Consider the following 120,884-nt stretch of genomic DNA (forward strand, 5'->3'; position numbering starts at 1 on the left):
ATAAGTTATTGATCAATTTTAAACCATTTTAATTTGTTTGATCAATTAGAAGTGTTTTGACAATCTTTTTTACGCAACTCAATTACCAAAACTAATATCAATGGTCAATCCCGGCTTTTTGTAGAGAGTTAACCCTGTACAATTGTTACGACTACCGTACCACGTTAGTTTGCGACACCTAAGATTCACTTACCGTCTGTTGTCAGACGACAACCGCGGCAATCTATGTAAAACAAGTTTTAACGTTTCATGTCGTTGTTTAAATTTGGCTTTACGGGTGGGGATGGGGGTTCCTTGGATAAGAAAAGAAAAGGGTAGGAGGAAAGTAAGAGAAAGTATTAGGGAAAAAAACAAGGAAATTTCTCTTGAAATGGCATGAAGATTACAAATAGATGTCTTAAGTAGATGAATATTGAATTCATTAGCATTAGTAAGGCAAGCTAATAAGAATGATTGAATCATAATTGCGCATCTCCATGCACAAGAAAATACAAGTTGAATGATAAATATAAAGGTTTTGATAATACTTTGGTCAGGGCACATGAAAGATTGGTCAGGGCGAGTAGATTCTGCATTTACTAGCCCGAATGGGCTAGTTGAAAAAAAGTTAGTGTTAAGCCCTGTAGTAATGTAGAAAGTAATTTAACATTTTTACATGTATTGGTTCTATTTCACCGTGACATGATATTTCTGTTTTACTCGTCAAAATGGCAAGTTCGAAGTGTATATCGACTTTTAGAAAGTGAACGTTAGATTCTGATTATGTATAGACTCATTAAAAAAGTCAAACAGTCCCCCCGCTAACATTCAACAGCTAACAAACAAAAACAAAACAAAGACGGTTGTTAATCAGAATTTCCATTCCTTCAATACGATTTCCAACACACAATCTATGGTGTGTGAACTCTTCATATCTCAAAACTAATCAAATCATTCACTACCGGATGTACTGTTTTAAAAAATATTAACATAGTTAAGCACATGAAAATCAATTTGATATACACAAATGCTAATTTTAAGTGACTGTTGTGCTTTGGGCTCTATGTAGTAGGTCATATGCTAGCACACATTTATATTATTTATTTACTACACATTAATTAATTATTAGTAGTATTATATTTTTTCTTTTTTGAATTTTCTGATTACCAGAAAGCTGCTGAAGTACCCAAACTGTGGCAACATATTCAGGCTAGCCTGTTAAGAAGGTGTCATTGAATCAACAAGACTTACAACTGATTGAATGTGCCTTTATTACAAGAACAATGTTAAATGTGTTGTTATTATTAATAATACTGTTATTAAATCAGTTCATTTAACATACTGTAAAATGCTCAGTTTTTGTTTGCATTATAATAATATGGTCTTCATTGCCCAAATGTAGCCCCAGTGTGGTGACAACTTTTTTAAATTGGCAGGAGTAAGTGGCGACAACATTTTAAAGCCCAGAGGGAACCCTGGCATAGCACCGATACATCGGATAATTACCTGGGTTTCATACAAGTACATCTCTAATTGGGTGGGAAACACTTTAAGCATTTCTGAAATTTTCAGTGCCCTGGCCGGGAATTGAACCGGGGTCATGGACCTCTGGAATGGAAGACCAGAGTGTTACCACTCGACCACCACACCACCCATTAACTGTGAAGAACTGCTGTTGTGTTTATGAGGTGCATATAGACTCACAGCTTAAACTATTAAGGCCTCTGGGAGTCCGTTCAGACTAGATTGTCAAGTGACAACTGTCATTCCTGTTAGCATGTAATTTGTTACGACGTACACATACGGAATCATCGAAGATCAAAACGAGTTCATACAGCTTAACAACGCAGTCGCTGGGGATGATTTATCTATTTTAAACAAGGTGACAGTTGATTATAGTTAAATGATAAAAACTATGAATATAACAAAGATTTTTTACCAAATGAACAATTCAATTTCCCGCTGTATTTGTCCGGAACATAAATGATACATTTGTATTGTAAAAATAGCAAACTAGGTTAAATACTACCTATTTTTCTAATTGGTGTGTTTCAACTAAATCTTTCAACTTGACGTACCGGGGTATATCAATTATCATTAAAAGCGAATTATTCAAACCCGTTTAATATCAAGACCAGATTGATATGAGCCCTAACGCTAAAACTGTACTGTATACATTTATAAGATTGACGGTGTGGTGTAGCCCACTGTCCGATGCGTTCAGATTGTGGTGTAGCCCACTGTCCGATGCGTTCAGATTGGGTTGAAATCAATCTTTATTACGGTCGATTCCTATGTCAATGTATCACGATTGATAGTATACAAATCTGTCCGATTATTCGTAACACGTATTCGCGACTTAAAACGTCAAATTAAGAACATAATATGATTATAGGTGCTAACTTATTTACGGGCAAAAGCTTTTAAAGTTTTTTTGATAACTATGTATTTTTAATATATATATTGACATGATTGTGTTCAAAATATTATAATTGTTGCAATAATTAAGTAATGCATAAAAAAAAATCAATCTTAAAACAAGTTACATGTTCCAAGCTTAAAGATCTAGCATCTTATATTTTTTTGTTTTCTAGCCACATGAATGTATAGCTGGTTCGGTGTCTGTGGTATAGTGGATGGGGTGTCTGCTAACTGGCTTAGTCACTGGGAGGTCTCTGTGTTGATCCCTTAAGTGGGAGCATTCTTTAGATAACCGTAAAGACATACTATGGCGTACCATTTGGGTTGAACGTCAAGAAGACCTACAAGTTAAAAAGAGAAATGTACGTCGAAGTACAATAATTGTACGTCGACATAAATATAGAATACACTTCGAAGTATATATTTGTACGTCAAAGTACAATTTGTACTTTGACATACATGTTTGTACTTTGACGTACACATTTTTTGAACAGCCAATCAAAACACTAGTCTCTTGAGCCGCTTTTCCTTCAGATTTATTCATAATATATGTTTAAAATCTCTTTTTTAATTGAGGACAAAATGAATAAAAATATCAGAATGGCAAAAAACAACATAGAAGTTTCAAGTATTTAATGCATTGAAATAGATTATATACAAATTTGAAGAAGATTCAATTGTTACCTTTTTAAAATTAAAATTATTCAGCATATTGTGAGTATTTATTGATCATGCGGGGCGGAGTATCACGACCGTCCAGTGCATTACTGTGTAGGAAATTCTCAACGGTAACCAAACAGTTACCAAGCATTAACGGGATAAATAATGTATTATAACCTCCCCGTTGGTCGTATTTTGTGATAACCATAACTTGCATGAGTCAGAGGTTAATTCCGCCACGCCAGGTCAATAAATACGCACAATATCTATGAGTTAGCGGTCGATAGTCGCATAATTTGGTATAAATTATAATAATAATAATGTTTAATAAATACGCACAATATCTATGAGTAAGCGGTCGATAGTCGCATAATTTAGTATAAATAATTATACTTATGTTCAATGTCAAATATCTCTAAAAGCAACAGATGTAAGGTGTTATCTGATTGGCTATCACACAAGGGTCGGTGAAAACTGTACGTCGAAGTACATTTCTCGTTCTACCTAGTAGGTCTTGTAGACTTTCGACGTCATGGTACGTCATATAGACACTAAGTACTGGTCCTACCCAGGAACCAGTTTGTTTCATCAAATGTCTCAATTCAACTTGACAGCTTGCTAAAGCAGTTGCATTAAGCATACAGTACATGTGATGTGTCAAATCAATTTTGATTGACAAATTTGACAGGATTTTTTTAATCCAATAAGTTTTAGACTGCCAAATAACACACACTGCGTATTGAAAGCCATACCTGGAGCTTTCATCTGTATACCACTGACTTCATCAGAAGAATGATTTCTACTGTTGGGGAAACGTTAACACCACTAATTGTCTTCTTATTTATTATCAATGTATAATTATGTGTAACAGCATAACAACATACTTGTTTCGCAATTAAAATATTTAATAAATACAGGTATCTTGCAGGTTTCTAATTTTCTTTCGCAAACTATTGTTGAATAGTTTAAATTGTGTCGCCACTAAAAAACTAGCCATTTTGTAGCAATTCTAAAATCACAGTCTATACTGCATACACTTAGCTCTATAGTTACAATTTGAGTGCAAATATTAGAATGCATCATGTTATATCATCCATATTTTTTTATTTAAACATTCAAATAACACATAATACAGTACATATATAAAAATATATGTGGTATTGTGTGGATATACAAAACACTTCACATCATTTATTTGCACATAAAATAATAGTTACAAAATAAGTAAAACTCATCAACCTACATTTCAAGAATATTTACGTATATGAAATTACGAAGTGGTGTTATTGTATTACCTTTTACAAAATTTACATTGCTGGTTTTGCATTAGCCATAAAACATTTATCATGGATTAGCAAGTAACAACCAATGTATTAATTACACAATAGAACGGAAATCATATTAATTGCATTATGCATTTACTAAACAAGCTATTTGCTACTGTTTAGAATTACACTATCTTACTAAAAATGATCACAGGTACTTAGTGCTTTTACATACTAGTGGTAAGTTTTGTATTACTAGTTTGACAATAATTGGCAGACACTTGTCGATATACAGACAAAATTTGCATGGAAACTTTTCATATTTTTTCAGCATAATTGCCTTCAAATTGTGAATTTAACAACCCTTTGACATTGTTTGCACATCTGATCTTATTATACCATAGCTGATTTTTGTTTATAGATAGACATATATAGACCTTTCAAGTTCTTTAAAAGTTCACACATGTTCCATCCAAGTAAACAAACAGAACCAATAAAGATCACCACAGATAATAACTGTGTGTATAACGACAACTTACCAGAATAATTATTGCTCATGATCACACGTAAAACTTCTTTCTGAGAGCGAATGGAAAATGCGTCACAAATTCTGATACATAAACAGTAGGGTGTCGTTATTGAAATACCGCGAGAATACTGGAAGAATAGAGATGCCAACTATAGTGTTTAAAACAAATAATTTTTTAACAAGCGTATGTGATTTGTCAGGATAATAATAACAATAAGATATCGAAAAGATCAAAGCAAATGAATTCGACAGATATCTGAGATTCGGCAATATATTAAAGACGGGTTATGTTCCCCTAAATTGTTTTCGGTGAAGACTGTTACTATATGTAGTGAACCAGTCTTCGGCTTATACCCACTAAAGAAGAGCATTCAGGGGAGGTAATTGAGTAATGACCTATTTCTGGAACGGTTGCGAGGAAAAACAAATAATGCGAGAATATTTAGTGCGATTCGCTACACAATTATGATGTCATTGATATAACTTTTCCTGAGGTATGTATTTACATGTGATTTAGCATATGTCAAATTGTTTTTGATTTGTACAAGTTCATAAATAGCATCGCGAAAAGATATGTCGCGTGGCAATTTTTTTTGAGACGTATCCATATGTGGTATTCTTATGTAATTTTATGTCTAAATTCCCATATGTATGAACGGTCAACGCCCGCTTCGCGGGCTTTTGCCCGTATTATTGTTGTTATTTTGCGGCGAATAATTATGTTGAAAGAACTTTAAGGAACAAAATAGCGTATCGGGTACCAATCAGATGAAAATGCGTTGAACACTAGCAGCTCAATTAGACAAGGGCTTTTAATCATACTGGAATACTGCCATCACTTTTGATAGGTCAATTAACGCTTAATTGGTCATCGTTTCCTACTTAGTGTCTATATGGCATACCATGACGACGTCGACAGTATACACGACCTACTAGGTAGAACGAGAAATGTACTTTGACGTACAATTTTCACCGACCCTTGAGTGTTAGCCAATCAGAAGATACCTTAGATCTGTGGCTTTTAGAGATATATGACATTGAACATTATTATTATTATAATTTATACCAAATTATGCGACTATCGAGCGCTTACTCATAGATATTGTGCGTATTTATTGACCTGGCGTGGCGGAAGTAACCTCTGACTTCTGCAAGTTATGGTTATTACAAAATACGACCAACGGGGAGGTTATTATACATTATTTATCCCGTTAATGTTTGGTAACTGTTTGGTTACCGTTGGTAAATTTCCCTACACAGTAATGCGCTGGACGGTCGTGAAACTTCGCCCCGCATTAATAAATACTCACAATATGCTGAATAATTTAAATTTTAAAAATGTAACAATTGAATCTTCTTCAAATTTGTATATAATCTTTTTCAATGGCTTAAATACTTGAAACTTCTATGTGTTTTTTTCCATTCTGATATTTTTATTCATTTTGTCCTTATTTAAAAAAAGATTTTAAACATTTATTATGAATAAATCAGAAGGAAAAGCAGCTCAATAGACAAGTGTTTTGATTGGCTGTTCCGAAAATGTGTATGTCGAAGTACAAACATGTATGTCGTAGTACAAATTGTACTTTGACGTACAAACATATACTTTGAAGTGTATTTTATATTTGTATTTCGACGTACAATTGTTGTACTTCGACGTACATTTCTCTTTTTACCTAGTAGGTCTTCTTGACTGTCAACCCAAATGGTATGCCATAGTATGTCTTTAGGGTTATCTAAAGAAAGCTCCCACTTAAGGGATCAATACAGAGACCTTCCAGTGACTAAGCCAGTTAGCAGACACCCCATCCATTATACCACAGCCACCGAACCAGCTTTAAATTCCTGTTGCTAGAAAACAAAAAAAAAATAAGATGCTAGATCTTTAAGCTAGGAACATGTAACTCGTTTTAAGATTCATTTTTTAAGATGCATTACTTAATTATTGCAACAATTATATTTTTTTGAACACAATCATGTCTATATATTCATTAAAAATACATGGTTATCAAAAAAACTTAAAAAGCTTTTGCCCGTAAATTAGGTAGCACCTATAATCATATTAACTGCGTGTATAGCTTGGAAATTTTGATAGTTCAGGAATCCCTCCTTTGTTGATTTCTGTTAACCAAAACTGTCAGTTTTGCTGGATAAAATGGCTTGTGTGATGCCCAGCTCTTGCCTTGGCAGAACAGCTTCTAAAACGGAAAACCAACAAATATCTTAAAATTTAATCAATAATGCAGACAATGTATAAATGTTTTTTGTTGATTTCGAATCTGAAAGATTTTTGCCGTAAGATTATGGTACGAAAATCCAACGGTATCGGATTTTGTGGTTTTAGGCCTAAACTTATTATAGTGATATGTAACCTTTCGGGATATCGTTAAAGTGCGAGCAGACGAGGTGTAAATACGTTTAAAATTAAAGCTAAAAGACTAAAATGTTAGATCGGAATATCTTTAAATTTTGTGAATAAATGTGTTTCTGATGGATAACAACGACAACTTACCAGAATATTGCTCATGATCACACGTAAAACTTCTTTCTGAGAGCGAATGGAAAATGCGTCACGAATTCTGACAAATAAACAGTAGGATGTCGTTATTGAAATACCGCGAGAATACTGGAAGAATAGAGATGCAAACTATAATGCTTAAAACAAATTAAACACATTAACAAGCGTTTGTAATTTGTCAGGATAATAATACTAATAAGATATTGAAAAGATCAAAGCAAATAAATTCGACAGTAATCTGAGATTCGGCAATATATTTAAGACGGGTTATGTTCACGAAAATTGTGTTTGGTAAAGACTGTCACTATATGTATCTCATATTGTTATTGATGAGGCGCATTGTGTAGTCAAATGGGGGCCGAGTTTTAGACCAACATTCCTGGAATTGAGGAAGCTGAAAGCCTTGTTCCCTGATGCCTTTGTTTTAGCAATGACAGCTACAGCTACAAAAGCGCTACAAAGACAGAGAGCAAGAGAGTTACAACTGAGAGAACCAAATCTTATAACAAAAAGCATTGACAGGCCGAATATTAAATTCGAGGTAAAAAGGAAACCATCTATAACCAGTGGCACAAACGTTGAAAAGACTTATGATTTCGTCTTTGGGGACCTTTTGAAGGAGCTCAATGAAAAACTTGATAATTTTCCCAAAACCATAATCTACACGAAACTGAATAGGTGCGGCTTTGGCTATAAAGAAGTCACAAGACCATCAATTGATGACGAACTCCACCAATCCCACTTAAAACAGTTTGTTGCCCAATTCCATAGTCCCTGTACAACCCAAGTGAGTATACTTTATTACTTTTGAAAGTTAACATTGTAATGGGTTATCCATGGACTGTTAACATCTTTATTTCATATATAAAGAAGTGAAACTCCAGCTGCTGGAGCAGTATTGAATTTTCATTAAAAACAATTAGTTGGTCCTTTATTTAAGGCAAGTGACCGATTGCCCAAACAGTACAAAATAGCACAATACAGCACAATACAAACCAACATAAACACAAAATATGAATAAAGCTGGGGTCACCGCCTTGGAACGGTCAATGCAAAGCATTGTGGGTTTAAACCTGGTTATAGAGCGCTCAACCTCACACTTGGCCCAGCAATATTCATAATACATTTAAGTGTAAATAAAATTTAACGTCATAGCATTGTAACTCAAATTAAACAATAATAAAAGGGAATTAAAACGCATTCAATTTAATTACTATTTAATTACTCAATTGCATTGAAGATACAAGAGTAACAGAATTACAACTTTTTGACGAACGATCAAATAAAACTATTAACAATTGTCAACTACATTCCTTCTTTATAGAAAAGATTTGAGAATATAGAATCATATAGTTAATATCTCAGATAATCATCGCGCAAATACAGGAAGAAGCAGCAATAATGGGTGTAAAAATTCCATATTACATAGCTTGGTTGTTTATGTGACTGCTAAACAAATTAAAAATAATTAAATCAAACAAGAAACGCCTATCAGAGAGAAAATATAAATAAAATGGAACGTTATAAACCCAATGACCTATGCATGTAGATTACAACTGGGAAAGTCGGTCGTATGACGTCACAAAAATCCATAATGACATAATGACGTGAACAAATTCCAAGGGTAGTACTAAATAAAAATATTAATGGGGCTGTGCTACTAATAAAACAAGTTTAGGTGATATAATATTAAGAAGCAAATGAATAAAAATGGTAATTCCATTAAAGCGACATTATTGGAATTAAACAGTATATAGGTGTTTTGACAACTGAAGACAGAAATGATTTGATGTACGAATTGAGTCCAAATGTAGTTTACATGCAGATTTGTTCATACGACACAATGACACAATTTTATTCAACAGTGAAAAATGCCTATAATGTAGTATTCATGCAGATTTGTTCATACGACACAATGACACAATTTTATTCAACAGTGAAAAATGCCTATAATATCACTAATGATTCCAAATTTTAAGGGAAGAAAGATATAGTGAATCGAAAACCATCAAACACGTGTTTTTAAGTACATAAGCATCGTATCCTTTTGATAAAAACAAGTTAATTAAATTGAAAAGTTTAATATGAACATTTGGTTTAACATATTTTAATTTGCGGACACGCTTCAAAACATCTCCGTAAAATGATGGATGGGAGATTCCATTATTTAAATGCCATTTTAAAGAAACATTATATTTTGAAATTAAATCACCATACTTAGAGTAAAATCTAGCAAATTTATTTCTTAGGTTATGATACAAAAAGCCTTGTTTTAGCAATTTTTTAGTTAATATTAGATTACGATCATTAAAATCTTTAATACACGAACATGCTCTGGCATAACGTACCAACTGCGAAATGTAAATACCATAGGAAGGTCCTTTTGGGATGTTGCCATCTAGAAACGGAAAATTTACAATTTCAAAGTTAAAATCGTCCCGTTTGTCGTATAAACTAGTTTTGATCAAATTATTATTAATAGTTAAATGTAAGTCTAAATACGCAGCGTCTGTATTGGATTTACACGATCTATTTAAGACTAGTTCTTTTGGGTAGATTTTGTGAATATATTGTTCAAATAATGGATTATCTAAATTAAGTATGTCATCAATGTACCTACTAGTAAGGTTAAAACAATTAATCAAATCTACTTGCTTAGTTTTAGATAATTCTAACATAAATTCGCTTTCATAACAATATAAAAAAGGTCAGCTATAAGTGGCGCACAATTAGTACCCATAGGAACGCCAATAATTTGTTTAAATATTTTACCATTAAATTCAACAAACAAGTTATCCAAAAGAAAAGTAAGTGCTGCATAAAAAGTCAAGACCAGTCCAAATGATGTAATTATCTAATATCTGATTAGTAAAAAAAGCTGTTTTAGTGTTTAAAGCTAGATACAAACATTTCTCTCTAGCAAAAGTTTTTTCAATCAAAGAAACAAGTTTGGATTTTATTAAAGCGTGAGGAAGCGTTGTATATAGAGTCGAAAAATCATAAGTACTTACCTGTGACACCCTATATTTTTTATTTTCAATTTTATCAATAACTTCTAAGGTGTTTTTTATTGACCAAAATAGGTTAATATTACTATTTTCATAAACTTTATTACAAAATTTAGCTATATGATATCTAATAGCACTCAATGCAGATGTAAGATACACTGATAATTGTTTGGTGGTACAAGACACTGAATTAGCGATAAAACGACTTTTATATGGCGTCTTATGTAATTTTGGTATCCAGTGAAGTGATGGCAATTTCTTGTCAGTAATATTGACTATTACATTTAACTTTATGCATTGGGCAATATGGTCGGTAATAATTTCATTAGGTTGCTTATTGTACTCACAATATGATGTAGTTTGTGAAAGTTCTTGTGAAATAGTTTGAACATAAAACACTCGTCATATTATGATAACATTATTAGCAGCCTTATCAGCAGGAACTAAGACGAATATAGATTTTAAGTCTTCAAGCAATTTACAGAGATTTTGTTTATTAAATTTAGGTGAATGTGGTAGGGCCAAAGGATGTGTATCATAAAAACATATTTTATTCATGGCCATACTAAATATTTTTGTTTTCCAATCATTGAGTGCAGTAATTTCAGCATTTTCCTTCCTGCACCATTTAGTGCAATAATCATGTAAGGATGTTACGATATTCTTAATGCAGTCATCAAAATCAACAGGAATAGGCAGTCTGTACTTAGGGCCTCTGCGTAGCATATTTCTAAGGTTTTTATTTTGAATGAAATTAAGGTCCCCAGTAATAACATGTCCAACTGGACCATATATATATTTAGAACTAGTACAGTCAAATAATGTAGGACAATTTCTTATTACATTTATATCTATGGAAATAGAATTATAACTAAAAACGATACTTCTTACAGGTTTACTATATTTGTAGCAAATAAGTGGTGATTCAGTATAGCGGAAATAAGGGGGAATCAACCGACGTACATTTTTATCATTGAATATTTTAGGAAGGTCAATTAAATCAAGACCTTTGTTACAAAACTCAATTTTGATACGATTTCTAGTTTTGTTAAGTACATTTTCAATAAAAGGTTTAAGATAGTAGTCAGTGAAGGATTCAATAATACAAGCACATTCATATAGAGGGTCAGATTGAAGTAAAATAAGTTTACATAACTTATTTTATTAAGAGATAAACTATATTCCAGTCTTTAAATTACAGGAATTTCTTATTATATTTTTCCATTTTGTCACAATGAATATCATCACTTATGATGATATCAATTTGCCAAAACTACTTTTTACAAATTTTAGCTTAGCCACCCCTCCCCCCCCCCCCCCAAAAAAAAACAAAACAAAAAACAAAAACAATAATAAATTATTTTAAACAAGAAATATCTAAATATAATAATAATAATATTTAAAAAGATATTCGGCGTGTATTTCTGTACCATGCACTTAGGCCCCCTATCTTTAAAAAGTTCTGTTTCAGTAAAACGTTTATGGGTTATAACATTGCGTTTCAGCAGATATATTCAAACTTTTTATTTTGTTGTTTTCTTTTCATAAGATAATGATGTTATTTGTACGGGCGTGATTTCACATGCCCATGGGCATGAACATATATTTTTTTCATTTTGATTATTGTTTTTTCTCTTATTCAATAAACTGAGGCATATGCTTTTTCGTTAAGTACGGCTATAATTTCATGATGCTTATCGAAAGTAGGTATGAGCACAAAGCCGGACCCGTGTCTTATGAGCACTTAAATACGTGAGTTTGCCCATGTTACTAAAGCTCCGCGTTATGACCTAATTTGCGTTGGAAACAGCAAACAATTGGCAACAAACGAATGAATTATCAAACATAGTATATGCACTGATGTGGTTCTGTAATTTCTGTTTAAAAAGTTTATTTAATATGCAAAATCAATATGCACGCAATAGAGCGAATTTCGCAAACCTATTTCCAGAATCTATGCTGCCTATATACTATGCTCGCTATAACGTTTACAAATAGCAGGTTCAAAATAATTCGTTTTGTTTACACTTATGATCGGGTTAAACGTTATTTATACACGTTTTCATTCGCAATTTACAGAATCACGACAAATGTCAAATACCAAACATAAATTACAGAGCTGTTGCATTTATCTATAAACATATAATGGATTTGATATAACTGATTAAAAAATAACGTTTTAAAACAAAACTTTTTCCCAGAATATATGCTGGCGATGTTCTAATTATTGATCTTACACGGCAGAGAAACACTAGCTACGCCTCTATAAAGAGAGCTGTTGTGAATCATTTGGTAAAGAGTAACGTTTTGTCTATAATTACAATCATATAGACATATGTTTATATAAAAGACTTCTGTGGAGTAATTATCACTAATTTACAAATGCGAAACGCCATTCTGGAAGAATTCAGAAAGCCAGACAGTAGAATAAGACTTCTGTTCGCAACAGAAGCATACAGTGTGGGTACCGATGCACCAGATGTCAGGAAAATAATCCATGCAGGTCCACTCGCATCAATGGAAAGTAAAAAATATTTCTTATCTTTTTTTAATACAGATCAGATAGGGCCCTATATAACAGACATATAAGGGCCTTTACAAGACAGTAACATGATAATTGTTTATTAAATCCTATTTTGCTGATGCTTATTAGAATCATCTCAACAACATAGAATTTTTATCAAAAATGAAAAAGTTAACGTTTGGAAAAGCCCTTTATCTATCTTCAGAGCTCTGGATCAGAATAATGGTGCTTTGAGTAAATACACAAAATATTTTACATTAAGACAAAAGAGTAACAAATTACCTTTTGATCACAGATGTTGCCACATACGACTGTACTAACGATTCGTTGCATCGTATTGCGTCCCTGGGCTAACATGGAATTAATCACTCCAATTATTGGAATGTGACCGGCAGTTCTTCCTACTTTCTGTTTATCAGAGATACTGTCAGGTACAAGAACAGCTAATATCACTTTAAGGAGCAATGGACAACTTGGCTTCAGTTCATGTACAACATCAATCCATTTGAAGTTCCTGAGGTCTTCATAGTCTTTAGACATAAGCACACTAACGTGTCCATGCTTCCTGTTGTTTTTTAAAGTCGCAATCATTTGTTATTTGCTTAATGACTGCATTTTCTGTGCAGCATTTTATGCCATCATGACTGAAAAGACACTGAACTAATGGCTGTCTTGACCGTAAATGTAGCTGGCTCATTAAGTCATTAAATTCGTTGTTGTTCATGAATACATCATTTTTTTAAAGTCATTGCTGAAACTATTCAGTAGATGAGATTCTTCTTCGTATTTCTTAAATTTCTTAGATCGCGACCCAGCATTGTAAAAATATTGCAAGACATATAAATTTCCAGAAAGTAAATTTATTTCTACGTTGAATAAGACCGAGATCGTGAAAATCGCTGCACAATTGATGAAGATATGACTGTTCAAAGCGATGCACCCCGTTTTGGGATGATTTTGAGTTGCATACCTTGTTAATATCATAACCACACGCTTATCACCTGTGGTAAACATCTCTGGCAAACGTCATTACTAAAAAAAGTTATTTACAGACCAGTGTTTTATTTAACATTTCGTGAATTGTGCCGGGTCCTTTTGGAATGGGATAAATTTGCATCGTTTTGACTAAAATCGGGAAATAATTATTGTTGTTTTTTTTGCTAAAAAGTGCTTCGAAAATTTTACTAAGGTTTTTGGATATCTTCTATTAATTTTTTTGATCCCATTTGGGACACAGGTGGAAGTAACGTACCCAGGATAGTATTTTTCAGATATATATTTTTTAGGAGCCCAATATATTCAAATAAATATATAAAAGCATGTTTAATGAGAAAAAAATTGACAAAGAGACATGAAAAAAAATCCCCACCCTCTGATTATGGAATCATAACAAGGTCATTAACTAGACTTTATTATAGACCTGTCTTCGCGGGCCGCAAAAATGTCAAAAATAGCTTTAATCCAAAGCATCCCTTGATCCTCCGATGGGCAATTGGACAACCTTTCAAAAAAAGTTAACTTCAAAAATATCTGTCCAGCCGTTACCTCACAGTCGGTCGAAAACCGAGCAATATTTCGAGTCCGTTTGTCAACACGAATAAATCTTCTACAGACTTTCAAACAATATTTTTTAGTTTTTGCCCCTAAATCGATAGCTCCCGTCCTATTCCTTTGAGACAACGAAGCGTTTCAAATAATGCATGCATATGCAACCACTTACCCCTAAAAACTTATTCCAATACAATCAGAATGATAAGTAATTTCCATTTATTCACATTTATTAAAACATCGTTGTTGTTGTTGAATGGATATTTATGTGCCTGGCTCTGTCAGTGTAATTCACTGCTAAGCCGGGTTCAAGAGCGATGGCTACTTTCGTTTTCAAGTAAATCAAATTTAGAGTTAAAACAGTTGTTGCAAAGAAAATATTACATTTTGAAATTAGTTTTAAGGGGTAAGTGGTTGCATATGCATGCATTATTTGACACGCTTCGTTGTTTCAAAGGAATAGGACGCGAGCTATCGATTAAGGGGCAAAAACTCAAAAATATTGTTTGAAAGTCTGTAGAAGATTTATTCGGGTTGACATACGGACTCGAAATATTGCTCGGTTTTTTACCGACTGTGAGTTAACGGCTTGACAGATATTTTTGAAGTTAACTTTTTTTGAAAGGTTGTCCAATTGCCCATAGGAGGATTAATGGATGCTTTTGATTAAAGCTACTTTTGACATTTTTGCGGCCAGCGAAGACAGGTCTATGATAAATTCTAGTTAATGACCTTGTTATGATTCCAATATCAGGGGGTGGGGATTTTTTTTTTCATGGCTCTTTGTCAATTTTTTTCTCATTAAAAATGATTTTATATATTTATTTGAATATATTGGGCTCCTAAAAAAATAAATAAATAAAAATACTATCCAGGGTACGTTACTTCCACCTGTGATTTGGGAAAACTATAACTTACATTGGGAATGGGGTTGATTACCGGACTCGAATTTGAATGAAAAAACAACACTGAAGACAGATACATTACATTACAATTCATTCGAACATGTGAGCATCGTTTGCAGCTAATAAGTTCTTTGCACGCTATGTATTCAGGCGGCGCAACGCAGGTCTACGTCGTTACCTCAACTATGACTGGGAGGACCTAGGCGCGGGTCATATCCGGGTGACTGTGCCCTCGCTCCCTAACGAAGCGCTCGATGTATCAGGTGAGTTGATCAGCAAAACTATATTGTATAGAAATCTGTATATACTGTAAAGAGTTTGGTAGATGTCCAGGGCTTTTTTCCTTTCTTTAGCTATGGCCTTTTTTTAGGCCTCTTCCTCCAAAAGAAAGGCCCCATCCACTCAGAGAATTACATTGTACTTTCAAATGATGCAATTTTCCCAAAATTTCAAGCTTCCTTTGGGAACTTTTTTCCGCTTTTCAGTTTTGTTGGTAATTTGTAACCCAAAAATCCCTTATAGTCTATAGCAATTGGTCATTGTGTTCGTTATAGTATATTTTGTAAATACAGAATTGCGACACCTTAAGGGTTTCGCGGGATGGAATGAGTGGGCAGATCGAATCATATTGCAAACCGAACATGTCTGTGCATTTGATGATAATCTCAATACTCTCAGATATTTTTACGTGGCCGGTCGATTAGCTACCTTAACAAGTAGAACTTCATTTCCCAAGTCATTAATATTAAGAGCAAACAACTGCAGTTTTGCGGACATCCCCGTTCTTATAAAAAAACGCACCCGTGTGGTGGTTTTGAATGTCTAATATAGACTCACATAGCAAGATATGTTCAAATTATGCCACTGTCATCAAAAGCAGCTCTAAAACAGGGTTATCGGGAAGTTCATCTAAGAGCTACAGTTTCTCGCGTAAGCGTTCAATGGTCATCTTGTATAAAAAATATGTCTATGATGTCTTAGTTAAATGTGAAATAAAAGTATAGCCTCGTGATGCGATAAGCAATCTGACGTTCTGGTAAATCACACATTCTCATCATCGTTGCAGCGCCGATCACCAATATCCCCCTCCGTTTTAACATATAACCTCTTCTCTTCAGGTGACAAATATCGCCACTTTCGCTTCTGAAGATGTTCGACTCCGTATCTTCAGGGTACTTTTCGACATCAGACGCAGACTGGCCGACAACGGGAGCCGACGGAGTCGTGTTCATACCGATGTTGTACGCCCTTTACGTCGCCCTGGACGTGGAGCCCGCGTTTTACGACGTCCGAGGCCCGACGTTCCCCTTGGTCGTTAACACCCGATTTAAGTATGTCAAACGAGCATCGCCTTGTTTCGAGAAGACACTTTCTCACGCGACGTCGGGCAAGCTGTTCGCGAAACTTACCGGTATTGACGTAAACGTCGATTACGTCACGAGAAAGCCGACGCCATATCCGGAGTGGTTTCGGAGAAAATAATCTCGGATGTTGATGAGGCGAGGGTAGAATAAACCATTCCAGCAAAGCCCCAAGTTGGTGTATTTACGTCACAGCATATAATTCGTCTTAGCGACACTGATGAAAATCGGCATACACATTATTGTACGTATTTTCGAGCTTGCCTCGATTCGCTGAGTGAAAACATTTTTGCCGGCAATTACGGACGTGGTTTGGACGCATATAACCTTGCCTTAAAGACGATGGAAGTGACCTTTAAGAAGGACAGTAAGTTAGGTGACGTCATAGCCGTGACGTCATGGCAGGACGATTTAAATAGGGACACGTTTTTCTACGAGATTTCCAAATTTACCGATGACGTCATCACGACGTCTATGATGAGATTTAATGAAAGCAAACATTATACAAAGTCATCAATGTTACTTTTACCTCAGCATAGAGTTTAATTAAAAATGATTTATATTTAATACGAGCGCATGTGCTGATTTCACAGGTAAACTTGTTTACCATTACGTGCACACGATTATGTTTTCATGTTTCTCACGACCACTCATAGTTACTGTATACTTAACAAGAGTTGTTAAAAAACATCACGCTCGACTTTTCGAGTGCTTGACAGTATAACGTAAGCCATCATGGGGATTTGTTCATATTCAATATGGTCAAAGTACATTGTAATATAGTCATATTCTAAGTTGAAGAGGACCATAATTGCCACATATTGTTTTAAAGAAAAGGGACATAATAAACGAATCTGAGTTCAGGTATATTTTCCACAATCAATTGACATTTGTTAAGACATAAAACAAACTTATAAGATTATATTTCAAGATATATAACAAAATCTTGGGTGGGATATTTGGAGGGGCTTTCAAAAATAAAGCAATATTAAATAATTATTTATGTTTTATTTCCATGTTTAAAAACAACAAGAGATATGTTTGTCAGAAACACAATGCCCCCTAATGCGCCGCTTTGATTGTTTTTACCTTTGATCTTGAAGGATGACCTTGACCTTTCACAACTCAAAATGTGAGGCTCTATGAGATACACATGAATGACAAATATCAAGTTGCTACCATCAATATTGCAAAAGTTATGACCAAGGCTTAAGTTTTGTGACACATACAATGACAGACACATATAATGACAGACAGACAGACATACAGACTCACAGACAGGTCAAAAACAATATACCCCCGATCATTCGATCCGGGGGCATAAAAATTCTTAGAAAAGAACTTTACAAAATAATTGAATTACAAATGAAACTAACAGAGCATACAGCATATTTGTTATGCATCCCTATCAGACATTTAAACAGTTTTGGATAGATTCATATTAAACAGATAACTTTTAACATTTTGCTACATGAGTGAGTATAAATGATTCACAAGAGTTCTCATATTTGAAAGATTACCGTAAGCAATTTAACCAATTTAAACCTATTTTACCTGTTTTCCAATGATTCCTGAGTTGCACAGTTCATGGACTCACGTTTGTACCTTCAGCTTGAGGAGCTGCCCGTTGCTAGGGAGCAGATCATCAGCATGTAGCAGGAGAACATGGAGGCCATCATCAGCATGAAGACAGACCATGAGAAGTAGGCAACATTTATTGTATTGTTTATATATGAGCCTCATACTGGGAAAACTTGGCTTAACTTTTGTGGGTTAAGTGTCATCTCTGATTAGCCTGTGCAGTCTGCACATGCTAATCAGGAACAACACTTTCGCTTTTATGGAAGTATATTGTACAAAAAATCAAGTTAGGTGGAAAATCTGTCTGTTACGTCTGTGTACACCTCACAGGCTTATCTGACATGACACTTTGCGCACATGCATTAAGTCAAGTTTTTCTAAATTAAGGGTCATATTCTAAAATATGTGAGAAGTTTTTAAGAAGTTCTTACTCCAGACATTCCTTTTTATTGGAAACAGTTTAAAAATTGTATGGAAATAATCTATGATGAACTTTCACTCCGTAAAGTTGTAAAGAGCCGTATAATTGAAAAACTAAGGACCATTGTCTACAAACATAAATTGTTTTACAACTTATTCTAAAAACATAAATTGTTTTCTAAATCATGATTTGTTTCTTATGATATGATCTTATTTGTTGTGCATACACTTTTTTGGACAATAAAATTTATCACGCCTTTCAGAGTCCTTCATGACCGGTGAGTTTGATGAGGAAGTACGACAAGAAAACGAGCCAACAAGCGCCTGTCAATGGATTACGAGGAGCTAATGTGGAAACTGTCAGAATCATTCATCGATACTGACCTGGGAACCATGGAGTTGTACCAGAAAATGGGAATGTTCCCCACCGTAAACCTGACTTAACCTGGCCTTGGTAGCAAGTTCAGCTGGGAACCATGGAGTTGTACCAGAACATGGGAATTTTCCCCACCGTAAACCTGACTTAACCTGGCCTTGGTAGCAAGTTCAGCTGGGAACCATGGAGTTGTACCAGAAAATGGGAATGTTCCCCACCGTTAACCTGACTTAACCTGGCCTTGGTAGCAAGTTCAGAACACCGTCTAGTTCGTTAAGCAGTCCCTCCAAATGTCCTGCCACCAGAAGGACTTTGTCCTCGAGTGCAGACGATCGGGAAGAGAAAATTATTTAATAGACGAAATGAAGCAGAGGGCCACTAGTCCTCTTGCAAAGCAAAGTGTGCAAAACCCACTCACGAAATCGTAGTCATCGGTTGAAGGTTCTCTGTCGAGTTCGCCCTCACGCTCGAATGGTCGTTATGGCACCGCCATGTCCCAGTTCTGGTGTGTTGACATGGAAAAGGACGAGAACCAATCTAAAACAGCAGTCAGCAAGATTCATATAAGTGAATCCAACACAGATAAAGCGTCTCATGGGAAGTCAGTTTCTCATAAAGTAAGTGATAGATTGAGAACTGAGCAAGTTTCTGTTTCAAAAATGGAAACTGATAATTCCAATTACAACAGTGTTAACGGCGATGACCAGACGTCATTTGAGTCTGAACTCGTCAAGTTCAAGAGTGGAGAATCACCACAAAAATCAGAACCAAAGGCTTAACAAGTAATGGGGCCATTGTCGGAGAGTGACCATTTGTTCAACGAAAATGTCTGTGCGATGAATAATAAACATGCCAATGCTGATTCCGATACAAATTATTCTACCTCTTTCATAACATCATTCGACACACTTCGATCTAAAACTCTTTCCTGCCAACCTTAAAATCTGCCAGTAAAGATTGAAGAAGAGAATGACACAGGATCAGCACGACGTAGAGGTCACACAGAAACCACAGTGTGATCTTTTTGTAATGAACAAACTTTTCGTTTAAGTAGTTAAATATTTGTGTTAAAAAGCAATTTACTGCAAAAATTATTATCCTCGCCCTCCGATTTGGGATCCGAACAGTTCACTAGTTGGAATTTTGATTTGACCCTTGGGTGAAAAGCTTCTGCGTTTTAAAAGGGTCGGTCGCGGCCGCGCCATTTCTAATTTTCATTCGTAAGCATCAAATTGTAAGTGGTGGGGGTGTTCTGAAAAATCAAAATTTTGTTTACATGAAAATTATAGGTAATCTTGATTGGAAAAACAACTTTCGAATGTGTGTCAGTCAGTCATTCGTACATTCGGGTGGCGGATCAAATTATTTTGCTTAGTTTTCAATGAAGCTTTATTGCACTTGAATAAATGCATAGAGGTTAAGCACACATTGTAATCTTACAATTTCATATTTTGTATTTGTTTCCTTGTGATTATGTTACATAAGAAAGATTTTTATTTATTTGGCTTCATAACGTTCTATTGATTGTGTGCATAACTACTGACCAGACTGCAGGAGTGCGCAGGCATCTTCACATGATACCTCTTACATAACCTTGGATTGCCTGTCAAACTTGGATGGTCTTTTTTATTTATAAACACAGACTATTTATACTAGTTAATACTCCCAATCACCAAAATGAAGAATTTTATATAATACACATGCTTACCCATCACAGGCCCAAATTATATCCAAAGTTTAGATATGGGGGTTACATGTTGCTTACTGTTGTTAGATAATTTTCCAAATATATCTATCAATCACAAGAAGTTCCCCGTCCCAAAACAAAAAAAGCATGATTTGCAATTTTGAAGTTACGATAAGTCCCATCTACATTGTATTCACCATTGTATTAACAGGAACTTGTAGTTAAAAGTTGTAGACGGCAAACAATCCCTCCTTGGTACTTGTTCTGGAGGAGTAAGCATGAAAGATTATTCAATCCCTCCTTGGTACTTGTTCTGGAGGAGTAAGCATGAAAGATTATTCAATCCCTCCTTGGTACTTGTTCTGGAGGAGTAAGCATGAAAGATTATTCAATCCCTCCTTGGTACTTGTTCTGGAGGAGTAAGCATGAAAGATTATTCAGATTTTCATTTTCAATGGGACCAATATTTTAATTGTTTTATTTCTCTTTAATATATATATTTATATTTATGTGGCATGTTTGATTATTGTTCCAATATAAATTGTACCTAACAGGTGTAATTAAGGTTACAATACCTGTGATGTTATAAGGTTTGTTTTTTGTCGAGCCGTAAGTGTGAGTTTATTTTAAAAAAAAACACTTTATATGAATTACCTGGAAAACTGTGTATAAGGATAATGTCTATGATACAAGTGTCTAGAGTCATTTGTCAAGTTATTTGCCACTTTGATTTAAATATAACCAAGTGGGAATTGAAATCCTAACAACATCTTTTTGTATCTTGTTTATAAAAATCGTGTGTTTCTTTTGTAACATATTTGTAATGCGTAGTAAACTGTAATAGATGGATTGGTATTTCGTGTGAATGTTTCTTTTATCTGTGCTGTCAGTGTCTGTATTGAATATGCCTTATTCACATCCACGAGTGCTTTTGTGTTCCAGTCTATTTTGCATTTTGATTTATGTTCTGTGTTGTTTCAAACTACAAATTGAATATGGTTATACAATTTCTAGTTTAAATTATTTATATTTTGAAGTTTGTGAACAATGGCATTTGTATTGTTTAACTTGAAAATGTATTTAAGTCCCCGTAATATACTATATATATGCAAATAAGTGTTTTCAGTTATTTTCCATCGTAATTGTACGTGTAAATATTTAATGATGGAATATAAGTTGGAACTGCCTTGTTCCACTTTTTGTTAGGCTTACCTGGACAATTGAATGCGCGACATCTATTACGCAGTATTTTGTTGACACAATTTTTGCTCCAGTTGCAAAGCTGCCTATATGACTGCATCTCTACTTGCCTTAACTCTTGTATAAATGCTGTCAGTGAAAGTACAAAATTAAAAACATGGAGAAAAACACATATAATAGATTCTTAAACGTTAAAGGGAACAAAATAAGAATTACATGTTTTGCCTGTTGATATTAAGGATTTTGTATGAACTGAACAATTAGCATAAACTTTTATTTGTTATTCAGGCTGTAATATTTGTTTGCTTTTAGCTTGACTTTCAAAGTAAATGTAAGCTTTCAATCTCACCATGTTGCCAATATCTGATTATTGTGCCCTCTTGTTATGAGAGGGAGGGAAATAGAATAGCCAATGCTCTTCCAGTTGTACCACTTTTTTGTGTCATACGTAACTCAAAAACGTGTGCTAGAGAGATAAATCTTTGCAAATATACTAACTACAATATAAACTAGGCATCTCAATATGTGAGTTCTAATGCGTGTGACATAACCTGAGTTGATGGACCTTGCTCAGAAAATTTGTTTTTTAACTGGCGTTGTGCTGTCAGAAGGCTGTATGCATATTTATCACCATAATTATGAACTTGTGCATCTTCATATTTTCATGAGCAGCTTTTGACACAAGTGATGAAAAATTATATTAAATTTGGTTAACTTGTGTTATGTAAAGCTTACAAATTATTGCTGCTAGAGGACGAAATTGTCAAAACATTTAAACCAACTTGTGAATTTGCACCCCTCCATATTTTGTTTCAGATGTATTACACACAACCAGAGTTGTAGGCCCTTTTTAACCCTTTCCTACACAGAAGAAAAAAGAAATAGGCTATGTGCAAACAGCATAAAACCAGAACAGCCTGTGAGTAACTGGCAGTCAGTTCAGGCTTTATGCTGTTAGCTGCTCATCAGTGCCTATTTGTTGGCAATGAAGTCTTTAACACTTGAATCTAGTAAGAAATGTTTTTAATTACATTTAACAACAAATGCATCAAATACGTATCTCAGTGGTAAAGGGTTAAGGAAAACAAATAACTACATATTAACCAGCGTGCAAACTTGCGGACCTCCGTATTTTGGTTCTTTTTTTCTACAGAATGTGAGTTTTAATTAAGATTAAAGCAGAATGAAAGAGAATCAGGGTCAAGCGCACTCATTTCTAGTTTTTCAAAAGTATTGTACTTGAAAATAACAGAAGTTATAATCATGAAATTTGAATATTACTTCATCATCAACTGGTGCATTAATTTGATTTAAACTAACAGGTAGATGTCTTAAGAAATGTATTAAGGTTTCGTAGATGGGGCTTTATAATTAAGCAACCAGGTTTGAAGTGTGGATAAAGTGTTTGTTATAAAGTTCAACTGAGGCATGTCCTGTGAAACCAGATTTCATTCTAGTGCTCAAAGTGCCATCCTAGATGGCTGTGTGTAGTCTGCAATGGGTTATCTGGTATTACACTTTATGATATAATGTGTTAAAGCTGCTACAAATAAGTTTCTTCTACACCTGAATTGACTGAAGGCATGATGGCAATACCGAAATGGGGAAGACATGCTTGGAAGATAACCGGATTTCCCAACACTTCTAATACATACGTATCTATATGGTTGCCAGGTGTTCAATAAATGTACAGTTGTAATTAATTCAGATTATGCACTTGAGATTTGAAATGAGAATAGTAACCGTTTATTTATTAAGTTTCATTGATTAGAAATCGATGTTGTCAGTTTCTTTTTCAATTTGCATATTGAAGTATATTAAAAGTTGTCCAAAAATGGATTGTTTGAGTTTGCTTTTCCACTATTTTAGTGGGCATTTGAATACAAATTCCTGTTTTGCGTGAATTTGATCGTGGAAAAAATCATAACAGATCGAGTCGTCTTCCTGGATTGGTTTAAGCACATGAAGCATTTTAAGTGTTTATGTTGATAATCTGTGTCGTTGAGCCACATTGGCTTCAAACAAAATGGCCCCGTTAACGCTCGGATTACTTGTACCAAGTGAAGTCAAGTTTACCAAACATTACAAGAATGTTTCTTGTGTAATTGTGTTTAATCACTAATAGTCCAGTCAATCTGTAAGTGTACCCACAACTAATTGCAACAGAAATTATTTTGCGATAATATTGTAGATAAATATCACCTCTTCAACATATAAAAAGTCTAGGAAAGTCTCGCCAGTGCATACTACCGAAAAATTAATCTTAATATGACAAATTTTTATGACCCTAAATTACCACCGTATAAGATAAAATGATAGACGCACGGTATACAAGCATCCGTGCGACATGATGTGATCGTCTGCTTTTGATGAACGACCTTAGGTTTAAGTCATTGTTGGAGGTAAGTTAAAGGGGCCTTTTCACAGATTTTGGCATTTTTTAACTTATTCATTAAATGCTTTATATTGATAAATGTAAACATTGGATCGTAAAAGCTCCAGTAAAAAATCAAGAATAAAATTAAAAAAAAGGAAAAGAACATTGCCCGGAGCAGGTTTCGAACCAGTGACCCCTGGAGTCCTGCCAGAGTCCTGAAGTAAAAACGCTCTTACCTACTGAGCTATTCCGGCGAGTACACATGCTAATCGTATTTTATACCTTATATAAGCAATCTTCGTAGTTTCACAAAATTTAACGACAAAAACAGAACTCTCCAAATTATTCAATCGTTTCGCGTTGCAACGCTTTATAATTTTTAGGTTTTAAAATCGTCAAAAGATGCATATAATGGCTATATTAGAGCATGGTAAATGTTCAGTATTACTGTTTCCTCACAAATATCATAACCAAAACGAAAATTTGCGAATCTGAAACAACTTTTTTCAATTTTGTCAATTTACCAAAGCGTGAAAAGATCCCTTTAAGATGTCTTTGTTGAATATTATTCTTTTTATCATCGAAATTTATGTTTTTCACATAACAAATGCGTCAGTCATAGAAGGTTGCCTACGTAATAAACTACACTTTGTATTTAATTTTCGTGGATGATGCTGGAACTTATAGTTTTCTTAAAATGTGAAATAAAGTCAGCAGCAAACACACATTTTACACAAATATACATCGGTAGACATGTAATAAATGCTTGAAACATACAAACAAATATGAAAAATAAGAGAGAAAAAATCGAGATTTTAATATTTTTATAAAGTACGGAAGGCCATTTGTACCATAACATTTTCGTTTTTGCCATATTTACCATTACGTTTTCGTATTACTTCTTTTTCTCTATAACTGCTTAAGATATTCTGCTGATTGAAAATGATGTGAATGTTCTTAGCTAATGTTAAAGAAGCTTTAAATGTTCCATATATTTGAAGCATTTTAATGATTTCATGATGAATAATTATCATCTATAAAATAAAAATAATAAGTTATTGTCTTAAATTTACAATTCTACACTACAAAAAAAATATAATCACAAAATATTGTGATTAGTTATATATCTTTCATTTAGTATTATTACAACAGAAAATCAAAAGCTGTTTCAAATAAATAAGTTAATCTCTTACACACATATCAAACTGTTATTATCTTGAATAGTAATACATGTGTTTGATTTATTACAGATATTAGATAAAAAATCAACGATGTCAAAGGTGCGGGTTTAGAATTTCAAAAAGGTTTATATATATATATACTTATTTAAAAGAGTTTTTATTAATGATTCATATGCCATGACAAAATGCTACTGGAAAATGTAAATTTATATAAACAAAAGAAAAGTGTGTTAAAAAATATCTGCCATACCATGTGAAGGTAAATAAGTACAGCTTTGATCAAACTTTAGATTAATCATTCCATTTCTGTTTCCTCTATTTTCTCAATATATTTCTAATTTGTTTCATCAATTACAGATGCTAATATGGCAACGCTAGTATATAATCAACATTTACAGCTTGCAGTTAAAGGCAAAATGAAATAATTCATTTTTCAAAATTATCAATGACAAACTTATTATTACATTAACCCCACAGTACAGTAAAACTATTAATTAGTCCAAAACAAAATTTACTACAGTATTCATACTCGAACCGTGAGCATTTGTGGTACAAAAATTACATTGCGTGAATATTAACTATTGTTATTTCTGAAAAAAAAAAACAACATAATATTGCGTGAATATCGATTATTGTTATTGCTTAAAAATAACTTTTGATAAACATAATGTTCAACAATTCATTGACTCGTATTCTAAAATACACAAAATGTATGAAAATCTAAACCCTTCATTACATTAAACGCTTTTGAATGCATCTGCAGTAGACGGCTTTAAGGGTGTTACGGCAGTTTATTTAACCGAGGATATATTTATAGCAACACAGATTTGCTATTATCACAACCCAATATTTTGTGTTATCAGAATCATCACATATTACAGAGTGGGTTCATAAAACAAAGGTCAGTGGTTCGATCGCAGGTTCGGCTAAACAATTTTTTAACTTTTTTTTTTCTTTCTTTAATTTAATTATTGTTATATACTGGAGCTCTTTAGATCTGGTGTTTGCATTTATCAATTCAAAGCATTTATCACTTACTTCAAAGCATGCTGAAATCTGTTAACAAGTCCCTGTAAGTTATTGATGATTAAGGTCGAGTTTGATACCGTATTATCTTATGTTTGTGACTTAATATTGTATTATTATTGTTGTTTTTGGTAAGCTGTTGAGATCCCAGTTAAGATTATAAAAAATGTCCAAGGTTTATGCATATTTCTAGCAATATATGTACCGGTACTTGGGTTTAGCTAAATTGCTATATTTTATGAAATTTTACATAGACGGTAGGGATAGTTAAACTACAAAATGTCTCTTAAAATTGCGGTGACCCCCTTTTTTTGTTTTATGATAACAATACATAGTTGAAAGTATTTTAGCAGTTTCGCAGAAAGGTATTTGTTAGAACTTTTTTAATTTCATTTTTGTGGTTAAAATAGTAAAAAATTGACGTTTTTTGGGTGACATAAAAATTATAAAAATTAAGTTTCTTAAACTTTAACTTGTGTTCTCCATTTTTTTGGTAGTGTGTGGTTTGATTAAATGGTATACGATGCATATTAGCTTATATAATATCTACATGTTGCCAATTTCATAGGCTATTAATGATTTTTATGCAATTTGAGATTTTCAGTTTTAATTAAAATGTACTTGTTATATAATCGTGAATAAAATTACAAGGCCCCGTGTTTTTATTTCATTTTTCATTTAGCATTTGTATGTAGTACTTGAAAATAAATTTTGAACAAAATCTATTTGTTGGAAAAAATCAGCAAAACTGCAGCAGCACCCCTTAAAATCTATTGTGTCAAATGAAGAAATTGCTTGTTATGAGCAAATGCTCCTTTTGTAACAATTGGAAATGTCGCAAAAGACTGTTCTGCGTAATGGTTAAAACATCATGTATTCATATATTCTTTCAGTAATACATGCCTGATACGCTGCCAATCACTTGAAGATGGCCAAGATCATGTAAAGTTACGCCAGAAAGAGAGTGATAGCATAAATGCTGCCAGCAAAGTTCGCATGGACAATATTACTTCCCTTCCCGGACAGACAGTTCATATACATTGTCGATAAACATTATGGTAACTCAATTCGAATCAAGCTATCCTTAAATAAAAAGCCAACAGAGACTGTGTCATCTCCATCATTATGATCTAACACTGAACAATTTAACTTCAGTACATATTGTCTATTTGTGCTCAACGTGCCAAATGTATTGGAAGAAAACGAGGCTATAATATATACCCTGTTAGAACAGTTAAATTTAAAAATTACATAGAACAAATATTTATTGATAGGGATGACAAATGGGGTTCAGATGTTAAAAACAGATTGGAAACTATACATGACTTACCGGCTGCTGATGCTATATACCCTCAGTCATGCAGCGCAAATTTTAGCACAGGTAAAAATATACCAAAGGCAGGCAATGAAAAAGGAAAGAAGTTTGGAAAACCAGTGAACATGGCACAGGAATTTGCTTTCCAGGAAATAGCATAGTTCCTGATTGAAAATGATGACGAACAAATAACACCAAAAGACCTTGTTGACAAAATGGCAGAACTATGTGGAGAACTCTCCTATACATCAACTTATATGAAGAAGAGATAACTAGATCATGTTGGGCCCTCTATTGTCATCACAGAATTAAATGGAAAGCAAAACGTAATCACATTTAGAAACACTGCATCATCAATTCTTTATTCATTTTAAAAAAGTCTGGTAGCAATTCCGATGCTAATAAAATTGAAATAGTAACAAGAGCAGCAAAACTATTGCTTACTAATATAAAGGATGTTAAAGCAACAAAATTGTCTCACCCTGACTCTGCTGATGTCTACACAGGAAAATATTGACTGCATTCCGGATAGGCTAAAAACATTTCTTAGAGAAATTTTCAGCGAGAAAAAAAAATGCACATGTGAAGATTGCCTCTATTGGAGAGGCCATTATCAAAGCAGCGAGACTAAAGGTGTTGATTCCTCCTTTACAGATTGGCTAAGAAGTACAAATGCATCATCACTTTGCATCAAAGTCTTTAATTGATATGTTGAATAAGCTAGGATTTTGTAGTTCATATTCAGATGTTTAACGGTTTTAGACAAGTGCAACAGTTTCACAAGGCATTTATTTGCCTTTTCTAAAAGATGGCCAATTTTGTCAGTTCGTAGCGGACAACGTGAATCATAATATACAAACACTAGATGGCCACAATACTTTTCACGGCATGGGTATAATTGCTTGTTACACGCCCGAAACAAAAGTGTGTGGTGAATGTCGGGAAATAAGCTGTACCAATGCACAAACTGTGGAAGAACAAGACTTAATGGAAGACAGTTTATAAGTTTGCTAAGGACATGTTCACACCCAAGTTAACTTACAATTGAATTTATTATGAGAACATATATTCATCACAATTATTGATGTTTTTCCCCAAAATGCTTCATTTAGCATTACATTGTTTTATGGTGTAACCGTGACATGCGTCATTTGATGTTACACCTATAATGCTGAAAGAAGAGGTTAAGCTCAAATTATAGATATGATATGAGCTCCACCTCGAGAAAAAAAATAATTATATGTGCATGCAGTTTTGAGACGTACAGATTATCTTTGTATTATACTAGTATGTAAAATATGGTATAATAGAAGTTTTTTTATGTTAAGTGTTAACATTATAATACTTAAGCATTATAATACTTAAGTTACGCGTTAATTTAAGCTAATGACAATGCAACCTTCTTAGTTTAATTATATTTGAACATGCCGTAATATACTGGAATGATTTAATAGTAGCATGTATTTAATGGGTGGGTTGGGTAAGTTTACCCCAATAAATGCACTATTAACAGGAATAAATATGTTAAGAAGCTTCATGATACACATAGAAATAGAAAAAGAATACTGTTTTCATAACTGATGTATTACTGAATACTGTTTTTGTAGATTGGTTTGTCCGAAATGTATTGTTTTAATAGAAAAGGGAAAATATACTTTATTTAAAAAACGTCCGCGAGGGGCATAAATAAGATGAAGTTTTAACAGGTTTGCCCTGGAAATATTTCGCTAGACTTTTTTCTGTCATCTGTTATACACCATAGACCATTTTACACGTAAAATCGTTTCTGTTGCAATTAGGGATGATGGTTAGGTGCTTTTTTTCAAAGGATGACTGGACTATAATTATAATTGTGTTAGTTAAACAACTTTAAGAATTTTTATCTGAATTGATATAGCCCAATGCTATCAACATGCTTGTATAAAAAGTAGTCTAGGAACTCCCGGAAGATCGTGAGTTTGGTTCACGGTCGCCATGCGTTACATGTAGGGTTTTCTCCGGGTACTCTGGTTTTCCGCACAACACAAGACCACGCCAAAATGGAAAATCGTTTAGTAAGAACGAAAAAAGAAACATGGGAATTACGTATTGTTGTCTTGAAAAAAAACTAAGAATTACTAAACAAATATATTTCTTTTTAGAGAAATTTATTTGGCTGTAATAAGAGTCACTGAACAGTACTTACGTCTTTTATTGTTCAAGTATGATCAACGAAATACCGGAAAGTGTGCGCAAGAAACAAAGTTATCATTTCTGACAAACAAAATATTGCTTGATAGACGATTAAGTCACGTTATGTCCGAATAAAGTAATTTAAGCTCGGTTGTGCTCGGTGAAAACCCGAGGTATTGTCATAGACAGCTCGTCCGCCGTCCTCGTGCTAAAACCTTACCGTTCGCTCTAAAATCAAAGTGCTTCCACCTACAACTTTGAAACTTCGTATGTAGCTGCACCTTGATGAGTTCTACACGCCACACCCATTTTTGGGTCACTAGGTCAAAGGTCAAGGTCACTGTGACCTCTATTTAAAAAAAAAGTTCTTCCGACAAGCTTTCATTTATTCGAAACTGCACCCGCAGAAGAGCGTTGGCACGCGCTATGCGGTGCTCTTGTTTACATTTGTCTTTAAGACGTATCAAATGAAAGTTTATTTATTGCAAATTACCGGTGCTTTAAAAATTTATAAATGACGACGTTACCTTCCGGACAAGATTTCGGACCGTATGGACAGACTGGCATAATTGCTTACCAGCAATTTTTCAATCCTGTTTAACCCGCCTGACAAATGCTTGTTATAGATAAATTATACCCGTGGTTATGTTCATTGGAATTAAGATGGCATTTATTGTCGCCTAATGTAATCCGATTTAATGGTAACCTGACGGCAGCTTCCATCTAAACACCAGTTCCGGGCATCACGGAATGGTTGATAGATCTTGATTTTTCTATTGTTTATTATCCATAGATACAGCTTTCAATGAGGGAAAGCAATGAAATATTCAAAAAGCGTCGGTTAAACAGAAATCGAAAGAGTCTTTTCACTACATAGAAGCTTTTATGAATTACCGCGCCAGTTCAATATTTTAACAATTGACCCGGATTACTGTTGACAAAAGTTGCGACCGTTTCCAGGAGCGATCCCTCGAGACGGAAATATAATAAACGCTTTGATTGTTGGTTGGAATTGGATACATGAATATTTTATAAGGGTGGTAGAGTTTCGCCTGCCGAACCGGAAGAACGACAGATCTGGCGGGCGATCGGAGAGGAGCAGACATGACAACCGTGGCTGTAAGTCGCTTTTACTTTTCTTTGCTTTCTATTAAGTTCTATCTATTTATTAATGTTCAATTTCATCACAAATAATATGCATATAGAAACATTATTGCAGATCGCGTTTCTATTGTATTTATTTAACAGTACTACGGTGACATTTTCGTTCCATTTAATTGTTACAGATATACCAATTCAGATGTTTAATTTAAATAATCACATAATAGCAGTCTGCTCATTATCGTTTCTTTTCCATTTTGTTATATGAACCGGATGTCGAGGTGTAAAGATATTTAATGTTTTCTTCAGAGAATCTATGTGGAATCTCTGATTATTTAACTAAAACCTCACGCAGCAATGCATAATTGCTATTTCATATTAAGGCAAATGATAAGGTGATAAACGTGGTGTATCTGTAGAAATATTTATTTTTTAAACAAACATAATGATCCGGTTGCTATCAAGTTATTTCTCGGCGTGTTAACGCGTACTTGTCACTCAAATTTTGAATAGTTACCAAATATATATTTTTTACAAAATGCTGTGTAAAACGGCATAACGTTGGCACATTTAGGAATAAAACGTTCCGCGAAAAAAGAATGGCGCTCACGAAATTTAAATGAACGCAAGATAAAAAAAATGTTAAACCTTATATGGAAACATTTGTAGCCATAGTGAAAGTTATTATTCTAACGTCATTAATTCGATTATTTAAAGTCAGTGTACTTAAAAGGTATATTTTCCGTTTAAGAAGAATATTCCGTCTTTTAATTGATATACGGGGGCTAAATAAAATTATACGCACCTGTATTTAAAAAAGCGCGTTGGAAGCTCGAAAATATGAAGGTGTTGTCAATTTTGTGCATAACGTCGGAATATTTATTTCCTTTTTTCATATTTTTCGAACTTGTTAAAGGGATCTTTTCACGCTTTGGTAAATTGACAAAATTGAAAAAAGTTGTTTCAGATTCGCAAATTTTCGTTATAGTTATGATATTTGTGAGGAAACAGTAATACTGAACATTTACCATGGTCTAATATAGCCATTATATGCATCTTTTGACGATTTTAAAACCTAAAAATTATAAAGCGTTGCAACGCAAAACGATTGAATAATTTGGAGAGTTCTGTTTTTGTCGTTAAATTTTGTGAAACTACGAAGATTGCTTATATAACGTATAAAATAATCATGTACAAGTACACGGCGGAATAGCTCAGTAGGCTAAAGCGTTTTAACTTCAGGACTCTGGCAGGACTGCAGGGGTCACTGGTTCGAAACCTGATCCGGGCAATGTTCTTTTCCTTTTTTTAATTTTATTCTTGATTTTTTACTGGAGCTTTTACGATCCAATGTTTACATTTATCGATATAAAGCATTTAATGAATAAGTTAACAAATGCCAAAATCTGTGAAAAGGCCCCTTTAAACCATCTATGCCTAGGGTCTAGAAAAAATGCCTAGGCAAACAGCGTAGACCCAGATAAGACGACGCATCTTGCGCTGTTTGCTTAAAGAAACTTCTGCAAGAAATATTATAAATATAGAAATGAAACTACTAGTCATCCATAATTTTGAAAATTAATTGATCCAATTTTGAAGGATGGAAGAGTCCACTAGGCATAAATGGGTTAACCAATAAAAACTGCAGACGCCGATAACGCCACCTAAAGACAAACATGTCGAAATCGAAACGCTGATAGAGAAGAAAGGCTGCTAGCAAGAAATAATGTTTAAAAAAAATAATTAAGACGCGTTCTGAGAAAACTGGGCATAATGCATGTGCGTAAAGAGTCGTCGCAGATTAGCCTGTGCAGCCCGCACAAACCTGAAAAGGGGGTTTAATGCATGTGCGTCAATTGTCGTCCAAGACAAGAGCCTACGTACATGTAGTCCGCACAGGCTAATCAGGGACAACACTTTCCGCCTAAAGCGGATGTTTGCTACGAAGAAAACGAACAAAACATTAAAAGTGGATCCCTGATTAGCCTGTGCGGACTGCACACGATTATATGAGACGACACTTTACGCACATGCATTAATCCCCCTTTTCACAGGGCCTGCACATATATTTAACATTCTGATTGTGGAATTGTTCTGTTTGTGATCTTCATGTCGTATTAATAGTTCCATTACAACAAATCGTCAAATCAATATTCATCATAGGAATTATTACCTTAAGCACCTGTAACACAACCGCAGATTTTGATTAACCCTTTGCATGCTGGGAAATTTGTAGTCTGCTAAAATGTCGTCTGCTTAATTTCTAAAAATAGCATTTTCTTAGAATTTTTCAAAGAATACTATCAGAATAGATTACAGTTTGGATCCTGATGAGACGCCACGTTCTGTGGCGTCTCATCTGGATCCAAACTGTTTGCAAAGGCCTTCAAAATTCGGTTCCAGCACTGAAAGAGTTAACGATGGTAAGCATACACATCTACGTCTAAAGTTGTCCATAAACAAACATACTATCAAATGGGATAAAAATCTTTCTTTAAATGTAACCTCTAAACCTGGTACAGTTTTTCTCATATGATCTTGACAAAATATCAGTCTGCAAAATAACGCATATATCTGACGCTCGAGTTGACCAAAATTCAGTTCTGGCCTACGGACATTGTTAAATCGTAGGCCCAACGGGCTGGTGAAATTCAGGATGAGGCCACAACAAATTGATCACATGTTCTTCGGATTCGCATAAACACAAATACATTGTAGAGTGAAATAAAGTGTAAGCATTTTTATTATTGCGTCCGTAGTGTTCAATTTTTTCCAAACCGATATAAAAAAAAATGAAATAGCTATTTTTTATTAATTTTATTTAAGATTACTTTTAACGACATAGGCTTTTAATTTTTTTAAACGTTTAATAAGACGAACTGGCAGTACATAGTTGTTTGTTCGAGTCTTAAACTAAACGAAAATTTCATTTATCATCTAATTGCTTGAAATCACTCATTAGGATACATATATTTTGCACATTTTTAGCTCGGCTGATTTCGGAGAAAACCCGAGGAAATGTCAGAGCCAGCCGTCCGCCGTGCTAAAACCTTACAATTGGCTCTAAAATCAAAGTGCTTCCACCTACAACTTTGAAACTTGATATGCTGATGCACTTTGATGAGTTCTACATGCCACACCCGTTTTGGGGTCACTAGGTCTAAAGTCAAGGTCAATGTGACCTCTAAAAAATATTCTGAAATGCTTTCATTTATTGAAAAACTGCACCCGCAGCCGGGCGTTGGCACTCGTTATTCGTCGTGCTCTTGTTTTCTCTCAGCGGCCACTACTGCTTGGTATGAAATGCCTCCCAAAAGGTTTCATTTACAGTTGGCTATAGGATTGATAGTACAGGTTTCATTTACGGTTGGCTATGGGATTGGTGGTACAGGTTTCATTTACAGTTGGCTATGGGATTGGTGGTACAGGTTTCATTTACAGTTGGCTATTGGATTGGTGGTACAGGTTTCATTTACAGTTGGCAATGGGATTGGTGGTACAGGTTTCATTTACAGTTGGCTATGGGATTGGTGGTACAGTTTTCATTTACAGTTGGCTATGGGATTGGTGGTACAGGTTTCATTTACAGTTGGCTATGGGATTGGTGGTACAGGTATCATTTACAGTTGGCTATGGGATTGGTGGTAGAGGTTTCATTTACAGTTGGCTATGGGATTGGTGGTACAGGTTTCATTTACAGTTGGCTATGGGATTGGTGGTACAGTTTTCATTTACAGTTGGCTATGGGATTGGTGGTACAGGTTTCATTTACAGTTGGCTATGGGATTGGTGGTACAGGTATCATTTACAGTTGGCTATGGGATTGGTGGTAGAGGTTTCATTTACAATTGGCTATGGGATTGGTGGTACAGGTTTCATTTACAGTTGGCTATTGGATTGGTGGTACAGGTATCATTTACAGTTGGCTATGGGATTGGTGGTACAGTTTTCATTTACAATTGGCTATGGGATTGGTGGTACAGGTTTCATTTACAGTTGGCTATGGGATTGGTGGTACAGTTTTCATTTACAATTGGCTATGGGATTGGTGGTAGAGGTTTCATTTACAGTTGGCTATGGGATTGGTGGTACAGGTTTCATTTACGGTTGGCTATGGGATTGGTGGTAGAGGTTTCATTTACAGTTGGCTATGGGATTGGTGGTAGAGGTTTCATTTACAGTTGGCTATGGGATTGGTGGTAGAGGTTTCATTTACAATTGGCTATGGGATTGGTGGTACAGAGCAAATCAGAGCATCAAGCGCACAACAAATACACACTCAAAATATTATTAAGAAACCGGCTGCGTCCGTACGGCTAAGATTGTTGCCTAAAATTGTTTATGCATATAATTATAACATCTGACATAATTTTAGAATCGCAAAACGATATATTCTCGCCTTCGTTCGCCATCCACAAGTGACAGTTAACACTACATATTGTCTAAACACGGTTTGTTTCAACAATTGTTGCACTATTCGAGGACAAACACCGTATAAAATTATTATTGTATTAAAGGGGCCTTTTTACGTTTTGGTGAATTGACAAAAAAAATGTTTCCGATTCGCAAATTTTCGTTATAGTTATGGTATTTGCGAGGAAACAGTAATACTGAACATTTACGATGCGCTAAAATATCCATTATATGCATCTTTTGATGATTTAAAAACCTGAAAATTATAAAGCGTTGCAACGCGAAACGATTTAACAATTTGGAGTGTTCTGTTATTGTCATTATATTTTGTGATACTACGACAATTTTTTTGATTTAAGTATACAATACAGCACAAATTATGTGAGCACAGATGACCGAGTTTTTATTATGGTGCCTGTTAGATCCAATGTTTTTTTTATCGATATAAAGCATTTGATGACACACTTGAATACATGCAAACAACTGGCAAAATGCTCTTTAAAAGGACATTATTGACCATGTATTAAGCATTGTATATGTTTCGAAAAACATGTTCAATTATAAGGACAAATACGTGTTTGTTATTTTGCTCGCTTTTGATTATATCGAAAAAGAAATGAAATTTTGTTTCGCTCGAGTTCTTCAGTATTTCCGTCGAACAATTGATCATTTGTTGTGGCATTATCGACGTTTAGAGACAGGTTTAGCGAACTGTTTATAACATGAGTCGCTTTTTGAGAAAACTGGGCATAATGCATGCTCTTGAAGTGTCGTCCCAAATTAACCTGTGCAGTCCGCACAGGCTCACCAGGGACGACACTTTCCGCCTAAATTGGATTGTAGCTTAGATGAAACTTCATTTTTACGAAAATGACCTGAAGGCGGAAAGTGTCGTCCCTATTTAGCCTGTGCGGACTGCACAGGCTAATCTGGGTCAGTACTTTACGCATATGCATTATGTCCAGTTTTCTCAGAACACGACTCAAATATTCGTAACTCAATGATAAAGGAAATAACTGATATAGTTTACATATAGAATATATCAGATATCAGGAGAATATATCAGATATCAGGGAAGCCTTTGGGAAGTGTTCAATTGGCTTGGTTTTAAACACCTAAATTATTCATGGTTGCTTTTAACATATTTTGCACAGAAGAATCAGATGTACCTCCAACTACGAATATAGCATTTATATTAAATGTTTATTTTGTCATTTTTAACTTCAACGAACTCATTTTAAATATTGCCACAAAGAAAAGATGTGCTTATAACAAATAAGGTGCAGTGCTTAAATCTGCCACATTTCGGTAATTTAGCAATATGTAAAAAAAAGAAGAAAACTGATCGACCAAACAAATTCAATCAATCAAGGTTTAATGTACATTTGTTGAGATTTTTAGCGATAATCTCAACTATTCGGTGTTCGGAAATAATAAAGCGATAAGCCTTAATTAAAATTAATTAATATGTAAGTGCATAAATCCGCTGTCTTTATTAAATATGTTCTAAATTATTTGTAAAATTAAAGGGACTTTTTCACTTTTTTGGTAAATTGACAAAATTAGAAAAAAATGTTTAAGCTTTGCAAATTGAAGTTGTTATATTTGTGAGGAAACAGTAATACTAAACATGTACCAGGCCCTAAAATATCCATTATATGCATCTTTTGACGATTTAAGAACCTGAAAATTATAAAGCGTTGCAACGCGCAACGATTGAATAATTTGGAGAGTTCTGTTGTTGTCGTTATATTTTGTGATACTACGAGGAAGCTTATATAAAGTATAAAATACATCATTATTATGTGAGGACAGCTGGTCGAGTTGTCTAAGCGATAGACTTTTACTCCATTTACACAAGGGTTCAGTGGTTCGCGCCCAGTTGAGGGTGACTTTTTTCTTTCTTTAATTGTATTCATGTTTTTTACAAGAGCTTTTTGAGATCCAATTATTACATTATTACATTTATCAATAGAAAGCATTTAATGACAGACTTCAAAACACGCCAAAATCTGTGAAAAGGCCCCTTTAATAAGTTCAAAACCAAAACAACACTGTTATAAATAGATCACGTTCAATTGTATTTAATGGCGCGGTTGTGAAATCGTTGATCAAGAGCCTTTTAAAGCTCATGATGGTTACTATTGTTTTTAATTTCAACTAAAATAGGCATTAGTTTGTTGTTAATATAGTGACGCAATGTCTTTAAATACTCATTCGAATTTATAATATTGATATTTTATTTTAAGAGCTTTGAAACTGATGCTATTTATGTCGGAGCGAAACGGTTTTTTAACATATGCAGTAAAAAAAAAATTAACGTGCATTCCAAAGTTTTATTAGAAGTTTTGCTCATTTAAATATAAACGTAAAAAAGCATTCTATAACATTTAAGTTACATGCACTTATAAAGACTTGAGGTCACATTACCGGGCTTCATATTTGCGCATGCGAAACATGATATACATATTTATACATGTTCATATATTTACCAATTTGGGGTCACCTACAAAAAGTGATTAAATATATAAATAATCTAAAGATCATTAACAAAACATTGTCAGTGCTTTAAATGAAATGTTTGGTATCGACCAAGGCTAACAATTATTTTTGTTAGTTTTGAATGAACAAGAAACCAATTAACGTCAACATATTTTTTATATAATATTTTCGCACCTGGTCATACGAACAGTGACTTTACAATGATCGCCCTTCCACAAATCTTTACAAAATAAACCTTTGGAGCGACATAGCGAGCGTCCTCTCCAACTCCTTTCTAATAAACCAGTGGAGAAACATAGCAAAGGTCCCTTCCAACTCCATTCGTATAAACCAGATAAGCGACAGAGCGAGATTCCAACTCTTTACTAAATAAACCAATGGAGCGACGAAGCGGGATTCCAACTCCTTGCTAATAAACCAGTGGAGCGACATAGCGAGCGTCCTTTCCAACTCCTTGCTTATAAACCAGTGGAGCGATATAGCGAGAGTCCTTTCCAACTCCTTACAAATAAACCAGTGGAGTGACATAGCGAGAGTCCTTTCAAACTCCTGGCTAATAAGCCAGCGGAGCGAAATAGCGAGAGTCCTTTCCAACTCCTTGCTTATAAACCAGTGGAGCGACATAGCGAGAGTCCTTTCCAACTCCTTGCTAATAAACCAATGGAGCGACATAGCGAGGGTCTTTTCCAACTCCTTTCTTATAAACCGGTGGAGCGATATAGCGAGCGACCTTTCAAACTCCTTGCTAATAAACCATTGAAGCGACAAAGCGAGGGTCCTTTCCAACTCCTTGCTAATAAACCAGTGGAGCGACATAGCGAGGGTCCTTTCCAACTCCTTTCTAATAAACCAGTGAAGCGACATCGCGAGGGGATTTTCAACTCCTTATTAAAAAAGCAAGTGGAGCGACATCGCGAGGGTATTTCCAACTCATTATTAATAAACCAGTGGAGCGACATAGCGAGGGTCCTTTCCGACTCCTTTCTAATAAACCAGTGAAGCGACATCGCGAGGGTATTTCCAACTCCTTACTAAATAAGCAAGTGGAGCGACCTAGCGAGGGTATTTCCAACTCATTGCTAAAAATCCATTGAAACGACACAAAGCGAGGGTATTTCGAACTCCGTGCTAATAAACCAGTGGAGCGACATATCGAGCGTCCTTTCCAACTCCTTGCTAATAAGCAAGTGGAGCGAAATAGCGAGGGTATTTCGAACTCCTTGCTAATAAACCATTGGAACAACATAGCGAGGGTCTTTCCAACTCCTTGCTAATAAATCAGTGGAGCGACATCGCGAGGGTCCTTTCAAACTCCTTGCTAATTAGCCACGGGAGCGACATCGCGAGGGTCCTTTCCAACTCCTTGCTAATTAGCCAGTGGAGCGACATAGCGAGGGTCCTTTCCAACTCCTTGCTAATGAGCCAGTGGAGCGACATAGCGAGTGTCCTTTCCAACTCCTTGCTAATTAACCAGTGGAGCGACATAGCGAGGGTTATTTCCCAACTCCTTGCTAATAAGCCATTAGAGCGACAAAGAGGGAGTCCTTTCCCAACTCTTTGATAATAAACCAGTGAAGTGACATAGCGAGGGTCCTTTCCAACTCTTTGCTAATAAACCAGTGGAGCGACATAGCGAGAGTCCTTTCCAACTCCTTACTAATAAACCAGTGGAGCGACATAGCGAGGGTCCTTTCCAACTCCTTACTAATAAACCATTGCATAGCGAGGTCCTTTCAAACTCCTTGCTAATAAACCGATGGAGCGACATAGCGAGGGTCTTTTCCAACTCCTTTCTTATAAACCGGTGGAGCGACATAGCGAGGGTCCTTTCAAACTCCTTGCTAATAAACCATTGAAGCGACAAAGCGAGGGTCCTTTCCAACTCCTTGCTAATAAACCAGTGGAGCGACATAGCGAGGGTCCTTTCCAACTCCTTTCTAATAAACCAGTGAAGCGACATCGCGAGGGGATTTTCAACTCCTTACTAAAAAAGCAAGTGGAGCGACATCGCGGGGGTATTTCCAACTCATTATTAATTAACCAGTGGAGCGACATAGCGAGGGTCCTTTCCGACTCCTTTCTAATAAACCAGTGAAGCGACATCGCGAGTGTATTTCCAATTCCTTACTAAATAAGCAAGTGGAGCGACATAGCGAGGGTATTTCCAACTCATTGCTACAAAAACATTGGAACGACACAAAGCGAGGGTATTTCGAACTCCGTGCTAATAAACCAGTGGAGCGACATATCGAGGGTCTTTTCAACTCCTTGCTAATAAGTCAGTGGAGCGACATCGCGAGGGTCCTTTCAAACTCCTTGCTACTTAGCCAGGGGAGCGACATCGCGAGGGTCCTTTCCAACTCCTTGCTAATAAGCCAGTGGAGCGACATCGCGAGGGTCCTTTCCAATTCCTTGCTAATTAGCCAGTGGAGCGACATAGCGAGGGTCCTTTCCAACTCCTTGCTAATAAGCCAGTGGAGCGACATAGCGAGGGTCCTTTCCAACTCCTTGCTAATAAGCCAGTGGAGCGACATAGCGAGGGTCATTTGCCAACTCCTTGCTAATAAGCCAGTGGAGCGACATAGCGAGAGTCCTTTCCCAACTCTTTGCTAATAAACCAGTGGAGTGACATAGCGAGGGTCCTTTCCAACTCCTTGCTAATAAGCCAGTGGAGCGACATCACGAGGGTCCTTTCCAGCTCCTTGCTAATAAGCCAGTGGAGCGACATCGCGAGGGTCCTTTCCAACTCCTTGCTAATAAACCAGTGGAGCGACATAGCGAGAGTCCTTTGCCAACTCCTTGCTAATAAGCCAGTGGAGCGACATAGCGAGAGTCCTTTCCCAACTCTTTGCTAATAAACCAGTGGAATGACATAGCGAGGGTCCTTTCCAACTCCTTGCTAATAAGCTAGTGGAGCGACATAGCGTGGGTCCTTTCCAACTCCTTGCTTATAAACCAGTGGAGCTACATATCGAGGGTCCTTTTCCAACTCCTTGCAAACAAACCAGTCGTGTCATCAGGGACGACACTTTCCGCTTAAAGTAGATTTTCGGTAAAAAGAGACTTCCTTTAACAAAAAAAATACCATTAAAGCGGAAAGTGTCGTCTCTGATTAGCATGTGCGGACTGCACAGGCTAATCTGGGACGACACTTTACGCACTTGCATTAAGCGCAGTATTCTCAGAACGCGACTCATATCTGAGTAAGACAGAACGTTATGGAGCGTAACAGTGCTAAGTTTACAAATCGCTTTGCTCTGAAACCATCGTTGTTGGATTTACTGACGTTGGCGTTAATACAGTTGTGTTGGTGTAATTATGAACAAGATATATCTTTTAAAAAGATATACGGCGTTGATTGTGGTTTGAGTTTGTGAAAGGTAAAGAGTTCAAAAAATGAGATCAAGGATAGCGAATGTCTTTTTCTGTGCAGTTCTTAGCTGGATCACACGCAGTTCGGGATGTTACACTGAGTTTTCGCGGCTTATTTTACATAATTACATATTGCTGGCCATATACCTATAGATACAAAAACAGAAAACCAAAAGAAGAATGGAAGTGAAATTTAAAAATATGAGTCAACCGGCCACACGCTAACTAAGTATCCGTACATATTTTAAATATTTATACGCGCGTTCTTCGAACAAACCTGTTTTAGTGGTTTGTCGGGCATTGCTATTTGATTCGATTATTAACAGTATCAAGAATCATCGCGCTCATGCTTAATACATTAGGCAATATGGTGGAATAATTCTTGTTAAATTAATTAAAAATATTATTTATCATTGTATTGTTGAAAACACAAAGAATCTATTATTGTCATACCATAATTATATCGCTGAATATCTTCATTTAACATCTTTCATGGTCTAAAGAAAATCTCAGTTCACCTAGTTCACGGATAGCGTCTATATTATATAACGAACTGGCCACCAACTCAGGTCAGCACATAAGCGTCTTCGAAGACGCAGCGATGACCTGTAAATAAACCCTGATACCTCGCGGGTTGAAATGCAATGCATTAAAGTGAGGCCACGCTTCCACTGCTCTTTATACTTTTACATGTTAACATGTTGATAGGAATATGAAAGTCTGTACTAAAATGAGAACATAGCCTTTAAGTTAAAACGCTGTTGCCTATGAAAATAAAAGGTGGACGCACAAACTGTATTGATGTCGAAATTGAGTGTAAAATTGTTCTATCTATTAAGCCTTTTCATTGGAGATAAAATTGTTTCATGCTGAACACGCAGTAAAACAGTGTTACAAAGACGCGGACATGTTTCCAATGTTCTGCTGGTATGCTCAAATCAGCCTATAGGATAACTGAAGTGTATTCATTCTGAACTAGCCGCGGGAAATTTTATTTGAATTTTATTGGACAGTTACAAAGGTCAGGTAAGGTGAAAAGCTGGCGTATACAGCTAACGCCGAAAAAAATGTTCCTAATATGTGTTTGGAAATACCGAAAACTGTTGACTTGCTTTAGTCAGATAGCACTCTAAACGGATTGCAACCTATGTTGCTGCAAATGAATTTTTTCTTGTCTTGTTTTATAACTTGTATAAACAATAGAAAACAATTACATAATATGTAAGCTTAGATGAGGGCAAAACTTGCACATTGTGAGTTACACTCGCGGCAGCATGATGTATATAAAACATATAATGACAAGAAACATGCGGGTTTTGAAATACAATTTAACACGTAACCTTTTTGTAAACGTGTTTTATACCAACGAAGGTCGTTTGATTTCAATGCCTAATATTATACAAGTTAAGGGGCGATCAACAGTAATTACACAATAGTACGTTCATTATATAAACCATATAGGTCTGTATATTTTATTTTCGATTTTAGGCGCTGATGGTATGTTCGGCGGCGGCGGCGTTGGTACAAGGTTAGTGTTTATTTGTTCCGGCTTTTATATGTTGAACGACATCAATATCTCCTATCAGGGCAGAGCGTAGGACTTGATATTGTAGTTGAAAGAACGTATGTTCGAAAGAAGGTTTGTACGGAACAAAGGAGCTGTGCAATTTTCATTGCGACCGTCGCTTTGTTGGGCCAACAAAAACAGCGCACACAAAAAAACAGCGGATTTACACGTAGTGACACATCGTTTTAAAATACTAATTGTATTCTTGATAAATATCGCAATGTTTATAATTACTGTATGCGTTTAAGTAACGTTTCGGGTTTTAAATGTTCTGTTCTTACAACATCGACATTGGATCATTCTCTTCACAATAGTCAGGAAAAATATACTATATTTTATGAAATAAGATACAACCACATTGCCATTTAATTCTCCTTGTTAGAGTATTCGATATTTATGCATTTTGTTGTCGTTCTTTTTTTATACCAAATCCAGTAGGGAATGCGATTGAAACAAATTACATGGTGCCGTTAATGGGTAGACGGGACAATGATAGCGTCACCTCTAGCGGCGAGGTCAAGTACACGTTTGTCGTCACGAATACCGGAGAAGAGTCAATCAATGTTCGTATTGTTGGTAAGTTTAAAACTCGAAAACAGTTAATGCTTACGTGATTTCGGCTTATCTGTAGTTGTAAATATTCTTTGTTTAAAAATTAGATCACGTTTTTATGCCCAAATGTAGTATGTATTCTTCCTGTCTTTCCTTTCGTATTTTCATTTTCTTGTGCGGAGCATAGCCATTTAAATATTGAAGATTCAAATTCTTATTTATATCATGATATAGGGCATTGGGTGCCAATACTTAGGCAGAACATGTCCTCGGTGATGAAAGAGATGCTGAATTTGGGTTCATAGTATTGTGCAGAGACAAATGTACCCTATAAAATACTTAATATTGTAATAATCAAGAATATAACGCCGATTCAATGTACTTTACGAGATTATTTTATTGACGATGTGTAAAGCAATTTAAAAAGCCAGGACTTCATATTTTACACGCATTGCTTGTCAAAACACGGAGAAATGAGCTGTTTCAGGTCTCAACAACATCACATGGATGAGCGAGGACATAACACCACAGATTAATGTCTCTAAAGGTGAAAGCAAGGTCCACACATTTGAAGACGACAGCAGGTCCGTCCGTGGCTCCGTCTATTCAAACCAGACAGTGATGGTGCGATCAGATGGTTATTTTCAGCTGCAAGTGTTCGTCAATGACAGAGGCTACAAGGAGGGTTTTCTCGGCATTCCCCAGTCGTACCTCAACAACGGTCCGGTCGAACCGTTCAACGCGTCAGAGTACGTCACATCAACCTTCTGCGCTAACGGCGGCTACTGCCAGTTTGCCGTGTCTGCGTTCGTCAATGACACGACAGTCTCGATCAAATTCCCACACAGCGTGCCCTTCAACATAACCCTATGTAAACAAAAGACATTCATCAACTCAGTGGATGACCCTGTCATCACTATGGGCGCATTCGACACGATTCAATTCGAAAGTACCTACGATCTTAGCGGGGTTCATATTTACAGCTTTCAGCCAATTGCGGTGTTTGTTGGTTCCCGCAATTTGACCAGCAGGTTTGCACACACGATCGAGCAGTTGGTTCCTAGCTCATACTGGGGCAAGGAGTTTGTAGTGAGGTCCAATGCAGTCAGCGGATACGGTGACATAGTCAAACTGACCAGCAGCTGGAACAGAGTGAAGGTCTCAATGACGGGCTTCGCGCCGTTTGTAATCAGCAACAGGACGGAAGTAGTGGCAAGGAGGATCGACAAGGGGACTTTGACTCACATCAAGGCTTCACATGAAATTCAGGTAATGTGATTTGTATGCAAGGAACAATGTTCTCACGACAAAAGAGCGCAACGCAGTTTTTGTTGGATGCACTACAATATATTCATTGCGGCATAATGTATGATTTAGATACATTAATCGTGACGATTTTTTTTAAAACTCAATTCACACCATCTATTCATAACGTCTCTGTCCATAATAAAGATTGCATGATACAGATAGGCTGACTAAGTAAAAAATAACTGCAAAACACATTGCGCGTGTCAACAAATCCCAATTCAATACAATATACCATTCAGATATTAGCAGTATGTGTTCGAACATGTAAAGACTTCTATTGTGTTCATGCTATTGTTTCCCAGGTCATGAAGGTAACCGGTGCGTCGTATACTCGAGGCTACGCCACAAACGTGAGTCTGACGTACGTGCCTCCCCTTGAAGCGTTTGCAAACGTAACAAAGGGAAAATGCTACGACGGTGCAACTACCAAATTACATATTATTAGTACACGTAAGAGATACAATACATATTATTACAAGTGATGTAGCTATTGTAAAAGTTTTCACGTACAAACTTATTAAGAGTATGTATATAACGCTGTTTTTCTAGCTATAAGAAGACTATTATACTTATAAGAGTAGATCTCCACGAACCAACATACTAGGCACGAGTCAGCTTGACAGCGATATGCTTAAATGTGTACTGTAGATCTCCACGAACCAACATACTAGGCACGAGTCAGCTTGACAGCGATATGCTTAAATGTGTAACATAAATTGCTTTTCTGTACCGATTTCTTCTGCCCACACGTTATAAATAGTACTTTCTATGTTGTATCTATCAGAAACAAGAAGTGAATTACCCCCTCTACCTGTGATAAATACCACGTTGGTGCCATTCACGTCGGTATATGAGCATGTATATGAGATATTACAAGGTGTCTACAATGTGACGATGCCGTCACCTGAGTATATGACAGGAATCCTGCAGTGCGACACCGCCCATATGCCTCTTGTCATGCGCAATAACCAAGTAAGGCACATGTATGTTACTGTATTATTATGAAGCGCTTGCCTAACGTCCGCCATATAATTGCTCTTCCCGAATACCAAGGGGCAGTTTTTCTCCATGTCGGAGACATTACCCACAGTTAAATCAGCTCTTCATATTAAGTCAATAATATATAGTTGTGTACTGTGTCATTTACAATAACAAAATGAACCCTCTTATTGAATTCAAGTATGACAGATTCTTATTACAATGATCTAGAAACAAATGCATCATTCTCTCCATGAAACGTTACTTTTTTCCATTGACCTCAACTCAATATTTCTTCTTTGACATCTACAAAAAGGAATGTTTTCTCACATTTAACATGAAACCCGATAGACTCCATGACATTTATAACGACGCACAGCGTTCTTTTCGTGACAGTGTCATTCATACTATACAATTTACATTACATGTAAAATGTATTGCCTTAACCCTTTTCACGTTTTGGCAAATTGACCAATTGTTTTTTTGATATTTGTGAGGCAAAGTCATGCATCTTTTGACGATTAAAACATCAAGCATTGCAACGCGAAACGATTGCATAATTTGGAAAGTTTTGTTGTTGATGTTATATTTTGTGATACTACGAGCATTGCTCATATTAAGTATTAAATACATCTCTCGCCGAATCGGATGGCCAAGTGGTCTAAGCGATTGATTTTTATACCCCCATTACCATTGGTAATGGGGGCTATATAGGCGTCACTTAGTCGGTCTGTCTGTCGGTCGGTCGGTTGGTCTGTCGGTCTGTCCCGAAAATTCATCCGATCTTCACCAAACTTGGTCACAAGTTGTATCTAGATGATGGCTAGGTCAAGTTTATATATAGGTCTTGCCGGGTAAAAGAGCTAGGTCACGGGGTCACGTAGTGTGTATTAAACCGAAGGTTGTACGGACCAAAACTTTGTCATTTATCGTTAGATTTTAAAATGACTTGGTACATTTGTTTACCATCATGGGACGGTGTGTTGTGTAAAAAAAGTACGTCAATATCTCCAAGGCCAAGGTCACACTTGGAGTTCAACGATCAAATGCTTGTCCGGGCCAAAACTATCATTTATTGTGAGATTTTAAAATCATTTGGTAAATTTATTCACCGTAATTGGACGGTGTGTCGCGCGAAAGAATTATGTCGATATATCTAAGGTCAAGGTCACGCTTTGAGTTCAAAGATCAAAAATGGCCATAAATGAGCTTGTTCGGCCAATAACTATGTCGTTCATTGCGAGATTTTAGAATCATTTTGCACATTTGTTCACCATTATTGGACGGTGTGTCGAGCGAAAGAATTACGTCGATGTGTCCAAGGTCATGGTCACAAATGGCCATAAATGATCTTGTTCTGGCCATAACTGTGTAATTCATCGTATGATTTTAAAATCATTTGGCACATTTGTTCATCATCATTGGTTCATTGGACGGTGTGTCGCGCGAAAGAATTATGTCAATATCTCCAGGTCAAATTCGCACTGTGAGTTCAAAGGTCAACAATGGCCATAAATGAGCTTGTCCGGGTAATAAATAAGTTTTTCATTGTGTGATTTTAAAATCAGTTGGCACATTTGTTCATTATTATTGGACGGTGTGTCGCGCGAAAGAATTACGTCTATACCTGCAACGTCAAGGTCACACTGTGAGTTTAAAGCTAAAACATGGCCATAAATGATCTTGTCTAGGTCATAACTATGTCATTCATTGTGAGATTTTAAAATTACTCGGTGCATTTATTCACAATCATTGGACGATGTGTCATGCGAAAGAATTACGTCGATATCTCCAAGGTCAAGGTCACACTTGAAGTTCAAAAGTCAAAAATCGCCATAAATGAGCATGTCCGGGCCATAACTATGTCATTTATTGCGAGATTTTAAAATGACAATGTAAAGTACATTAATTTTGTTCACAGTCATAGGACTTCAACTAGTCTGTGTCGAAAGACGGCCTTCTCGACCACGTGTGCGGGTGATTGCATCGTTCCGCAAAGCTCAAGTGTATATAAACACTAGCAAGTAAAGTATTGCATACAACAAAACGAGCATTTCCTATGAAATCAAAATGATAAAATCTAAATATTACGACATATTGTGACTACCGGTATGTTGTGAACAGTTGAACTTGTCAAGACACGACATGCAAGACCAACGTCTATGCAGGCGCAGGGAGCATTGCAACACTCTTGTTTTTTTTCTTTGAGCCTCTGAATGTTGAACTATTGGCCATCTGTGTAGATCTCAGGTTGACACACACATAGTTGTCTCCGTGACTTTGAAGGCTTATGTGAGCATTGCGTAAAACAGTTTCGGGAACATGGTCTTGGTCACTACCATAGTCAATATGTTTCTTGTGCTTTGCGCGAGGGTGAATCCATGACGTTCGGTTTCAGGTAGGGAGGCGGGACATCTTGTTTTTGAGCTGGAGTTCATATGCAGCTCACGTATGGAGCAAAATAATAAAATTTCTGTTGTAGTGACCTTACATGGTCTCAAAGGACTCCATCCAAGTCAGTGTTATAGATGTCAACTTTTGCCAACTCTTTCGTTGAAGTCAACTTACAAGATTAGAGTGTCCGCCTTTGATATGTCGGTCATGAAGTTCTAAAATTCGTGCGCTGATGGTGGTAAGATGCTTCCTTTCAGCCATCAAAGGGAATTAAATGGCCATTAGTCTGTCGTTAACACCATTGGAAAGTCTGGCCACAAGAGGTGTTATCACTGCAAAACCAACGCCTGCCTGACGCCGCTAGTTCAACAAAACCAGAGACTGTGTAGCCAGAGCTTTTGTATGAAGCTCTCCTACTGCGAGCCAAGGTTCACCTCAGGGCTGCGATGTCTGTCGATTTTGTTACCTTACAGGACTGTTTTCCTATGTGGTCTGTCTCTTTTATCTCCCTGTGTTCAATGTTTTATCGTGTTGAGGCAAAGGTACACTATTCCGCCGTACGTTTTGCCTCAGAAATTCTGCAGTACATTTGCCCATGTGTCTTTGACGTACTTTCTTTTGTAAGTTAAGTACTCGGTTTATTATTTTATTATCAATACCGTAGCCCCATGTATTAGTATGTTTTAGTTACATAAACAGCACTCCCTCTGTGTTATTGCTAAAATAAAACTGCCCCCCACAATGACCAATGACTAAATGTGTATGTGTTGCCTTGGTTCCCTATGCTTTCCATCACAATGTTTTGTAAGAGGTCAGGATATGAAATAATACCACAGTGTACCACATAATGACTATAATTGTGGATGTGTCTTTTGTAGAAAGCGCTTTTATCGCCTTTAGTCCAGACAGAAGTCATAGTTGAAGTATTCGAGAGGGCGTGTAGAGGTTAGTGGAATATAGCTGCTATTAAATTAATCATCATTTTCGTCTGTACTTGCTGCAATTATACTGATTAGAAAAAAAAACATGATGATAATTAAACGTGTGTACATAGACTTAATTGACAACTTGGAAAATCGTCTTTTTACAGAAACCCTTGTTAGGATCTGAAAATAACCGAACAGATATACACGTTTGGTAAAGCTTTGAGAACTTTAGTTCTGTTATAAAAAAATACCGCCAGGGACTGAGGCCACATTTATAAATTTGAACATAATTAACACTTCAAATGACACAAGGGAGAATCATGTAAATATGCATCATACCTTTGGAAGTTCCGTTGATGTCTGTTTTGCTTGTAGAGGGGTTCCACGGCGAGTCGGTTTACAACGAGACCACGAGAAACATATCTGCGCATGTGCTCGATCTTAACGCTACAACCATGGACGATGATATCATGATGCTGAGGGCCAAGGTGTGCGGAGAAGGCTCGCTAGTATTCCACACAAGCAGCAAGTCGGTGCATCTGTTGTTCAGCAAGTTCCGGATGGTAATCTTCGAGTGCACGAGTGATCACTGCACGAAGCCAGAAAGCACTGCGAGCTGGTGAGTGCATTTTGCATTTGTGGGATTGTTTGAGAGGTATCTGTGAGTTGAAACAATATATCACATTGCATATATGTATATATATATATATATATATATATATTAGGCATTTCAAGTGAACATAATTATAATAGCGATACTAATTAGAATTCAAGTAAATCAGAATCCAATAGAAAGTTCAATGTGTTAAGAGATTCCATGATTGTGGGTATTAAGGATCCAATATCCATATTTATATGTGTTATAAGATTTTCAGATTGTATTTGGGTTAAAAGAATCAAAGATTAAGATCTTCGAAGGTGATCAGATTTCAATACTCAATGCATGTTTTAAGAATCCAAGTTTCAGATATGTATGTGTGATACGATTTTACGCTTATATGTGGGCTTTAACGATCCAATATTTACTTCTATATGTGTGATACGATTTCAAGATTATATGTGGGGTTTTAGTATCCAATATCTAAATCTATATGTGTGATACGATGTCAAGATTATATGTGGGTTTTAAGGATCCAAGATCTAAATATATGTGTGATGCGATTTCAAGAGTATATGTGGGTATGAAGCCCTACGATTCAAATTTATGTCTGGGCTTAGATTCCGAGATTCTATGTGATTTACAAGGATTCAAAATTCAGATTTATTTATATGATCATATTCCGAGACTCTATGTGGTTTACAAGGATTCAAAATTCAGATTTATGTATATGATTAGATTTCAAGATTATATGTGGTTCACAAGGATTCAAAATTCAGATTTATTTATGTGATCATATTCCAAGATTTTATGTGGTTTACAAGGACTCAAAATTCAGATAAATTTATGTGACCATATTCCAAGAGTCTATGTGGTGAACAGAAACTCAATATTCAGATGTATGTCTGTGATCAGATTACAAGATTTTATGTGGTTCACAACGACTCAAAATTCAGATTAATGTCTGTGATCAGATTCCAATATCCTATGTGGTTCACAAGGATTCATGATTTATATTGTATTATGTAAAAGGGATCCACTATAAAGCTTTGTGTGTGCAAATATTTTGTTGATTTTAGTCACGTGATTCGGTGATTGTATGTGGATATCATGGATCTTAGATTTAGATATATATGTGTGTTCAGATTCAAAGATTCTATATTGTTATAAGTATCCAAGATTAAGAGTTTATACTGGATCAGTTTCCAAGAGTCTATGCTAGTAATAAAAATATGAGAATCAGATCTATGTTTGTGATCCGATTAGTGATCCGATTCAAAGAGTTTTAGTGGGTAATAACAAATATCCAAGATTCCGAATTCTGTGTGTGTGTGATCAGATTTCAAGATTATTTATTGATAATAAGTATCCAAGATGAAGATCTTTGTGAGTAATAAATAAAATCTATGTGGTAATTACTGATTCAATATTCAAATCTGTCCGTGTAATCAGATTCAAATATTACATGATGGTATTAGTAATGAAAGATTAAGATATATATGACTTTGGGTAAAATGATTTAAGATTAAAGTATATGTATGTAATCATATTCCAAGATTCTATGTTGGTAACAAGGATCCAATTTTACGATGTGTGAAATTCTAAGGTTTTATGGAGGTAATACGGATCCAAGATTAAGATCAATGGGTGATTCCAAGATTATATGTGGGTAATTTTTTATCTAAGATTCCAGATTCAGATCTATGGGTTCGATCACCTTCGAATATTCTGTTAGAAAAATTCTGATTTCAAATTAAGATCTCTGTGTGTGTAATCAGAATTTAAGATTCTATATACTAAAAAAAGTGTTTTTGCTGGTGATAAGGTTCAAATATTCAGTCCTATGTGGGTATTTAGGATCCAGGCTTTTATTTGTTTAAGCTTGATCAAAGATTTGTTATGTGTGCTTACAATAGTCCAGTATTCGGATGAATATGGCTGAGAAGGTCCATGATTCAGATTCACGTGGTTTATAATGATACATCGTACTAATTAAATAACCAATGTGAAAGATCAAGATCTGCATGCAATCATGCAAATGTGAGAAGTCAAGACTCAGTGTTTAATTTGGTTCATTACCTTATATTATTCGTTGGCAACGCAGGTTCAACAAGAAAGCCGGCCAATGTGGGGACGACATGTTGATGTATTGGTTCCGTCTGATCAACGACTCACACCTGTGCTACGGCGAGGGAGTGATGCCGGACAAGGATGACATGTGCAACGATGCTTCTCTGAAAAGCAAGCTGTACAATCTGACTGGAAGTCCAACTAAGATCCTCATGTCTGGTCTGACAGCGAGCGCAATATTCAACTACGGTAAAGTGCATGTCATTCTTTTGGAAGTAGGTTCTATATGAGTGTATTTGTCACTACAGATGATGATTCTGAAATATTTTTAGACCAAGGCATGTATCCACATATGGGGAAATCTTCAGAAAAGTATATCGCTATATCGTGTGGTTGCTTTATTTGAACCTGAATTGTATCAAACAAAACATTTTGCTGAAATGATGAGGGGTGTTACCTTCCATAGGTAGAATACATACAATGCTGATTAAAAAGATATGAAGTGTTAATAGCATTATTATTATTATTATTATTATAAACCTGATTTATAAAGCGCCCTTTTCATGTAATAAAACACGTTCAAAGGCGCTGTACAATAATGAATACATATCATAATCTTGTAAAAAAACTCATAAAATAACAATAACATTGTAAGACAATTTAAAATCTAACTAAGCATATGATAAGAAACCCGTAGCCTGGTAAAACAATAGAATCAATAAAATCGTCACATGAAACATTACTTTTATAAAAGTGATTAACATTAAAACAACAATTGTGGACTACCCAAGTACATTAGCAGTTTATCGCATCTGAAGTGCCAATATTGATGTAATCAGTTTCCGTAGGCCAGCACGAAGTAGTGGGTCTTTAATTGTCTTTTGAAACACTGGAGTGTTTGACAGTCTCTAACATGTATAGGCAGTGAGTTCCACAGTTTCGGAGCAACTGATTTGAAGCTCCTTTCCCCGTACTTCACTTGTTTGCTTTTCGAGGGAACCAGTGCCATCGATTGGTGTGCTGAACGTAGATTACGCGTTGGTCTACAGACATCTATCATGTCCTTGATACACGCTGGAGATTGGCCATGTAGAGCTTTAAATGTAAGTGTCATTATTTTAGAGTTCACTCTGTACTGTACAGGTAGCCAATGGAGGTCCTTCAAAATCGGTGTGATGTGACTGTACTTTGATGTTCTAGTTATTATTCTGGCAGCAGTATTCTGAACAACCTGCAATTTGTTGATCGTATGCTGGGGAATTCCGTACAGCAGAGCATTGCAGTAGTCCAGTCGAGATGTTACTAACGCATTTACCAGGGTTTTGGTGGCATCTGTGTTGATATATTGCCGAATGCGACCAATTTTCCTTAACTGAGCGTAGGTGGATCTACAGAGAGAATTTAAATGCTGATCCATGTTCATCTTGGAGTCCAGGAAAGCACCCAGGTTTCTTACACTAGATGACTGTATTATGTCTGACTTGTCTAGTTTCACAGTAATGTTAGAAACTGCATTCTTGTCCCTATCAGTTGTGTACACAATTAATTCGTTTTTTTCTGAGTTAAGTTTCAGCTTGTTGGTATTCATCCAATGGGTAATATCATTAAGACAATCCGTCACTTGGTTAATAATGTCTTCTATTGTTGCAGGGTGTGTTGGTTTGAATGACATGTAAAGCTGTGAGTCATCAGCATAAAAATGTGCGTTTATCCTGTGTTTACGACATATAGCACCGACAGGTTTCGTGTACATGACATAGAATTTGGGGCCTAACACCGAGCCTTGGGGCACACTATATGTCATATGCACTGGCTTTGACAGCTCTCCATCTATATAGACAGTCTGAAAACGGTCACTCAGATATGCCTTCATCCAAGCCAGTGGCTGTCCTGTAATTCCGAAGTGGGTTTCGAGCCGTACAAGCAGTGTCTCGTGGTCGATGGTATCGAAGGCTGCAGAGAGGTCCAGCATCACCAAAACTGTTACTTGGTGTTGGTCTAAGGATTGTAAAATGTCGTTGTGAACTTTAATCAAGGCGGTCTCTGTTGAATGCCATTTTCTGTAGGCAGATTGGTTTGGCTCATGGAGATTGTTTGAATCCATGTTATGTTCTAAGCGTGAGTCTACTACCTTCTCCAGAATTTTAGACACATATGGTAAATTCGATACTGGCCTGTAGTTCTTGAGTGTATCGGGATCTAATGTTTCCTTTTTCAATAGAGGTCTGATGCGCGCACTTTTGTATGACGTTGGCACTTTACCGGTGTTAAGAGAAGCATTAACAATTTTTGTGATGATGGGAATTAACTCCGCCGAACATTCTTTTACCAGCCACGTTGGGATGGGGTCAAGTTCGCACGATTTATTTGCTGACTTTGAGATAAGCTTTGATATCTCTAGTTCTGATGCTGGTGTCAGTTCATTAAATTGCTCTTTTGAATCTTCCATATCAAAAGTATTGAAGTGATTTGTAGTTTGGGAAGATATATTTTTTGTAATACACTCCACTTTATCCACGAAAAAATCACTAAAATCTTGAGCAAGCTCCCTTGGTGAATAATTAGATGGTAATATAACTTCATGTTTCTTTCCGAGCAGATGTTTGGTGACTTTGAAAAGGCTTTTCGGATCTCTGCCACACGACTCAATTTTATCTGTATAGTAATGTTCCCGAGCTTTTTTCAGTAACTTGTTGACAATATAACACTGACTTCTGTAAATCTGGTGGTCGATTGTTAGCCTTGATACACGCCACTTTCGTTCTAGCTTGCGTTTAATATGTTTTTCTTTATGCAGTTGTTCATTGTACCAAGGGCAGGTTGGCCGTAAAATTATTGATTTGGTACGTAGTGGAGCATGTTTATCTATCAATAAGGATAATTCCGATTCATAGCTGTCCGCCAATTCATCTACGCTTGTCAACCATGATTCAGAATTCAATATTGCAGATGATCTTTAGTCATTTTTTAACAAATCAACGTCAATGCTGCGGAATTTGCGAAAAGAAACCGTTTTTCTGACAGGCACTGGTTTTGATGCTCTAGCGTTCAGTACAATTTAAGATTCAATTTCTCGTGGGAGAGTTGTGGATACTGGTTCGGGCTATATTATAGACGATTCAATTCAACATACTCGGCCAGCTTGCTTTCCATGCTACATTTGTAATTTTAAAACGGCACGTGCCGAATTTCATAACAACAAAAAAGCAAATCGTCTATGTGTTATTCTGCTATAATTATGGGCGGAGCTTATACACTAAAAGCACGCGCTGTAACTATACAAAACATTCCGATACATTTTCCACCAGCGTAATAATCCGGTATTTTATTAATGAAAGTATTGAGGGCGGAGATCTGATCGACAGAACAGCCGAAAGTTATTTTTATGGGCGGAACTTCACATAAAATAGTACACAAGAAAAACAAGAGACATTTTATAAATCTTTAGTAAAAACCGTGTTAGAATCGAAATTATTCGTGTACGTTATAGTTTGTTCTCGAATAACCTACGGCTGGATGTTTATATGCGTGGTTTCAAATCACTCGTGCTTCGAACTCGTGATTTAATCCCTACGCAACTAAACTTCCGGCCGTGGGTTATTCGACAACACACTATAACGTGCACGAATTATTTGTTTTATTACCATATAGTAAAGACAGTTGTAAAAATGTCCGAAAATACAAACCGAATTATGTTTTTGTCAATTTTTTTGCTCAGCCCAGTTCAAATATATGCGCCGCTAAGTGTTTTTCAAACAAACTAGAAATACTCGTGATCTAGCAATATGTCAACTATCATGTCGTTTATGGCTTATATTCAATAAAAATTACATACACTGTTTAACTTGTCAAGTTATTGTGTCGGTTCTGTTGTGGTTTTGTTTCATTAAATAGGCATTCGCATAGTTCAAGTTGCGATTACGTTTGTGACTTCGATATAGCATTGACGTGAGGCGTTTCCTTAGTGTTGTGTGACCCAGCATCCGGCAAATGCTGTTTTTATGATTTGTTTTTCGAGATCTTTTACTTTAGAACTGAGTCGGGGTGGGGACATACATTAAATTTTTAGAATATGATCGACACTTAAAATAATTTTATTTCAAAAGAATGCGTTTTTAAACAGGTGATAATGAATGCTAAAACATAAAAAATATCTAATTGAAAACGCCAGTCTAAAACAAACTTGCAAGTTTTTTTTACATTCAACCTGTTAATGACCTAGCCTATTCGTTGTAATGAGTCAATCATACTTTTATATTAAATAATATTATTCGGTATATTCCAAAATAGCGCAACCAATTTTACTTTGTCTATTTCAGACTTCAAAACATTGAGTGGATGCGCCGTCTATAATAACACATGTAAGTTCGACGGAGGTTTTCAAATGTCATTGTATAAAATGATATAACAGTTCTTCGACATGCGTTAAAATTAAAAGCAATTTCTTCATGATGAACTACGAATGCAGGATTTAGTGGTTCTTGCGTCAGAATTCAACCTTTTAAAGTAACATTACTATTCAAAATCAACGAAAATTTCGTACAATTATTCGTAAAATAAACTTAACCAATTAAAAATCAGTGTTACCTTATGGCAATTGCCGAAATTTCAACGTCAGATGTGGTCTGGTAAAATAGATGTTTGTATATACAAAATGCTCGTTTTTATTATTGTTTTGCATATATATTCATACGACACATGAACACTCCAATGGTGTTCGTGTGTCGTATGAATAGATATATTCGCGGGAATTAATTGTGGCCACAATTAAATAAAAACGAGCATTTTGCATCTACAAAAATCTATGCAATCATACCACATCTAGCGTTGAAATTTTGGCTATTACTATAAGGAACACTGATTGTTAAGGTGTTAACTTTATTTTACGTAATACTTAACGAAATTGTCGTTGATTTTGAGCGTTATAGAGACTTTAAAAATACTTTGTTGACATCAGGGAAATATAATATTAACATGTATAACTAATTGGTGAAATACGCGTTCCGTGCAATTCTGGAACGGCAATTACAGAGATCTGATCCAAAAGTTTAAACTTATCAATAGCCTTAATTTAACTATACAATATACTACCAATGTAATTAACCATTTAGGTCACACAATTTTTTAAACAAACATACGGCTTGTTTTAGCGTGGCGCTGCCAAGACCGGAGACACAACTGCTCCCGCTATGGAACCAATTTCTGCTCCACAAATGAAGGCTTTGCCTCGTATTGGTGTGCAAAACACTGTGGCAAGTGTAAGTATACCACTGGTGACAAATGTAAGTATACCAGTGATGTTTATATTCTTCGTGTTGATGCGTCAAACACTGTGGCGAGTGCAAGTACACCAGTGATGTTTATTTCCTCGGGTTAATATAACAAACACTGTCAAATTTGTAATCATACCGTTGTTGAATAAATACATAGCGTTGATGTTTCAAACATTGGACAAAGTTTAAGAATGATAATTATGTATGTGTTCCTCGTAGTAATGTCAGGCTTGTATATATACTTAGTGTCCATGTGTCAAACATTGTTCAAACTGTAAGTATACTCATGTTGTATATATACCTCATGTTTATGTGACATAAGGCAACGTGTAAGTATACCATGTGACGTATATATTGCATCATGTTCTTTTGTCACACATGATGTGGCAATACAAATTCCTGCATTGTTTTAATATTATATTGATAGTCTAGTACACTGATCGAGCTCTCAATGTGTTGTCAATCTCGCCATTCGGCTTGTAGATGATGCAGTTGTTTTAAAATTATAAACGTTCATATATTTATAAAAATAGTACAAGAGTTTACTATTTTTACGCATCGTTCTCTTATTTTGCAGGTACAGTGGATAGCTTTGGGAGAGAGTTTAAATTTAAAATTCCAACTTTTAAATTTGAACTTGATGGGAACGAACCAGATACAGGGAAAACCAGTTTTTATATTACTCCACTGCAATCCAATACCCGTGTTGCGGTCGGCTTAGCGTTCGGGAACGATAAAATAAATTTGTCCACAGTGTGGCAAGGGGTTACGCACAATGACGGCATTAGATATTACCCCGTCAATGTAGAGTATGAAAGATATTGTTTACATCCGCGCCCTTGTACCATTCATGTATACAGCGATAAAGATGTTGCTGTCAATGTAGTTTTCCAAACGGCAGATGTCCATTTCAACACACCATTATTTCCCTATGACATTCAAACAACAGAATTTATTATGTTCAGTGATGACCACATTTTTAAACCTCTTTGTCAAATCGTGTCAGAGTTTAAAGAAACTACCATTTCCATAAAACAAATGAAAAATGAAAAGCCATTTTATTCACATAAAGGATTCTGTGATTATAAAGATACAAAAAAATGCAATGTCAATGAAGCAGACATTTCTGGAATAATTGTTGAGACCAACAGACCATCCCTTGTGTTCTGTGGTAGTGCTAGAAATTTTTCTCACTTCAGTCAACTTATACCGATTCATTCAATGGCGACACAGTTTTACGTTCCATCTATGCCGCTTCTCGCGTCTTTATATAACGCGAAGATAGTATTCCTGACCAATAGCGACAATACGACCGTGAACATCTCGAAAGGTTTCGATGCTTTCCACCTGCTTTACAACAGGGGGGGAAAGGCCGTGCAAAGCATCGACCTCATGGCTTCCTATAATATTACTGCATCGGAGCCAATCGCAGTCGGTGTTCAGTTTTCAGACCATTTAAGCAGGACCGTGTTCCACATTGTGCCCCCAACGCACAACTTCGTCAGTGGCTTTTTCGCCTCCTTGTTCAGATACCCTGACCTTAATATGCCACAGTCACCAATCACCGTACACTCGGCCTATCACAATGGTAGCTCGGACACCTCTCACACGGATAATACAAATGCTAAGCCGTTCTACAGATTCTGGGATTCGAATGGCCCCGCCTATGGATTCTCCGTTGTCCAGTTCAACCACAACACGTCGATGATCGTCCCTGGCTACTCGGCTATTGGACCAATTATCACGCCGGTAAGTAACTGTCATTGACAAACCGCCGTTTCTATGACAATCCGTACCACTTACAAAGCCTAAGACGAAAATAAAGAGTTTGGTCTGATCTACAACAGTATTAAATTTCGAATAAAGAATTTGAAACAGCCCCCTAAATATGTATTCTAAAGTTCATCTAAGGAATCTCAGGAAAAATGTGCGTGCGTGCGTTCGTTTTTGACAATGTCAATAAAATTATTTTAATTGCTTTTATAATGAGGACAGAACAAATGCAATTCAGTAAGTAAAACATGCCAACAAAACAGTGGAATTTTCCCGATTCATTGACACGAAACATACCGTAAGACGAAAATCTTGGAGCTTTATAAATGACGTGTGTTTTTCGCATGAAGTTTTCCTATTAAATCTTATAAGAGTACCAAGTTTAAAAACTGAATATTGACACCAGTAATAACTGATTTGATGTACTGTAATTGAGACAGATATAGCTTATCTGACGTACTGCCATTGAGACACCAATTTATAAATCATTTATGAGAGACTTGATAACTGATGTGATGCACTGCCATTGGGACTTGCTTGGAAGATGACTTCATGTACTGCAATTGAGACATCCTTGTTAACTAGCATTCTCTAATGCTATTGAGGCACCCTTGATAACTGACATGATGTACTGGAATTGACGCATCGTTGATAACTGACATGGTAAATTTCCTTGAGACATCATTGATGTACTGCAATTGAGACATCCTTGTTAACTAGCATTCTCTAATGCTATTGAGGCACCCTTGATAACTGACATGATGTACTGGAATTGACGCATCGTTGATAACTGACATGGTAAATTTCCTTGAGACATCATTGATGTACTGCAATTGAGACATCCTTGTTAACTAGCATTCTCTAATGCTATTGAGGCACCCTTGATAACTGACATGATGTACTGGAATTGACGCATCGTTGATAACTGACATGGTAAATTTCCTTGAGACATCATTGATGTACTGCAAATGAGACATCCTTGTTAACTAGCATTCTCTAATGCTATTGAGGCACCCTTGATAACTGACATGATGTACTGGAATTGACGCATCGTTGATAACTGACATGGTAAATTTCCTTGAGACATCATTGATGTACTGCAATTGGGACATCCTTGTTAACTAGCATTCTCTAATGCTATTGAGGCACCCTTGATAACTGACATGATGTACTGCAATTGACGCATCGTTGATAACTGACATGGTAAATTTCCTTGAGACATCATTGATGTACTGCAATTGAGACATCCTTGTTAACTAGCATTCTCTAATGCTATTGAGGCACCCTTGATAACTGACATGATGTACTGGAATTGACGCATCGTTGATAACTGACATGGTAAATTTCCTTGAGACATCATTGATGTACTGCAATTGAGACATCCTTGTTAACTAGCATTCTCTAATGCTATTGAGGCACCCTTGGTAACTGACATGATGTACTGGAATTGACGCATCGTTGATAACTGACATGGTAAATTTCCTTGAGACAGCATTGATGTACTGCAATAGAGAAATCCTTAATAAGTGATATCCTACATAACTTACCTGATCTATTTTCTTGAGACTTGCTTGATAAGTGACATGATTTTCTGCTATTGAGATAACCTTGGTAATTGACCTGATTTACTGTCATTGATACGTCCTCGAAAACTGACATAATGCTCTTATGCAGGGCCTTTAAGCTATCATTAATAACTGACATAATAGTGACATTGCGCCATCCTTGATAACCTACATGATGTATTGAAATTTAGCCATCCTTGATAACTGACCTGATGTATTGACATTGAGTCATTTTAATAACTGACCTGATGTATTGACATTGAGCCATCCTTGATAACTGACCTGATGTATTGAAATTGAGCTATCCTTGATAATTGACCTGATGTATTGACATTCAGCCATACTTGATAACAGACCTGATTTATCGATATTGGGCCGTCCTTGATAACTAGCCTAAAGTATTGAAAATTGAAAAATCCTTGATAACTGACCTGATGTATTAAAATTGGGCCATCATTGATAACTGACCTGGTGTATTGACATTGAGCCATCCTTGATAACTGGTCTGATTTATTGACATTGAGCCATCCTTGATAATTGACCTGATGTTTTGAAATTCAGCAAACCTTGATAACTGACCTAACGTATTGACATTGAGCCATCCTTGATAACTGACCTGATGTATTGAAATTGAGCCATCCTGGATAACTGACATGATGTATTGAAATTGAACAATCCTTGATAACTGACCTGATGTATTGACATTGAGCCATCCTTGATAACTGACCTGATGTATTGAAATTGAGCCATCCTTGATAACTGACCTGATGTTTTGACATTGAACCATCCTTGATAACTGATCTAATGTATTAAACTTAAGCCATCCATGATAACTGACCTGATGTATTGACATTGCGTCATTCTTGATAACTGACCTGATGTATTGACATTTTGTAATCCTTTATCACTGACCAAATGTATTGACATTGAGCCATCATTTATACCTGACCTGATGTATTGACATTGCGCCATCCTTGATAACTGACCTGATGTATTGACATTTAGTAATCCTTTATCACTGACCTAATGTATTGACATTGAGCCATCCTTTATACCTGACCTGATGTATTGACATTGCGCCATCATTGATAACTGACCTAATGTATTGGCATTGAGCCATCCTTGATAACTGACCTAATGCACTGACATTGAACCATCCTTGATGACTGACCTAATATATTGGCATTTTGAGCTATCCTTGATTACTGAACTAATTCACTGACATTGAGCCATCCTTGATAACTGACCTGATGTATTGACATTGAGCCATCCTTGATTAACGACCTAATATATTGACATTGAGCCGTCCTTGATAATTGACCTGGTGTATTGACATTGAGCCATTCTTGTTACTGACCTAATGTACTGGCATAGAGCCATCCTTGATAACTGGCCTGATGTATTGACATTGAACCATCCTTGATAACTGACCTGATGTATTGACATTGGGCAAAATTTGATAACTGACCTGATGTTTTAGAATTGAATTGAGCCATCCATGATAACTTACCTGATTCATTGACATAGGGCCATCCTTGATAACTGACCTGATGGATTGACATTGAGCCATCCTTGATAACTGACCCTGATGTATTGACATTCGGCCATCCTTGACAACTGACCTAATGTATTGACATTGAGCCATCCTTGATAACTGACCTGATGTATTGGCATTGAGCCATCCTCGATAACTGACCTGATGTATTGACATTGAGCAATCCTTGATAACTGACCTGATGTATTGACATTGTGACAACCTGATAACTGGCCTGATGTATTGACATTGAGCCATCCTCGATAACTGACCTGATGTATTGACATTGAGCAATCCTTGATAACTGACCTGATGTATTGACATTGGGACAACCTGATAACTGGCCTGATGTATTGACATTGAGCCATCCTTGATAACTTACCTGATGTATTGACATTGAGCTATCGTTGATAACTGACCTGATGCATTGACATTGGGACAACCTGATAACTGGCCTGATGTATTGACATTGAGCCATCCTTGATAACTTACCTGATGTATTGACATTGAGCTATCCTTGATAACTGACCTGATGCATTGACATTGGGACAACCTGATAACTGGCCTGATGTATTGACATTAAGCTATCCTTGATAACTGACCATATTTGCATTGAGATTGGGACGATCCGATAACTGACCTGATGTTTTGACATTGAGCCATCCTTGATAACTGAACTGATGTATTGACAGTGAGCCATCCTTGATAACTGACCTGATGTATTGGCATTTGGACAACCTGATCTTCTGCTATGATAGGTCCTTAATAACTAACCTGATGAACGTCCTCTGAGACATCATTGATAACTAGCATGCTGTCCGTATTTTCAAAATTACATCCAGTCCAGTGAACTAAGCTTTATTTTAACCCATTCATGACAAGTAGACTCTCCCATCCTTCTAAATTGGATCAATTTATTTCCAAAATTAGGGCATATATAATTGTTTCTATATTTATAGTATTTCTTACAGAAATTCCTTTAAGCAAACAGCGCAGACCCTGATGAGACGCCGCATCATGCGGCGTCTCATCTGGGTCTACGCTGTTTGCCAAGGCCCTTTTTCTAGATGCCAGGCTTCAATGGGTTTATCTCGTTGAATACTGAAAATATGCATTTTCTTTATGTTAACGACATCCATTTTTGCTTGTCCTATTTTCTATATTTATAATTTAACTTCAATGAGTAACAATAAAATAAAGACGGCGGAAACTATGTTGATGATGGGGAAATTATATTACATTGTAACCTCTAGAAATGCATTAGTTTATTTACTTGACTTTATGTTTTTCATTGACGTGCTTTACATCAGAATGTTAACCGTTGGAAGTGACAACTGTGCATTTCGTATAACTGTGATTGTTTTGTGATTCGCTGAACCATGTGATATAGAGTATACATGGTTGGTGCCAAGATGGAGAAAGTTTATCCGGTGAGGCTTAAAAAAGAAAATAGGGCGAGCTTTAGCGATTCTATTTATCCTGTTTAATGCCGTTGACACATTGTATCAAAGACAAATGATAAATTGTTATTACAATATAATCATTCTTGTCGGGCCTTCTACATGTACACAACATTCCATACGACCGAATAACTACCGATTGTGTCACGTAAAAATAAGTCCACTTTAAGCTTTTAATTTGAATACTTTTCTATTAAAATATGAGAAGAAATTAAAAACGAATCGAGAATGTGGTATTTTTCTTTGGTAAAATGAAAAAAAAAGCAGCTTCAAAACAAAAACTTATTTTTATTCACCTTTATGACAACTTTAATCCATTGCTAATAACAATACATTTACAATGATAATGAACGACAAACACAAAATCCGAAATACGTTTAATTCGTTTAATGCTTTACAAATATTTAAAAATACTGTTTAAAACCACCAGGTCAAAATTGTTGTCCCTGAAATCCGGAGAGAAACTAGATAGTATGTTTCGTCAGAGAATTGACGTCACACTATAGTAGATACGTCCTAAATTGCGTAATCAAGTAGATAAAAATGATAAATACGGAAAGCTGGTTCGGTAATAAATTTTAAAGAAGAAAAATAGGATTATATATTATATAACTATAACATTCATGATGCGTCCCAATAAATTTCAAAGGTAAAATATTAGAACATGTTAATCGTCACAGCTTGCGTAGAAATACACTACTTCCTGTTGACCGGAGATAGGAAAATGTATACGACCCTGCTTTATTTGGTCATTTTTTGCAGCAGAGACAGGATAAAAATATTTATAAAGCGTATTACAGAACAAGTGTTCACATCGAAATGAACCATATATTATCCGCAGTCAAAGTAAACATCTGCTTCATTTGTTTCACCTGCTGACGATTGTTTTTAAATCTTTATATGCTCACATATTTTATAAAAATGTATTACTTCTTAAAACATGCTATCTGTAAAGATAAAACCGCTTTGCGAAACCACACCAGCGCGGAATGATGACAACAGGGACAACGACTGCGATGGGCTTAGCGACGAAGAAACTTGCTATCCGGGTTACGGCGTATACCCTACAGGTACAGAGCTTTCCATTCTTAGTTACTAAAGCAACAAAGACTATTCCATAAACAACATTCTAATATGTATGGTTACTAAAAGGGTGTATGGACACAAGTTCGCGTGATTATTGAATGATCGATCAATCAATCAATTACATTAGGGTAACTTAAATCATAGTGGATGTATGTTTTGTTTAAAGCACTGTACTATACGCTGCATTTTTTGTTTCAGATCATGACCTAGACGGCGGCTTCAACGAAGACTGCGAAGCAAATGGAACTGGTAAAACTTAGTTGTGATACATCTCCAAAGAGTACAATTCCTATTTTAAATACTATATTTATGTGATGGCGATACATTAAAACGCAGTGTTTATTTGTGTTAAAGGGACGTCTTTAAAGTTTTGACCCAAACTTATAAATAAATACTATGTTATATATAAATCAGACATTCAACTATGATTAGACATATTTTAGGATGGTGTTCATGCAACCATTTTTTTTCTATCATTTTTATATCGGTTCATTATGAATAGTAATACAATTAAACTGTGCATTATTTTTATTTCATTCTTTTAATGCAGACTTAAATTTAAACACTATAATACGAAAAATATAGTAAAATGTACACCGGAGCATGATCGGGAGCCTTTGAGAGTATTTCCGTACCCGGGGTACATAGAAGTATACTTAAGAGTACCCGGGGTATTTTAGTAGGACCTGAGCTGACAACGACCAATGTATATGAAATATGTCTTTCAATTTTTTGGGGTAAGCCAGACATAAATAAAAGAATGGATATATACGAACGAAGGATATTGGCAAAACAATAACCTAAATGTGGCTTACATATTTGCTAACAGTAAATATGGGTAGATATAGATTCCACCAGACAGCATATTTGTATGAAATTCACTTTAAACTGTTTTAAATTAGCAAATTCGCAAGAAGTTTTTATAGTATTTATAGTATATTGTATAAATACATTGCCAAGTTTTCGTTTTAAACATGACTTACAAAGGTGTGCGACATTTATCGTTAATGTTGCGACATATATCGGCAGTTGAAATTTTTGCGACATTTATCGTTAAAGTTGCGACATTTATCGCCAGTAGAATTTGCGACAAATGTCGGTCCTTGCGACATCTATCGTCAACGTTGCGACAAATCTCGTAGCCTGCGACATTTAACGGCGATGCGACATTTAACGGCGCTACATACATCTCGTCCTAAGACTTAGACAATTCTCAATGTCCAATCTTATTCTCAACTTTGAATACTGACTAAGGAATTCCTTGGGCCATGGGCGTCACGTGTTATTTGGTTACTAAGCGCGTTCGCTGATGGCATTTCAGGCGATTCCATCGTGTCGGCCCCTGAGCACCCCGTCTGCTTGGAGCGACCGAATCGCCCGGAGTCACAATGCTGGACAGTCTGTAAATGTCCATGCTCATGGGTGGAAAAATTCGAGAAGGAGAAGAATCTAACCAAGACGGAACTGGAGGAGGTGTACAAGGACAAGAACGAGCAACTGCAGCGGACACTGGCTGTAATCGGTTTTATAAATATTTTGTTCTGCCATCAATTAATTTTGTTTTTAACACAAATCCAAAAAAGAGAAACCGTATTCGCTTCTATCGTTTTTTTGTTGTATCATACCAGTCTCAGGACTACTTTTTGTCGGGGAAAACAATCGGTTGGCCTCGGTCCTGATCGTCAGTCCTCGTACAGTATCGTTGCGTCAGATAACACGGTTCGATATTTATTTTTGATTCAATAATTATGCAGAAAATGTATATAATGAATACAAACACTGGTATGATATCTTGTCTCAAAAATCTGCTTTTCGTACGATAATCTATTGATTTAGATAATTAGAAAACTGCTTATATTGTATATTAAAGTGACTTGTTCACAGCTTTAACAAATAACACATACACGTTAAAGAAATGATCCATGTTGCGCATACATATATACGGATAACCAACAGTACGTACGCGTATGCTTGTGTAACAAATGGCACGTACACAAAAACACATGTACCGATTGTACGTTTTCTTATTTTCAGGTAAGCAATGGTACGTGCACGTACATACGTGTAACCAATTTTACGTATACATATGTATGTGTAACCAATGATACGTACACGTATATATGAGACTTTTATCTTGCAGGTTCCTAAGGACAAACTGATGAACACCGCCATGAAGAAGAAGAGCGCCAGAGACGACCGGAAGAGCGCCGCCAGCATCGGCTACGTGGGCATCGCCATGTTCGCCATCGTCTTCGGCACAATCGTCATCTTGGACCTCTCGGCGCTCATGCGTGACGGCCGCATGTTCATCATGAACTGGCGAGACGGGATCGGCCGCCTTGTCCGCTGGATCCGGCGCAAATTATGCGCTTGACGTGTTTGTGAAGATATGTTTTAAATATATGCGTAGTGAGTACATCATTTGGACTTAATCAATTTTATGTAAGTATTGCATCGCAACCAGATGAAAGCTTCAGACGAAGTTCACGATGTTGTGAACTGATTTTTAAAAAAGGGAATGCTGCAATACTTGGGTTTTAATGTTTGTGTGAAATTTCTGTGATGTTTACATAATCCTATAGATGTATTTTTTACATTCAATTATTATTGTATGCCATTATCACATATAAGCATGAATTAACCCTTTGCATGATGGTAAATTTGTCGTCTTCTAAAATGTCGTCTGCTGAATTTCTAAAATTCACATTTTCTTTATTTTTTCAAAGAATACTATAAGAATAGCAAACAGTTTGGATCCAGATGAGACGCCACGTTCTGTGGCGTCTCATCGGGATCCAAACTGGATCCAAACTGTTTGCAAAGGCCTTCAAAATTCGGTTCCAGCACTTAAAGGGTTAAGATTGCAGACAAGATAATCTGGCCATGTGTCTGGTCATTCATTCAAACTAGATGTTCATGTTGCAAAGGAATAACATCTTTTTAAAGGTGAAATTGAACACTAAAAGACGATCCGTGCAGAAACTAAATATAAATAAAGCAGAAAAGAAGACGACAAATATTGAAAACATAAAGATTTACGATTGTTTATTATTATATTTTGATATTCGCTCACTTCTTTCATTTTAATACATTTTCAATTTGTATTTTTTTATTTCAATATGTATTCAAAATATAGATTTCTCCGAATATATGTTTAACTGAATATTTATATGAATATGTACCTACTGAAAAGTAAGTTATTTGCTCAAAGTGAGAAAGAACAAAGCGTTTTGGCAGTGGTCAAAATGGGAGAGATGAATGTGAAGAGATGTTGATGTTAGGACATAGCTGAGAACATGTGCTTAGCAAAACGTTCGACAAATCTTGCATCGTAGAAAAATCAAAGTCGTAAGTAAAGGACGCGTTTGTTTAAGTTTGCATACTGATTGTAATGTGATTTGCGTGGGCATGTAGTTATATTGTATAGAACAAAATATATAATTATGTTTGATTTGATACAAAGGAGACATTTAATGGCACAAATTAGTTTTTTTCTCGACCACATCTACCATACATATCCCAATATTACTGGAAAAAGGGAAAAAAATACTGCGCGACTTTCATGATGCATTTGATACTTTTCAAGTTTTTAAGAAAATAGTAACAACATCGCCGCAATTGTACCACTGCATATACATATAATTATAACACGCATACGGTAATGTTGTGTTTAACCCATTCATACCTAGCGTCTAGACAAAAGGCCTTGGCAAACTGCGTAGACCCAGATGAGACGCCGCATGATGCGGCGTCTCATCAGGGTCTGCTATGTTTGCTTAAAGGAATTTCTGTAAATTATATTCTAAATATAGAAATAAATATGCTAGACATCCCTAATTTTGGAAATAAATTGATCCAATTTAGAAGGATGGAAGAGTCCACTAGGCATTAATGGGTTAAGCTTTATATGGTCAGCTGCCACAATTGAATAGCTGATCGAGCCTTCGCGGTATGCCAACTACAGCATTAATGCGCATCGGTTACCACTCTTGTGTTGGACTATAGTCGAAAGAACTCGTTCGGTTACCACTCTTGTGTTGGACTATAGTCGAAAGAACTCGTTCGGTTACCACCCTTGTGTTGGACTATAGTCGAAAGAACTCGTTCGGTTACCACCCTTGTGTTGGACTATAGTCGAAAGAACTCGTTCGGTTACCACTCTTGTGTTGGACTATAGTCGAAAGAACTCGTTCGGTTACCACCCTTGTGTTGGACTATAGTCGAAAGAACTCGTTCGGTTACCACTCTTGTGTTGGACTATAGTCGAAAGAACTCGTTCGGTTACCACTCTTGTGTTGGACTATAGTCGAAAGAACTCGTTCGGTTACCACTCTTGTGTTGGACTATAGTCGAAAGAACTCGTTCGGTTACCACTCTTGTGTTGGACTATAGTCGAAAGAACTCGTTCGGTTACCACTCTTGTGTTGGACTATAGTCGAAAGAACTCGTTCGGTTACCACTCTTGTGTTGGACTATAGTCGAAAGAACTCGTTCGGTTACCACTCTTGTGTTGGACTATAGTCGAAAGAACTCGTTCGGTTACCACCCTTGTGTTGGACTATAGTCGAAAGAACTCGTTCGGTTACCACTCTTGTGTTGGACTATAGTCGAAAGAACTCGTTCGGTTACCACTCTTGTGTTGGACTATAGTCGAAAGAACTCGTTCGGTTACCACTCTTGTGTTGGACTATAGTCGAAAGAACTCGTTCGGTTACCACTCTTGTGTTGGACTATAGTCGAAAGAACTCGTTCGGTTACCACTCTTGTGTTGGACTATAGTCGAAAGAACTCGTTCGGTTACCACTCTTGTGTTGGACTATAGTCGAAAGAACTCGTTCGGTTACCACTCTTGTGTTGGACTATAGTCGAAAGAACTCGTTCGGTTACCACTCTTGTGTTGGACTATAGTCGAAAGAACTCGTTCGGTTACCACTCTTGTGTTGGACTATAGTCGAAAGAACTCGTTCGGTTACCACCCTTGTGTTGGACTATAGTCGAAAGAACTCGTTCGGTTACCACCCTTGTGTTGGACTATAGTCGAAAGAACTCGTTCGGTTACCACTCTTGTGTTGGACTATAGTCGAAAGAACTCGTTCGGTTACCACCCTTGTGTTGGACTATAGTCGAAAGAACTCGTTCGGTTACCACCCTTGTGTTGGACTATAGTCGAAAGAACTCGTTCGGTTACCACTCTTGTGTTGGACTATAGTCCAAAGAACTCGTTCGGTTACCACTCTTGTGTTGGACTATAGTCGAAAGAACTCGTTCGGTTACCACTCTTGTGTTGGACTATAGTCGAAAGAACTCGTTCGGTTACCACCCTTGTGTTGGACTATAGTCGAAAGAACTCGTTCGGTTACCACCCTTGTGTTGGACTATAGTCGAAAGAACTCGTTCGGTTACCACTCTTGTGTTGGACTATAGTCGAAAGAACTCGTTCGGTTACCACCCTTGTGTTGGACTATAGTCGAAAGAACTCGTTCGGTTACCACCCTTGTGTTGGACTATAGTCGAAAGAACTCGTTCGGTTACCACTCTTGTGTTGGACTATAGTCCAAAGAACTCGTTCGGTTACCACTCTTGTGTTGGACTATAGTCGAAAGAACTCGTTCGGTTACCACTCTTGTGTTGGACTATAGTCCAAAGAACTCGTTCGGTTACCACTCTTGTGTTGGACTATAGTCGAAAGAACTCGTTCGGTTACCACTCTTGTGTTGGACTATAGTCCAAAGAACTCGTTCGGTTACCACTCTTGTGTTGGACTATAGTCGAAAGAACTCGTTTGGTTACCACTCTTGTGTTGGACTATAGTCCAAAGAACTCGTTTTAATGAACTTTTTAAAGAAAAGTTAAATTTTAACATTTAAACAACTGCGAATACAATACATATTTTGGGCCCCTGTGCCATGGTTCTCGATCCAATAGAATATTCACGGACACCCTCTCAGTGTACGATCCATCTCGATCCAATAGAATATTCACGGACACCCTCTCAGTGTACGATCCATCGCCCGTAAGCTCGCTGATGCAAGATTTGTAAGATCCAATAGAAAATTCACGGACACCCTCTCAGTGTACGACCCATCGCCCGTAAGCTCGCTGATGCAAGATTTAATGTATAAGCAGTAACTTCGTATAAATGTTCACTGAGCAAGTTTCCTTATGCTGAACTTTTATTTTCTTTACAGTCGTTGTTGTAGTTGTTGTTGTTTTTTAACCGTTGTTACTATTTTGAATGTTAAGATTTGGGAAAGTGTGGATCACATGTTAAAAATAATAATAATTATAATAATAGCAATTATACTGAACATAATAATTATAACAATATACAAGATATTTCACTTCAATAATAACAATTATAATAATAATATGTATTTCACAAAGAGAAATTGTCTTATTTACAAATATCAACGTATAGTTGAAAAGCATTTGGTTACCCATATAACAATTTCATACTTTAGTATATATTGACCATTCTGTAAATATATATGTTAATATGACTATAGATATTGATGATGTTTATTGTTTCTTGTAACGCAAGTTGAGTTAAGTTTTCAAACAATTAAAACAAATTGTTGTGTGATGATGTTTACAGCTTAACAAATAAATGTGGTTGTTTTATAATGTTGTTTATTTATTTATTTTTTTATTTATTCATTAAATGTTGTATTAAGAGGCTCTGTCTTGTTGAAATATTATTTATGGTTCCCTATTTAAAAATCACCGTAAAATATGGTTCCAAATTAAAGCATCATGCTCGAAATGACTCCCAGTTAAATCGCCACTTCCGCGTGTTTCAGTCCTGTTTGCTTAAATGGTTGCCAACTTCCGAATACTCAAAAGACAAATATAAATGTTCTATAATCTTTCAAAATTATTTAAAAACACATTTTGTGCGTGTATTTATTCAATACTAATAGGCATTTTATAAATAAGCACAGTGTAGACATATCTAGCATTGTGTCCATTATTCTAAAAAAACGGTGTTTTGACGGTTCTTGCACAACAAACTCGTGTAAGTTTCATTTATGTATAGATTTAATTATGTCTGCTATGTACATGCCATCCATTTATTTTGTAACAATCTGACATAGTTCGAGCGCATTGGTCAACTGCTGGTTTAAACCCTACATATTATTAAATCACAGATAATATTTAATTTAATTATGAACAAGAAATATATTAAACGATATAATTCTAGCGCCACCCAGCTGGGGCGACCAGCCTGAAGAACCACTTGGCATAGGCAAGACGCTCGGCCGCCGAAGCGACTCTCAATGGTTCCGGCCGCATATACAACCGGCAATCAAAAAAAGGCCATATGCCAGCCCTCGGCGCTGCGAACGGGGCTAGAACTAATCGGTTCCAAGACGCACAGTCGGAAACGGCGTCCGAGCCTTCGATACGAAGAGCCTTGACGTGTCCTGCCAGCTATGCACGGTCTTTCAAGCGAAGCTGGTCGGCGACCAGTCATACGTACTAGGGAGCTCGCGCAGCGGTTGCGGAGAATCGGCCGCCTCTCGCATATTGCAGCTTCCCAATGGGTGGTGAGTGGCGGAACGATAGCGGCGGCCGCGATCAGTCTCATTACAGGCTTCTCGCAGGCGCTACAATACACAGTTTTGTTCTTTCCCATGCAGCTTACCGAGAAACAGCTCCCGACAAACAAAGGGCGGGGGGTGGGGGATTGGGGCAAACGGCGGACGAATGGAAAACACCAAAACAATATCCCTCCATGGACATAAATGTTAAATAGATATCGTCTACTGAATGTAATAACTAGGGTTACTGACATTTTGTGAATTGTTCAGGAATGCATATTTTCAGACATTATCCAAAATACAGTAAGAGCACTTACGTTATTTCTTGCGCTCAAAATATTTCAGTATTGAAATTATGGTAACTGCTCCTTTCTTAATTTGTTTTTGTTTTAAAAAAGACATATCAATTTGGAGTTTTGTTTCGTTTTTCAAGTGTTATTATAATACTAATCAGAAAATTTGAATATGGAAAAAGGTTTATTATTTTAATAAAACATTTTTTTGCTTCTCCTGAAAATTTAACAAAATGTCAGTTACACTACTTTTTACATTCAGAAAATGACATGTGTTTGTTATGTCAATTTCAAAAATTTGATAAAAACAGTATTTTTACCAAAAAGGTTGACTTAATATTTTAACAGTTGATGTTTTTCACCTTAATAAACACAAAAATGGAAAAAAGTAAAAATGTATAAAAATGTCAGTTACATGACTTATTACATTCAGTAGGCGATATGTAGATACATGTAGTTGGAAACAAATAATTATAGGTTTTATCTTAAAGTAAAATTATACACAGAACATTGTAAGTTAAACAATACATAACCAGACAATAGTGCTGAAATGTTTCCCTACTTAAGTAGATAATCTACCTTGCCTTTCACAATTAGGACAAACTTATGTCTAAAGGGGGCGCAACTTCTGCCATAACATAGAACAAGAAACCGTCGGAGACGGGTGATGCTCCCCAAAGTTTGTTTTTTTCACAATATTGCACTTTATATTCAGATAAAAGGAAACGTCTTGGGGGCACAGTAGTTGGGGGACAAGAATTTTTTTATAGAAAATTTCAAAGGACCATAACTCAGTGAAAAATCATCTGACCAGAACACGCTGATAATATGCACATCTCCTCTTGGTAGTGAAGCTTCCCATAAAGTTTCATTGAATTCCGGTCATTAGTTGCTGAGAAATAGCCCGGACAAAAATTTTGCACGGACGGACACACGGACGGACATACGAAGCGGCGACTATATGCTTCCCCCCCCCCCCCAAAAAAAAAAATAAATTTTGGGGGAGCTAAAAAAACTATATACGCCGTGAATTTCGTAGTCATCCGTAGCATTTCGGCACGACTGTCAATTGACATCGCAGTGTGTACACACCGGTCTTACTGACCTGTGTAATAACGCGAAAGGAATTGTGGGTAGACTAGCACTTCTTTTACATGTGAAAAGTAAAAGCAAAATGATGATGTTGCCATCGCGTTAATTTTAATAATATTCAACACATCGATGTTTGATTCCATTATTCACTGCGCCTATTCCATAAGTATGTCTGCACAAACCAACATACGAGTACCCAGCATGCAATATACGTACAAGAATATTGAATCTGTACACATGAATGATACCATTTAGCCGAATGTAAAAAGACATGAATTCTTCATTAAGCATGAAAATGTGTCTTCATACAAAGTAAAAGTTCAATTAAATTCAATTTGTGTTTTAAGTCGGTGCATATATGGCAATATAAACATGTATATCTACATCAAGAATCATGACACAGTCATAAAGAAGGATGTGATTTTTGATAGATACCGTTCCATACATAAGCAATACAATTGATTTTTTAATGGTGCTCGATTCTGCATGGATATCGCCCTGAACGATAAAATTCCTACACATAATGCCAAGTTTCCAACGTTAGTCACCTCACCTCACATTTAATATTCCTTATCACAAAACAAAATAATCGTTTTATTCAGCTGCGGCTATTTATGGCCTCTTTTATAAAATAACACCAGTGACGTAATCGGGCGACCTGCAATGACGTCATCGTCCGAACATGACTGTGACGTCATCAACACAGATATCGACAATGATCTCAGAGCAGGATTATACTAACGGTACGTACGACGAAGATATTTGCGCGTATTTAAAGAAAAACCACACAACGACATGGAGAAGTGATCGTTCTCCGACGCAGACAACTGCCTCCAGCCATCTGGCATATCTGAATCACAAATTGGTATGGAATAATCCCAGTGTCAGTGAATTCTCGTCGGGTCTACAGGACATGTTGTGCGAAGCTACGATGATGGAGCTGAACGGGTGCGTCAATTATCGGTGTCATGATATCGAGTCAGTCACAAACGAGCTGGAAATGGATCTTCTCATACTAGATGGCAATGAATTCCGCTTACATGAAACTAGCTCTAACTCGGAATTGTGTGAGGCTACTTGGCTCGAGTCAAGAAATCTACCATCACCATTACATCTGTCCAAAGAAAAAAGCGTGCAAATTAGTAGTTCTTGTGACGATTTGTTTGAAGGTGAAAGATTGGAAGCGAGAAATCTACCACAGCTAGTAAATCGGTACAAGGAAATAGGCGCGCAAGACCGTGGAGCTAGCGGTGATTTGTTTGAAGGTGAACGACGTAAAGCGGGAAATCTACCACTACTAGCTTATCTGTACAAAGATAAACGCGTTCAAGACAGTAGCTCTTGCATCGGGTTGTTTGAAGGTGAACGACAGGAATCCAGAAAATCGTCGACAGAATAAGTCCAACATTTGTGCGGACAAGTCAATATCTTCGAGTAGTGTAAAGAGATTTAGAGAAGGACAATAAAACGACATATTCAAGCACCAATTCACAAAAGCTTTTGCGTTGAGAAAGCTGTTTCCAACGTGTTTCAAGCTTCCGAAGGCAAACAAGAAAACTAGGTCAACCAACTCAGGGCTTTTTTCCTTTATTTCGAAAAAGGCCTTCCATTTTTGGGTCAAATACGAAAACTGAGAAATGGGAAATACTTTTCTAAGCTAAACTTCTTTTTTTAATATTGCATGATTTTAAAGAAATTATGTTTGGGGAAGGGGTCTTTCTCGTTGGGGAAGAGGCCTGTATAAAGCCTTTGCTTAAGAAGGGAAAAAGCCCTGCAATTGAGCCAAAATCTTCGCCGAGCGTACATGACACTTTACTAATTGATGCTCTAAAAAGCAAATTAAAAAAAACATCAACAGGTCAAGACTATAACTAGCATTGGAATGTTCGCCTAGCGCACGTTAAGCTTTGCTACGCGATGCTGCAACAAGCAAATAAAGTAATTGGTCAAGTGAGCAAGAAACGCGATTTCAAACCGCAAATCTCGAAACAACATCGGCTGATGGCAATTTGAAAAACTCGGCTGGTGAGTCTTCATAAAAGATTTCAGTAAATCTTGTGAACTTTGAGTGATCTCGTGGCAAGATGCTGAGTACGGCCTTCCGGGTAATTTAAGTACTTTTATTTCAAAGAGAGCACATAATTTTGATGATAAACAGAGAGGTATGAATTTTTGGTGCTATTTATACTGGTTTTGTGTTTAAACTTTAAAGCAGTATTAACATGTTTCAGCACGATATTTAGTTGTAATGAATTTAGGTCAATATCTTTAACCTATGCTTTAGAAAAAACAATGTTGTTTGGACATTTGTTCATTTATTCTATACTGTAATCTTTAGATGCATTACATGAATTAACGGTATTCATTTTTACCATGTGTGCATGCAAGCATACGTATCAACGAATGTATACCTTGTTTTGGATATTTGAGCATGCATGATATCATTTGTCCACATATACATATGCCATTTTCTTGTTTTGTTTTCCTTGGAGCTGAATTCGCAAAGTTCTTTGCATGTCGACCAATTATGATGTTAAACTAGACTACTGATGTTCTAATGTCACGAATTATTCAACAGCATGTTCCTTAACAGTAAATTTAAGGGCTTCTTTGAGGTCGAAAATCAAACTCATTCACTTGTTCAAAACATATAAGCCGCGCTCTGTGAAAAGGGGGTTTAATGCATGTGCGTAAAGTGTCGTCCTAGATTAGCCTGTGTTGTCCGCACAGGCTAATCAGTGTCGACACTTTCCGCCCAAACTGGAGTTATGCTAGGAAGAGACTTTATTCAAAAATACAGAAACATAAATGCGGAAGTTAAGTGTCGTCCCTGATAAGCATGTGTGGACTACTTTACGTACATGCACTAAACCCCCTTTTCTAAGAGCGACGGGTCATATGTATTTTCCCGTATGTAATAACTTACAACTTAACCTCATCTTGTAAGCTTCATTTATGAAAAAAGGACTTCATTTGAACCAACAATGACAAAGTTAGAAGCAGTTGTGTATTTGGTTCCAACAATGTTTTATGAAATCAAGTTTTGAGCATAATATTACTTAGCACGTGTAGCAACGTATTTTATTAATGTTCTATAACAAAGTGGAATATGAAATATGTTATCATTCTTATCAAGAAAAATTCCACTTTGGCCTTAAAGTTCACCCACAAGCGAAACAAGAAATATACGGCTTGATGTAAATTAGTTTTTGTTCTTCGTGACGATTGTCAATAAAATCAGAGACTAATTACAAATATCGCAGATGTTGTTTTTTCTTAACAGTATTACATCCGCATACATTTGAGCTTTGCACTTTCCGCATAAACTTGATTTTTGTTAAGAAGAGAAACAAAACGAAAAATATCCTAATAGTGGAAAGTGTCGTCCCTGATTAGCCTGTGCGGACTGCACATGCTATTCTGGGACGACACTTTACGCACATGCATTAAACCCCTTTTTCATAGATAGCGGTCCATTTAAATGAGTATGAACGTGGTTTTACAATCTTATAGCAGACCCTACTCCGAGAATGTAAACGTCCATCGAAAACCAGTGTTTAAAAAAAATCGAGGTTGGAGATAAAACAAATGAATATTTATATATATATATTCAGTATGCGACCTACTGAGACGATAGCTTTTCTTTTGTGAACAGTTTACAACCACGTTCTATTTTATGACCTTTGCTGGATTAAGACTCACTGTAACATGTATTCGTGAAAGTATACATAGTACGACATAGTTGTGCATTCTTGTGATGAGTCTTGTATGTGATCTTAGTAAGCGGATATGAGCTCAGAAAACCTTATAAGGTAAGTTTGTTTTGTTAAAATCATAAACTTAATTTATCGCCTTGGTGTGACGCAACTACGTGTTTTCCTGGACTTATGATTTTAAAGTAGTTCTTCTTAAATGCTCTGAGCTTTTATGAGTACATACGTACAGCTCAGAGGGTCAATATAGCTGGGAGTTGTATTATTGCAACTATTAACATATTGGGTAATTACCGTATTACACGTTTAAGAATGCACATTGTACGTATCAACAAATTCGTGTACACAGTTTCGTCTAGTATTTTAAAATAGAGTACTAGACTTGCCAACTCTTTGAGAATTCTTGTTTTGAGGACATGCGGAGGTTCTCCTGTTTTGTAATAAAACCTATATCATCATCGTCCATAAGTCACCAATAATATTTATGCACTTCGTTCCGAAACTAGTATACTGAACAAGAGAGAAAAGGACCACTGATACGGACTTCAGTTACGGCCATCGATTTTTGTAACGCTTAAGCGAGGAAAGAGAGATCGTGTTTCGGTCATTTTGTGTGGTTTCGCTTGATGATTTGTTAATAATTAGAGTGCGTAAATTTAGTTCACATAAATCCATAATTCTGCGTAGCCCACGTTGACCTAGATTGTTTTGCGATTATTTGTGCAGCCGCAATATCGAACTCAAATTGAATTGTGCACATTTTCTTAAACTTATTGCTATTGTTAAAAATTCAGGTCTACGAATAACCGAGAATTTTCAATTTCAATTTACACAGTTGTATAAATCAAGCTGTCAGAATTAACTTGCTTGGTTATCTGTAGAAAACTGTACATATTACTATAGGTGTCCTCATATTAATATGTTAAAATCAGAATTTAGTATGCGTTGACTCATCGAATGAATGTAATACAACAATGTACTGTATTTAGACAATCGCGACACGGAAAGCAATGACGATGCCGACTGAGGGACTCTAGTCGATAATTACGTCACGTGCACTATGCGCTCACAATTGTTTGTGCATTTGTTTTAAGCAAACAAGTTTCAGTGGTAACTTTATGTTGTTGTTATCCCAAAGGCGAAATAGATCTAGTAAAAGATGGAACTTTTAATCACTAGTTCATTGTAGCAGTGCATAAAACCCGCATTGAACGTTCTCCGTTCAAACCGACCCGGAATCGTATTAACAATAGCGCGCGGTAACGCAGTGCATAATATACATACCGTTTTGAGACTACATTTACCCAATATTTTACTTGCTGAAATATGAGTAACAACATTTTTTAATGAAATATCATCTGGACTGGAGAAGTTAGGTAACTGCCAGTGGGCCATTTTATTAATAATAACGAGTTTTATACATCGTAATTTATGTAAATCGTTATTTACAACTAGTCGTAAATCGTTGATGAAACGGCTCCCAGTACTCTGACTCGTTCTGATACGTTGCTAGTAAACATCTTTGACAAATGTCATTACCAAAAATAGTTGTTTACAGACCAGTATTTTATTCATTATTTTGTGAATGGGGCCAGGTCCCTTTGGATTGGGATAAATTTACGGCGTTTTCACTAAAATTTGAAAATAAGTGTTGTTGTTTTGCTAAAAAGTGTTTTAAAATTGAGAATACAAGTGTTTTCAGTATTATATTTAATAAGGTTTTTGGAAACCTTCCATTTAGAATTTTTAGATGCCATTTGGGAAAAATATAACTTTCATGGGGAATGGGATCGATTACCGGACTCGATTTTGAATGAAAAAAACTCTGCAGACATAAACAGTACATTACAATACATTCGAACATCGTTCGCAGCTTATAAAATCTTAATGATTGCACGTTATGTATTCAGGCGGCGCATCGCAGGGCTACGTCGCCACCTCAACTATGACTGGGAGGACCTAGGCGCGGGTCATATCCGGGCGACTGTGCCCTCGTTTCCTTATGAAGCGCTCGATGTATCAGGCGAGTTGATCTTTATTCTATATTGTATAGCAATCTCTATATATTTTTATAGAAATGGGTATATATAATCAGGGCTTTGTTCTTCTTCACCAATGGCCGTTTATGGGCCTCTTCCTCCAAGAGAAAGGCCCCTACCACTAACATATTTTTATGCCCCCCTTCGTAGAAGAGAGGGTATATTGCTTTGCTCCTCCTCCTCCTCCACCCCCCTCCTCCTCCTGCCCTCCTCCTCCTCCTCCTCCACCACCACCACCACCACCACACCCACACCCACCACCACCACCACCACCACCACCATACCCACCCACCACCACACCCACCAACAACCACACCCACCCACCACCACCACCACCACCACCACCACCACCAACCCCACCCACCACCACCACCACCACCACACCCACCCATCACCACCACCACCACCACCACCACCACCACCGTTCACAGTGACAAAAAACGTATTCACACAATGGCTGCTACTATAACTTATAGCTTATATAGGGGGGCATGCATGTTTTACAAACAGCCCTTGTTTAATGATGCAATTTTCCTCAAACTCCAAGCTTACTTTAGGAAAAATCTTCCCCTTTTTCAGTTTTGTTTGTTACTTGTTTCCCGAAGTGGAAGGCTTGGCCCTTTCCCAAAATCATGAAAAAATCCTTAAATTGTAGTAATGAAACGGTGTGTTTGTTAAAGCATATTTAGTAAATGCAGCTTTGTCAAAATTAACCACATCCGTGTGGTGGTTTCAAATGTTTAACACTGACTCTTATAGCAAGATGTGTTCAAATTATGCCACTGTCATATGATGATCAATAGCAGCTCTAAATGGTTCTCGGGAAGTTCATCGAAGAGCTACAGTTTCTCGGATGAGCGTTTGATGATCATCATGGTCCTATTGTATAAACAATGACTAGGATGTTCCATGTATGAGATAATTGTGAAATAAAAGTGACGCCTCATTATGCGATAAATAATCTGGTAAATTACACATTGTCATCATCGTTGCAGCGCCGATCAAGCCCCGCTCCCCCTCCGTTGTAACTTATAACAACTGCGAATCATCAAACGATTTATCGCTTAAGTCTGCCTTTCTTACGGAGGTATCGCGATTGACATATAACCTCTTCTCTTCAGGTGACAAAATCTCACCAATTTCGCTTCTGAAGTTGTTCGACTCGGTATCTTCAGGATACTTTTCTACATCCGACGCCGACTGGCCGACAACGGGAGCCGACGGAGTCGAGTTCATACCGATGTTGTACGCCCGTAACGTCGCCCTAGACGTGGAGCCCGCGTTTTACGACGTTCGAGGCCAGAAGTTCCCCTTGGTCGTTGACACCCGACTTAAGTACGTCAAACGAGCATCGTCTTGTTTCGAGAAGACACTTTTTCACGCGACGTCGGGCACGCTGTTCGCGAAACTCACCGGTATTGACGTCAACGTCGATTACGTCACACGAAAACCGACGCCGTATCCGGATTGGTTTCGAAGAAAAATAATCTCGGATATTGATGCTGCCAAGGTAGAATACACCATACCAACAAAGCCTCAAGTTGGCGTATTTACGTCACATCATATAATTCGTTTGAGCGACACGGATGAAAACCGGCATACAAATTACTGTACTTATTCTCGAGTTTGCCTCGATTCGCTGTGTGAAAACATTACTGCAGGGAATTACGGAAGTGGTTTGGACGCATATAACCTTGCCTTACGGACGATGGAAGTGACATTTAAGAAGGAAAGTAAGTTAGGTGACGTCATAACCGTGACGTCATGGCAGGACGCGCACAATAGGGACACGTTTTACTTCGAGATTTCCAACTTAACCGGTGACGTCATCACGACGTCTATGATGAGATTTTATGGAAGCAAACATTATGCACAGTCTAAAATGTGAAATGCTTACAATGCGCGATTCTTTTGTCATATAATATGACAGGAAATCAATGCTACTTATACTTCTGCATAGAGTGCAATTAAAACATTTTTTTTTCATTTAATATGAGCGCATGTGATGCTTTCACGGGCACACTTGTTAAACATTACGTGCACGCAGTTAGCATCCACGTTTTTTACGACCACTCTGTCGCTGTATACTTAACAAGAGCACCGCATAGCGGGTGCCAACGCTCGGCTGCGAAAGCTTGTCAGAATTTATTTTTTTAGATGTCACAGTGACCTTGACCTTTGACCTAGTGACCCAACAAGAGATGTGTTTGTCAGAAACACAATGCCCTCTACTGCGCCACTTTGAAATAAAATTTATATTCATCATTTGACAGGTATAGACATCATTTCCCTTTTTAGCTTTATTACTTCCCTTGGTTTTTGTCCAATCCAACCGGGGGGGGGGGGGGGAGGTCTGAAGACAGTTAAAAATGACCAAGTCAGACATCACTGACAACCAAGGCCTGTGGTTTATCAAAGAGATCATAGCCAGAGTTCATCATGTATGTATGGACATAAGTCCACTGGTATTTAATGAAAACTAGCATTCACAAATTAGAACAGGTAAGAAATGATAATTATATCAAGATATGTGTTCGTCAGAAACACAATGCCCCCTATTGCGCCGCTTTGAAATAAAATTGCTATTTTATCATTTGGCAGGTATAGAAATCATCTCCCTTTAAAGCTTATTACTTCCCTTAAATTTTGTCCAATCCAATCGGGGGGGGGGGGGGGGGGGGGGGGGGGGTCTCACAGTCAATTTTGACCATGTCAGACATCACTGAAAACCAAGGCCTGTGGTTTAAAAGAGATCATAGCCAGAGTTGATCATGTATCTATGGACATAAGTCCACAGGTATGTAATGAATATCAAAGAAATTATAATTATATCGTTTAAAAAAAAACTTTGACAAAGCAATCATTTGAGTTATAAATAATCAAAATAATAAATCTGTACAGTCACTGTGAAAAGAACTTCAATTCTTGGTAAGGAAATATATAAAATGAGATTTATAATTATATAAATAACTTCCCTTGAAAATAATTGTCTATAAGAAATCTCTATTTTGAGTAGCAAATAATTAAAAGCCACTACCGTGACTGTGATTGACCACTCAAAATGTGCAGCTCCATGAGATACACATGCATGCCAAATATATAAAGTGGCTATGTTCAATATTGAATAATTATCTCCCTTTTTAAAGCTTATTACTTCCCTTAAATTTGTATTTTTTATACCACAATGTGTTTGTCAGAAAAACAATGCCGCCGACTGCGCCGCTTTGATTTATTTAACAAAAATATATATACGTGGGCAGGTCAGATAACTATGTCCATTCAAAGCTTATTACTTCCCTTGACTTTGTTTTTTCGACCCTAGACCTTGAAGGATTATATTCACCTTGAAATTTTACCCCCCCCCCCCCTGTAGACACCAAGTACTGGTTCTATTCCTACGAAACATACATTTCAGGGGTTTACAAACGGGCTGGACATAATGTAAACTGTAAAATGTAAATAAGTACTGGTTTTATTCCCAGGAAACGGCCTCGAGAGCGTTTCAAATAAGCCTTAGGCTTTCTATGCAATCCCACTTAAATAAAAAGGTTTAAAGAACAACCTTGAAGATACCATACCAATTATCAGTAAACAACAACCAATAATACGTTATGTTTACATTAATGTATTTTGTTGGATTCCTCATCACAAACCGACCTGTTTTACAAACAACAGTTCAAAACACAACTTTCTGGAATACATGTTTAACAGCATTACATTGGGAATATAACAGGTGAATCACAGTTTTTCAGAATATAAATGAGCCTTGGTTTGGGAAAACTGGGCTTATTGCACGTTAGTCAAGTGTCATCCCAGATTAGCTTGTGCATACTAAACTAGATTTTCGCTCAGAAGACTTCTTTAAACACGAAAAGTACCATACAAGTTGCGGCTCGTTCATAATTGCGTAAAGTGTCATCCCAGATTAGCCTGTGCAGTCCGCTGCCTAAACTTGATTTTTGCTAAAAAGAGACTTTCTGTAAACGAAAAAAAAACATAAAAGCAGAAAGTGTCGCCCCCGATTAGCCTGTGCGGACTGCACAGGCTAATCTGGGATGACACTTTACGCACATGCATTAAGCCCTGTTTTCCCAGATTGCAACTCAAATGTATTCTATCTTAATACGTGCAGTAAGTTTGTTAAGTACAGAGTATAGTATGCACATGCAAAAGACAAAATAAAAGCATTAATGAACAAGAGCGCCGCATGACGGAGCAATATACGCCCGATTCGTGTGCCATTGGAGATGATACACTGATGATTGATGTATTTGTTTTGGAAATAAGCAAAAAAAACAACAACAACTTATATAACTGATATATTCATATATATGCATTGATATCAACTTGAACTAGAGCTTTGTCACTGAATGTGACTTATACCCCCATACCACTTTGACGCAGGATAAAAAGTTGTTTAAAAGTTTCGGATGAATACAATTTGAATTAGAGTCCGTACAAAGTGGCGCCGTTGAAAATGCACTTATTGACCCTATGACCTAGTTCTTGACCCGACATGACCCATATTCGAACTTGACCTAGATATCAACTAGATGCAACTACTGACCAAGTTTGGTAAAGATCGGATGAATACAATTTGAATAAGAGTCCGGACAAAGTGGCGCTGTTGAAAATGGACTAATTGACCCTATGACCTAGTTTTTTACCTGGCATGACCCATATTCGAACTTGGCCTAGATATCAACTAGATGCAACTACTGACCAAGTTTGGTGAAGATAAGATTTATACAATTTGAATTAGAGTCCGGACAAAGTAAAATGCACTAATTGACCCTTTGACCTAGTTTTTGACCCAGCATGACCCATATTCGGACATGACCTAGATATCAACTAGATGCAACTACTGACCAAGTTTGGTGAAGATCGGATGAATACAATTTGAATTAGAGTCCGGACAAAGTGGCGCCGTTGAAAATGCACTAATTGACCCAATGACCTAGTTTTTGACCCGGCATGACCCATATTCGAACTTGGCCTATATATCAACTAGATGCAACTGCTGACCAAGTTTGGTGAAGATCGGATGAATACAATTTGAAATAGAGTCCGGACAAAGTGGCCCCTTTGAAAATGCACTTATTGACCCTATGACCTAGTTTTTGACCCGGCATGACCCATATTCGAACTTGGCCTAGATATCAACTAGATGCAACTGCTGACCAAGTTTGGTGAAGATCGGATGAATACAATTTGAATTAGAGTCCGGACAAAGTGATGCCTTCCGCCCGCCGCCCGCCCGCCGCCCCGCCCGCCCGCCAAGGGGTTTCACATAATACGTCCCGTATTTTATACGGGCGTATAAAAAGTATCTGGTCCCAATTATTGAACATTCTTTTTTTTATTAAAGCAAGATTAACTCAAGCTCCATTTTAAAGATTGCAATTAAGTGTACATAACTTGCATAGTAAAACAAAATACAAACTTAAAATGAAAAGTTCATGTCAAATTGGCAACATAAAAATAATTGTGTACACCATGATCAACTTTTATATTCATAATAATATTCTTCTACAAGGTGGTTGAGGGGCTGGTACCAGCCCTGCCAAGCTCTGACTATTTGACCCCTGTCCGCAAATCTAAGCGTAAAGTAACTCCAAAATCTTTCCAAAATTACAATTCTGACAATATCATTGAAAAATACACTACAAACAATTCAACAACAAGTGTTTCGTTCCAATACAGTGCAAGACTTCTTAATTCAACAACTCCTTCTTTCCAAAGACAATTATAGAGTGGAAGAAACTCGAGGATAGTGTTGTTTGTGCAAAAACAGTATATAGTTTCAAATCAACTATGCTACAGTGGAACTAACTTTATCCAACCTCTCTACTGTTGTGCTTACGCCGAAAGGCCCTACAACGTATATATCCAGATCCAGAATATGAATCAATGCAACAGGCAATTAATCCCTGAAACAAACTGTTCTAATCAGGATCCAGGTTAACAAATTCTGTATTTTGATTAAAGATTATTAGTCAAACCAGTAAAAAGAGCATGATTTATAAAAAAACAATTCACTACACTGAATGCTTTAACAAAGATTTTGATAATACAAAGAATAAAAGTAATAATGTTAAGCAAGAAAGATTATTTTTAAACTCTCTCTTAACTGAACATTCGTCACTTTTCGTTGAAAATTAATACATCCATAGTTTCATTAAAATAGTACATGTACTTGTAATTTTGTTCCTTTTTATTACTTTTTGTTTTAATTATTTGTGATCGTTAATTAATAAACAAGCAAAATACATGTGAAAACAATGTTAGCATGTTTATGTACAATCCTATAATAATCATTAAACTACTATACATATGAGCCGTGCTCTGTGAAAAGGGGGTTTAATGCATGTGCGTAAAATGTCGTCTCATATTAGCCTGTGCAGTCTGCACAGGCTAATCAGGGACGACACTTTCCGCTTTTATTGAAATTTTCGTTTCAAGAAGTTTATATGTACAGTGTCTTGCCGGATTAGCCTGTGCACACTGCACAGGCTAATCTTGGACAACACTTTCCGCACAAGCATTAAACTCCCTTTTCACAGACAGTGGCTCATATATTTAAATAAGTAAGATATAAATGGATCCTACAGTCACCGCCGGTTACACATGTAGGGGACTAATAAATATAAACATATAAAATGAGTATTCTTGACCTTATAAATAAAAAACATTTTCACAATACGAAACTTATTTACATAATTATTAGATTGTATACGAATAATTGGAATACCCTTACATGTGGCAGTTATTATACAGCATATTTAAACTGGCCTTCATAAATTTAAACCACCATTTGATATTGTCCGATAAAGGAAACGAGAAAAAACAAGAACATCAAAAAATATGTTTCCATCAAGGCGATACATATATTTGTAAACAGCCATTTTACAGTTATCCCACACTGTGGTGGTGCAGTGGATCAAATTTGGGCTTGAAGGCTGAATGTAAAGGGTTTGAACCTATCTTTTCATATATATATATATATATATATATATATATATATATATATATATATATATATATATATATATATATATATATATATATTACTTACTTTCTTAAAAAATCAAACCAATTGTAAGAATTTGTAAATTAATTATTTCATACAATCAACAAAAACATAAAACATATTGTAGACTTAGTCTATATAAAAACATTTAAAAAATAAAACATTTTAGTTCTTATACTGAACTTCAATTAAATCTATAAGAATATCACATAACTATTACATTGTTGTTAATCTTATAAAAATATCTTCACAAACTACATAGAATATTAACTAAATGTAATATTGCAAGCATGTTCCTCAATTATATGTTACAATTCAAGCATGTGCCTTTATTATGCGTAACAATTCATGTATGATCATTAATAATATTCAAGCATATTTCTTAATTATATTCAATCACATGCCTTAACAGTTTGAAACAATTCAAGAATGTTTCTTGATTCTATATGAAACAAATTATTCATGTTCCTAAATTATATTTAACAAGTCAAGTTTGTTCTTTAATTATATGAAATAAATAATTCATGTTCTTTAATAAATTATATGAAACAATTCAATCACGTTCCTCAATTATATGAAACAAACAATTCAATCACGTTCGTCAATTATATGAAACAATTCAAGTATTTCCTCATTTACCAATATATCAAACAATTCAAGTACGTTCCTTAATTCTATGTAACAATCCAAGCATGCTCCTTAATTATATCAAACAATTCAAGCAGATTCCTTAATTATATCAAACAATTTAAGCACGTTCCTTCATTATATTTAAATATGTTTCTTAATTGCATTCAAGTTCAAGCATTTTCCTTAATTATATGAACAGGGATGGAAATTAGTGGTTGCCCATGAGCCCGGGACAAGTAGATTTTGGCCTAGACAACTCAATTTCAAAAGTTGGTAGTCCGGATGGGCAACTTACTTTTTTTAAGCTTGAAACAATTCAGTGCAATGACAAATGATTACAAATTGGCGACCATGGATCAATAATGATTTAAATAATATTCATTATTAAGGCATAGGAAATGATTAAATTTAGGCTCATAATTATACATAATGCATTAAAAGTGTGTCATGTGAGCAATGTTATGTAATTATATATTCTTTTATTTAAAGAATGTAGTAGGTACACATGACACGAAATGTACATATATCTGGGCCTATTACTCTTTAGCTGGGCAACCAACATACTAAAGATGGTTGCCTGTGCTGGCAACCAATAGTAAAAAGTTAGTTCCCATCCCTGATTAATCAATTCAAGCACATTCTTTAATTACACAAATCATTTCAAGCATGTTCCCTTTCCTGAAAGAGGTCACAAATATCAGGTTTATGGATGGAAGCTGTCTCACTACCCACAACGCTAAGAAATATCATCACCGTTTCTACATTATTTTGTTAATGCACAATTAAACAATCATGGCAAATTTTTTACAATGAAACTAACCTTAAAATTTAATCATTTTGTATTATAAGAATCACACCACCAAGAATAACATTTTATCATGTACCCTGTAAGATTTATATCACAAAGTATAACAATCACTATATAATACTAGTCTACAAAGTATTGTTGTAGTCTGAGAATTATACCACAGAGTATAACAAGTAGTGTCGTTGTTTTAGAATCAAACAAAATAGTATTTCAAGTATTGTTGTTGTTTTGGAATTGAACAACAGAGTATAACAAGTATTTTTGTACTCTTAGAATTGTATAACAGAGTATAACTTGTATTGTGTGCATATTTATACTACTGCATATTTTTGCAGCCCTAGAATTGTACCACATAACATTACAAGAGCACTGCATAACGGGTGCCAACGATCGGCTGCGGGTGCAGTTTTGAATAAATGAAAGCTTGTCAGAATTATTTTTTTTAAGGTCACAGTGACTTTGACCTAGTGACCCCAAAAAGGGTCTGGCGGGTAGAACTCATCAAGGTGCATCTACATTTGAAGTTTCAAAATTGTAGGTGGAAGAACTTTGATTTTAGAGCCAATGTTCAAAAGGTTAACAAAATGTAAAGGTTTAAGCGCGACGCCGGACGACAAGCTGGCTTTGACAATACCTTGGGTTTGCTCCGAAAACAGCCGAGCTAAAAATAATTATTTTCATCTAAGAGTTATATTTCCAAGTATAAAAAGTATTGTTGTGTTCTAAAAATTATACAATAGTGAATAAAAATTATAACTGGACTTTTAAGAAATATAAAATAAAGTATAACACTTATTGTCATGGCCTTAGAACTATACAAAAGAGTATAAAAATCATTCTTGCACCCTAAGTAATATAGTAATTGTATTGTCATCTGAGAATTATACCACCTAAAATAAGTATTATTTTGCAGTCTAATGATTATACCACCCAGTATAACAATTATTATCACACTATAATGATTATACCTACTAGTATAACAATTATTCTGGAACTCTAAGAATTATACCATTGAGTTTAACAATTATTCTCGCACTCTAAGAATTATACCACCCAGTATAATAATGAAAGCACACCAGCCGGTGGATACAAGGTAGCCCCTCCAGACTGCGTAGAAAGTTATGTCCAAACCTGCAAATAACAAAAACAGTCCGTAAAACAGTAATAACCCCTTGGTGTTAAGAACTCTCTTTAAAATAAATAACATGTAAATACGTGGAAAATCTTCGCACAAATTTGCTGATTTTGCATTGTGGCTTCATACATTATTCAAAAATAATAACCTACACAAAACATTTATTTATAAACATATTTTTTTTACAAAAGAAGAGTAAAACACATACACACATTTCTGACAATCTAAATCAAAAATTATTGATAAACTTATTAAGTGTATAGTATTTTATAAGGTTAGTTTAGTATCAACCTATTTATTTTAGCTCAATTGCATCAAAAGCCCCAGGCTTATTGAAACGCTCTCGAGTCCGTTTCCTGGGCAGTGAACCAGTACTTGGTGTATTTGAGGGAGATCTAAAGAACACTTCGTCAGTGGGGATTGAAACTGTGACCTTCCGGTTGCTAGGCGGACACCGTGACCTCCCGGTTGCTAGGCGGACACTGTGACCTCCCGGCTGCTAGGCGGACACTGTGACCTCCCGGTTGCTAGGCGGACACCGTGACCTCCCGGTTGCTAGGCCGACACTGTGACCTCCCGGTTGCTAGGAGACACCATTTCCATTTCACCACTGTGATCCTTATAAGGTTAGATTAATTCCCCTTGAGACAGTAGTTTTGTTGGCCTTACCTCTGGCTAGTATACATCTCATGCCCTCACACGCAAAGGTCATCGGTGAAATATATCCCACAATCCTCAGCCAGACAGGCATGGCCTCGAGGGGCCATAAGATACCTACAACATATGGACAACATTCTTGGAAAACAGGGTTTAATGCATATGAGCAAAGCGTTAACCCAGGTTAGCCTGTGCAGATCACACAGGCTTATCTGGGACCACACTTTTAAACTAGACTGGATTTTTGCTGAAGAGAGACTTCCTTTAACCCTTTCCACTCAGAGGCAAAGTGAAAATGGCTATGTGCAAACAAAAGTGAAAATGGCTATGTGCAAACAAGATAAAATCCGAAAAGCATTGTGTAACAGCCTAGTCAGAAGCCATTTGACTAAATAAATGCTAGAATCATTAGGTCTGAATGGATAAAACGTTGTTTTGTTTTTACCATTTTGGGAATGGGGCCTGATTCCTTTGGATTGGGAAAAATCGGGGCTTTTGGGAATTTAGGGTTGTTGTTTTTTTGCAAGTAAATGCTTCAAAAATGAGAATTAAAGTGTTTTAAATATAAACTTTAATAAAGTGTAACTTGTAGAGCTATATGGGAGATCAACTAAATATTGATAAAAACAAGATTTTTTTTTAAAGCTTCAACTGGGAATTTTAAGGTCCCATTTTGGAAAAATATATACTTTTTCCATTGGGATTGAGGCCGGATACTGGCGCTGATTTTGAACAAAAAAAACACTGGTTCCCAGCAATCATAACCAGCGACATTATTTTAAGTATAACATGATCCAACTAAAATGTTTGCAACTAAAATGAGAATTTCACGCTGCACAGATAGGAATTCGACTTTGTTTTGCCTTGTTGTTTTAACTTAGTTTATAAAGTATAAATTTTGTTCTTTCGTCAGTATCAGCATTATCATGTAAAAATTACGACTTTATACTTAATTGCATACAAGGGAAAAACGATCACTTACCACTTATCAGCAAAAGATGGAACAGGAGATATGTTTGTCAGAAACACAATGCCCCCTAATGTGCCGCTTTGAAGCCATATATTTGACCTTTGACCTTGACCTTTCACTACTCAAAATAAGCAGCTCCATGAGATACACATGCATGCCAAATATCAGTTGCTATCTTCAATATTGCAAAAGTTATGACCAAAGTTAAAGTTTGTGACATATACAATGACAGACACATACAATGACAGACAGACATGCCAAAAACAATATACTCCCGATAATTCGATCCGGGGGCATAAAAACGATCATTTACCAGGTATTAGCATTAGTGAATTAAGACATTCTTATTATTATCAGAAGTGGTAAATACAATCACTTACCATATTATTAGCAAAAGAGTGAAATACTATCACTTAATACTTATCAGAAGGGAGAAATTTTACTTACCACTTATTAGCAGAAAGAAATACGATCACTTACCACGTATCAGCAGTAGAAGGAAATACGATCACTTACCACTTATCAGCAGTAGAAGGAAATATCATCACTTACCACTTATCAGCAGTAGAGGGCAATACTATAACTTACTACTTATCAGCAGTAGAGGGAAATACGATCACTTACCACTTATCAGCAGTAGAGGGAAATACGATCACTTACCACTTATCAGCAGTAGAGGGAAATACGATCACTTACCACTTATCAGCAGTAGAGGGAAATACGATAACGTACCACTTATCAGCAGTAGAGGGAAATACGATAACTTACCACTTATCAGCAGTAATGAGAAATATAACAACTTACCACTTATAAGCAGAAGAGGGAAATACGATCCCAGGGCCAACTGTATGGCAGAGTTTTCATCACTGCAAACGGCCGAGTAGAGAACACCTGAAGTAATAACATATCAACGCAGTTATGCTCAAGTTAACACGTACTATTTGACAATGTATCCGCCCTCTTGATAAACAGGTCTTAATGCATGTGCTTTAAGTGTCATCCAAGACTAGCCTGTGTAGACCACACAGGCTTATCAGGAACTACACTCTCCCCCTAAACTGGATTTTCGTTTGAGACTTCCTTTAAACAAAAAACTGAAAGTGTTTCCCCTGATTAGCCTGTGCAGACTAACACCTATGCATTAAGCCAAGTTTTCCCAGAATTAGGAACAACTAAAGATTTTAAGTCAGGTTACAAATTGTATTTTATGTAAGATTACACATTGTATTTTAGTGATGTTACAAATTGCATTTATGTAAGATTACACATTGTATTTTAGTGATGTTACAAATTGCATTTATGTAAGATTACACATTGTATTTTAGTGATGTTACACATTGCATTTTATGTCAGATTACACATTGTATTTTAGTGATGTTACACATTGCATTTTATGTGTGGTTACACATTGTATTTTTAGTTAGGTTACACATTGCATTTTGTGTGTGGTTACACATTGTATTTTATGTGAGGTTACACATTATATTTTATGTGAGGTTACACATTGTTACCTACCTAAGGACATGCCAAGGAAACCTTGTATGAACAGAAGTAGAATCACCCATATCAGTGGTCCTAGACAAGGCACCTAGAACAACGCCATAAACTGAAGCCTGTCATAAAAGTGATCAATAACCACACACACCACTTTCAGCATTGTCAAAAGTGTTATTATCACTACAAACTTTGTATAAAAAAAACATGATTAAACACTACACAACATTTTTAGCTTCGGTACAAACATGATTAATCATAATTAATCATCCCAAACCACTTTTATCTTTGTCACAAACATGATACGAAATTTTGTCCTAATGGAAATAAATGGTTTCACAGTAACTCAGGAGTGCGTAGATCACTGGGGAAGAAAAAAAGAGTCTTGCAGATCATGCTGGGATATTTAAAATCAAAACTTAATCGCTTGAGAAATGCTTAAGTAGTTTTGTCCAACATTGTAACATTAGACGATAAGAGTTTAAGGGCACAAGACATGCAAGTCAAACGATGGAGTACTCGTTAACTTTATGGCTAAACACACTTTTTATGTTGTTAACATAATGCAGCTTAGGGCGCAAGATACCTCAACAATATTGTAATTCATACATTATATATATATATATATATATATATATATATATATATATATATATATATATATATATATAAGCCGCAATCTGGTAAAACAGGGATTAATAAATAAACGGGGTTTAATGTATTATTGGGGTTCAATGCATAATTGGGGTTAAATGCATAATTGGGGTTCAATGCATAATTGGGGTTTAATGCATTATTGGGGTTTAATTCATTATTGGGGTTCAATGCATTATTGGGGTTTAATGCATTATTGGGGTTTAATGCATTATTGGGGTTTAATGCATATAGGTAAAGTTTCATCCCAGATTAGCCTGTGGAGTCATCACAGACTTTTAGGGATGACACTTTCCACCTAAACTTGATGTAAGCTAAGAAGGGACTTCTTTTAAACAAAAAATTTCATAGAATTGAAATGTTCGTACCTTGAATATCAGCAGAGCCACTGAGAGAAGCACTGCAATCTGGACCACCACTATTAGCATCTGAGTAAACATATGGGCTAGCATTATCTCAAATGTAGCCATGCCTGGAATGTAAACATGTGGGCCAGCATTATCTCAAATGTAGCCTTTCCTTGGAATGTAAACATGTTGGCCAGCATTATCGTAAATGAAGCCATGCCTGGAATGTAAACATGTTGGCCACCATTATCGTAAATGTAGCCATGCCTGGAATTTAAACATGTGGGCTAGCCTTATCTCAAATGTTGATATTCCTTGAATAAAGGATATTAAGTTGGTTTTGAGCATATCATTAATTGAAATTCATTATAAATTAAAGAAATAAGTTCAATAGTGGCTCCACAACTTGTGAAAATGATTATTTTCTATGAACACAAGTGGATATAAAATCTACAACTTACTAAAACTGACCTATTATCTTCTTATTCAATGCATTTCCTCTCTTTGTTAACATTGTTAAAGTGTTAATCTTGAGAATTTCACAGGAATCATGTTGTCGTGATGTCAAACAAGTGAAGTTGTTTTACAGTTTAACTGTAACAAGAGGGCTTAAATAACTCATAATTGCTCACCTGATTTCAAGGAATACCGATGGACATGAATTTACCTAGTGACCTGGTTTTGGACTCCAGTTTAAGATATTCGGACCATGTTTCTCCATTACATTAAAAAACAAGGGACAAAATTGTCACAAAACCAGGTTTTCATTGTGAAAAAAAATCTGATAAAGGGAGACAACTCAAACTGAACTTTTGAAATGAACAAACAAAATTAACCCCCTTTGTAAGTTTGTTTTAAAATAAATCTATTTTTAGTCGTGGCGACCTTGACATTGGAGATATTGACGTGATTCTTTCGTGCGACACACCGTCCCATGATGGTGAACAAATGTGCCAAATGATTTTAAAATCTCATAACGAATGACATAGTTATAGCCCAGACAAGCTCATTTATTGCTATTTGTTACCTTTGAACTCAAAGTGTGACCTTGACCTTGGAGATATTGACGTAATTTTTTCGCGCGACACACCGTCTAACGATGGTTAACAAATGTGCCAAATGATTTTAAAATCTCACAATGAACGACAAAGTTATGGCCCGGACAAGCTTGTTCTGCCCGCCCGCCAGCCCGCCCGCATTCGCCAATCTAATAACCAGTTTTTTCCTTCGGAAAACCTGGTTAACAACTGGTCAGTGATGGACAAAACATTTTTTACCACTAACCTGAGTATGTTTGTCTTTAAATTAATACAAAAAAATGACAAAATGCAAAGGACATGGTTAAGTTTTTAAAAGGTGTCAAACATCAATGATAAACAGATTCCACAGGTATGAATTACCTGAGGAAAGACAGGGGTCAAGATAAGCTGAGGCCAGGCAGGGGTCAAGAAGAATTACCTGAGGCCAGGTAGCAGTCAAGATTACCTGAGGCCAGGCAGGGGTCAAGAAGAATTACCTGAAGCCTGGCAGTGGTCAAGATTACCTGAGGCCAGGCAGTGGTCAAGATTACTTTAAGCCAGGCAGCGGTCAAGAAGAATTACCTGAGGCCAGGCAGCGGTCAAGGTTACCTGAAGCCAGGCAGCGGTCAAGATTACCGGAGGCCAGGCAGCGATCAAGAATAACCTGAGGCAACGCCAGCGGTAAAGGTTACCTGAAGCCAGCCAGCTGTCAAGATTACCTGAGGCCAGGCAGCGGTCAAGAAGGCCCATTTTCTTGTCCACCACAAACACCAGAGTGGTCAAACCAGTTGCCAGGAAAAACGTCACCCTGCAAAATGTTCAAAATTGACCTGGTTGCAAGGCTTATTCACCATGTCACGTTGACCTTTATTATAAACTTGATAATATAATGACAGGGGTGTGATTTAAGGACTATCTAAGGGGAGGAAAATGGCCCCCGTCCCCGTCCCTTACAGGATTTAGTTAAACTCTTCATTTTGATATAGATCCAGCAAAGTAAATAACTTTTTGTATAATAAGTTGGACATTTTAAGGAGCTGAAAGCAGGAACAAGAGCTGTCACCATAGGATGACATATGCCCCCTTTAAACGCTTTGATAGAAGTTATGAGCATTTTTCGAAACCTTAATGCAGATTTTTAAACCTAAACGCGGACGCTAAGTTCAAGGTCAAGGGGTCAAAAAAATGTGTGTATGGAAAGGCCTAGTCCATATACACATGCATGCCAAATATGAAATTGCTATCTGAAGCGACATAGAAGTTATGAGCATTTTTCGAAACCTAATTGCAAAGTGTGACGGACGGACAGTATCATAAAAATCACACCCCTGAATATGTATTATGATAGTTGAACTGATACACATCAATAACTTTAACTTTAAAAATTCTGTAAAACAAAAGAAAGTTCAGCTTGATTGAATTCAACTTACGAAATAAGGACACCTGGCGCCATGAAGTCACGAAAAGTAGCGTCCGAATTTCCATACACAGGCTGGTCTATCTGTAAAAAGAGTTAAAAAATTGTCACTCCCTGCATTACTGAAAAAACGACCCATCTGATAAAAATTATTGTTTATCTAAAACATGTTGAATACAGAAAACACATGCATCATTCTAGATGGTCTTTATGTTGTTGTTTAGTTTTAAGCCATTGTCTTTCGTGCAATTTCTAAATATGGAAATGATAGAATAAACATAAACAAGGGACAAAATTGTCACAAAACCAGGTTTTCATTGTGAAAAAAAAATCTGATAAAGGGAGAAAACTCAAACTGAACTTTTGAAATGACCAAAAAAAATTAACCCCCTTTGTAAGTTTTTTTTTTTTTTAAATCTATTTTTAGTCGTGGCGACCTTGACATTGGAGATATTGACGTGATTCTTTCGTGGGACACACCGTCCCATGATGGTGAACAAATGTGCCAAATGATTTTAAAATCTCACAATGAATGACATAGTTATGGCCAGGACAAGCTCATTTATGGCCATTTTTGACCTTTGAACTCAAAGTGTGACCTTGACCTTGGAGATATCGACGTAATTATTTCGCGCGACACACCGTCCAATGATGGTGAACAAATGTGCCAAATGATTTTAAAATCTGACGATGAACGACATAGTTATGGCTCGGACAAGCTCATTTATGGCCATTTTTGACCTTTGTACTCAAAGTGTGACCTTGACCTTGGAGATATCGACGTTATTATTTCGCGCGACACACCGTCCAATGATGGTGAACAAATGTGCCAAATGATTTTAAAATCTGACAATGAATGACATAGTTATGGCCCGGACAAGCTTATTCCGCCAGCCCGCCAGCCAGCCAGCCAGCCCGCCAGCCAGCCCGCCCGCATTCGCCAATCTAATAACCAGTTTTTTCCTTCGGAAAACCTGGTTTAAAAGGGAAGTGTTCAACACAGATGCATTACTTTGCTCACCATAAAAACAGCAACCCTGAATTTAGGGCTTTCTAAGAATCTCTCAATAAACTTATTTCACCCTCGCTCTGCGAAAACGGGGGTTAACACATGAACTTAAAGTGTCATCCCAGATTAGCCTGTGCAGACTTCACAGTTTTATCTGAGATGACACCTTTCGCCTAGATTGTTTTCACCACTTATAAAAACTCCACTCATTGCTTTATTCAGATAACTTAAAAAATAAAATTTCCAGGAGAAATATATACATTTTGAGTTTTTCTGCATTTCTGCATGTATAACTTACCTCTATAGGTAAACTTGCAAGTCTGGGATTAAGTTTAAAATCGGTGAAAAACTCTCCCGCAAAAGTTTGAAAGGCATCCGAGATCTTTTTGAGCAGCAAAAAGCCAATTTGTTGATCTGGAAAACAAAAAGGGAACACATTCAACATATTTGTTATAAGAGCCTCAATCTGAAAAAACAGGGGTTTAATGCATGTTTGTAAAATGTTGTCTCTTCATAGATGAAGATCGGTTATTCAAGCTACATCAACTTACTTGTTGAATCAATCTGCAGATGAACTGAGCTGCCATTAATCACAACTTACTTGTTGAATCAATCTGCAGATGGACTGAGCTGCCATTAATCACAACTTACTTGTTGAATCAAACTGCAGATGGACTGAGCAGCCATTAATCAAAACTTACTTGTTGAATCAATCTGCAAATGGACTGAGCTGCCATTTATCACTGAGTCGCTGACATTGGTTATACTGGAAAATCTGAAAGCAATTCAGCACATACAAGATCGTTTCAATCACATCAAAGATCAGACAAAGTACATGAAAGATCATTTTAATCACATGAAAGATCTGAGGAATTATATGAAAGATCATTTCAATCACATGGAAGATCAGACAAATTACATGAAGATCGTTTCAATCACATGAAAGATCAGAGGAATAACATTAAAGATCATTTCAATCACATGAAAGATAAAAAAAATTACATGAAAGATCATTTCAATCACACAAATCATTTGAAAGATAAGGAGGAATTCAGCTAAATGGAAAAGTAATAAATTGACTGTTAAATTAAATTGATCCTTGTCCTGGGAAAGCTGGGCTTGATGAATGAACTTAGAAGTGTCGCCCCAGATCAGCCTGTGCAGTCCGAACAGGCTATTAAAGAAGGACACTTTTATTGTATTTTTCGTTTAAAGGAGGTCTCTTCAAATCAAAAATCAAGTCTGGGAGGATGGTGTTGTCCTTAATTAGCATTTGTAGACTGCACAAGTCTGGGAGGATGGTGTTGTCCTTAATTAGCATTTGTAGACTGCACAAGTCTGGGAGGATGGTGTTGTCCTTAATAAGCATTTGTAGACTGCACAAGTCTGGGAGGATGGTATTGTCCTTAATTAGCATTTGTAGACTGCACAAGTCTGGGAGGATGGTGTTGTCCTTAATTAGCATTTGTAGACTGCACAAGTCTGGGAGCATGGTGTTGTCCTTAATTAGCATTTGTAGACTGCACCAGTCTGGGAGGATGGTGTTGTCCTTAATAAGCATTTGTAGACTGCACAAGTCTATGAGGATGGTGTTGTCCTTAATTAGCATTTGTAGACTGCACAGGTCTGGGAGGATGGTATTGTCCTTAATTAGCATTTGTAGACTGCACAGGTCTGGGAGGATGGTATTGTCCTTAATTAGCATTTGTAGACTGCACAAGTCTGGGAGGATGGTATTGTCCTTAATTAGCATTTGTAGACTGCACCAGTCTGGGAGGATGGTGTTGTCCTTAATTAGCATTTGTAGACTGCACAAGTCTGGGAGGATGGTGTTGTCCTTAATTAGCATTTGTAGACTGCACAAGTCTGGGAGGATGGTGTTGTCCTTAATTAGCATTTGTAGACTGCACAAGTCTGGGAGGATGGTGTTGTCCTTAATTAGCATTTGTAGACTGCACAGGTCTGGGAGGATGGTATTGTCCTTAATTAGCATTTGTAGACTGCACAAGTCTGGGAGGATGGTGTTGTCCTTAATAAGCATTTGTAGACTGCACAAGTCTGGGAGGATGGTGTTGTCCTTAATTAGCATTTGTAGACTGCACAAGCTTATCTGAGAAGAAACACTTCAGAACATGCATTACGCCCAGTTTTTGCAGAGCGCAGCCCATTTAAAGAGACCTTTTCATGTTTTGGTAAATTAAAACAAGATGCGTTTGTGAAACACAATGTCCCCCTATATGACGTTTGACCTTGTAGGATGACCTTGAGGTTGACCCTTCACCACTCAAAATGTGCAGCTCTAAGAGATACACATGTATTTCAAATATAAAATTGCTAGCTTCAATATTGCAGAAGTATTCATAAAATAAGCGATTTGGGCCACATATATTTGACCTCTGACCTTGAAGGATGACCTTGACCTTGACCTTTCACCACTCAAAATGTGCAGCTCCATGAGATACACATGCATGCCAAATATCAAGTTGCTATCTTGAATATTGAAATACTGCAAAAGTGTACATTAAATTAGCGATTTTGACCCATATATTTGACCTTTGACCTTGAAGGATGACCTTGACCTTAAGCTTTCACCACTCAAAATGTGCAGCTCCATGAGATACATATGCATGCCAAATATCAAATTGCTATCTTCAATATTGCAAAAGTTATTGCAAATGTTAAAGTTGGCGCAGACAGACAGACCAACCAACCAACCAACCAACCAACAGACAGGGCAAAAAGAATACGTCCCCCACTACTATAGTGGGAGACATAAAAAAACAATATGTCCCCCACTACTATAGTGGGGGATATAAAAATTTAAAATTGTTTCAGATTCGCAAATTTTACTGTAGTAATGATATTTGTGAGGAAACAGTAATACTTAACATTTAACATGCTCTAATATATCCATTATATGCATATTTTGACGATTAAAATACCTGAAAATTATAAAGCATTGCAACGCGAAACAATTTAATAATATGGAGAGTTCTGTTGTTGCTGTTATATTTTGTGACACTACGAGGATTGCTTATATAAAGTATAAAATAAATCACTCAATGTATAAGCACAGATTGCCGAGTGGTCTATTTCTTTTTAGATCCATTTTTTTCATTTATCATTACAAAGCATTTAATGACAAACTTCATTACATGCCAAAAACTGTGAAAAGGTCCCTTCAAATTTAATTATTATCTCACCTTTCAATGAGATCCTGAGTAAAGTTTGCCTTGAGATGTATAACACCCCATGTGTGGCCATTCCGCACTGAGTCATAGGCTGCGCTGTAACCCTGCGTCGTATAATTCTCCTGAAGCAGTTACAATGCCCAGTTACAATTGGATATGTGTGTTTTTGTTTCCTCCATGCAAAGTTTCTTGTTGTATGGTTGTAAATAATTAACTTATTTTGATACACTACAGAACTCATTGTAATGCCATGCATTATTTTGCAAAATATCATTCATAACAATATAGAAATGGCATTTATGCATTTTCAATTTAACTTTCACATATTCTTCAATATATAAGAATATTCAGCATAGAGCATAATCATAATTTATGAGCATATTAATAAATTATGAGCATAATATTTATTTATTATTTATGAGCATATTAATCATTAATGAGCATATTTTTGAGAACATTAATCATTTTATGCAAAAATTTATAAAAATTCTTAAAAAAAAACAAATTCTTCTCCATGAAAGAACCAAAGCTTAATGGAGATATTATCTATTTGGATAATAGAGCAATTATCTACCTGGATAATGGAGTGATTATCTACCTGGATAATGGAGTGGTTATCTACCTGGATAATGGAGTGATTATCTACCTGGATAATGGAGTGATTATCTACCTGGATAATGGAGTGATTATCCAAGGCCTGAAGGTATCTCTGACCCAGACCCCCGGTGTCTTCGTTCACAATGGCCAAGTGAAGCCCAAAAGGGTCGTTGCCGATACATATACAGAACAAAAGTATCTCGACGAATGGCAACATGAACTGGAACAGCAGAAACCTGCAATAAATTAAGCCTCGTTCTGGTAAAACTGGCCTTAAAGCATGAGTGTTAAGTATTGTCCCGGATTTGCCTGAGCAATCCACAACTAACAAACCTAATATTTTCTGAAAGAAAATTCAGTCTTGGCAAAAAGTGTAATACCTGGTTAGCCTGTTAGGAATTCACAGGCTAATGTTGGACAACACTTTTATCACTTGCATTAAGACCAATTTTCCAACAATGTTGCTTAATTAACAAAGGATGTTTTAAAATATTATGTCCTTTAATAAGCAGCCCAATTGACAATACAGTTGCACTCCCAATTTTATCTAATAAAGAGGTTAATATAGGGCGTAAATTTAATTTCATTTCTAACAAATTTAATTTGATTTTTTAACAAGACTTCAAACGGCTCAAAAGATATAACTGAGTTGTACAGGATTTAACCAAGCTTGAAGGTTGCCGTGGCATAATGGATATGGTGTCGGCCTAGTGATCCGAAGGTCACGGGTTCCTTCCCCATATGGGGAGCATTCTTTAGATCTCCCCCAAAAGACACCAAGCACTGATTCTGGAAACTGACACGAGAGTGTTCAGTAAGCATGAGGCTTTACATTCAATCAAGATTAAATAAATAGGTTTAAACTAAACAAGGCTTGGTCACCCTATCTTTCGTCGCATGATGTGCAGATTCTTCATGAACTGCGCCGCGATGTTGCGCCCACTGGGCAAACCCACAGGACAAGCCCACTTGCTGTGGGTGACTGTGGGTTCTAACACGCTTCCAAGCAGGGGGACGTCGTCTCCATTGCAGACGGGAACTGTTTCTTCATCGTTCAGGCTCGACTTTGAGAACTTAAAGGTCAATAAGTATTGGAATTATATTTGGTTTATCATGCTTTTTTCCTAATCTCTAATCCTTACTACAGCCTGTAAAATACAAAGCTTAAAAAGTCACTGATAAGATATTATCCCGTTGTCAAACCTGCACTGTAAATTAGTTAATGTTTGCACAATGATGTTGCTTTGTTTATTTTCTGATTTCCATTGAATGTTGAGAACTGAAGGGTAAATAAGAAGATGCATTATAAGATATTTTCCCGTTAACATTGTAGAATTTGCACTATAATGATGTTGCTTTGTTTATATTCTGATTTCTGTGTCTGAGAACTGAAAGGTCAATAACACTTAGCATGCTGGGAAATTTGTCGCCTGCTAAAATGTTGTCTGCTGAATTTCTAAAATTAGCATTTTCTTCAAATTTTTTTCAAAGAATACTATCAGAATAGCAAACAGTTAATACAGTTTGGATCCTGATGAGACACCACGTTCTCTGGCCTGTGATCTCATCTGGATCCAAACTGTTTGTAAAGGCCTTCAAAATTCGGTTCCAGCACTGAAAGAGATAAGGAACAGAGTAAATTTTGTCAATTTACCAAAACGTGAAAAGATCCCTTTAAAGGGTTAACAATTAAGTTACATATATAACCTGATCCAAAACTTAACCCCTCCCACTCAAAAGCAAAGTGAAAATGGCTATGTGCAAACAGCATAAAACCAGAACAGCCTATGAGTAACTCACAGTCTGTTCAGGTTTTTATACTGTTTGCTGCTCATCAGTTTCTTTAAGATGGAAATGAAGTCCTTAAAAACGTGAATCTAATAAGAAAGGTATTTAATTAAATGTAACTTTCAAAGGGACTACAAATGCGTCAAAATACGTATCTTAGTGGTTAAGGGGTAACCGCCGTCAGCTTAACTGGCCCCTAAAGTTTTGTGCAACCATGATATGATGCCCTTATGATTATTTGCAATTGAGTGATTTCCATTCATTTTAATTTCTTCAAAAAGCCAGAAAAATATGGGATACATAGAATTTCAGGTAAGAAATACAAAAAGATAGTTTGATAAGCTCGGCCCACAAACCGCATAAAACAAATCACAGGTGGTTTAGTGGTTTTGCTCAAATCTACATTACTAGTGATGATCCGAATTTTTTGAACAGGTGTAATTTTGAAACCACATTGAGGAAGAAAAAACCCTACTTTCCTTACAGGGTCCAACTAAGATTAAGATTGGGCTAAATATTATCATCATCTATAAAATGAGCCTCATTCCAAACATGAGGGATGTGCATAAAGCATCTTTCCAGATAAGCTAATCAGGGATGACAATAGCTGCCCAAACTGGTTTTTTGCTAAAAAGAGAATTCCTCAAAACGAAATTTAAAATTAAAGCAGAAAGTTTCATCCCTGAGTATCCAGTGTGAACTGCACAGGCAAATATGGGACAACACACATGCATTAAGCCCCGTTTTCCCAGAGATCATCCATGTTAGCATTTCTAGTGTGAACACAATGTACTAGGGAGGAGTACCTGGTTGTTTGGCAAAAGTGCCTGGTTGTTAGGCAACAGTACCTGGTTGTTAGGCAACAGTACCTGATTGTTAGGCAAAAGTACCAGTTGTTAGGCCAAAGTACCTGTTTTTTAGGCAACATAACCTGATTGTTACGCAATAGTACCAGTTGTTAGGCAACAGTTACTGGTTGTTATGCAACAATACCTGGTTGTTAGGCAACAGTACCTGGTTGTTAGGCATCAGTACCTGGTGTAAGACAAAAGTGCCTGGTTGTAAGGCAACAGTACCTGGTTGTTAGGCAACAGTACCTGATTGTTAGGCAATAGTACCAGTTGTTAGGCCAAAGTACCTGGTTGTTAGGCAACATTACCTGATTGTTAGACAACAATATATGGTTGTCAGGCAACAGTACCTGGTTGTTCCAAAACAATACCTGGTTGTTAGGGAACAGTACCTGGTTGTTAGACAACGATACCTGATTGTTAGGCAACAGTACCTGATTGTTAGGCAATAGTACCAGTTGTTAGGCCAAAGAACCTGGTTGTGACGCAACAGTACCTGGTTGTTAGACAACAATATATGGTTTTCAGGCAACAGTACCTGGTTGTTCGACAACGATACCTGGTTATTAGGCAACGGTACCTGGTTGTTAGACAACGATACCTGATTGTTAGGCAACAGTTCCTGGTTGTAAGGCAACAGTACCTGGTTGTTAGGCAACAATACCTGGTTGTTATGCAACAATACCTGGTTGTAGGGCAACAATACCTGGTTGTAGGGCAACAATACCTGATTGTTAGGCAACAGTACCTGGTTGTAAGGCAACAATATCTGATTGTTAGGCAACAGTACCTGTTTGTAAGGCAACAGTACCTGGTTGTAAGGCAACAATATCTGATTGTAAAGCAACAGTACCTGGTTGTAAGGCAACAATACCTGATTGTTAGGCAACAGTACCTAGTTTTAAGGCAACGATACCTGATTATTAGGCAAAAGTACCTGGTTGTAAGGCAACAGCACCTGGTTTTATGGCAACAGTTCCTGGTTGTAAGGCAACGATACCTGATTGTTAGGCAACAGTACCTGTTTGTAAGGCAACAGTACCTGGTTGTAAGGCAACGATACCTGATTGTTAGGCAACAGTACCTGGTTGTAAGACAACAGTACCTGGCTGTAAGGCAACGATACCTGATTGTAAGGCAACAGTACCTGATTATTAGGCAACAGTACCTGGTTGTCAGGCAACAGTACCTGGTTGTAAGGCAACAATACCTGATTATTAGGCAACAGTACCTGGTTGTAAGGCAACAATACCTGGTTTTAAGGCAACAGTACCTGGTTGTAAGGCAACGATACCTGATTGTTAGGCAACAGTACCTGGTTGTAAGGCAACAGTACCTGGTTGTAAGGCAACGATACCTGATTGTTAGGCAACAGTACCTGGTTGTCAGGCAACAGTACCTGGTTGTAAGGCAACAATATCTGATTGTTAGGCAACAGTACCTGGTTGTAAGGCAACAGTACCTGGTTGTTATGCAACAGTACCTGGTTGTAAGGCAACAATACCTAGTTGTAAGGCAACAGTTCCTGGTTGTAATGCAACAGTACCTGATAATTAGGCAACAGTACCTGGTTGTCAGGCAACAGTACCTGGTTGTCAGGCAACAGTACCTGGTTGTGAGGCAACAGTACCTGGTTGTTAGGCAAGGCCAGATCGGGTGGGGTTCCCTCTTTGTCCGCCTCACACAGCTTGAGAAAGACACTCTCCAAGCTCTGTAATAATCAAAAATGATGTATTTTGCTTTGAGGTCAAATTCATAACATTTTTTATCATAAATTGTGTCATTTTCTTTAAATAAAATTGTTCTCTTATTTGTAAATACTGCTTTGAGGCTTGCATTTGGTTTATATATCATTAGCACAATAATAGTTAAGTTTCACAAAAATGCATAACAACATGTGATATTATAACAATTTGCCTTTACCCAAGCCTCCAGGTCCTTTAAGCAAATTTACAACTGTGCCTTGTGCCTGAATTTTACAATCATGAGTACCCCTGTGTCTGAATTTTCAATTATTTTAAATTATTATGTTTCTATGCTTGTTTAAGCTCTAGAGTAATAAAGAAATTACTATAATACAAACTTAATTTAAAAAAAACTTTAACCCATTTCCAACTGTTGGTCTATTCCCACACTGAAAATAAAATCCTGGGCATAGTCCTGTCTGATCAAGGGTTCTGCTTTCACCTTCCTTGCGATATACATCGTAATAGCAAATTAAAATTATACTGCAATCAACGTAGAGTAAAACACTGCTAAAAACAACAAAACCAGCACTTACATTCAGGTGAAATTTTTCAATAATTTTCATGGGATTTTCTTCAGCCAAAATTCTTCCATTTCTCATAAAGCCAACCTGGAAAATTCATAACCAGAATAAGTATGCCTGGAGTAGACCAGGAAACTTGGATAAATAATAATGCCTAAAATAATCAGTCCTTTTTTTGGCTTGATATATTTCAGTGTGCGCCTTTAAAATTGGGGATAAAAGCGTGAAAAACCATGAAATTTTGAAAAATGAAACGCTATTAATATTATTATAAATAATAGTATTCTAATTATTTATAAGTGCATGTAATTTATATCACAAACAGGGCAACATAATTACATTTCTGTACATTAAACTAAAAAAAAACAAATTATTGATTTTATTGGAAAAGTTTGGCATATTTTTAGGGAATTATTGGTTGAAATTTTGTGGAAAAATGCTTCTTTTGCGTGTAAGAGGCTGTAATTTGGGGGCAAAAAAATCACTGATGATTCATAACTGGAACACTAGGAACAGTTTACATCTGGAAGAGACCAGGAATAATGCACAACTGGAGTCAACTCTGTACATTACATAACTAGAGTAAACCTTGAAAAGACTTCACTGGAGAAGATATGGTCTGGGCCTTTAGAAAACTGGGCTTAATGGATGTTTGTAAAGTCTTGTCCCAGATTAGCCTGCACTAATAAGAGATGAAACTTTCTGCTGTTATGTTTTTGTTTTGTTCTAAGAAAGTCCCTCTATAGCAACAAGAGCACTGCATAACGGGTGCCACGCTCGGCTACGAAAGCTTGTCAGATTTTTTTTTTTTAGAAGTCATAGTGACCTTGACCTTTGACCTAGTGACCCAACAAGAGATGTGCTTGTCTGAAACACAATGCCCACTACTGTGCCGCTTTGAAATAAAATGCCTATTTATCATTTGGCAGGTATAGAAATCATCTCCCTTTAAAGCTTATTACTACCTTTGAATTTTGTCCAATCTACCTGGGGGGGGGTCTCATAGTAAATTACGACCTTGTCAGACATCACTGACAACCAAGGCCTGTGGTTTAAAAGAGATCATATCATAATCAGAGTTGATTATGTATCTATGGACATAAGTCCACATGTATGTAATGTACATCAAAGAAATGATAATTATATAATATAAAAAAACTTTGACAAATCCATCATTTCAGTTATAAATATTAAAAATAATAACTCTGTACAGTAACTGTAAAAAGAACTTCAATTCTTGGTAAGGAAATATATAATATGAGATTTATAATTATTTAAATCACTTCCCTTGATTATAATTGTCTGTAACAAATCTCTATTTTTAGTAGCAAATAAAAGCTCCATGAGATACACATGCATGCCAAATTTATATAAAGTGGCTATGTTCAATACTGATTAATCATCTCCCTTAAAAGCTTATTACTTCCCTTAAATTTGTATTTTTTACCGTAGACCGTAAAGGATGACCTTGACATTTTACCAAAATGTGTATGTCAGAAACACAGTGCCGCCTACTGCGCCGCTTTGATTTATTTAACAACAAGGGACAAAATTGTCACAAAACCAGGTTTTCATTGTGAAAAAAAAATCTGATAAAGGGAGAAAACTCAAACTGAACTTTTGAAATGAACAAACAAAATTAACCCCCTTTGTAAGTTTGTTTTTTAAAAAAAAACTATTTTTAGTCGTGGCGACCTTGACATTGGAGATATTGACGTGATTCTTTCGTGCGACACACCGTCCCATGATGGTGAACAAATGTGCCAAATGATTTTAAAATCTCACAATGAATGACATAGTTATGGCCCGGACAAGCTCATTTATGGTCATTTTTGACCTTTGAACTCAAAGTGTGACCTTGACCTTGGAGATATCGACGTAATTATTTCGCGCGACACACCGTCCAATGATGGTGAACAAATGTGCCAAATGATTTTGAAATCTGACAATGAACGACATAGTTATGGCCCGGACAAGCTTGTTCCGCCCGCCCGCCAGCCCGCCAGCCAGCCAGCCAGTCAGCCCGCCCGCATTCGCCAATCTAATAACCAGTTTTTTCCTTCGGAAAACCTGGTTAAAAATATATCCGTGGGCAGGCTAGATAACTATGTCCAGTTTAAGCTTATTACTTCCCTTCACTTTTTTTTTGACCCTAGACCTTGAAGGATGATGTTCACCTTGACTTTCACCACTCAAAATGTGCAGCTCTATGAGATACACATGCATGCCAAATATCAAGTTGCTTTCTTCAATATTTAAAGAAAGTTGGGTCACAATTTATAAAAATATGGCCAATGTTCAGGTTTTAGCACGACGCCTACTGTGGACGGCGGACGGATGACGGCGGACGACGAACTGGCTATGACAAAAACAGCCTCTCTAAAAATCCAGTTGAAGTTGAAAGTGTCATCCCTGATAAGCCTGTTTCGCCTGCGCAGGCTAATCAGGGATGGCACTAAAATGCAAATGCATTAAGTCCTGTTTTCCCAGAGGCTCATATGGAATAGTGATTAACAGCAGAAGATCTGAAATATTTCCTAACTGGAATAGACCCGTATTGTGTATTACTGAAATTTATTTTATGCTTTTCGATGGTTTATAGAGAAATATCAGTGAATTTAAACTGATATTTCACTGTTTCAAACATTGAAAAATAACAATGAAAATTTTCAATAATTTTCATTGTTTAACCAGAACTATTTTTAGATATCTTTGGTTACCCAATTGTGACCCCAATTTTACCATGGGAAAATTGACTGTTTATAAAAAACATACGGATTAGCTTCATTTGAACAAATATTTCAGGGTGCCAAATGGGAAATTAATTGTAAAGAATTGCAAAAATACAAAAATAATAATTTGCAAGCATAAAAAAAGAAACTTTGTTGGATTTGGTGGAATATTGACTTGAATTCACTCTTGAAAATATCATATGTTTTGGTATTGAATAAAACAGAGAAAAATACTTGACAATGGCACTTTTTCATGGTCAATTGCCACTGTGGGGCATTTTTGAATTCTTTAATTATTAATACCGTATTCTTTTTTCCATAGGGATGTATTTTTGGAAACAACCTCAATGAAGGTTAAGGCCTTAGCCCCTTTGCTGGATCCACCAAAACTTATGAACAGATCCAGTAAAGTAAAGCACAATTTTAAAAGTAATATTTGCATTAAACAAAAGAGCCTTACGGCCCTAGGACCCTCACCTCAGACATATAGGCAAAAACTGTGATATGTTTGTGAAATAACTGAGGATTTTATCTAGTTTTTTACTCTACATGACACAGATTTATCCCTTTACCACTTAGATACGTATTTCTACCCATGTGTAGTCCTTTTGAAATTTAATTAAAGACCTTTCTTACTAGATTCAAGTTGTAAAGGCTACATTTCCAACCCTTTTATACTGATGAGCAGCAAACAGCATAAAACCTGAACAGACTGCAAGATACTCGCAGGCTGGTCTGGTTTTATGCTGTTTGCTGCTCAGTTTACACATAGCCATTTTCACTTTGCTTCTGAGTGGGAAAATGCTAATATGTTCTGAGACAGATTTAAGTGTTCACTTTTTACTTTAAAATCAAACAAGTTAGTAGCCCCTCTACTTGGGCTATTAGACCCCAGGGTAATGATTTGAACAAACTTAGTAGAGTACAAGCTAGTAGCCCCTCTACTTGGGCTATTAGACCCCAGGGTAATGATTTAAACAAACTTAGTAGAGTATCACCATGAATGCCATACACCAAATATCAAACACTATATAAATCGTGTGACCCCTGATGACTGGTAAGTTTCGACCACAGTGGCATGATTTTATCAAACAAATTAAAGGATATTGAACCTGCGATCTTTGCTTTTACTAGAAGATTTGTAAAGTGTTCACTTTATACCTTTAAGGAAAACTAGTAATCCCTGGGGCTAATTTAAACCCCAACAAACTTGATACAACTGCCAGATGATGTTACACACCAAATATTAAACCGCTGACCCTTGTTGTTTCAGAGAAGAATATTTTTAAAGTTATTACTATACCAGTCTATATTAATTATCTGACCCCTGGAGCAGTGTTTTGATTCACCATTCTAGGAATGAATCCAGGTCCCTTTGGATTGGGAACAATCCATGCATTTTGACTAAAATTGGGAAATTAAGTGTTTTTGTTGTTTTAAAAAAATTATTAACAATTGTGAATAAAAAGGTTTTGGGAACCTTTAATTGGGAATTTTTAGGTCTCGTCAGGGGTAAAAATATACGTTTATCAATTGGGAATAGGGCCGAATACGGGCCCCAAAATTTAAGTAAAGAAACTCTGTGGAGTGTGGGCATTTTTTACCCCAGAGGCATGATTTAAACAAACACATTACAGGAACATAAGACAATGTTACAAATCAAATATTAAATCCCTGATGCTTGGAGTTCCTTGAAGAAGTTTTTCACGTTTTTTACAATATTTGTTTATGTTAATCTTATGACCCCTGAGGCACTGCCAGTTTTGACCGCGAGGGCATTATTTGGACAAATTTAAAAGAGGATAACTAGATGATGCTACAAACCAAATATTGAACACCTGATCATTGTGGTTTTAGAAAATAAGATATTTAAACCTATTATCTATATAAGTCAATAAATCAATCGTAGCAACTGGCCAGTATTTACCTAAGGGACATTATTTAAACAAAGTCGGAAGAGGACCATGTGGTGATGCTACACACTAAATATTAAACCTCTGAGCCTTGCTGTCTGAAAAGAGAAGATTTCATTAAGAGTCACATGGGAAAATTGCAAAAATGACCCTTATATATTAAACCTATGAGCCTTGCAGTCTTAAAAGAGAAGAGTTCATTAAAAGTCACATGGGAAAATTGCAAAAATGACCCTTATATATAAAACACAGCAGTCTTGTACATGTAGTTGCAATCCTATTAAGAAGTTACCTTGCCAGCCTGTCTTGCCTCCTCGATGTAATGGGTGGTAAGGATGATGGTCGTGTGGTTGCCCATGTGGCTGGTGATGTTGATCAGATGGTCCCAGATCCTGAACATAGTATCCAAAACATGTAACATTGTATCCAAAGCATGTAACATAGTATTAAAAACATGAAACATTGTATCCACAACATGTAAGCGCAAGACACAGAAAACAGTACAAAAGGTTCAATATTAGGAGATACCCATAGATAGCCAGTTTAAACTGGTTGTTTGGCAGGAAGAAACTTACTTCAAACGAAAATTTGTGTACAAGCGGCCAGTGCCGTCCCTGATTAGCCTGAGCAAACTGTATTTTACACACATGCATTTGGCCCAGGTTTTCCAAAGAAAACTAAAAAACTGATTTTGAAATTAAAAACAAAGGATTTGATCATAGTTAGATATTATTTATTGATATGATAATTATAATAATTAATAAATGATATGAAATGATATTATTATTATCATTATATTATTATTATTATATTATATAATTATCATAATATAAAGCATATTAAGAGACAAATCTTACCAGGTAAGCAATTTATTAAATAGGATCATGAAAATACTGATTTAGATAAAAACATCCCTGTTGACCTTTCTCTGAGTAGGGGATCCACTCCGACTGTGGGTTCATCGAGGATCAGCAGTTCTGGTTCATGTAGCAGGGCTACACAAAATGATACACGACGCATCTGGCCTCCGCTAAATGAAAATTAACATAACAAGATTGTAAAACATATTGATTGTAAAACATGATGTAGCAGGGCCACACAGAATGATACACGAAGCATCTGCCCTCCACTGAATTAGAATTAACATTAGGTGACTGAACAACATATTGATTGTAAAACATGATGTAGCAGGGCCACACAGAATGACATACAACACACCTCAACTGCAGTTGAAGGTTTAATTTATTTGTTTTTAAATAAGATGCAACATTTATTTAAATATAATATTGACAACTTGACAACACTTTAATATCAATTTTAAAGTATTTAGGAGACAAATCAAGTACACCTATCTTCTTATATGAAGACTTCACGACGCAAATTTTGCCAATTTCTAGCACACATTTTTCCTGATTGGATACAAGTACTTTTTCCAATGAAAAACACCGGCTGATGTGATTGAAGGATTTATTCTAATCCCTGTTAATTTTACTTCAGAAGCAATGTGACAGCAGTTTTCACAATCGACTGTCCAGTAAGCAAAGCGGTTGGTATACACATTTCTCACCTACGAAACCCAGGTTAAATCTCGGTTCCAGGAAGCATGTTTATTTGGCTGGAATAAAACAAGGGACAGGTGGGGCTTCCTCCGGGTACTGCAAAATTTATTTTTAAAAGTGTTCCCCGTTACCTGAGCTGTCCCACCAGCCGTGACTTGTCAGGCAGGGTCAGGAAGTCTATGAGGAAGTCAGTTCACGTTATACATGGTTAAGTACGGTACCTGAGCTGTCCCACCAGCCGTGACTTGTCAGGCAGGGTCAGGAAGTCTATGAGGAAGTCTGTACGAGCCTTAATGTGATCGCTGTCCATGCCGTGTAGCCGACCATAGTACTGCAACGTCTCGGCGATAGTCAGGTCTGGGAACAAGGCCGTCTCCTGATGGGAAAATTCACAAATAACAAGAGTTCCGCCGTCGGAGACATATGCTTTGAACTTGTGACTCCAATTTCAATAGGGGTCATCTACTGTCCAAGGCCAATGCATATGTGAAGTATCAAGCCGATCGGTAAATTCGTTGATGAGTTATTGATTGGAAACAAACTGGTCTACTGACAGACAGACAAACAGGCAGACGGACAGACATCCAGCAAAACAATATACCTCCTCTTCTTTGAAGGGGGGTATACAAACTAATTTGGAAAATAAAAAAATTAGCAGTGTCCTGGGAAAACAGTGTTAAATTTATGTGCATAAAGTGTTGTCCCAGACAAGCCTGTGCATAAAGTGTTGTCCCAGACAAGACTGTGCATTAAGTGTTGTACCAGACAAGCCTGTGCATAAAGTGTTGTCCCAGACAAGCCTGTGCATTAAGTGTTGTCCCAGACAAGCCTGTGCATTAAGTGTTGTCCCAGACAAGCCTGTGCATAAAGTGTTGTCCCAGACAAGCCTGTGCATAAAGTGTTGTCCCAGACAAGCCTGTGCATAAAGTGTTGTACCAGACAAGCCTGTGCATAAAGTGTTGTCCCAGACAAGCCTGTGCATTAAGTGTTGTCCCAGACAAGCCTGTGCATTAAGTGTTGTCCCAGACAAGCCTGTGCATAAAGTGTTGTCCCAGACAAGCCTGTGCATTAAGTGTTGTACCAGACAAGCCTGTGCATTAAGTGTTGTCCCAGACAAGCCTGTGCATTAAGTGTTGTCCCAGACAAGCCTGTGCATTAAGTGTTGTCCCAGACAAGCCTGTGCATTAAGTGTTGTCCCAGACAAGCCTGTGCATAAAGTGTTGTCCCAGACAAGCCTGTGCATAAAGTGTTGTCCCAGACAAGCCTGTGCATAAAGTGTTGTACCAGACAAGCCTGTGCATAAAGTGTTGTCCCAGACAAGCCTGTGCATTAAGTGTTGTCCCAGACAAGCCTGTGCATTAAGTGTTGTCCCAGACAAGCCTGTGCATAAAGTGTTGTCCCAGACAAGCCTGTGCATTAAGTGTTGTACCAGACAAGCCTGTGCATTAAGTGTTGTCCCAGACAAGCCTGTGCATTAAGTGTTGTCCCAGACAAGCCTGTGCATAAAGTGTTGTCCCAGACAAGCCTGTGCATAAAGTGTTGTCCCAGACAAGCCTGTGCATAAAGTGTTGTACCAGACAAGCCTGTGCATAAAGTGTTGTCCCAGACAAGCCTGTGCATTAAGTGTTGTCCCAGACAAGCCTGTGCATTAAGTGTTGTCCCAGACAAGCCTGTGCATAAAGTGTTGTCCCAGACAAGCCTGTGCATTAAGTGTTGTACCAGACAAGCCTGTGCATTAAGTGTTGTCCCAGACAAGCCTGTGCATTAAGTGTTGTCCCAGACAAGCCTGTGCATTAAGTGTTGTCCCAGACAAGCCTGTGCATAAAGTGTTGTCCCAGACAAGCCTGTGCATAAAGTGTTGTCCCAGACAAGCCTGTGCATTAAGTGTTGTACCAGACAAGCCTGTGCATAAAGTGTTGTCCCAGACAAGCCTGTGCATTAAGTGTTGTCCCAGACAAGCCTGTGCATAAAGTGTTGTCCCAGACAAGCCTGTGCATAAAGTGTTGTCCCAGACAAGCCTGTGCATTAAGTGTTGTCCCAGACAAGCCTGTGCATTAAGTGTTGTCCCAGACAAGCCTGTGCATTAAGCCCCATTTTTCAAGGGAGAGGCTCAACATTTTGTGCCTAAACCGGATTTTAGCAAAGAAGAGACTTCCTATAAACAAAAAATACCATAACAGTGGAAAGTGTTGTCCCTGATTAGCCTAAGCAGACATCAAGGCTAATCTGGGAAGACACTTGTTGCACATACATAAATCCCTGTTGTTTTCCATTAGAGATTGCTGCGCAACACATAATAAACAATGTGGAAATTAATTAGGAGATATCATATGATATCAAAGATTTTGTCCATATTTAAAATTACTAGATTGTTAATGAAAATACACTATTTACTATTCCTCCACTCAGTTTAAGCAATTTCCTTCAGAAAACAAAGTAAAACTATGATTTGAAATTTAAGGCAAATGTATGGACAACTCATGGGGCAGAAATTCAGACCCACACTAAGGTTGATAGAGCAAAATCAGCCTCCTAAAAAACTCACCAAGCAAAGTTCTGGGAAAACTTTGCCTATTGCATTAGCAAAAAGTGTTGTCGTGGATAAACATGTTCAGACTGCACAGGCTAATCAGCGACAACACATTCCCCCTTGACTTGATTTTTGTTCAACGATAAATACCATAAAAGTGTAAAGTGTCATGTCATGTGTCATCCCTGATAAGCCTGTGAGGACTGCACAGGCTAATCTGAGACGACACTTTACGCACATGCATTAATCCTCGGTTTCCAAGAACAAGACCCCACTGTAGCTGTTATATTGGATTTTACCTTGGCATTGGAGTTTTTCAAGTTATCCCCTAAAAAAATCAAATTTAACAATAAATTACATAGTTATGGTCCGAAATGACATCTATATAGCCATCATTGCCAATGGTAATGGGGGTATAATAAAATATTTAAGGTAAACATAAGGGGGCTTTACTCTTGAGAGCAGAAAATGTCAGGACCAAACCCAGGTAGGTGGGGCCCCTAAACAGACTTCACCATACCTGTGGCATGTACCCCACCAGGCTTCCAGGCACCTTGTGACCCCGCGACCCCGGCCTGTCTCCAAGGACGACAAGATGGCCGCTGTCCATGTGCAGTCGACCGATCACGCATCGCAGCAACGTCGTCTTTCCACAGCCACTTGGGCCCAGTAAACCATAACTGTGAATACAAAGGCTCAATATTAGCCGAAGCTAATCCAGCTCTACAAGTAACACTTTATTAAATTTAATATTTAAAACACTTTTATGCTCATTTTTGGATCATTTGTTCGCAAAAAAAAACAACACTAATTTCCCAATTTTGGTCAAAAAGCCCACATTTTTCCCAATCCAATGGGAATCGGCCCCATTCCATTATGGTGAAAAAAACATTGTAGAATTGTATCTAACTTTGCATAAAAAAGTGTTTAAGTAACCATAGAATTATATAATGTAAAACACATGTGACATACATGCAACACCTTGGAACTGTTATATCAAGATCTTTTAGGATTTTCAGTTTCCAGTAGGACTTGTCAATGTGAATAAAACAGTGCTGAACTAACCAAAGAATGTAAAACGTACCATTATGTGACATACATGCTTCCCATTTTAACTGTTATATAGAGATTTTTTAGGACTTTCGGTTTCCCATAAGACATACTTAGTTACTAAGCATAAAACAGTGTTGATGTAACCATAGAATTAACAATATAATTGACATACAAGTACAAAAGGTATCCCCTTATAACTATTACCATATATAAAGATATTTTAGGACTACCAGTTTCCAGTAGGATTTGTTAATGTGGATAAAACAGTATTGAAGTAACCATAGATATAACAATATAATTGACATACAGTACAAAATGTATCCCCTTGGAACTGTTAGATCAAGATCTTTTAGGACTCTCAGTTTGCAGAAGCATTTGTTAATGTGGATAAAACAGTGCTGAACTAAAATAGCATGATATAATGTAATATAATGATATAATATATAGGGCTCAGACATGAGGGAGACATGGGATATAACTTCTCCCTGGAAATATTAACTTTTCCGGGGACCCTCTAATTGAATGAGAGGAGAAGTGATGTATCCTCCTTTTGAGATTACGATATTAATTTTAACTGAGGGAGAAGTCACTTTTCCATTAAATTTGAACGTAGGCTGAGCCCAGGTACCATTATGTTACATACATGCATCCCTTTGGAACTGTTATATCGAGATCCTTTAGCACTCTCAGTTTCCCATAGGACTTGTTAATGTGCCTCCCCCAAACTGCCACCGGCTCATTTTCTGATGAATTAGTGAGAGTGCGAGTCCTAGGCGTCCTGTTGATAGCAACACTGGATGTGTCAAAGTCTGCAGAATTGCCTGCCATCTGTATGCTAGTGCTCTGAAGGAAGGACAGCTTGGACAAGTCCTGAAATTATACAGTCACGTTTTGGGAAAACCGGGCTTAATGCATGTAAAGTGTCATCCCAGATTAGCCTGTGAATTGCACACACGTTTATCAGATATTAAAGACATTTGACATGAATCTTCACAATTGCTTAAAGATTTTGTGAATATTATAGAATTTTGCCATGTTAAGAATTTGTTGCTGTTGCAATTATATGGATGACAGCTTCACTGAACGAAGGATAATGGCTTGCTCATAATAACAAAAAAGTGATATTTGTGCAGTGTCACCCGCCAGTGTGTTTTTTTCTTTGTTCAAAATAGGTGCCGATAAATGTCACCAATCCCAATTGAAAAAAGTATATATTTTTACCACATGGAACCTTAAAATTCCCAATTTAAGGTTTCCAAAAAAATTGCATTTCATTGTTGAACCTTAGTACATATAATATTGAAAAGACTTTCCTCCTTAATTTTGAAGCATCTATTAACAAAACAACAACAACACTAATTTCCCAATTTTAGTCAAAACACTGCAAATTGTTCCAATCCAAATGGACCCGGCCCCATTCCAAATGGTGAAAAAAAAGCACTGGCACCCTGCACTTTTCAAATCCTCCAACCTAGCTTGCGCACTGTGTTCTTATAAGGGGACGATTGAACTTAATCGGTTAGTAAAAAAAAATGAAAAAGCGTATGATTTTATCATTGCTACACGCACAACACCTAACGCAACACCTAATAATCCTTTATATCATATATATTCCCTTAGTATTTGGGGCTACCGCCCCCAAACCCCCGCTTTGTTGATAGTGGTAAACAACTGCATACCAGTAAAGTTCAATCTAGCCCTATTAAGTTTGTCACTAACTGGCACCAAATAAATTTATTAAAAACAACTTACAATTAAAGGCATTATAATAAATTCAGACCCTGCTAATTGGCTTGAGATGGGCAGCTCATATAATTAGTTCAATAATCCGGTGTCATTTATTTGGTACTTGATTTGTGACTAAAGTTCTATTGGTCATTGTTGACTTGTGTACTACTTAAATGTACCCTGCTTTGTCAATAAATAAATGGTAGCTAATCAAAGATGCTTGTTTAGGACACTGTTATACATGGATAAAAATGCACCATGAGCTATCTGATACTAAAAACAGAAGTAAACCCGTCACAGGGCTGCTCTGATATAGCCTAAATATATTTTAAAACATCACCTCAGTACCTGTGCAATTTATACAATCTTACTTAAAGTCATTAACTTGATTAGGCACTGAAGTAGCCTATAGCTGATTCTACTAAAAAATCTACATTAAACAACGAAACGATTCTAACATTCTTTCTCACATACCTTTTTTAATTCTCAATTGCATTCATCTTAGAATGTTCTGTCACAAATTTATATAAGGTCCTCAAATGCAAAATGGTAACAAACTTTTTAACTGTGTTTTATGAAATTATGTCAAAATACAAACAGATCTCTAAGATTAGTGTACTCTGACCTAAATATCGAACCCATACCTTATAATACTACACCTCATTGTGAGCATAATGGAGGGGTTACATACAACCAATGTAACTATAAAAATACGCAATTTGTTTGTGTAGGCTGACAATTTGCATTAAGCATAATGTATGTTAAATTAAACGATATACCAATATACTTCTTAATGTCACGATGTTCGTGCATAGTATTTCGCTACATATTATCTTAATTAGACCAGATACACTAACATTAATGCTGTGAAAACCCCACAAATATATTTTAGTGTAACAATTGGTTTAAGTTCGACCAATATATTAATTGACGTATAATAACCAATGAAAAATAAGAATTAAGAGAACTTAATTTATGTATTTAATTAATTGCAAAAAAGTGGCGTATTATAGTGCTAAATTTTACCGTTTGTTGTTTATTATGTTGAATACCTGAACGCGATCGTTTTCATTGCTTCATCTTACCAAGTAACAAAGAAATAAAACCCCAGAAAAAAATATTCGTTTACCGTATGCGGATGTAATATCATTAATCAAGTAAATTACACAAAGTTATTTTTATAATATTTCATATCCTAATTAACTCAGTAAGATAATTTGAATTCATTACGTACCATTTACGACCACCGTTACACTATCTTCCAGTGCTGTTTGAATATTCATTTGATAAACACAGTCCAGTGAACACATGCCAACCGATCGTCACTGCAAATACAAATACCGGTACTCGAAGCTGTTTTTTCGTTGTATTTAAAAAGGCTGAGATAATTGCATTGAATTTCTTAGTGCACAACGTTTGTAAATTACGGGGGTTTTTTTGTGATTTTTTTTTCGATTGCACCAATATTGTCACCAATATGACAGACAGTATGTAGCTGAAACATTTGCGATTTTTCTCATGTTTATGCTGAAGAAGCGATTGAATTCGACTGAGCTAGTGTGCATGCTATTCTTTGTTAATCTGAGCTAAAAAATAAGCTTTTATTATGATCGGAAATGTAAAAATCTCAGTTCGGCCCTCTTGTCACAAATATACGTAAGCAAATACATTGTGAGGAAATGACGTGGGAAACAGGTGTTGAAGCACGTGCTTAAAGTGTTGTCTCTGATTAGTCCGTACAGGCTTATCAGTGGCGTTACTTTCCGCTGTTACGGAGTTTTTCGTTGAACAAAAGTCTTTTTTATTCATACATCCATTTTAGGTGAAAAGTGTCGTCCCTGATTAGCCTTTGCGACTGCACAGGCTAATCTGTGAGCAAAGCTGTTACGCACATGCATTACGGTCAAATGTATTCTCAAAATTCAAGTATTCAGCTATAAAAAAATTCCCATTAAGATTAGGCTAAAAGTGTGCTACAATAAAATGGATTCACAGTAGACTTTCAACTTAAAACATGTTCAATGTCATATACTACGCTGGCGAATTAATCCGTACGTCGATATAGTTGCTACATTTAAATACTTCACTAGTCTTTTTAGAGCCGATTTAACATACAACATGTAAACCAAATGAAATTGCAAAACATACCGACCCGACATATATAATCCGTAAAGTTAAAAGTATATTAATTACTATGTAAGCATGTTCTATTTTCTAAGAACAACGTCAGACAATAGTAAAATGCATCATACCTCCGTGTGAAAAGACATGTGATACACACCACGTGTTGCTTTTACGTGATATATACCGTACGTTTAGCCATGTAGTTAACCTTTTACGTAAGTCATAATAGCAACGGTAATGTATAATGTTTAGAACCCGCGGAAAATAATTTACATTTTTTTATGTTTCTCTACCGCATTAAAATGCATAAGTATGTCGAAAAAAAGTTGTGTTAATTACAATTAAGTTTCATTAGGAATCTTACTATGCTTATAAAGTGAGATTGTATGCATCTGTTCACGTCTTTATGACCGGGACAACCTTCACGTTGTATAATTAAAATGGGAATAATACAGTTATTGGTTGTTAACTGCTTGTAAACTGCTTGTTAACTGCTTGTTAATTCATAATGCACATTGTATAATATTGCGTGATTATACAAAAAGGCAGAGAATATATGAGTCTCGCTCTGGGAAAACCGGGCTTAATGCAGGTGCGCAAAGTGTTATCCCAGATTAGCCTGTTAAATCCGCGAAGAAAAAATGAAATTAAATGCATGGGCGTTAAGTGTGATCCCAGAGTAGACTGTGCAGTCCGCATAGACAAATCAGAGACGACACTTTATGTTTTATAATATTTTTCGTTTTACGGATACCTAGACGTAGATCTATTATAGGCGGAAAGTTTCGTCCCTGATAGGCCATTGAGGACTGCACAAGCTAATCTGTGACATCACTTAAAGTATATGCACTTATCCCAGTTTCCCCAGACCAAGGCCCAACTGATACATGGTGTCACCGCACTTTGAAGTTACAGTGCTTCGTAGTATCAGGAGAGGAATTATATTGTAGTCTGTACCTCCTTAAAAGTTTCACATGCGCTAAATATTCTAAGATCTACATGCATAACCATTGAGTTCAACCTTATGTGAAAGGACATTTGTCATAGTTGACTGAATAATAAATGTTCAGTTATAGAAAAATAAATTCCGTACTTCCCAAATCATTTTAAAAAATTTAATCTGAAGTATTGGTTCAAATGGATATATATTTGATATGTAAATACAAATAGGCACACCTATTACAATCAGTAAAATAAAAATGAGTTCGTAAATATCAATATGTGACCCACTCTGTGAAAACGGGGATTAATGCATAGACTCTATGCGTAAATTGTCGTCCCAGATTAGCCTGTGCAGCTGTACAGGCTTATAAGGAACGCCACTTTCCGCCTCAACTGGAATGTCGCTATGAAGATACTTTCTTTAAATAGAAAATACCATATAGGCTGTAAGTGTCGCCCATGATCAGACTATACGTACTGCACAGTCAAATCTGGGACTACACTTAACGCACATGTATTAAGCTTTTTTGTTTCTTCTAGAGTAACAAGTAGAGGAAAAAGTAAGCCTTGTTCGTATAAAGTGCGCAGGAAATGAAATTTTCAATTAGCATCAGGTGCGTTCAAACATAACCATAATTAAATGCATGTCTTAGAAGCGAAACAATTTTCAATTGAATAAATCTCTACTGGTTATTGTCGGCTCGAGTACTACTTTTATGTACCCTGGGTACTCTTTAGTATACTTAAATGTACCCCGGATTCATAAAATATACTAAAACGTACCCGGGAATTTTAACGCTGAATTGGTCGTTGTCTGCTTTTTTTTTCAAATAAATTATGTTTATATGTGTGTAAGTATTTTGTAAAATAGCCTCTTTATAATTGAAACTCATCAAAAAAAGAAAAATGTGGCAGGTTTTGTTCAAGTAGGATTTTGTTTCATAATCAATAGCGCGTTTTACAACATCGGATTTTGGGCGGAAAAAAACTCATAATTGGCCGAATACGTTTTAGCATTATTTTCGTATCCGGTTTACATCTAAGTATACTTAAGTGTACCTGAGGTACATCTAAGTAGTACCAGAGCCGACAATGACCAATCGAGCTTAAATAAACGTAATTGACTTTCGTCGAAACTGATTCCGTTTTCAAACGCAGTGACATATGTTCGGAGCTTTTCAAATATTATACGGAGACTGGTTTTTTTAACTCTCTTGAAATCTGCCATGACGTG

At 36.5% G+C, this 120,884-nt stretch overlaps 2 protein-coding genes and 4 long non-coding RNA genes across 6 annotated transcripts; 3 read left to right on the top strand and 3 right to left on the bottom strand.

Annotated features, from left to right (window-relative positions):
• Positions 1-8,132: 8,132 nt before the first annotated feature.
• LOC127861201 (uncharacterized) lies at positions 8,133-81,468 on the top strand. The gene is made up of 3 exons (XM_052399611.1): positions 8,133-8,159; positions 15,508-15,620; positions 80,325-81,468. Exon 3 carries the CDS (start codon positions 80,444-80,446, stop codon positions 81,089-81,091), a length of 648 nt encoding a protein of 215 aa, XP_052255571.1. The 5' UTR covers positions 8,133-8,159; positions 15,508-15,620; positions 80,325-80,443; the 3' UTR covers positions 81,092-81,468.
• On the top strand, positions 17,984-23,817 carry LOC127861214 (uncharacterized). Its single transcript, XR_008040128.1, has 2 exons — positions 17,984-18,421; positions 18,983-23,817. It is a non-coding gene; the product is annotated as an uncharacterized LOC127861214 (long non-coding RNA).
• On the top strand, positions 24,335-29,304 carry LOC127861217 (uncharacterized). The gene is made up of 3 exons (XR_008040132.1): positions 24,335-24,384; positions 25,610-25,663; positions 27,460-29,304. It is a non-coding gene; the product is annotated as an uncharacterized LOC127861217 (long non-coding RNA).
• A 1,344-nt stretch (positions 81,469-82,812) lies between the features above and the next one.
• On the bottom strand, positions 82,813-84,445 carry LOC127861212 (uncharacterized). The gene is made up of 2 exons (XR_008040123.1): positions 84,161-84,445; positions 82,813-83,702 (listed from the first exon to the last, which is right to left on the bottom strand). It is a non-coding gene; the product is annotated as an uncharacterized LOC127861212 (long non-coding RNA).
• A 1,836-nt stretch (positions 84,446-86,281) lies between these two features.
• Positions 86,282-117,157, bottom strand: LOC127861203 (ABC transporter G family member 20-like). The gene is made up of 20 exons (XM_052399613.1): positions 117,059-117,157; positions 115,500-115,726; positions 114,324-114,483; positions 111,495-111,649; positions 110,637-110,744; positions 110,007-110,106; positions 105,082-105,156; positions 104,431-104,511; positions 101,044-101,234; positions 100,211-100,397; positions 99,577-99,686; positions 97,075-97,148; positions 96,672-96,787; positions 95,378-95,448; positions 94,667-94,755; positions 92,950-93,053; positions 91,949-92,021; positions 91,238-91,324; positions 89,476-89,580; positions 86,282-88,802 (listed from the first exon to the last, which is right to left on the bottom strand). The coding sequence occupies exons 2-20, from the start codon at positions 115,682-115,684 to the stop codon at positions 88,696-88,698; spliced, it is 2,178 nt and encodes a 725-aa protein (XP_052255573.1). The 5' UTR covers positions 115,685-115,726; positions 117,059-117,157; the 3' UTR covers positions 86,282-88,695.
• On the bottom strand, positions 95,717-96,335 carry LOC127861207 (uncharacterized). The gene is made up of 2 exons (XR_008040118.1): positions 96,126-96,335; positions 95,717-95,963 (listed from the first exon to the last, which is right to left on the bottom strand). It is a non-coding gene; the product is annotated as an uncharacterized LOC127861207 (long non-coding RNA).
• Positions 117,158-120,884: the final 3,727 nt, after the last annotated feature.

Source organism: Dreissena polymorpha, chromosome 15 (assembly GCF_020536995.1).
Source record: "Dreissena polymorpha isolate Duluth1 chromosome 15, UMN_Dpol_1.0, whole genome shotgun sequence".
NCBI classification, from domain to species: domain Eukaryota; kingdom Metazoa; phylum Mollusca; class Bivalvia; order Myida; family Dreissenidae; genus Dreissena; species Dreissena polymorpha.

Coding starts and splice junctions, on each gene's coding strand:
- LOC127861201 (XM_052399611.1), top strand. CDS start 80,444: ATGTTGTACGCCCGTAACGTCGCCCTAGACGTGGAGCCCGCGTTTTAC.
- LOC127861203 (XM_052399613.1), bottom strand. CDS start 115,684: ATGGCAGGCAATTCTGCAGACTTTGACACATCCAGTGTTGCTATCAAC. Junction 94,756..95,377: donor GCGCCAGGTGTCCTTATTTC/GTAAGTTGAATT, acceptor AACATTTTGCAG/GGTGACGTTTTTCCTGGCAA. Junction 93,054..94,666: donor TGACCGCTGCCTGGCCTCAG/GTAATCTTGACA, acceptor TTTACATTCCAG/GCATGGCTACATTTGAGATA.